At 43.8% G+C, this 144,179-nt stretch overlaps 3 protein-coding genes and 2 long non-coding RNA genes across 7 annotated transcripts in view; 3 read left to right on the forward strand and 2 right to left on the reverse strand.

Moving 5' to 3' along the window:
- Positions 1 to 7,641: 7,641 nt before the first annotated feature.
- On the reverse strand, positions 7,642 to 17,242 carry LOC116982556. 2 transcript variants are annotated; one of them, XM_033035822.1, is made up of 5 exons: positions 17,168 to 17,242; positions 15,030 to 15,103; positions 13,385 to 13,546; positions 9,779 to 9,910; positions 7,642 to 7,908 (listed from the first exon to the last, which is right to left on the reverse strand). In XM_033035822.1, the coding sequence occupies exons 2-5, from the start codon at positions 15,100 to 15,102 to the stop codon at positions 7,775 to 7,777; spliced, it is 501 nt and encodes a 166-aa protein (XP_032891713.1). In that variant the 5' UTR covers position 15,103; positions 17,168 to 17,242; the 3' UTR covers positions 7,642 to 7,774. The 2 variants fall into 2 exon arrangements, with proteins under 2 accessions (XP_032891713.1, XP_032891714.1); XM_033035823.1 differs by having other exon boundaries at positions 17,164 to 17,182.
- Positions 17,243 to 29,419: 12,177 nt separating this feature from the next.
- Positions 29,420 to 48,825, forward strand: emc8 (ER membrane protein complex subunit 8). Of its 2 annotated transcripts, XM_033035820.1 has the most exons (6): positions 29,421 to 29,564; positions 29,615 to 29,834; positions 37,081 to 37,157; positions 41,946 to 42,015; positions 42,437 to 42,531; positions 45,954 to 48,825. In XM_033035820.1, the coding sequence occupies exons 2-6, from the start codon at positions 29,631 to 29,633 to the stop codon at positions 46,111 to 46,113; spliced, it is 606 nt and encodes a 201-aa protein (XP_032891711.1). In that variant the 5' UTR covers positions 29,421 to 29,564; positions 29,615 to 29,630; the 3' UTR covers positions 46,114 to 48,825. The 2 variants fall into 2 exon arrangements, with proteins under 2 accessions (XP_032891712.1, XP_032891711.1); XM_033035821.1 differs by having other exon boundaries at positions 29,420 to 29,834.
- Positions 48,826 to 59,326: 10,501 nt separating this feature from the next.
- On the forward strand, positions 59,327 to 96,012 carry LOC116982557. Its single transcript, XR_004414492.1, has 4 exons — positions 59,327 to 59,549; positions 74,734 to 74,828; positions 82,668 to 82,807; positions 95,095 to 96,012. It is a non-coding gene; the product is annotated as an uncharacterized LOC116982557 (long non-coding RNA).
- Positions 96,013 to 108,555: 12,543 nt separating this feature from the next.
- Positions 108,556 to 120,103, forward strand: gins2 (GINS complex subunit 2). Its single transcript, XM_033035825.1, has 5 exons — positions 108,556 to 108,820; positions 111,065 to 111,179; positions 112,055 to 112,154; positions 117,400 to 117,526; positions 118,162 to 120,103. The coding sequence occupies exons 1-5, from the start codon at positions 108,731 to 108,733 to the stop codon at positions 118,285 to 118,287; spliced, it is 558 nt and encodes a 185-aa protein (XP_032891716.1). The 5' UTR covers positions 108,556 to 108,730; the 3' UTR covers positions 118,288 to 120,103.
- A 14,959-nt stretch (positions 120,104 to 135,062) lies between these two features.
- LOC116982562 overlaps positions 135,063 to 144,179 on the reverse strand; it is an 18,826-nt gene continuing 9,709 nt past the window's right edge. Inside the window, exons 2-3 of the long non-coding RNA XR_004414495.1 lie at positions 141,049 to 141,056; positions 135,063 to 135,072 (exon numbers count right to left, since the gene is read on the reverse strand). This is a non-coding gene — a long non-coding RNA (uncharacterized LOC116982562). The remainder of the gene's footprint in view (positions 135,073 to 141,048; positions 141,057 to 144,179) is intronic.

Here is a 144,179-nt window from a genome sequence, read left to right on the forward strand (position 1 = left end):
TAGAGCTGCGAAACACTAAGGGGTAGAAAACGCTAGTGGGAGTTGTGTACAGGCCACCTAACAGTAGTAGTGGAATTGGGGATGGCATCAAACAGGAAATTAGAAATGCCTGCAACAAAGGTAAAACAGTTATAATGGGTGACTTCAATCTACATATAGATTGGGTGAACCAAATTGGCATGGGTGCTGAGGAAGAGGATTTCTTGGAATGTATGCGGGATAGTTTTCTAAACCAACAGAGGAACCAACGAGAGAGCAGGCTATTCTAGACTGGGTATTGAGTAATGAGGAAGGGTTAGTTAGCAGTCTTGTTGTGCGTGGCCCCTTGGGCAAGAGTGACCATAATATGGTTGAGTTCTTCATTAGGATCGAGAGTGACATTGTTAATTCAGAAACAAGGGTCCTGAACTTAAAGAAAGGTAACTTTGAAGGTTTGAGATGAGAAATGGTCAAGATAGACTGGCAATTGATTCTTAACAGGTTGACGGTGGATATGCAATGGAAGGCATTTAAAGTCTGCATGCATGAGCTACAACAATTGTTCATCCCAGTTTGGCAAAAGAATAAATCAGGGAAGGTAGTGCATCCGTGGATAACAAGGGAATTCAGGGATAGTATCAAAATAAAAGATGAAGCATACAAATTAACCAGAAAAAGCAGCCAACCAGAGGACTGGGAGAAATTCAGAGTCCAGCAGAGGAGGGCAAAGGGCTTAAGTAGGAAAGGGAAAATAGATTATGAAAGAAAACTGGCAGGGAACATAAAAACTGACTGCAAAAGTTTTTATAGGTATGCGAAGAGAAAAAGATTAGTTAAAACAAATGTAGGTCCCTTGCAGTCAGAAACAGGTGAATTGATCATGGGGCACAAGGACATGGCAGACCAATTGAATAACTACTTTGGTTCTGTCTTCACTAAGGAAGACTTAAATAATCTGCCGGAAATAGCAGGGGACCGGGGGTCAAATGAGATGGAGGAACTGAGTGAAATCTAGGTTAGCCGGGAAGTGGTGTTAGGTAAATTGAATGGATTAAAGGCCGATAAATCCCCAGGGCCAGATAGGCTGCATCCCAGAGTACTTAAGGAAGTAGCCCCAGAAATAGTGGATGCATTAGTGATAATTTTTCAAAACTCTTTAGATTCTGGAGTAGTTCCTGAGGATTGGAGGGTAGCTAATGTAACCCCACTTTTTAAAAAGGGAGGGAGAGAGAAAACGGGGAATTACAGACCAGTTAGTCTAACATCGGTAGTGGGGAAACTGCTAGAATCAGTTATTAATGATGGGATAGCAGCACATTTGGAAAGTGGTGAAATCATTGGACAAAGTCAGCATGGATTTATGAAAGGTAAATCATGTCTGACGAATCTTATAGAATTTTTCGAGGATGTAACTAGTAGAGTGGATAAGGGAGAACCAGTGGATGTGTTATATCTGGACTTTCAGAAGGCTTTCGACAAGGTCCCACATAAGAGATTAGTATACAAACTTAAAGCACACGGTATTGGGGGTACAGTATTGATGTGGATAGAGAACTGGCTGGCAGACAGGAAGCAATGAGTAGGAGTAAACCCCAACTATTTACAATATATATTAATGATTTGGACGAGGGAATTGAATGCAACATCTCCAAGTTTGCGGATGACACGAAGCTGGGGGGCAGTGTTAGCTGTGAGGAGGATGCTAGGAGGCTGCAAGGTGACTTGGATAGGCTGGGTGAGTGGGCAAATGCATGGCAGATGCAATATAATGTCGATAAATGTGAGGTTATCCACTTTGATGGCAAAAACAGGAAAGTAGACTATTATCTGAATGGTGGCCGATAAGGAAAAGGGGAAATGCAACGAGACCTGGGTGTCATGGTACACCAATCATTAAAAGTAGGCATGCAGGTGCAGCAGGCAGTGAAGAAAGCGAATGGTATGTTAGCATTCATAGCAAAAGGATTTGAGTATAGGAGCAGGGAGGTTCTATTGCAGTTGTACAGGGTCTTGGTGAGACCACACCTGGAGTATTGCGTACAGTTTTGGTCTCCTAATCTGAGGAAAGACATTCTTGTCATAGAGGGAGTACAGAGAAGGTTCACCAGACTGATTCCTGGGACGTCAGGGCTTTCATATGAAGAAATACTGGATAGACTTGGCTTGTACTCGCTAGAATTTAGAAGATTGAGGGGGGATCTTATAGAAACTTTTAAAATTCTTCAGGGGTTGGACAGGCTAGATGCAGGAAGATTGTTCCCGATGTTGGGGAAGTCCAGAACAAGGGGTCACAGTTTAAGGATAAGGGGGAAATCTTTTAGGACCGAGATGAGGAAAACATTTTTCACACAGAGAGTGGTGAATCTCTGGAATTCTCTGCCACAGAAGGTAGTTGAGGCCAGTTCATTGGCTATATTTAAGAGGGAGTTAGATGTGGCCCTCGTGGCTAAAGGGATCAGGGGGTATGGAGAGAAGGCAGGTACAGGATACTGAGTTGGATGATCAGCCATGATCATATTGAATGGCGGTGCAGGCTCGAGGGGCCGAATGGTCTACTCCTGCACCTATTTTCTATGTTTCTATGAACTAAATCTAAATCTTGAAAACATCCGGTGAATTGGCCTCCACTGCCTTCTGTGGCAGAGAATTCCACAGATTAACAACACTCTGGGTGAAAAGGTTTTTTCTCATCTCAGTCCTAAATGGCCTACCCCTTATTCTTAAACTGGAACACCTGGCTCTGGACTCCCCCAACATCGAGAACATTTTCCTGCATCTAGCCCGTCCAATCCCTTCAGAATTTTATATGTTTCTATAAGATCCCTTCTCATCCTAAATTCCAGTGAATACAAGCCCAGTTGACCCATCCTTTCATCATATGTCCGTCCCGCCTTCCCAGGAATTAACCTGGTGAACCTACGCTTCACTCTCTCAATAGCAAAAATGTCCTTCCTCAAATTAGGAGACCAAAACTGCACACAATAGTCCAGCCTCACTAGAGCCCCGTAATACTGCAGTACGACCTCCTTGCTCCTATACTCAAATTCTCTCGCAATTTAGGCCAACGTGCCATTTGCCTTCTTCACTGCAGTACCTGCAAGCATACTTTGAGTGACTGATGTACAAGGACACCCAGGTCTCATTGCACCTTCCCTTTTCCTAATCTGACAACATTCAGATAATAATCTGCCTTCTTGTTCTTACTACCAAAATGGATAACCTCACACTTATCCACATTATCCTGCATCTGCCATGCATCTGCCCACTCACCCAACCTATCCAAGTCACCCTGCAGCCTCAGCATCCTCCTCACAGCTCAGACTGCCACACAGTTTTATGTCATCCACAAACTAGGAGATAGTACATTTAATTCCCTTCTCTAAATCGTTAATATATATATTGTAAAAACTGGGGTCCTAGCAACGAGCCTTACGGCCCTCCTCTAGAAACTGCCTGCCATTCTGAAAAGGACTTGTTAATTCCTACTCTTTGCTTCCTGTCTGCCAACCAGTTCTCTATCCATGTAAATACCCTAGTTACTCCAGTGCTGGAGTAACTCAGCAGGTCAGGCAGCATCTCGGGAGAAAAAGGATGGATGATGCAGAAGTTCAGCAAAACCAGCCAGAAGCATTCACCAGCTCCCAAACGACCCACCCACTTGTCCATCAAGCACCCTCTACCCCCCCAACAGTCATACATTGGCATCATCAGCCCCCTCAGAACCTACTGAAAGTCACATGAACAGAATCAGGGCCATTCAACCCATCGAGTCTACTCCACCATTTAATCATGGCTGATCTATCTTTCCCTCTCAACCCCATTCTCCTGCCTTCTCCCCATAACCTTTGACACCCTTACTAAATAAGCATCTATCAATCTCCACCTTAAAAATGTCCAATGACTTGGCCTCCACAGCCATCCGTGACAATTAATTTCATAGATTCACTACCATCTGACTAGAGAAATTCCACCTCATCTCCAATCCAAAGGTACGGTCTTTTATTCTCCCACTGGTGGAAACATCCTCTCCATCTACTCTATCTAGGACTTACATTATTTGATAGTTTTTTTTAATGAGGACCACCCCCCCCCATCTTTCTAAACTACCTTCAGCACAGGCAAAGAGCCATTAAATGCTCCACATACGTTAACCTAATCATCTCTGAAATCATTCTCGTAAACCTCCTCTGGACCTTTCCAACGACAGCATTCTTTGTTAGAAAGGGGGCCCAAATCTGAACAATGTAAGCAGGGTATGCCAAGGCAGAATTAAACAGTTTTAGTAGTCAAAATCCTTGAATACGACACAGAGAGGGAAAATCTGAGGCGATTTTGAGACTTCAAAGATGACAATAGGAAGGTCGAATGTCTACATGAGTTAAAAGTGTGAGTCAATAAGATACAATATGAAAGCATTGAAACATAGAAAGTATTGAGTTTGCACAGAGTTTATGGCACCCATTAATGTACCAAATTCATAGTATTTGACAATGGTAAATATTGATGGTTTATTGATTTTAGGTGGATAATGTTTTATGACATTTTCATTTTGAAGACACAGAACAGGAGGTAAGATCACTTGTGGAGAAGTGCTCCACCAGAAGTACTGGCGTCTGAAGATGTCTGGTACATCAGGCAGTGAAAAGTTCAGTAAACAAAAAGACCAAGAAATCAAGTGGATTTATAGTTAGTTGAAGTTACAACTGTATATTGATGTAGTTGACGGATGTGTAATTGTGCGTGTTTTGGAAGTGGCACATTTTTACTTGGTAACAAATGGAAAAACATAATGATTTAAGAGGCTAAAATACACATTGAATCTATGTTCCATGTTTAGAATCGTTGTTAATGGAACTATTATGCAAGTTTGTTCAGGCTGTCAAATTTGTATGGACAATAAGACTATAATCAGCTGCTGTAGCAGGAGGGCAATGATGTCAGCGAATTGGATTAACTCTGAGAAAAAGTTATAGGATCTTCGATCATAGTTTATCCACATCCAAACAAAAACATACAAAAAGGAGCGCTGGCAAGGCCATGATTTATTATTTATTTGCAGCAGTATGAGAAGGAATGTTTTTGAGTACACAGGAATTGTTCTACAAGGAGAGGTTTGAGATTGGCAGTCTATTCATTAAGGTTTAGAATAATCCCCTTGAAATTTAAGAATCTAAGAGGGCTTAACAGGGTAAATGCTGAGAGGATGCTTCCATTAATGGGAGAGTCCAGAATACAAAGGTGTGGTCTCGCAATACAAGGGCACTTATTCAAAGCTGAAACAAGGAAGAACCTCTTCTGAGTGTTGACTATGGAATTTCCTGCCAATAGAGCTATGGGTTTATTCAAGGTGAATCAAGCATTATGGGGAAAGGGCATGAAAATGAACTGAGGAATGTCAGATCAGCTGCCCATTTATATTTGTCCTGATAAATGAATTTTATTCAGAAGACAAAATTGGATGCAGGGCGCAGCAGTGACCTGCCTTACAGTCAAATTCTCCACCAACCTCCATCAGTGCCTGCCCCAAATAATGGAAGAGTAAGGCAAACACGTAGAAAAAAACAAGCATCAATATATTGTCAGGGAGGAAAATCATAATGGACACTCAAATAAAAAGATATAGCCATAGATTAAAAATGTAAGAATTATTTCATTTTCACTCAAAGTTCAGTTTTATTGTAATCCATTTTAGTCCTATTCTCTCCATACATTAGGCGCGCATTAATTTAATCAAGTAAGAATGCAACAGATAACACTGCAGACCAGTATAATTGAATCAATGAATGTACACAACTCACTCTGTGGTTTCTATCACTGTAACATTGTGCTCACCAAAGCAGGTGGGTGGCAGTCTGCAGTTTCCCATGCTAATGATATTCCCTAGCTCAAAAAAGGACAGTGGGACTAAGCCAGGAAAACTACAGGTAAGTAAACCTTACTTCAATAATAGGGAAATTATTGGGACAGGATTTATATTCAATTGAAAAGGCAGGGATTCATTAGGAGTCAACATGGTTTCATGCAAGGCAAATAATCTTACAAATCTGAGCACATATGCTCTGAGGGGCACAGCGGTAGAGCTGCTGCCTTACAACGCCAGAGACCCAGGATCAATCCTGACTATGGGTGCTGTCTGTATGGAGTTTGTACGTTCTCCCCGTGACCTCGTGGGTTTTCCCTGGGTGCTTCGGTTTCCTCCCGTATTCCCAGGTTTGTAGGTTAATTGACTTTGGTAAAGATTGTAAATTGTCCGGAGTAAGGTAGCGCTAGTGTACCAGAATCGCTGGTCGACATAGACTAAGAGGGCCAAAGGCCTGTTTCCGCACTGTATCTCCAAACTAAAGTGTTTTGAGAAAGCTAAGAAAATTGGAGTGTGACCAGAAGACAGAGTTTGGATGGACCAGATCAGGGTTTCGACAAAGTCCCACAGTTGATGGGTCCAGATTACACATGGGATCCCAGGATCCCAGGATACTCCATTAGCTTGGAGATAGGATACAGGGTAGTGGTTGAGAGGCATTTTTCTGGCTGGAAGTCTGTAAATAATAGTGTATCGCAGTGAGCAGTGCTGGGACTATTATTAATCAGCTATAAATGACTTGGATAAGAATGTAATGGATAATTTAGTACATTTGATGACAATAAAAATTGGTGAGTAAACAGCAACACTGGTTGTGAAAGGACACAGAGGGACATAGAAAATTGGACCGACAAAGACTAACCAGATACATTCACTAAATGGAAAGGACTACAGAACTTGAGGTGCAAGTACATAGGTCCCTGAAAACAGCAACACAGGTAGTGAGGATGGCATTCGGAATGTTTCGATTCATAAGTCGAAGAACTGGGATGTCATTTTGAAGCTATACAGGACATTGGTCAGAGCACTTGGAATATTCTGTACAGTTCTGGTCACCATCCTATAGGAAGAATTAGGGAAGGCAGCCAACAAAATCAACTTGTCCTGTCCCAGTCATTTCTCCTCCTCCTCCTCTCTGTTCCTGTCATGCAGAAGAAACAAACGCTTGAAAGCGCGTACCATTAGAATCAGGAACAGCTTCTTCCCCTCCGTTATCAGGCCTCTTTCTGAATGGTTCTTACATAAGCTGGGGTACTGTTCAATTCAACGCCACTCCATTGAGCGCATTGGACTTTGTCAATGAAACTAATGCACTAGAATGGTGAGAACTATATTCTGCACTATCTTCCCCTTTGCTCTATCAATTGTGCTTGAGTTTGAACTGATTGTATCTATGTGTGGCATATGTACGGACGGCATAATAAGCTTTTCACTGTACTTCAGCACATGATAATGATAAACCAAAACCTAAATTTAAAGAAGCATTTGAACAGGTACTTGAACAGGAAAAGAGAAGGATGTGGGCCAAGGGACAGAGAAATGGAATTACCATAGACTGGCATCATTGCCAGCATGGACATCGATGCCTATGATCTATGACTAGGATTCTAGAAGGTATTCTCTTCATCTTATTGTGCACAGTAATAACATGACACCCCTGAAGAGATAAGTATATAGTGGAGTAAAATTAAAAATTTGAACAATTCTTTGAAATAATAGGGATTTGTCTGAATTTGCCATTTTCTTTCCATCCATGGTTGGAATTAACCGATTTAAAAAAAAGAAATGCACTCCAGACAAACTCACGTAAACGAGGAGTTTATTACCAAATTTACAGATTAACTCCAGATTCCAAGTTAACTCCTTGAACAGTTGAATTGTTAAACATCTATTATGGATTCCAGTGTAGGTTTATCAGTTCCTTTGGTACATCCATTACTTCCACTCATTTTTCTCATAGTCCCATTTTGAAGCAACACCAAGAATTGGGTTCATCCTCATGTCCAGCATTCTCTTTGTCTGTTTAGCTTTCCATTCATCCTCAAAGGTGTGAGGAACATCTCCAAATACTGTGGATAACAGACACAGATTAGGCCATCTAGATCGAGTAATTTCTTCAGCTGGAACAAATCAGCACCAAAAAGCATTTTGCTCTTCTAATGAAAAGTTGTCATAATTGATGAAGTTAATGGCATAGATTTCCCTCTCCTTGGAAGTCATATTGCCTTAACTCAGCATATTAATCCACCTTTTGACAGCAACACTATCAATCTATGATCTGTATTTTCCTTCCCATGGCTATTGGTACATTTTCAAAAAAGTCCATTAATAACTGTGTTGAATATGAAATTGCACCAGTCATTTACAGTGAAGGATGTTCTCACCCATACCAGCAGAAGACATACTAGCAGAATTAAGCCATTCGGCCCATTGAGTCTACTCCACCATTCGATCATGGCAGATATAGTTTTCCCAATTAACCTTAGGGCTGTGATGAGAGCAATACGGCAGGTAATTTGTAATGTGATAATAGTAAGTTCATCTGTACTGCTGATGCTGATCCTGCTGTAAACATTGGGTTGGGCTGTGGAGAAAATTATCTTCAATTTTCCTAGAAGTGCCATGGAATCTCGTTTCCAATTGAGAAGGCAGTTGGACTTCCCATCAAGCTCACCCTCAGTACTACACTTTCTGGGCCCTATAACTGAGGCGGGATGTGCTGTACTGTGGTGTTTAGAAGGATGAGGGGGCTCTAATTTAAATTTACCAAATTATGAAAGGCCTGGCTAGAGTGGAAGTTGTGGGTCAAGACACTTCTTCAGACTGATTGCACGGGTTGGGGGGTGGGAAAGAAAGCTGGAACAGAGGAGGTGCAGGACAGAGCATGGCCAGTAATAGGTAAACATGGGTAAGAGGGCTTTTTGATTAGCAGATTGTTGGACAAAGGCCAGAGATGAAAAGACAGATGTGAGCCCAACAGGATAAAGAGTTGCGAATTGCAAAATCTGTGGATAGAAAAGTTGTGAATTGTGAAAGGTATACAGGTGGGAGGTCAGCCAGATTCAGGGGAGGGGTGTGGAGGTGGGAAGAGGGGGGAGAAAGGGGACTGTGGGTTAGTTAATGGTCATACCGTTGGGTTGCAAATTGCTTTCTATCTTCTGATGTAATTTGTACCCTATATCCTGGCTTCCATTGGGAAGCCTGTATATAGCTCTCATCAGGTTCTTTTTATCCTTGTAGTTTCTTAACTCTTCCCACAAGGATTCTACATCTTCTGATCCTATGTTGTTTTTTGCTAAGGATTGGAATTTATTCCTGACCAACAGAGCTACCCAACTCCCTCTGCCCACCTTTTTGATGGGATGCATATCCTTGGATGTTCAGCTCCCAGCTCTGATCCACTTTCATCCAGTACCTACTGATTTCTAATCACACTATAAGCTTATCCACCTTGTTTCAAATACTCCGTGCACTCAAGTATAATACCTTCCAGACTCATTATGGACTCTTTTACCTTTCAAAACGTTATCATATTTCTTATTCTGGACACTTCAGTAACCTCTCCTGCACTCTCCTTCCCTTTAACTTTTTCCATAACCCCCTGCACCCCACTATTTAGTTTAAAGCTCTATCTACAGCCCTAGTTATGCAATTTGCCACAGCCCTGGACCCATTTTGATGTACGTTTACCTGAAAGCAAATGCTATTATGATACAGAACCACACCTAGAATCTGAAAAGATTCAAGAATGTTTAATCAGTCCCTAAAGAAAATATATTTCCTTCAACTCCAGTTCTCAACCTTTTCCTCCCTGACTGTTGAGTGACCATAAAAGCATAAGGATTGTGCTGCATACATAGATGTAACACGATTCATTTAAGCTTTATTACATTTATTTTGTACAGGGAGAATTTGGTAATATCACAAAAAGGCACTCACCAAACAATCTTTGCCAAAGGTAAATCAGCCCAGAAAAACCAATCATGAAGAAGACGCCACCGATAACAGTCTTCCATTCACTTGATGCCTTGTTCATTTCAACAAAGCTCTGCTCAAAGCGAATACGATACACTGGGGAAATAAAACAAGATGCCATTGGAAAAATTCTGAAATCCAGTATCAAGGAGTGTGGGAGTGGAGCAAAATGTTAACCAATTAATCTTTTACTGCGATGCCTGTCGGCAAGGAATACTTCAGAATGCCAGTTCAAACCACAGTGACTACCCCTTCACTTAAATAATTTTAGTTACCAGCTGCAAAAGACATTAATCCAATAATAGAGCAATTAAGGCATTAATAAGGAACAATAAAAACCCATACAGATCAGATAGACACAAAATGCTGAAGTAACTCAGCAGGACAGGCAGCATTTCTGGAGAGAAGGAATGGGTGACATTTCGGGTCGAGACCCTTCTTCAGACATTTTGTATCTACCTTTGATTTAAACCAGCATCTGCAGTTCTTTCCTACACAGATACCTAGCCTCAATATCCAGACAAGCACTTAAATTTGGGTTACACACTGGAGTTTAGAAGAAAAAGGGGGGACCTCATTGAAACATACAGACTAGTAAAGACTTGGATAGTGTGGATGTGCAGAGGGTGTTTCCACCAGTGGGAGAGTCTAGGACGTTCTTTTAGAAAAGAGATGAGGAGAAATTTATTTTTATCAGAGGGTGGTGAATCTGTGGAATTCTTTGCCACAGAAGGCTGTGGAGGCCATCAGTGGATATTTTTAAGGCAGAGATAGGTGGATTATTGATTAGTACAGATGTCAGAGGTTATGGGGAGAACGCAGGAGAATGGGGTTAGGAGAGAGATAGATCAATTATGATTGAATGGCGGAGTGGCCTAATTCTACTCCTATTCCTTATGACCGTATAATTTGGACAAGAGTTGAAAGCAATAAATATCAGAAAAAAGCAGCAGGAAGAAATAGAACATTAAGTGGACTGCTCTTTAAAAGTAAGTGGTAAAGACAATGGGCTGATTCACACCCTTGGCCATAAAATTCCGTGATTTTGTTCAACAAGAGATTCTTGCTTAATTATATCCAATGAATCCTCTCAAAACTCTTCAATACTGACTAACAACAGGATTAAACTCCATTGTAATGACCTGTGCGGGCCTGCAGTAAGCCTGCCCTTGCTGCGATGGCGGTACCATGGACAGGCTCAAAACCTATTTCTCAGCTCTAAGAATACAGGAGATGGGGACATCATGGTATAGGGGTCTGAAAACTGTAAAATCCAGGTTCATGAGCAGCTTCTTCCCTACAACTATCGGGCTATTAAACACTACAACCTTCTAAAATAAGCTCTGAACTATATAGACGAGTGTATTAATTTTTGACATTCAACTATTATTGTTGGTTTATTTGTCTGTTTGGTACTGAACATTTTTTGCTGTTTATTATGGGTTTTATGTTTAGCCATTATTTGTGCTGTTGCAAGTAAAAATGTCATTGTTCCATTTCGGGACATACAATAATAAAATACTCTTGACCCTTTTACAACTGTACTAACTGTATTGGAGCCCTGCTATAGGAAGGATGTCATTAAACTGGAAAGGGTACGAACAAATTTATAAATAAGTTACCAGGTCTGGAAGGTTTGAGTTATAGGGAGAGGATGGATATACAAGCGAGTTCGGTATTCTGACTGCGCATGCCCAGGTCATAGGTCACTCGCCATAAACATTGTTGGCAACTGAGCAGCTGTGTACATATAGACCTTCGTTTCATCCATATTTTCCAGCTTTGATTCTTCTAGGTAAGAAAATACTGCTTTCGAAATACTATGAATTAGTTGTATTTATTGTTCCTTTGTACAAAGCTATGATGATTTTGTCATTTTTATTGCTTTATGCTTCGGTGAGTGAGTGAGATCGTGCTGCTGCGGGCGCGGTTGAGTTGCTGCTGGGCCGCCCCCGTCCCCTCCTGGGTGGCCCGTCCCTGTCCGAGGGTGGACCAGGGCTGGCGGGACATCGGCCCGGGCTGGCAGGGAGAGGAAGCGCTGGCTCCAGCTCGGCTCCCAGGGGGGGGATGGAGACCGTCGGCTGCGCCTCTCGTCTTGTCCAGCGGCTGTCAGTTGGCCCCATTGGTGCCGGCGGGGGCCAAGCGCCGGTTATCGGCGGGGATGCACACGGGATGCTGCGGTGGCTCGGCGGGCCAGTTTAGAGTTTCCTTTATTGTCATTCAAACTTTTAGTTTGAACCAAATTGCGTACCTTGCAGTCAAGACAGAAAATAAAATAACAGAACACACAATGAACACAGTTTAACATCCACCACATTGAGTCTACCAGGCACCACCTCACTGTGATGGAAGTCAAATGTCTTAAAGTCTTATCTCTTTTTTCCTTGTTCTCCCTCTGCGTTGAGGCGATCCTGCCTTTCGATATATGGGCCCCCCGCTGGGTGATGGTAAGTCCCGCAGCCGAATCCGAGCTCCGCGAACGGTCCGGTTCAAACTCCGCAGCCCGGGGCGGACGAAGCTGCCACCTTCCAGTCCAGCGGACGAAGCTGTTGTTGCGGGAGCTCCGGAGAATCGGTCACCAACCTGGGACCTGCGAGCTCCCGATGTTGTCGTCCACTGGGACCGCGGCCGAAGACTCCGAGGCTCCGAAGCTGGGCCGCAGCCGCAGCGCCACCACAGGTGGGGGGCAGTCCAGTGGCGGTTTGGCAGCACTTGCGGAGCTGGGTTTAATCCTGGTTGGGATGAGGTGCAGGTCTATGTGCACGCTCTCCCGTCTCCCACTCACATTTGCCCCCTCTCTCTCGCTGTTACACCCCGTTCTCCCGCTAGCTGGCATCCCCGGTCCTCAGATTAAATATATTTTTACACATAAATTATGAATAAAGTTAAGAATTTATATACAGTTTATACAGTCAGCGCATTGTTCGCTTTTTCTTTATGACGAATGACCTTTGACAAATCCCATGATTCCTTGCATTTTTCGGAATATCGAACTCACTTATTTTCCCTAGAGCAGTTTACAAAATCACGAGCAGCAAAGATAAGATGAATCAACACAATCTTTAGGGGGGGGGGGGGTCATCTTTACAAAGTATGGTGCTTACATGGAAGAAGTTGCTCGAGGAAGTGGTAAAGGTGGGTACAAATATAACATGTAAAATACACCTGGACTGGTGCATAGATAGGAAAGGTTTGAAAGAATATGGACCTGGCACACAGCAAGTGGGATCATTAGGCAACTTAATTGAAATGGGCAAGTTGCACCATCGGGATAGTTTTCATGCTCTAATGCTCAATCATTCAGATAAATGACAAAAATAGCAAACCCCTTACATTGTAACCTCCTTCTGGTCTCAAGATGACCTGGCAAAAATTTTGACCTGGTAACTTATTTATAAATATGTTTCTAGTTGTATTAAACTACAGTTAACACTTGTTAATGCCTTACTTCCATATAACAACTAAACTGTAGTTAAATGCAGTAGTGCCCAGCTCTCCTCCTACCTTCAACTCTGGCAGTTCTACATCCAACGACAAGCAATTTGCATTATATCAGTTTGGCTAACTTACATTTCAGCTTATCTTCACCAGAAAGAGAAACCCAAGAGCTTTTCTCCTTCTCCTTTAAGGACTTCTGCTCTCCTGACAGATGTCCCACAAAATCAATGGCTGCAAGAGGCTCATCTTTACGATCAACATATTGTGGAAGTGCATAATCAAGCCTTGCAACACCTGCAGAAAAACAACATTTTATGATAAAAATCAAAGCACAGATACCCAAAGAATGGGAGCCCACATCACGATTCACCTTGTAGGTTTTGCCTACTCCAATATTTGGATTAAATAGTTTTTTTTTTTTTAAATGGTTACTAATACTATTGGTGATGAACCATGCTAAGCAATAGAACGTAAGCAATAGAACGTAACATGTTAATTTCTTTTCAAATAAGAGATCAATTAATTGACCGTCTGTGCTGCATAATTTTTATATTCTAACCAAAATTCTGTATTGATGTCAAGGAAAGGGATTAAATTCCAGTCTATCAATCCTCACCTCAAATGAAGGATTAATTGGTTAAGGTACCACAGAGGAGATGTTATTTTCCAAATGATTATTGGAATTTATAATCGTAAACATGTTCCACCAATCTTTGATTGGCAAAGATCAGACATTATATTGTTTCTGATCCATATTCAAAAAACAGATATTAATCATTGATTGAAACCCTACAAGTTCCCTTTTGGAATTAAAACTGGGTCAGAGAATCTATTTTGAATAGAAATTAATTGAACAATTAATTGTAATTGAAATTGATTTTATTAGCCAAGTATGAAAACAAAACTTGGCTGAGGGATTTGGGGCCAAGTCTAAAACTATGGAACAGTAGTTAGGGAGAATGCAGAAAAACGGTTAAATTGGTTGTATTATACACATCAGAGCTTGGTTAGGTTACTATGATTGTGTGTGCTTATGAAATGTTTACAAAATAATTGATTATCACAATCAAAATGCTCAAGATCCGAATTAAACTTTGTAGGGGAAAGTATCACATTATACAAAATCCTTAATTGTACAAATAACAAGAGATTACATTAAACTGAGCAGGACAATGAGAACCTACAATTAACAACAGAATTTAAATTAGCAGATTGAAAGCATCTTTTAGAAAAAAATGTCTGTACAAAGAATAGTAAACAAGATAAGCTTAATAGCCTTCCTTGTTTTTACTTTTGGCTTTGAAAATAGTACATCAATTTCATCAAATAACTAGGGACAATTTAGACAAATTACACATGACCATGACCTACGTGATATTCAAGATGTAATCTGCACAATACTGTAGTTATCCCCTCGAAAGCCAAAGACAAATTATTTATACTGATCTTGATGCAGTCTGATCCAAACATTCAATTTTAGCACTGCTACATTGTGGAAACTGGCTGAAGAGCTGTTAACTAAAACATGAACATTTTCAATCTACCAAACAAATTTCAATGGAATTGAAAAAACAAAGCTCATAAATGCCAATTTTATAGTATAAAACCAAATAAAGGTTGAAACGGAATCATCACATCAAGATTTCATACATTAGTCACAGAACAGGACCAAGGAGCAGAACACAGATTCAGAATATATCAAACAATACCAAACCAGCATTCTCTACCTCAACTTGAACTTAGAAAATCTAACCACCGATAATCACTTGCAACTCACCACGTCCTTGCATGCAAACACTAGTGGAAAGTGCACGCCTGGTAACAAGGCTCAGGGCTCTTGAACCCAACATCCTGCAATATTTGAACAAAGTATACATGTCAGATTCTGATCTCAATTGTCTGTAGCAGAAGTTAATTTCATAATTATACTCTAAAATATGTGCTGAACACATTCTACAGTTGCAAATGCAAAAATAAAATTACACTCCTAACTGCTGAAAATATGAAATACACACAGAAAATATGGAAAAGGCTCAGGTCGGGGCTGGAGAGAGGCAACACCTTTGCAAGCAGCGTGGAATAAGACATTTATGTATACACATTCTGACCTTTTATAACTAAAATTTACAGCATGGATTTAGAATTTTCAAAGGAATGAGGGCAACATTTCACAATGAGCAGTTCATAGCTGGAATGTGCTGCAAAGAGGTGGTGGAATCAGATATAGACACTATACAGAAGAGGCATTTAGACAGAATATAAATAGGTGGCGTATTGAAGGATATAGTCCTAATGCAGGCAAATGGAATTAGTGGAGGGACAAAAAGGTTGGCATGCACGTGGTGGCTCAAAGACCCAAATCTGTTCTGTACAACTCTGACACGTCTCTGAAGTACAACTGACTGCATAGTATGTATGACCTTGTAGAGTAATTTTAGAACCACACATACAAGTGATATAGAAAATGTTATAAATGTAATTACATTCACTACATGCTCAAAAACCTATGGTAATAAATTAGCTAAATTATTCTATTCACAATGATCATAAATAGATAAAATTCAAAACATCCTAAAATTCTAACTTTAGAACTTACACCAGTTTCAAAACAAACCCACATTACCAGTTCTTCAAGCTATTAGTTGCAAAATAACTTCCAAATATTAATACTCAATAATTCAGAGAGCAAACATTATTTATCGCTCATTTGCCCAAGGCAATTAAGAGTCACCCATATTTAAAATAGAAAGTACATTAAATATTAGTTGAACTTTCACACTGCACTGCATGCTTCCAGGTCTAAGGTCAGCCAAGATTATCATGAAAGGAAGGACAATAAAACAATCTTAAAGGATTTGACAGGCTAGATGCAGAAAAAAATGTTCCCGATGTTGGGGGAGTCCAGAACCAGGGTCACAATTTAAGAATAAGGAGTGGGATATTTAGGACTGAGATGAGGAAAAACATCTTCACCCAGAGTTGTGAATCTGTGGAATTCTCCGCCACAGAAGGCAGTGGAGGCCAATTCACTGGATGTTTTCAAGAGAGTTAGATTTAGTTCTTAGGGCTAAAGGAATCAAGGATGGGGAAAAAGTAGGAACGGGGTACTGATTTTGTATGATCAGCCATGATCATATTGAATGGCTGTGCTGGCTCAAAGGGCCGAATGGCCTACTCCTGCACTTATTTTCTATGTTTCTAGCACCCTTGTCAGTGATACCCAGGCTGAATAGATAAGAAATGTCAAACGATAGTAAAGCCAAGGGATATATTACTATGGTGTAAAATAGAAACATTATTACAGGGTTCATCATAGAGCACGAACACAAGCCATTGGGCCCTATTGGCCCCACGATGACCGAGATTCCCCAATCTAAACTAGTCCTATATAGTCAAACGTCATTCAAGGGCATGTGTATTGATAAGGCACTGATTCAACCCTCCAAGGGACCCGTCTTCTTTGGTGGGGGCCATGGCTATGATCCCATCCATCTGCAACCACATGCCGCCCTCCTTTCACATCGTCGTCTCCACTGCCCTCCATCGCCCAGAGCTGCCTCCAAAGCCCCGGGGGCGCTGATGCTGCAGGAGCCACCAAGGTCAAGGCGTCCTGAGCGCTGCGCCATGAAGATATGGCTGCGTCCTGCGCTGAGGACGGAGGAGGGAGGAGGGTGCGGGTGTTGAGGAGAGAGGAAGAAAGCGGGCTATTGGGAAAGGATGGGGGAGAGAGAGCGGGACCAGGTACCCCGGGGAGTAACGGGCGCCTTTGCCACTCCCCGCACTGCGGCCGGTGATGATATAGATCCGCGCATCATGATGAATGCGGCGGCTGACAGGGACCCCCGACACAGCCACCCACCCGGACGGACGGCCTCTCATTCATTCATCCATCCATTCATTCATTCATTCACTCACTCGCCGCCTCCCTCTCTCTCTCTCAGCGCCGCCGCTCCCGACCCACTGCAGCCCCAACCGACAGAGGAAGTGACGACACGCGGAGGACCGGCGGGCAAGGCACTGCGGGAAAAGGGTAACCCATGGCAACCGGCTGAAGCCTGGCCTTAACCATGTTGGAGATTATCTGTTTGCAGAATGTTCATTCTTGATCCTATCTGGCACTGTACGTACAATATGTAGTTGCATAGGTTGTCACATTGGTTGTATGCAATGTGTGGTTACACTGGTTGTGTATGGGACTGTGTGTACAACATGCAGTCACCTAGGTTGTATGTGGGACTAGTATGGGTAAAATGTTTGGTCACATAGCCACTGAAGACTGCAGTAACTCAGAGGGTCAGGCAGCAAGTAACGTATGCGACAACCAGTGATGATGAATGTACGTCAAGATACAAATACAGATATTGGACTGTGTGTACAATGTGTAGACACACTGGTGGTATGCACTGTTTGTACAATGTGTAGTTATACTGGTTGTATATTGGATTGTGTGTACAACGTGTAGTCATGCTGGTGTATATTGGATTGTGTGTACAATGTGTAGTCATGCTGGATGTATATTGGATTATGTGTACAATGTGCAGTCACACTGGTTATATATTGGACTGTATGTGCAATGTGTAGACAAACTGATATCTTGGATTGTTTGTACAATGTGTAGTCACGCTGGTGGTATATGGGACTATGTACAATGTGTAGTCACGCTGGTGGTATATGGGACTATGTACAATGTGTAGTCACGCTGGTGGTATATGGGACTATGTACAATGTGTGATCACATTGGTTGTATACTGGACTGTGTGTGCAATGTGTAGTTACACTGGTTGTCTGTGGGACTATGGGTACAATGAGTAGCCACATAGCCACTAAAGACTGGAGTAACTCAGCGGGTCAGGCAGCATCTCTGGAGAAAAGGAACAGGTGATGTTTCAGGTTGAGACACGTTTTCAGACTGAGAGTCATGGGAAAGGAGAATGAGAGATATAGAAGGTACTTAGGAAAAATGAATGGAATATATCCAAAAAGTAACAATAATCAAGGAAATGTGGGGCACACAATAGGCCATTGTAGGCTGTGGGATAGGTAATAACGAGTAAACTCTACAGGACGGCAGTAGAATTTGTACGATGACTAGGGTGGGGCAGGGACGGAGAGGGAGGGTTACTTGTAGTCAGATAAATCAAAATTCATACCACTGGGTTGTAAGCTGCCCAAGTGAAATATTAGATGCTGTTCCTCCAATTTATGTTTGGCCTCACTCTGACAATGGAAGAGGCCCAGGACAGAAAGGTCAGTATGAGAATGGGAAGGGGAGTTGAAGTGTTTGGCATCCGGGAGAGCATGTAGGCTAGGGCAGACTGAGTGAAGGTGTGGACTCCTATATATCAGTGAGACCAAGTACAGACTCAGCGATTGTTTCACCGAGCACCTTCGCTCAGTCCGTATCAGCCTACTTTATCTCTTGTATCATCTTTCCTGTAAAATTATGCCCAGAACTGAACACAGTACTTTAAATGCAGCCTCACCAATGTCTTGTAATATGACCTCCCAACTTCTATATTCAACACTCGGACTGATGAAGGCCAATGTGCCAAAAGCCTTTTTAAGCACTCTATCTACCTCTATTAACCACTCGATGCCACCTTCAAGGAAATATGTACCTGCACTCCTAGATTTCTCTGCTCTCCAACACTCTCCAGCCAGAGCCCTACCGTTCACTGTGTAGATCCTGCCCATGTTCGACTATCCAAAATGCAACACTTCTCATTTCTCTGTATTAAATTCCATCAACCATTCCTTAGTCCACCTGGCCAACCGATCAAGATCTTGCTGCAATTTTTGGCATCCATCTTCACTATCTGCAATACCGCACACTATTGAATCATCTGCAAACTTGCTAATCTTGCCATGTATGTTGCATATACATGCTATAGCATTAGGATAAGCTCTCAACCAAGAAAAACCAAGCCCAATGCCAAAGTAGTACCTAAACTACCAATACACATTTATGCTATGACAATAATTAACCATATTCAGTATTAAGCCATCTACATGTTGACACTCAAGCTAAATGTTTAACCAAGAACCCCAATCCCAATAGTACTCAGGTCTTGTAAAACGGCTGCGATAGTGAATGATATGTCCTTCATACAAATAGATAGGATACCAAAAATACAGTTTGTACAGTTAGATATTCTACAACTGGAAATGCCAAGTAATGAGCTTCACTGGGTAGCTTCTCCAAATGAACTTCAAACAGCTACTCTGCCAAACTCGAACACGTAGAGGAAGCTGGCCACCAATGGCTTGAGCTATATGTTAAATACATTGCGGCATTACACTGATTGATTGGCCTGCTCAGTTAATTTATCTGTGGTTTACAACGTGCCTCAATAAGTGAGACAAAGCCAATTAAAACATATTTCTGTTGGATGTCCATCGATTATATTAACTGGCTGAGGTCTCAGAACATCTGTTTTTGTAAGAGCCATCTGTACAGGAAAATAGAGTCCTTTGTTAAGATTCCAGATTAGTTTCTCTCAGAAATATTTGGCAGAAACTTAAAAAGAAACTGCTTACAATACATCTGTAATTTGGCTGTGATAAAAAGCAGCTGTTCTTCAAGGAAGGTACACAAAAATGCTGGAGAAACTCAGCGGGTGCAGCAGCATCTATAGAGCGAAGGAAATAGGCGACGTTTCGGGCCGAAACCCTTCTTCAGACTGAATTTGTTCTTCAAGGAAACTGTCAATTGCATTGTTTAGCAGCTAAAAGCTAATGTATTTGGATGACAATGAGGTCATGTAAAAAGGTGTTTGTGAAAAATTAATTGAACCTCAAGATATTGTTTGGAATCATTTGTGGTAATTACTATAGAAAGAATCCACCGTTCAGGTTGGTATCTGTAAAGGAGTGATAGCTGACACACTGTAACCTTTACTGGTAGTTTATTATAGCACATGGCACACACGTCCCAGCACTGACTGCATCCAGCCTTCAGGCGTACTGGGACCTAGTGGGAGGAACAAAGGGAGGATACTACAGTTATACTAATATGATGGGGCGTGGTTAGTGGTGATGAGGTAACTACATTATAGGTTGCATGCATAACCCATCTACATCCTTCCCCTTACAATTTAAACAAGTTACAACAGTGGCAGGTTTATTATACAGAACCTGCAAAGCTAAGCATACTCTCCGTAGCGAGCCGGAGGTTTTACAATCCGACCCAAGCGAGTGCGCACAGCACCTTCACCCTCCCCGCCTGAAAGAATAGGAGGAGGGACAGGAACAGAAACAGGAGGGGGAGAGAAGGTGGGTGGAGAACCCAGCTTGGAGGGGGAACGGAGAGGCACAGGTGAGCCAGGTGAAACAGTAGGGGTAGAACGAGAGGAAGTGGAAGAGAGAGAAGACCTTGCAGGGGACAACAGAGCCTGGGGAGCAAACCCGGGAGGAGCAGGGGGGGGTACCCGAGGCAAAAGGATCGACCGTGGCATGCAGGGAGCAGAGGGTACGATAGTGGAGGAAGGCTCGATACGCGATGGAGGGGTATACGGAATCGCAGGAGGTGGTTTGGGCTCGTTGACCGCCAACAGGTGCTGGCGGCTGCGTTGGTATACAGTCCCTTCAAAATCCACGAGGTAGGACCGTGGCGCGCTGTCAAACCCGACAACGGTGGCAAGTCGGGAATAGCCGGTGGGCGTCTGCAAACGGACGACCTGTCCAGGTATCAGTGGCGAAAGAGGGCGGCAGGATTTGTCGTGCGAGCGGCGCTGGATCTCGTGCTTCTGGGCAATACGTTGTTTGACATCAGCAGGCTGCCGGACTTTGGGCATCAGGGACTGCTGGGCAATAGGCATCGGAGGGCGGACAACACGGGACATGAGTCGCTGGGCAGGGGACCCCATGGTACTGTCTCTGGAAATGTTCCGAAGAATCAGGAGACCCTGATAGAAATCCCCGTTCGAGAGGCGGGTTTGTTCAAGCAGGTGCTTGGCGCTGCGGACCGCCCGTTCAGCTAGACCGTTGCTCTGAGGGTACTCTGGGCTGCTGGTGAAATGACGGTGGTTTTTTCTCCCGCAGAAATTGCAGGTCTTCCCAAGGGCTGGGCACTGTGATTCTGTGGAGTGCACGTAATTGCAGTTTGGACACTTTTTAGATCTCGGGTCCCGGGATGTACGAGCGGGCCGCGGTGGAGTGCGAAAGTTGTCCCTCATACGACGTTGTCCAGCAACACCAGTTAGATTTATGGCTCGGCTGTCGGACCCCCTCTGCCCATGCGGAGGGGTGACCACTTCGGCAATGCGGCACGCATGCATTGCCTGAGTCAGGGTTAGGTCAGGCCGTTGCAGCAGGTCGGCACGTAGCTTCTGATCAATCATGCCAGTGACGAGAATGTCTCTGGTGAGCTGGTCGCGCATGGTTTCAAATCGGCACCGCTGGGCAAGGTGCCGCAGGTCGGCGATGAAGCACTCAACAGGTTCATCCGGCTGTTGCTTGCGTGAGAAGAACCTGGCCCGCTCCAGTATACGGTTGGAGGGCAGGTCACATATCTCCGCGAATTTGCGCAAAAGACATACCGGGTCGTCGGCCGATTCAGCTGGCTCGACCGGCTGCTCGTTGTCATCCAGGACTGCTGGTTCGTAGACAAAGGCTTGAGCTCTCTTCATTGCGTCGGGACCGGCCAGGTTGAGCAAGAGTGATGCTTTGACCGCGGCTGGGTCGTTCCGGTGCGCAATATTGACGTAGTGAGTGTAGTCCATCACAAAAGTCGACCATCGCTCCGCAATGTCAGCGTCGAAGACAAGGGGAGATGGCTTTCGGCATGAGGATGCCATGTCAAGGGAAACCCAACACTGGGCACTAACGGGGACAAAATAAATGAAAACCGGTAAACGGGAAACGCGAGTTTTAAACTTCTGACGCCATCTAAAGGAGTGATAGCTGACACACTGTAACCTTTACTGGTAGTTTATTATAGCACATGGCACACACGTCCCAGCACTGACTGCATCCAGCCTTCAGGCGTACTGGGACCTAGTGGGAGGAACAAAGGGAGGATACTACAGTTATACTAATATGATGGGGCGTGGTTAGTGGTGATGAGGTAACTACATTATAGGTTGCATGCATAACCCATCTACAATATCCTTTAAGTATTTTTTAAATGATGCAGAGGTTTTGTTATAAACTAGACCAGGTGCGGACCCGGTGGACCCATTCCCCAAGGTAATATTCCACCACTGACCCATAGCCCCCAACTGCGCGGCTGATGGGTTCCCGTAGTGACGCCAGAGATCCCCGTTGTGACGCAAGTCACGGCAACCATCCCTCAACTGCACAGGCGCGGCCGGCAAGTGGGAGCGCGACGTTTTTAAAGTACAAAATGACAATAACCTGTAAAATCTAAGATCAATGTGAATGCATCTCACTCTCCCTCTTCAGTCCCCTAGTCCCCTCCTCCATTATCCTCCCTCTCCACCAACCCTCCTCAACTGCCCCCAATCCCACCCCCCACTCTCCCTCACTTCCCCCACTGCCCTCCTCTCCCTCTATCCCTGTAATGAGTCAAGTCATACACAGGTCAAGATACAACACATATTTATTAAAGTTCACTTACAGCATTGGTCTGCAGGACATTACAGTAACTAGCAGCTACTCAGACTGAATTGCGTAAGCAAGATCGTGGTAATATAAATCGCATATTAGGCGGAGCAACTACTAACAAGCACTACAATTGGTTAGTGGGAAATAACCAATCTAAATCTTTCCTTGTAGAACCAAAATAAAGCATAGATACATGGAAACATGGTGGCTAACGTTAATAACACATATGGGGAAGTATAAATGGTTACACAAAATCGCCGTATCTAATGGATGGCCTGTACGACACGGGTGCGGTACGAATCCGCATCTCCTCCTCTCACCGGTGAAGTGACTGGGGAGGGGACAGGGGATGTAACCGGGGATGGCACCAGAGACCCGCCGGGTAAAGGTGGTGAAGCAGGCGAGCTGGGCGCTGAACACTGTGGAGAGACCGCGGGGGACACAGTCTCTGGTGGTGGAGCAGCCGGCCCAATAGTGGGAGGGTATACAAAACACGAGACCTCTGGATGCGCAGTCGCAGGACGCGGTTCCTTCACAGGAAGGAGATGTTGACGGTTGCGTCTGTAAATGGCCCCATCCGCGCTAACCAGGTAGGAGCGCGGTTCTTTGGCAGGGTTGTGGATGTGACCCAGACGGCCATAGCTCTTGCTGGTCTGGAGGCGAACAACTTGTCCACTGGAGAGAGGTTTAAGTGGCTACTGGACTTGTCGAAAAAAAGTTTTTGTGCATCGCGCTTGAATTGTAGTTGTTTCTGGACTGCGGGCGGAGAACGGACCTGTGGCTGCAGAAGCTGCTGGGGTACAGGCAGGACAGCACGGGTTTGACGTGACATCAGTCGTTGGGCTAGGGAACCCAGTATGGGATCCCTGGCAATGTTCCTTAAATTGAGCAGGTCCAGGTAGACATCAGATTTACCAAGGTAAGAACGCTCCAATAGTTGTTCAGCGCTTCGGACGGCCCGTTCGGCGAGTCCGTTGGACTGCGGAAACTCAGGGCTGCTGGTGATATGTCAAAAGTCCCATCATTGAGCAATGTTTTTGAAAAGCTGGCTGATGAACTAACTGCCGTTGTCGGATAGAAGGCGTGCAGGGGAACCATGCACGGAGAAGTGGCGTTGCAACTTCTGGATAACTGCTTCAGATGTGATGGTTTGGAGTAGATCAATGTCAAACCAGCCCGAACAAGAGTTGACAAGAACCAGATAGTGTTTCCCATGCCATTCGAATATGTCGGTGGCTACCGTGGACCACGGTAAAGGAGGAATCGGGTGTGGCAGTAGGGGCTGCTTGTGCTGGTGAGGCGTCAGGCTTTTGCAGATGGTGCAGACTTCAGTTTTGTCACGTATATACTTGGTCATACCGGGCCAGTAAAACATGCTCTGTGCCCATTGTACGGTTGCCTCCACACCGGGGTGGCCTCTGTGGACGGCATCAAAGTACTTGTCCCGGAGGACGGCTGGGAGAACTGCCTTTTGGTCCTTGAATATAATCCTGTCCTGTAACACCAGTTCATTGCGAACCAGAAAGTATGGGCGGATGGCGAGCGGGGTGCTGTGTTTTTCATCCGGCCAGCCACGCCGGATGACTGCGGACAGCAATTGTAAAGTCTCGTCAGCAGCCGTGTGCACTGCCAGGCTGCTTAGGCAATCAGTGGGAACATACGATACCTTCATTACTGAGAACTGGTCCTGTTCGGAGGGCTGTTGTTCACTGGCTTTGCGTGGGGGCCCTTGATAGCGTGCCAGCTATGTGCATGTCCTTGCCTTTTTCGTAGGCAATGTTGAAATCAAAACGCTGCAGCTGCATCATCATCCGTTGCAGGCGAACCAGAGGAGCGTGAATGGATTTATTCAAAATGGTGACCAGCGGCTGGTGGTCTGTTTACTACTACTAACTACTAACAAGCACTACAATTGGTTGGTAGGAAATAACCAATCTACAATCCCCCACTACCTACCTCCCCCACTCCTCTTTCTGTATCCCCCACTTTCCCCTCCATCTTCCCTCCCTATCCTCCCCTCCCTCTTTCCCCCTGCTTCCACCCCCTCCCCCACCCCCCTCCCACCCCCCCACAATGCAAATTGCGATAGGTTTTTTAAAATCAGTCATTGAAAATCGCTATTTTTAATGTAAATGAAATTCGGGATCCCAATGTGACATCATTGTGACGTTGAAGGCAGCTGACAGGTAGGGCAAGTGGAAAAGTGTTTTTTGCAAAGTTTAAAATGTCAATAACTTGTAAAATATAACATCAATCCGAACAAAACTTGGTACTGCACATCGCAGGAGAATGGTGAGGGTGGTAAATTGTAGCGCTATCATGTATCGTTTGGGCGGCGTTTACGGAACTCACACACACCCACACATGCATACAAAGAAACAAACAAGATGAGAGTTTAAGTAATATATACTAGACCAAGTGAGACCCATTGGGTCCCGTTCCCCAACGCAACATTCCACCAAACTGCGCATGCACAGCGACATTTTTAAAGTTTAAAATGGCAATAACCTGTAAAAGATGGATGGATGGATAGATATAGAGAGAGAGCAAATATTCAAATTCTGCAGAAAAAATATTCACAGGGGTTTTGAGGAAGAACTTGAAGGAAGTGAGGGAAGTGGAAAATATGGGACATGAATGTATCACTGGCAATGATGGATTGAAGAGCAGTGGTGATGTACATGGGATTATAGCTTTGGGTGCGATGATGGAGTTAGGGCTGAAATCAGTTGTAGAGATAGAAAGCAGTAGTTTTAATTAGAGGCTTAAATGTTAAGGGCGGAGAATTTACGTTGGCTAATGAGCATAGGGGTGATGAGTGAATGGGATTTAGTGTAAGTCTGTCCTTTGGGTGACAGATGTGTAATGAATACTACCATGAGAATAGTAGTATTCACACAATAACCTGTGGACAGGTTCCCCATGCTTGCATGGGAATAGCATAGTGAAAATAATTCTAATTCTAGTATGTGTAGGAAGAAACTGCAGATGTTGATTTATACGGAAGATACTCAAAATGCTGGAGTTACTCAGCAGGTCGGATAGCACCTCTGGAGAAAAGGAATAGGTGATGTTTTGGGTCGAGACCCTTCTTCAGACTGGGATTCTAGTGATCACCCATACACCTTTGTTCCATCCTACACACTAGGGACAACTTACAGAAGCCCACAAACCTGCTTGTCTTTGGAATGTGGGAAAAAAATAAATACCCGGAGAAAATCCGCACAGTCACAGGGAGAACGTACAAACTCTGTGCAGACAGCACCTATGGTCAGGATGGAACCAGGATCTCTGGCACTGTAAGGCAGCAACTCCATAGCAGTGCAACTAAATGAATATGACAATATGGAGAGAATGGAAAAAGCAAAGGGAGAGAGAGGGTGAGAGGGAGGTGGGGAGGGGGAGAGAGAGAGATAAATAAAACAATTCCAGTGAGTTGATGGAGGCCAATGCAGCGCTGAATTACCAGAGGTGAGTGGTCAGTTGGAAGTCGGAAGATTTGGAGGAAACAAGACTCTCATTGTGGAAGAGTGAAGAGTGCTTTGGGAAAGCACAGTGGCGCTTTAATCTAGAAATATGACCACTGCGATAGTTGCAGAAGTGAAGGCCTGGTTATTTCTCAGGAGATGAGGTAAATGGTGTCAGCTCCTTTGAAGTATTTCCAGGTTCTGACATACAGTTTGATTATTAAGTAATTGACTTTTAACAACAAATCTCTTCAAATTCAACTTCACAAACTTTCCCAGCCGAATACGAAGTGCTGGAGTAACTCAGCGGGTCAAGCAGTATCTGTGGAGTGAATGTATCGATGACATTATGGGTTGGGATTTTTCTTCAGACTGGACATTCCCTCTACAGATGCTGCCTGGTCTGCTGAGTTATCCACCACATTATGTTTTGCTCAAGATTCCTGCAGTTCCTTGTGTCTCAATAGACAATAGGTGCTGGAGGAGGCCATTCGGCCCTTCGAGCCAGCACCGCCATTCAATATGATCATGGCTGACACCATGTATTACATGGTATCATGTAATACCCGTGCTACCTGTCCCATGGTCGCAGAGTCAGCGATTAAACCGTCACCCCACCTAGTTTGCCAGGTGAGGAGGGGGCTGTGGATCCCAGCAGGACCAAAAACAAGACCTGTCAAAGGGTGGAGGGGCTTCTAGCGAGCCAACGGCCATCCACACTTCAGTAGAAATTGCGATCACTGTCATACATAGCATTGTAAGGAATGAGGATAAAACACACACCAAAATCCTACACTTCCAGTGGCGGAAGTCCGCAAGAACTGAAGGGCAGAGATGTGTGGTGCATCTGTAAATACACTCCTAAAGCTTATCCCCCAAGTCTAATTCAGTAAAAACACTGACTCAAGAACTGGACCAACTAATCTTTATTTTTAGCATGAACACAAATTCTCCTATACGATACCTATACGCAAGCAGACACACTCCAAAAGGTCACGCAGTCCCAAGCGCCCCTCAAGAAGATCGACACCGATCTAAATGGGGGCCACCTTTTATAGGTCCACGAATCTTGAGGGGCCAAACCACATAGAGGTGGTCTCTTTACAGTCCAATCAAACATATCTTTACAGTCCAATCAACCATATTAATTACAATCAATGCATTATTGACAGTTCCCCAAACCAATTACAGAGTCTCCCAAACAATGTTTCTTGCAGAAGCTTCTGGAAGGAAGCTAACTAACTGAACTATGCAACATTTACCCTGGAACTGAAAACAATCCTGCCAGGGCTTAACACTTTGGCCAGTCAACAAACAGCAGGGTAACTGTCTTGTAACATTATTTACAATCCCTGTGCAGCAATCCAATCAAACTCATGCATTCACAATACCTTGGAGTACCTTCTGCAAGATTCTCATACATAAAGATACTTAGACTTTTCTTATCTGAGGGGCTAATCTGGGACCCAGACATCCCGGCAACAGCCAGCAGCTTGTGGCTTCTATTGCAGAATTGACCATCAGGCCTTGTGAATGCATGGATTCTGTACTTTATTTTGGCCAGGATTTACACGTCCATCACCATTCCCGTCGGAGACCAGCACCAGCATCGCTACTGTTCTCAACGATGATGAATGAATTAAATTATCTCCTTTAAATTTCCATTCCACCTTATGCTTTGTTTTGCTGTTGAGCTACAATAACAGCCATTTAATCAATAAGCATATCTTTTGAATGTGGAAGCAAACCCAAGTACCTGAAAAGCCCTCAGCCACAGAGAAAATGTATAAACATTCTGCAGACTGCATTAAGGAATGAGGATAAAATTTGAATTACAAATCTGGGGCTTTAAGGTTTATCTGTGATGCTCGCTTTTATTTCTCACCAATGCTGTTAAACATTGAGCACTTTAAATTCTAGTAAAGGATAAGAGAGGGTTCATAAAATTGGGCTTTTATTTCTCACCAATGCTGTTAAACATTGAGCACTTTAAATTCTAGTAAAGGATGAGAGAGGGCTCATAAAATCAGCGACGACAGTCGAGAGGAGCTAGACCGATCATGGCAGAAGGTTACCCCCATCGTGCCACGGCCATACCCGACAGTAGGCTGGGCTTGTCTGCCCAGAGGAGGGAATTGGACAGAGGAAGCTCGACTGGACTGAGCGCGGCTCCAAGAGGCCAAGCACGTGGACCGGTATACGGCTTGCAGCTGAACAGTGGTGGAACAACGATGGAGGACACCAAAGGCTTCACTTGGCCAGGCCAACCCTGCAACGCCGCCAGGACAACGGGCCTTCATGGTTAGGCCAAGAACACTGCACTTACAACTGGATCTTGAAAAGGGTGCCAAAACTGTTGAATCTGAGTAGTGTTTCAGTGTACTGCTGCTATGCATTTGTACTATATCTGAGATGTTTATCTAAGAAGTAGTTAAGTACTTATGTATAATGGTACTTGTTCTAAACTGTATACAAATATGAATTTCACTGTACACCAGTACATGTGACAATAAAGTACCATTATATATGGTCTGTTACAACAAGAGTTTACTGTACTGCTTCAGCTATTTTCCAGCATATCAATATTTACATTTAAAATTGCTCTTTACTGGTCCATTCAATTGTTTAAGAGCCGGCATGAATTTAAGGGACCTAATGGCTTTCTGAGCCATCTACTGTCGAATGAGGCTTTTTTTCCATGATTGCTATCAATAGTTCTCCAAACGAGTGTGAAGGGTCTTGATCCGAAACATCATCCATTCCTTCTCTCCAGAGATGCTGCCTGACCCGCTGAGTTACTCCAGCACTTTGTGTCTATGTCCAAATCAAAGATCTAATAGCTATAGGAGCTTTGGTCTAAATGAAGCCTGGCTGGAGAACTAGTCCTTCAGACCCGCCTCATTGGACCGTGAGCTCAGGCTCTTGCTCTTTATTGGGCGTTCAAGCTGGACACCGCTCGGTGATTGGTGATGTGGAAGCACAAGCCCTCCCTTCTATTGGTCTAGTGTGGTGCGTACCCGTTCTTGATTGGCCCACTAGACCGTTAGCCTCCTGATGATTGGCCGGTTAATGCAATGGCAGGTGCGGCCATAGTTTGCGGCAAAGATCTTAGTGCTCTAAGATCTTTGGTTTGCGGCACGTGTTTTGCGACAGTAGTCGAGCGCTTGGCTGTGCCGGTCGGGGAGAGGCAAAGCTCAGCGTGGCTGTGAGGGGAATAAGCCCGGCATCGCCATCCCGCGTCCTGTTGACACCTCCTCGGCCTGCACGGTGAGTATGTGAGGCGCAGCGGGCGGGTGGAGTGAGCGGACCGTGCCGAGCGAGGAAGCAAGCAAGGGCAAGTTGACGCCATGACCGTGTTCAGGCTGACGACCCAGGCCTACTGCAAGATGCTGCTGCACGCCGCCAAGTACCCGCACTGTGCCGTCAACGGCATCCTGGTGGTCGAGAGGTTCAAGAGGAAGGAGGGCCAGCCCGTGCTCTTTGTGGACTGTGTGCCCTTCTTCCATGGCACCCTGGCCCTCGCTCCCATGCTGGAAGTGGCTCTGACTCTGGTAAGGGGAAAGGTTTTAAACCCTTAGAGTAATCTGTGACAATTTCCAGCGAAAACCTGGAGTTTACAGTGTTGATGTTATAAACATGATGCAATGAAGGTAATAAAAGCCTGACAATCATTGTCACATTGTTAAAGAGATTTTTTAAATAATCATAACTAATGCCAGCTATTATCAAATCTACAAACGAACACATGCCGGAGTAACTCAGCAGGTCAAGTAGCATCTCTGGAGAATGGGGGTAGGTGACGTTTTGGGTTGAGGCCCTTCTTCAGACTGAAGGTAGACACAAAATGCTGGATTAACTCAGCGGGACAGCAGCATCAGCAGCATCAGAAAGAAGGAATGGGTGACGTTTTGGGTCGAGACCCTAGAAGGGTCACCCATTATTTCTCTCCAGAGATGCTGCCTGTCCTGCTGAGTTACTCCTTTGATTTAAACCAGCATCTGCAGTTCTTTCCAAAACTTCTTCTGACTGAGTCGGGTTTGATAATTCAGTCCGAAGAAAGGTCCTGACCCAAAACGTCATCTACCATGTTCTCCATCCTACCAACAATCAAAGAGTAGTCCTGAGCTGCTATCTACTGTCATTCGAGACCCTTGGACTGTCTTTGATTGGACTTTATCTTGCACTAAACATTATTCATGTTATTCCTCTTATAATGTATCTGTATACTGTAGATAACTCGATTGTAATCATGTATTGTGTTTTTGCTGTCTGGTTAGCACGCAACAAAAGCTTTTCACTATACCATGGTACATGTCACAATAAACTAAAGTCAAACTCTCTGGTGATGCTGCCAGACCTGCTCAGTTACTCCAGCACTGTGCTATTATCAAATTTAAGTTTAATTTACAAAACAATACTACAGTACTGTGTTTTGCCTATTGATAAAAATAATAGTTGTCACTACTCGATTGCAAACACATCGCTTTTTCCATAATGTTCAGGGTTGAGTTTTATGTTCATTGTTCATTGAGTTTTAATGTTCATTGAGTCAATGTTCATTGAGTTTTAAATTTTGTTAACTTCATGACCAAGTTGCCGATCTCCAGTCTTGTTGGTTCTCTTGTCCAGAACAACTGGACACTTTTTTTTACAAAGTTCTTTATCTTGTCCTGGCTCATGAATTTCAGTCACGCTCTATCTTCCTGATTTATAATGGTATATCGTTCAGCTTGTTTTTAAACACGTCTTTGACCTTGGATTGTCCTACATCTACAATATTTCAGCTTTGGATCACGTTACCACATATTTCAGTCCTGCCTTGAGGCTTGTGTATTGTTCTCTCCCTCAAATCGCTTGTTGGAGTAGAACGTCTCTGTTTGAAACTAGTTGCTCATATATGGAGCTCCTTTAAAGCTCCTCTGCTTCATACTTATTTAAAATATATAAAATTCTGGAATAGTCATTTAAGCTAGCTAATCACCAAAACACTTTAGATTTGTCATCCTTTTTATTTCTTGCATTGTGCAATGATGTTTCACTTGTACAGATTGTGTAATATACTAAATTATTGGTAACGCTAGTACTTATTACTTTCCAGCATAATCTCTATGGCCTCAGGAGACAATTGGCATTTATATGTCACTTTGTATGCATGTTAATTAGGAAGTGCTTTTTACTTAACATTTTTGTCATGTTGATAAAAATGTGATATTCTATATGGTGATAGTTTCTCCCATTGTCTGGATGAGATTTGTGGAACAGTGTTCTGCAGTTATGTGGCAATATAACTTTTAAAATCTGTGGGTAAAATTTTACGGGTCTAGTTATGGACGGCATGGTGGCGCACCGGTAGAGTTGCTGCCTTCGCGTCAAGAGACCTTGGTTCAATCCTGATTGCAGGTAATGTCTGTATGGAGTATGTTCTCCCCGTGACCTGCATGGGTTTTCTCCAGGACCTCTGGTTTCCTCCCACACTGCAAAGACGTACGGGTTTGTTGGTTAATTGGCTTGATTTTTTAAAATTGCAAATTGTCCCAAGTGTGTGTAAGATAGTGTTGGTGTGCAGGGATCGCTGGTCGGCGGGCCGAAGGGCATTATTTCAAAAACAAAATGAAAACAAACTCTTCACGGTTGGAGAAACTTGCTTTGAAATGTACAAGCCTAGTGTGATTTCATTTTTTTCTTCCCTCATCTGCATGTTTATATAAAATACGGCAATAATCTCAGTTATAAAATTATCAGTTAAAAATACACAGGATCAGGAAGTACTTTTGCCAATTTTTAAAACCTCAGTTATTTCATCATGGTGAACTATATTTGAACACCTGGGCTTTTTGCATTTTTAGTGTAGCTCTTCCTGTGGAAACAGGTGGCCTTAGCCTAATAAATAAGTTATTTTCCCTAGACATAGTTGATGTATTGTGGGAGTAAACTGGAAATATTCCCTGATGGCCTAGAGATGAGATCTGAGTGTTTAAAATGGGGAGAGCTAACAGTGTGTATAGACGTGTGCTTAAATTGGGTATTTGACAACGCAACTTGCAGGGACACATTCAGAGACTGACATCGAGTGCTGCTGGAGGGTCATCAACTCGGTGAAAGACGCTCTTTGGTCTGCCCGAGCGTTGCTCACCACCCAGCAGAGCGAGATGTCCGTCAGGGAATGTTGCCGACTGGCCCACTGCAGACTGCAGGAGTACGTGCTAAGGGACTCGCTGAAGCTTGGTGCAGCCAACGCCAAGGCTCGGTGGGGGAGGGCCACAGTCTAGGGTCCTTCCGCTGCTGGACATGGGGGGCACAGTATGGTGGAGACGCCCCTCAAATTAAATTAAATTAAGGGAAGGTATCCCACACCAGAGGGCCACATGAGTGGCACGGGTGGGGGACATTTTTTGTGGAACTTGAAATGTCAGATGGAAATTTCCGCACTGTGTACACATTGTATATATTTATTACTTGAACAGGGGCCACAGAGTGGCACTGGTGGGGGACTGTTTGGTGAAATTTGACAAATGTAAAAAAATTGCACTGGAAAAAGTTTGTATAGTCTCCGAAAATGTCGGATGAATTTTGTTTGAATGGTTCAGAAATTGTATATATTTACCAATTGAATAAAGTATATTTTGAAAAAAAAAAAAAAAAACTTGCAGTTTAAACAGAGTGGAAATGTTTTCTGCTTCAAGAATGAACACAGTACAACTTGGATCAAGAATTGTAAAAGGCAATACAAGAATCTTGACGCTGAATCACTTAAAAGCTGAACAAAAATACAATTTTAGGTTTTGAAATGTATCAGACAAGGAGGAAAAATACTGACAGTTTGGAGTTTGTTTGGTCTTTGAGAAGTGCATCAATATACTTCAGATCTGAAGAAGGGCCTCGACCTAAAACGTCACCCATTCCTTCCCTCCAGAGATGCTGCCTGACCCGCTGAGTTACTCCAGTATTTTGTGTCTACCTTCTTGTTGTTCTTTTGTCCCATTGCCAACAAGTCTCTGAACATTTATGATAGTGGCTATTCAATATCTTGCAGTGGTTGAGTTTATTTAATTCGTGCTTAATGTTACACACTCATGGAAAGCTCATCCTCTTATCCCAGGTCTGAAGAAGGGTCTCAACCCAAAATATCACCCATTCCTTCGCTCCAGAGATGTTGCTTGACCCACTGAATTACTCCAGCATTTTGTGTCTACCTTTGATTTAAACCAGCATCTGCAGTTATTTCCTACTCATTTTGTTTGCTCCACTGCAAAATCTCTTAATAATTTACAAGATACACAAACTGTGACTGATGCAATGGCCTTTAATAAAATCTGACAATGTGCACTTTAACCACATGTGATATTTTTCTATTACAAATCTCAAATTGTGGAGTACAGAGGCAAACAAATAATTGATGGGTCTTTGTCCCAAACATTATGGAGGGCACTGTAAATAGTCAATTGGGTGTCCAGAATTTGAACTGGTTATTGAACACTTGGTATTGGAAACGATTTGTGAGATTAGGAGCTCATCCCTGGATAGATAAGGAGCTAGAACTCTTCAAAGAGAAAGACAAAATATTTTTTTATTCTTGCCTAAAACAAAGGATCTGCACAGAAAGGATGGTTGGAAGCTGTTCCCTTTTAGAGGGGTTACAGGCAATAGGTTTTCATAAAACAAAGAGAAATGAGTGACAATATTTAGTGAAGGATGCTCTCACTTATATGATCATAAGACATAGGAGCAGACATTTGGCCCATCGAGTCTGCTCTGACATTTGATAATGCCTGATTTATTTTTCTCTCTCGGCCCCATTATCCTGCCTTCTCCCTATAACCTTTGACACCTTTACTAATCAAGAACAACTTTAAAAATACCCAATGACTCGGCCTCCTCTGCCATCTGTGGTTATGAATTCCACAGATTCACCTGCGTCTGGCTAAAGAAATTTGTCCATCTTCATTCTACGAGTGCATCATATGCCCTCTAGTCCCAGACTCTCCCACAACTGGAAACATCCCCATAACATCCACTATCTAATCCTTTCTATCTAGGCCGCCTTGCTTACTTATTACTCAGATTTCTTGCCCAACCTCTCATTCTTCATTAGCACACATTTATTCAAAATTTTGCCCATGTTTTTATCCAAACACTGTTCACCCATCACACCATCACATCTCCAACCAGATCCCACTACTGGCCAGATCTTCCCATCTTCACCCCTTTCTGCTTTCCACAGAGTCGGTTCCCTCCGAAACTCCCTGGTCAATTTGTCCCTTCCCACCCAAACCACCCTCTCCCCGGGTACTTTCCCCTGCAATGGCAGGAAGTGCAACACTTGTCCCTTTATCTCCCCCCTCGACTCCATCCATGGACCCAATCAGTCTTTCCAGGGGAGGCAGAGGTTCACTTGAACCTCCTCAACCTCATCTGCATCCGCTGTTCCAGGTGTCAACCTCTCTACATCGGCAAGACCAATCACAGGCTCGACGATCGTTTCGCTGAAAACCTCCGCTCAGTCCGTCGTAACCAACCTGATCTCCTGGTTGCTCAGCACTTCAACTCCCCCTCCCATTCCCAATCTGATCTTTCCGTCCTGGTCCGCCTCCATTGTCAGAGTGAGGCCCAGTGCAAATTGGAGGAACAGCACCTCATATTTAGCTTGGGTAGTTTACACCCCAGCGGTATGAACATTTGACCTTTAATGTTAGTTAGCCCTTGCTCTCTCCCTCCTTCCCCTCCCCCTTCCCAGTTCTCCTACGTCCTACTGTCTCCGCCCACTTTCTTTCTTTTTCCCGCCCCCACCCCCCACATCAGTCTGAAGAAGGGTCTCGACCCGAAACGTCACCCATTCCTTCTCTCCATAGATGCTGTTTCACCTGCTGAGTTTCTCCAGCATTTTGTGTATACACCATCACACTGTTCATCTATATTGGTCCTGGTTAAACATGCCTCTTGGAAAAGATACTGCCTCGTTTTCAAACACAACCGAGACAATGCCCCTTCTCTATTTTTGCAAATTCTGTACTCTTCTATTTTTTTTAGTTTACTCCCTGTTGCTAGAGCAGAATTCTTCCTCGCTAAACCAATTTCTTTATCTACCTTGGACTGAATTGTTGATCCATGTGGCATAAGTTAAAATGTTGTCCTGTCGAGTGCCTTGTGTTTGATAACTTTAGTAGTTTCTATTGCTATGTTCAGCAATAGCACCCTATCTTTAACCATATTGTGCCTGACCTGGTTCTCTTCCAACACCCTGGTAAGCATGATTGTTTCTCCAAATAACCACCACCTTTAATTTTCAGTAACTCGTCTATTTTCACCATTCGCTGCAGAGGAAACTCTTGCCAAATAAACATCTTCTGCAACTGTAATTATTTTCTCATTTTCTTGATTTTTGACTGACTGTATTGACCACCCTCTCTGCCTGCTGGAGTTCACTTCCTTTGCATTGCTCTGTTCCAGTCTGAATCAGAAGGAATTGCCTTTTTATATGATCATCCCATGTCTACTCGGGCTCAACTTTGTTTCTCTATTCAAGAAACTGGAGATCAACCTTTGCAAATGTTCATAACAACTGACTCCATCCTCTTCTTCCCATCATGCAAAGATAATTCCTGTTTTTGATTACAGCTTATCTAATATTAAAAAGGATCAATAAGCAATGTATGCACCACTACAATGTTAGTGAAATTGTTCAAGGGCTCGACTCCCATCTGCAGACTTAAGCTAAGTTGTGTGAAGGTCTATGTGAAGCCTCAGCATTTTGCTCGTTACTGAATATCTTGTTCTTTAAATATTTACCCGGTGATAAATGCTATTGTCATTATCTGTTTCATCTTTAGTCATGTTCTATTCCTCTATCTTTGCTGTTTTTGAATTCAGGAGCATGTTTTCTGATCTTAAGTGTCGAGTATTCATTCATTCAAAATGTTCAATTTTGTCTTCAAGCTCCACTGGCTTACTGCATTCTGTTCTTTGCCACACATGCTCTCATTGCACATTGCACCAGGTCAGAGATAAATAGTGCAGTCACACTTCTGGGCTTGAAATAGGAAGTCCAGAATGTGCTAAAGTGGAGATGAAAATTGGAATCTCTGTGGCAGCAAATTAAATCAGAAGTATAGTATTAAAGGTGACACAAAACAACTAGATTGTGTTTTCTAAAATTCACCTGATTCCTCTGTTTAGAGAAGTTTGGTATATTTCTTTTACTAATGACTTTAGAGATACAGTGTGGAAACAGGCCCTTTGGCCCACTGAGTCCACGCCAACCAATGATCGTCCCGTGCACGAGCACTATCCTACACACAAGGGACAATGTCCAATTTGTTACCAAAGCACTCGAAGAAAAAAACATGCAGTCACAGGGAGAATACATACTGTGTACAGGCTGCACCTGTTGTCAGGATTGAACCTGGATGCCTGGTGCTGCAAGGCAGTAACTCGACCGCTGCGCCACGGTGCCGCCCCTGATGTTAATCTGACATAAATGTGACGAGTCTCTCAGCTACGTGACTCGTACAGAACAGTGCAGCAAGGATACACTGGGAATGGAAACCCATATCCTTTAAAGAATACTTAAATGTTGTTATTGCCCTATATGCTTCTTTATTCCCTGACTCTGTCATTGGCTATAATCTTGCTGACAAACATGTCCACTGCTTTCCTGTCTTCTCAACATGGTCATGGATTTCATTAAGCAGTCCAAAAACTATAGGCAACTCAACAGACCAAATATGGAAACATTTTTCTTTCCTGCATTAGTATTATACATGTCCTTAATACATTTATCTTGTACTTTTATTTCCTTAGGTGGACTCTTGGTGTAAAGAAAATAACTATATAATAGCTGGATACTACCAGGCAAATGAACGCATGAAGGACACCAGGTGTGTAAAATATTGTTATAAGATGCATTCTTGTTCTATATTAAAAGCTAAATTAATGTTTCATAACCTTTCAGACCCCTATTCACCAACTTGAGGGATGGTAATTAATTCTAGTCTGATACTTAAACAAATTCATTACCATATACAAAATGGCACACTTGATGCCTTGTTTTTGCAAACAGCTGAGATCATGTATTCCTGAGGGAGAAGAATTGTTAGCTCAAAATTATAAATATTTTCTATGGGTGCAGACAGTGTGGAATGCACAAATGCTAAAATCATTTTCTTGCATTACTATTTAGTGTTGGCCAACTTTAAAAAAAAAAAACAAAAACAAAAAAAAAAGCTTTTTGATGACAGCTGCTATGATGCTCTGTTGTGTAAAGTTGAGAGCGGTAGACAATCAGCCAATATGGATATCAGATCTGGTGTTTTCTAACCTGTAAAATGTGACCATATCAGACACCACATGATTTTTAAGACCCGTATGATTATATCACGACACAAGAATGAGCATCTTGCTTCTGGCAGCAATCTGAATAAAAAGATTTCTTTGTGTGGTAAGCTGTTGGCCATATGCTGGCATGGGTTAAGTGGCATGTAATACCTTCCCATAAAACAAATACTATTGCTGAGTCCTCCAACAATCTTGGCATCAGCATATTTGGGTACACAATTGGACTAACCATATAAATGACTGTAAGAGCAGATCAGAGACTGGGTCTCCGAAATGATTAGCTGACCTCCTGACACTGCAATGCCTTTTTGCCATCTTCAATGGTTTTCTACAAAAGGTAAGTTGCTGCCACACAACTTCAACCTGTGATTTCATAAATTTTATGGCGTCTGTGTGGAATGTACACGTTCTCCATGAAAATATGTTCCCTTAAGGGTTCTGATTTTTCCCATCTTGTCCTAAAAATATGCTCCCTCAATCTCCCACATGCATGCTGAGTAACCTAATCAACACTCGTCCTTCCAAATGTACCTTACCTCTCTCCAGTGACATTGCCTACCATAGATGTTGGGTTTACTGTGCTATGGTTCTCAAATTTTTCTTTGCAGCCCTTCAATGGAATCAAAATGTTACCTACCCTCCAATTTACTGGCACCTTGCCCATGTTTACTGATTTATACATCTCAGCCAGGGAGCCTGCAATTTCTTATCTAGCTTCATAGTGTCCTTGGATATATCTGATCAGGACTGGAATATTTATCTGCCTTGGGACAGCCAGCATCATATCGACCATAATATGGACAATTTTCAAGGCATCTCCATTAACTTTCCCAAGTTCCCTAGTCTTCATGCTTTGTGGTAAAAAAACAGGAGAAATATTCATTGAGGATCTTGTCCATTTTTTGAGGTTCCAGATGACCGCTTTGTTTCTAAGGGGGGCCTATTCTCTTTCTAGCTACCCTTTTCCCTTAATGGTCAGTGGATATTTTTAAAGCAAAGATAGGTAGATTCTTGATTAATACATGTGTCAGAGGATATGGGGAGAAGGCAGGAGAATGTGGTTAGAATGGAGAGATGGATCAGCCGTGATTGAATGGCGGAATATACTTGCTGGGCCCGAATGGCCTAATTCTGCTCCTATTCCTTATGACCCTAATATACTTGGGAAAGTTGTGGATTTTCTTTGATATTATCTGCCAGAGTGGACTCCATAATGTTTGGGACAAAGAACCAAATTTATTTCCCTCTGTACTCCACAATTTGAGATTTATAATAGAAAAAATCAGAAGTGGTTGAAGTGCACATTGTCAGATTTTATTAAAGGGTATTTTTATAGATTTTGGTTTCACCATGTGGAAATTACTGCTGTGTTTAGACATAGTCCCCCCCATTTTAGGGCACCGTAATGTTTGGGACAGATAGCTTCACAGGTGTTTGTAATTGTTCATATATGTTTAATTGCCTCCTTCATGAGAGAGCTATAAGAGAGCTCTCAGCACCTAGTCTTTCCTCCAGTCTTATTATCACCTTTGGAAACTTTTATTGCTGTTTATCAACATGAGGAGCAAAGTTGTTCCAATTAAAGTCAAAGAACCAAACCTTTGGCTTACCAAAATCAACTGTTTGGGACATCATTAAGAAGAAAGAGAGCACTGATGAGCTTACTAATCACAAAGGGACTTGTAGGCCAAGGAAGACCTCCTCAGCTGATGACAGAAGAATTCTCTCTATAATAAAGAAAAATCCCCAAACACTTGCCCGACAGATCAGAAACGCTCTTCAGGAGTCGGGTGTGGATTTGTCATTGACCACTGTCCGCAGAAGACTTCATGAACAGAAATACAGAGGCTACACTGCAAGATGCAAACCACTGGTCAACCGCAAGAATAGATTGCCAGGTTACAGTTTGCCAAGAAGTACTTAATAGAGCAACCATAGTTCTGGAAAAAGATCTTGTGGACAGTTGAGATGAAGATTAACTTATATCAGATTGATGGCAAGAGCAAAGTATGGAGGAGAGAAGGAACTGCACAAGATCCAAAACATACAATCTTATCTGAAAAACGGTAGTGGGAGTGTTATGGCCTGGGCATGTATGGTTGCTGAAGGTTTGTTACAAGGTCTTCATTGATGATAGAACTGCTGATGGTAGTAGCATAATAAATTTTGAAGTGTATAGACACAGTCTATCTGCTCAAGTTCAAACAAATGCTTCAAAAGTCATTGGCCTGCGATTCATTCTACAGCAAGACAATGATCCCAAACATACTGCTGAAGCAACAAAGGAGCCTTTCAAAGCTAAAAATTGTCAATTCTTGAGTGGCCAAGTCAATCGCTCGATCTCAACCCAATTGAGCATGCCTTATAGGCTGAAGAGAAAACTGAAGGGGACTAGCCCCCAAAACAAGCATACGGTAAAGATGTCTGCAATACAGGTCTGGCAGAGCATCACCAGAGAAGACATCCAGCAACTGGTGATGTCCATGACTCGTAGATTTCAAGCATTCATTGCATCCAAAGGATATGCAAAAAAATATTAAGCATGACTACTTTCATTTACATTATATTGCTGGGTCCCAAACATTATGGTGCCCTGAAATGTGGGGGAGAGGGGGCACTATCTATAAACACTGCTGTCATTTCTACATGGTGAAACCAAAATATATGAAAATGGCTTTTATTAAAATCTGGCAATGTGCACTTTAACAACATGTGATTTTTCTTCTTCTCTATTACATATCTCAAATTGTGAAGGACCGAGGCAAATAAATAAATTATGTGTCTTTGTCCCAAACATTATGGAGGGCACTGTGTCTTGTGTTCCTTTTTTACCCTCCTGATTTCCTCCTTGAGTATGCTTCTAACTTCCTGGAACTTTTCCACGGGTAAGTTTGAACCCCAGCAGCCTAGCCTATACCTAACCGATGCATTTTTAGCTTCAATTCCTCTCAGCAACCAGGCTTCCTGACACTTTCCTAACTTGTCTTTCACTAACAGGAAGATGCAAACCTCGAATTCTCGCTATCAGACTTTTAAATCCTACCATTTTCCAGACATCCCTTTGCCTGCAAACCACCTACTCCAATCAATTTGTGTACGATTCTGCCTAATATCGCCAAAGTTGGCCTTCCTCCAGTTTAGAACTTTAACGTGTGGTCCAGCTCTGTGCTCATCCATAACTATTTTAAAGCGAGTGGAACTGTGGTGGCTGATTCCAAAGTGTTCGTCCAATAACATTAATTGGTTCCCTAGATGGATAGATGTGGGTCAGAGGACTTAACATCATGTTTGGCACAGGCATTGTGGGCTGAAGGGCATATTCCTGTGTTGTACTATTCTGCAGTAGTATCATTTGTGATGGTGTACTATGGCTAAATTATAATTTGCACTGCAATCATTGCAAAGCATTGTGAAAAGCCTACGGCTAGCTATTTTTAGTCCTGGGAACATTTGCTGCACAATGGAATAAACACAAAACGAACTGAACTGCTGCTTGTTTTATCTGTTTTTATTTCTTATCCATACCAGCAGGGTTTCTGGCAGCACACCACAACTTAGTACTAGAGTTATTTTTCACTTGAAACCCTTTGCACAAAAATCATAAGACCAAAATATGCTGAGGTTAAAGGCCATTGTTATAACATGTCTGACCTGATTCTGAGAAATGAAGCTTCTTAAACTTTAATACTGCCAACTTTATTTCATGCGTAACTTGTAACTAATATTAGTTGCAGCACAATTCCAAAAAACAAGTGCATTGGGGAAAGCATTACTGTATCTCAATGTCACAGTATTATTCCATGTACTTTTGATTTGCAATCACTAAGTATTTCAATGTTCCCTTGGCCTTAAACAAGGCTCATATAGGGCATATTTCATTTTTATTAACAGACCTGTACTTCTAGTCGCTTAGCTACCTATACAAATGAGTTGCCTGTACATGTATAGACCCCATAAATCTCATGGGCGTTGGGGAGGGGGGGGGGGGACGATGAGAATGGAGAATTAAAATAATGGAAAAGAGTTAGTGCTTTGAATCCAAAGCTCAAAGTTTTTAATTCCATGGTTATAGTGAAGTTGGCCCACCGTGTTCTGTCTTGTCTCAAACATTGTACCTTGTTTGAGGGGCTGGTTATGAAATAGACACTGATTCTTAATTGTAGTCTTGAATGTTCATTCTTGGCTTGCTCAGTGGTTGAGGAACATAAATCGCACACAATGTGCTTTTGGATTTTGTATAATTTGAGCACTTTTGTCATATGTCATCAGTGTTGATTTTTTCCAGCATAAATATAATTTTGATTATAACAATTGCTTTTCTTTTTAAACAGCCCAAACCAGGTTGCTGAGAAGGTTGCTTCTCGAATCGCTGAAAGCTTCAATGATGCAGCCCTTATCATGGTACAGTATGATTACTGAGTGTCTTATAGGGATTGAGTAATAGAAAATGCTCTTTAGCATTAGAATTAGCCATTTAAGGTTTCTGAAGCCAATCTGTCTTTTGTACCCTTGTTGAGTGAATCAACTGCTGAACATGGTGGCTGGAGAGCAATGGAGATCAGAAAATTCTCACTTCAATTAGAATCATTTTTATTATGATCCAGAAACAAATGTTGTTTCCTTTCTGTAATGAGTCGGCTAATCTGTTTGAAATCACCGGGCTAGATTGCCTCAAGGTGTGACGCTATAAAGTCTGAGCGCCTTTGATAAAGAGGGTGAAAGGTGCAGGTGAAGGGAGAGACAATATTCTGTTGTTTTTAGTTATGAATCTGCCATGTCATGGACTGTGCTGCTTATAACACTTTGACTCCAAATTCTCTAGGTGGATAATCATAAATTTACAATGGAGTGTGAGGAACAATCAATTGTAGTATATGAACACCATGAAAACAAATGGCGATGCAAAGACCCAAATATGTGAGTGCAGATGTTGGTGATCTGAAATAAATTTGAGCATTTTTTTCATATGTAAAAAATATATTTTGTCATTTGTAAATGCCTGCAATAGTTTTGTCGATAGTCTGAATCGTTAGGTTATGATTCATACCCACACCAGAGATCCAAGTATCAATGAGGACAACACAGTATTGAAGAAGCATGTACTGTAATGTTAAATGTAATAGCCAATTAGCAGGATACATAAGATTCCTTGCTGTTCTTTGAAGAGGAGAAGAGATCACCTTAGTTATCCTTTTGTCAACATCTCAAGTTTTGATGAACCTGATGGGAACCTTGAGGCTTGACAGTGACAGTAAGGATAACCCAGCTGGATAACAAAGTGGTATTTTTAACTTTCCATTCCACTGGCGCCATTTGAATTTGCATGAGTATGGCCATCCCATGAGATCCAGGTGATTATCCACTAAGTGCACCTACCCTTACTAGTATTTTGATCAATTTTTAGCCCATCCACAAACTTGGTGACATCGAGGCTTCAGCAATAGCACCTTCCTCTGTGAAGAATAATATAAAGTACTGCCGTGCATCAGCCACTCTGAAAGCCCTCTTTCTAATTTACAGTGTCCTCCATAATGTTTGGGACAAAGACCCATCATTTATTTATTTGCCTCTGTCCTCCACAATTTGAGATTTGTAATAGAAAAAACGCATGTTAAAGTGCACATTGTCAGATTTTAATAAAGTCCATTTTTATACATTTTATACAATAGAAATTACAGCAGTGCCCATTTCAGGGCACCATAATGTTTGGGACACAGCAACATAATGTAAATGAAAGTAGTCATGTTTAGTATTTTGTTGCATATCCTTTGCATGCAATGAATGCTTGAAGTCTATGATTCATGGTGTCTTCTCTGGTGATGTTCTGCCAGGACTGTATTGCAGCCATATTTACCTTATGCTTGGTACACAAAATTGCTGGGGAAACTCAGCGGGTGCAGCAGCATCTATGGAGCGAAGGAAATAGGCGACGTTTCGGGCCGAAACCCTTCTTCAGGTCTGAAGAAGGGTTTCGGCCTGAAACGTCGCCTATTTCCTTCGCTCCATAGATGCTGCTGCACCCGCTGAGTTTCCCCAGCAATTTTGTGTACCTTCGATATTCCAGCATCTGCAGTTCCCTTTTGAACACTTTACCTTATGCTTGTTTTGGGGGCTAGTCTCATTCAGTTTTTTCTTCGGCCTATTAAAGGCATGCACAATAATCTTGTATGTTCCAATAAGATCCCCTTTCTTCCTCCTGGAATTTAGAAGGATGAGAGGGTATTTTATTGAAACATATGAGATTATTAAGGGTTTGGACACGCTAGCGCCAGGAAACGTGTTCCCAATGTTGGAGTCCAAAACTAGGGGCCACAGTTTTAGAATAAGGGGTAAGCCATTTAGAATGGCAATGAGGAAACACTTTTTCACACAGAGAATTGTGAGTCTGTGGAATTCTCTGCCTCCGAGGGTGGTGGAGGCCGGTTCTCTGGATACTTTTGAGAGCTAGATGTGGCCCTTGTGGCTAAAGGGATCAGGGGGTATGGAGAGAAGGCAGGTATGGGATATTGATTTGGATGATCAGCCATGATCATATTGAATGGCGGTGCAGGCTCGAAGGGCCGAATGGCCTACTCCTGCACCTATTTTCTATGTTTCTATGTTAAAGATAGTGGAGTCAGGGGATTATGGGGAGAAGGCAGGAACAGGGTACTGATTGGGGATGATCAGCCATGAGCACATTGAATGGGTCTTCTGCGGACAATGGTCATTGACAAATCCACACCTGACTCCTGAAGAGTATTTCTGATCTGTTGGACAGGTGTTTGGGGGGTTTTCTTTATTGTAGAGATAATTCTTCTGACATCAGTTGTGGAGGTCTTGGCCTGCCAGTCCCTTTGCAATTAGTAAGCTCACCAGTGCTCTTTCTTCTTAATGATGTTCCAAACAATTGATTTTGGTAAGCCTAAGGTTTGGCTGATGTCTCTAATGGTTTTAGTCTTATTTCTCAGTCTCATAGTAGCTTCTTTGACTTTCATTGGCACACTGGTCATGTTGATAAACAGCAATAAAAGTTTCCAAAGGTGATGGAAAGACTGGAGGAAAGACCAGGTGCTGAGAGCTCTCTTATACCTGCATTAAGGAGGCATTTAAACACACCTGAGCAATTACAAATGCCTGTAAAGCTGTGTCCCAAACATTATAGTGCCCTGAAATGAGGGGACTAATGTATAAACACAGCTGTTATTTCTACATGGTGAAACCAAAATGTATAAAAAATACCCTTTAATAAAATCTGACAATGTGCACTTTAACCACATTTGTGAGTTTTTTCTATTACAAATCTCAAATTGTGGAGTACAGAGGCAAATAAATAAATGACGGGTCTTTGTTTCAAACATTATGGAGGGCACTGTAGTTTCTGATCGGCCCCAACTCCACTCTTATAAATCTTAGTGTTCCACATCCAATTCCCTTTGTCTTTGTTCTGTGTCTCCATTCATTCTTTAGTGACCTTCCCCCTCAGTTTTTTGTACTTGACCTTGTTCTCATTGGATTAACAATGCATCCCAGATTTTTAATAATTTGTCTCTTTCGCTCCTATTAGATATCCAGACAAAGTACTGGACTAATTCAGTGTGCCAAAAAAAGTCTGGAGAAAAAGGATGTGTGATGTTTTGGGTCAGGATCCTTCTTCAGACTCTGGTTTGAAGAAGGGTCCGGACCCAAAACATCACTGAGTTACTCGAGCACTTTGTATCTATCTTCAGTATAAACTAGCATCTGCAATCCCTTTCTACAGACATCCAGAGGGTTAATTTTAATTTCCCTACCCATCTGAAGCTGAAACACACCCAAACATTTTACGGAGAAAATGCTTTTTACTATTCAACTAATTTTGACTGATAAGATTTGCCAGTTTACCTGGGCCAGAACTGTTCTCATGGTATTGAAACCAGCCATGCTCTACCTACTTTAAATTATTTATATCCTTCTCCATTGGCATTCCAAACTTTGATGCGGTTTGAGATGTTTTCCTCAGTGACACTGAGATCAGTGATCAAAAACAGTTCTTGAACAACATACTCTGAGAGCTCTGTTCTCTCCAAGCCTCAAATGTTTTTGTATTGTTGGAAGTCCCCTATCACTTTTGTGGGTTTCTTGCATCTTTAGATTCTCTGCATATTTGCCCCGTTTATTGACTGGTAACCTATAGAAAAGAAAATGTTGGAACTGCACCTGAAAATATGGAAAATGTCAGAAATAAACCACTGATCAGAATTATTCTCAGGTGGAATGTTGCCATGTCCTCATATCATTTTAAGTTCCTTTGATTTCTCAGCTGGAAATGAAATATTATTCAAATTTCCCCAATTTGTATGATTTTATTTTATGTACAGAGATTTCTGTGAAGATTGGTCAGAGGTGCAACGAATCACGACGTGTCTACTGGATGGTAAATCCTATGACTCCTTGGTGGATTTTGATAACCACATGGACGATCTCAGGAATGACTGGACAAACCCAGAGATCAACAAAGCCGTCCTCCATTTCTGCTGATGCACCTTTGAATATCCGAGGGCATTCTCTTGATACATGGAAACCCACTGACACCTTTGGCTGTAATGAGTTACCCTTTTGAATGTGAAGTCAGAGCAGTAAAATGACAGTGAAAGCATTGAGCACTCCAGTTCACTGTGCCAAGAGATGTGAAATGTTTCAGTCTCCTGATAATTGACCCAAGAGTCCATTTGTTTTTTTTTCAAGAAAACGGGATTTGAAATCAAATTGCCCATTTTGTTTTAGTTGGTTAAATTGGGGTTTTCGATATTTCTAAAGATTTGAAATATGTGTGTGATTTCTAAAGTATATAATCTTAGAATAACGTATTTTAAAGAATTGTTTGATTTAAATTAGTTTATGCTGCTCTTGACTCAGTTTCTATCGGTAATCTTTTTATTCCAGTTGCTAATGCAGTTCTCCAGTGTTAGGCATTTGGCCTTTGATTAATTTACAATGGTCAGTGAGGATGTTTTTCGGTTAATTGAGAAAATGAGTTTGAGGTTGGAGACTTTGGACAAACCAAAGTGCTTACATTTCAAAGGTATTTCATTGGCTCAAAGCATTTTTGGCTGCCTTGGGCTTGCAAAGGTGCTGCACAAGTCATTCATTAATAGCATTGTGTAGAATCTATTAATTTGAAACTGATGTTCTATGTATAATAGCAGGCTAGTTTAAATATTTTTAAATCCATTTGAGCACTACATAGGACTAACTATGCTTGAGCATCTAAACAGGATCCTTGTAATCTGTAATCTATCAGATGTTTTAAAGGAGAGCAAGAAAATTAGTTATGAAATGTTCATAAAACTTAAGATTACTTATTTGTAACACAGTGCTGGAGTAACCGAGCTGGTCAGGCAGCATCTGTGGAAGGAAATGTGCTGATGACACTGCAGTTCAGGACTTCAATGTGTCCACTTCACCCCACGGATGCTGCCTGACCTAAATTCCTCCAGTAATTTTTTTTTTCCCTCAAGGCACCAGCATTTGTACTCTGGTCTCAGTTATTGTAATCGTTCCATCCAACATGGATTTGTTTTTATTGCATCCAAACTTAGTTAGAAAACCACTGTCCTTCAAATGAGAAATCTCAGCAACCTAGAATTTGTAACCTTTTTGTAATCTAATCTTATTGTAGGGTATATTCCTGTTCGAAGAGTTTACTTGGGATCTGATATCTGCAAATAAGATTTTGTTTTGTCTTTAATCTGTTTTTGCTATTGTGCACAAGTTGCATCTTTTAACTGTTATCGCATTAATATTTCCAAGGAAGGGAGAACTGAAAACAATTCAAAGCAATGTTGTTGCATTGGAAGAAACTTGAATTTCTATTTAAGAGACAAAATATAGCTTTCCTCGTGGTTAACATCTTTGTGTAACCTATTATAAAATGTTTTTTGATAACCATCCAAGTTCTGTAGTTAACCTGTTGTATGACATACATTTTCTTAAAACAAAAAACCTCCAATGTGTAGGGTTGAAAATATTCTGCATCCAAGTCAGATTAAAAAGGCTAGAAACACTGAACATGTCAAACAATGCCCGTGGAAGGAGAAGCAATTAACATTTTGGTCAAGGACCTTTCATTATAAAAGTCTTTAGCTTGATGCATCAACTCTTCAGCTGACCTGTTTCTAGCATTTATTTAATACTTTCAGATGCAATTCTGATTTGTTCAAGCTAATTGCTTGAAATCTAGTTTCAAAAGAACTTGCAGATATTTGGTGCTGAGCTATGTACCAACAAGCATGTCCTTGTGTCCAGACTTAATGAGTTATTTTGGATTGGGAGGATGGGAATCGACTGGTCATGGTGCTAGCAATTTCCTGGCAAATCAAATTTATTTTTGTGAAGTGTTTGGTTATTACATCACACCTTTGTTTCCTGAAGTACGTTCCAAGTGGAAATGCAGACGGTTTGGGTCTGTAAAGTGTTTTGAGCTCTACAAGAAAAGCTATTTTGTTTTTTCTTGCTGAGTTTCAATTTAACAAAATGGGAAGACGTGCGTGCACGTTTGCAGAGCACGAGCCAGAGAAGCTGGTCGCAGCTCATCTATCACTTGCTCAAGGAGGCAATTGTCATTCTTTCCCCTGATCATTCTTCCTGCTATCAAAACAGTTGCCAGAAGATTTGATTTTAAGTTGGGTCACAGATCCCTGTGTTTTCAATGGAATAATAGTTTGAGGGTCTAAATAGCTTGTCTATTCCTTTTGAAGTTGTCATGCTTTGGACTTGGTTCTAACAAACCACTCTACTGTTTAAAATCATTTAAATGCAAACATTACTTTTACAAATACAAAGGAACACTTTACTTAACATCGACCTCAAGTTTTGTTTGGATGACAGTGGGAGATAAACTGCTAGAAAGCATAAAAGTATTTTCCATAATTCCAGCCTTTTAAATGTGTACAGTGAAACAGAAGCTTATTCTGTACAATGGCAATGTGGATTGAGAATTGGTAGCATGAAGGGGTAACCGGGTTGGTGAAGTTGGTAAGAGGAAATTATTGATAGCTTGCGTACAACGCTGAAACTACAATAGGAAAATGTATGGTAAGAAGCAAGAATGTTTTGATAGCATTTGATGTCACAAAGCATTCATCCTTTTCAGATCCTGAGCGATCTCTCTATTTCTAGCACTATGTATTTATTTCACATTTCCAGCAGTTGATTTTCATCTCTAATAAAACAAGCAAACTACTTTCAAAAGTTGTCATTTTTCTAAATGAGAATTTTATTGTTGCAATGCAATAAGTTGTTGCTGGTGGCTTGCAAGGACCACCAAACCTAATCCCACTTTCCAATAGAAAAGTAACTGACCTCATTAAGATAATGAGATTGGTGACACAAGATCATTTTGAACATTGAGTCCATCAGTGCATTCAACAATATTTTGCTCTAGCTCGCTGCATCTTCCCCAATCTACACTCAGCATTAAGTGCCTTTTGGTTCATTGAGTCTGTCGGGCCTTGGAGCAGTCCTATCAGTCCTATTATCCACATTCAAATCATGTAACCTTATCGCGCGTTCCACCTTATTCTACTGCCACTTGCCTACCTTAGGAGCAACAATTGGCAATTGACCAATAACCAGCATATCTTTGAGGAACCCATGCAAACATGAGGAGAATATTCAACTCACACGTGGCCAGCACTCAAGAGCAGGAATGAACATGAAGGTATGCAGCGCTATCTAATGGTAGTCATTTTACTATAGAATTACTGTGGAGAGCATGGCTCGGTGTGTTAAAGGGAACTATACAGTCTTTGTGGTTTTATGTTTAGTGTGGGCTTTAAAGAGTCCATCTTTTCTGTGCTCTGAAATGAATGCAAGCAAGCCTTGGCCAAAGCAGCCCCCATCTGGCAATTATGGAAAACATTTACTCTGCAAATGCCACGAACGCCTTATTTCATTTGCCATGTTATTTGAAGAATCCCATTTTGACCAAATTCAAGCCTCTGCATTGAGTAACTACCACCGTTTATATAAAAATAATATGTTTTTTTTCCTTCTTTCTCAGCACCCTTCTTTCCAGAGCCTTTCTAGATTAACATTTTTCTGGACCAAAGGAGGTCCAGCCTCCGAGAGAAGTCAAACAGTGGGACAAGTGTAGGGGAGGGGTAAAAAGTTAGGGCGAAGAAGGGGCTCTGACTAGGCAGCTGCTTTGCTGAACATCTGTGCTTTATTTGTCGTGGCCATTTATTGTAATTTTTCTTTCCCTTCCATTCCCACACCATGTCTGTCCTCTGCCTCCTTCATTGCCAGTGAGGCCAAACGCCACTTCATCCCAAGGTATAAACAATGAATTCACCTGCTTCCCATTTGTCCCTTTCTCTCCACCTATCTATCCTGGTTCTCCTCACATCACCTTTAATGCCTGTTAGTTTTGTTCATTAAGATTAATATTCAATTTTTGCCATTTTCACTTTTCAAAAATAAAGAAATAAATTAGCTGGCAACTGTGAGATGCATGAGGTCACAGGACAGAGTGTAGGTGCATGACGAGACGAGGGCCCCCCTTTTTCCTAGCCCCGTTACCATTTTTTCCTCTCCTCCAAGCACACTCATCCAACTGGATCCCCTTAACCCTTTGTCACTCATTATTCCCACTGGATTCACTTCCTCTGTAACTGCTCACCTCTCCTCCCTCTGTTTCCGTTTGCCGCCACCACCTCCCATTCCATTCCATTGTTCACCTTCCTTTCCCATTATATTCCAGAATTTGGAGATCGCCACATCAAATTCCAGCCTCTTGTTTTGCCTCCACCCCTTCCTTCCTCACCCGACTCTTATCTGCTGATCAAACGCTCCTCACTTTCTAGTGGATTTTGGTCCAATCTTTGCCATTTCAGTGCACACAATCAGTTTAGTCTTGAATGTTGCCTCCACTTAATCAATTGTATACAGGAGGATAATGGTACCATAATTTGTATGTGGAATGGTATAAAATCCGGAATTGACTCATGGTATCATTATTTGCAATACACGATGCCCGAGAGCTTTGAAAATTGTGAATGTGGCAACTTTTAAATTAATCTTCTCGAACAAAATGTTGTCAATTTCTTTATGGGATAAAATGTGTACAAAAGTGTATAATAAGTGAGCAGGAAAAGCTTTTGTGATGCTTTGAACTTATCCCTGATCAATCTAGTACTTGAACCCATTGAATCTGGCGTCCAAAAGATATTATGAAATCCCCTAAATTCTTTGGTTGTTTCCTAGGTAATGGTTGATATTTACTTCCCTTTTTTTTTAGCAATAAATATTTTTTAAGATCAGTTTTGGAATTTGTGTTAACTTGAATTGTTCCTCTTGTACTCGTAATGTCTAATGTTTGAAGTAGAAAGAGGTTTCTGTAATGGCTGTGTACTGACCATGACTGATGGTCCAATGTAGGGGAAGTTTCACATGCACTTAATCCAGTTTTTTATCCAATGCATATTTTACTCGTAGTTCTGCTAATATTGAATGTGGAATTTTGCCTAAGGCCCCAATAAATCTGCATTGTTAATCCATGTTTTCCAAACATTAGTCCATGTTTTCTTTACTATTTAACACTTTATCTGTGTGAGGAGAGCAAGAGTCTCTTGAATTACTACTCTTAACTGGCTCCTTCATGTAGCAATGTTACAAAATTTTGAGATTTTAAAAATCAAGTCTGTAATTTATCCCATCAGATAAAGCATAAAAATAAGTTTAATTTGACACCTAATTCACTTTCATATCTCAAGTATTTAAAAAGTTATGGCCATTTTCATACTGGGAAATGAGCATCTTGTTCCCTATTGATTTTCTATGGACATAACAAAAAAGCTGTGATCGTGAACAGTCAAAAGCCCATAACTTTCTTAAAAATTAAGAGAACTGAATGAAATTTTCAGTTATCATAGATTGAAGCATTCTGAAACAAATATAAAATAATCTTACTTGGATGACCTGAAATTAAAGCATATAATTAGTTAGTTACCTAATGGTAGCTAATTTCAGACTTCAATTACTAGATCTAAACATCTATCCATTTCTTAATAAATGATTAACATTTTTAAATAGCCTAAATGTCCAAATAATATTCACAAATAATTCACAATAAAACATGATTTTTAAATCTCATTTACATTAATTTATAGGCCAAATGGAAGGAATTTAGTGTTTAATTGCTGTAAATAAATGCCCATTTAAATCAGCTTTCCAGTGGGTCCCTGTGGAACGCGCTGGTTTAGAACGTTCACATTGCGGTAGATTTGTGCCCCAAATGCCGAGAAAAATACTGCGCGATATAATGGGCCCAAATTGAGCTACTCGCAATATTAAACTTAGTATAAAGGGATCTTTAGAAGCCCTTTTTAATGTAAAAATATACAACCTAACTTCTACTATTTGCTTTATGAGACCCTGCGGTTGCTGGCGGTCGCGGGTTTAGAGATTGATTTTTAAACTACTATAACTATTATTCAAGGCCTTTAAACCTAATAATAGCTTTTGCGACGGGGTCTTCCAGCGATTTTTCGTTAATAATTAACTAGGCTGAACATTTTCGATTGGAACAGCTTAGAGAAAATCGCGTTTTAAACCCGCCCCCTCTAAACGGCGCCAAAATCGCGCACACCCTCAGCAGCAGATCTTCAACGACGCTTCAGGTAGGCTTTGCAACATACCTACTTCATGAGACGGCTAAAAGTCTGGGGTAACGTTTCTTATAATAAGCAAAAAAGCTGCTGGAGAGGCTCAGCCCAGGATCTGTGCAGGGAAAGGGTAGTCGCTGTTTCTGGTCGTAACCCTGCATTAGGTCACAGCCTGAAATCTACTCCCCATTGCCTCTAGATGCTGCCTGACCGGTTGAATTCCTCCTGCAATAGATAGACACAAAATGCTGGAGTAACTCGAAGATGGACACACAATGCTGGAGTAATTCAGCAGGTCAGGCAGCATCTTTGGAGAAAGTGGATGAGTGACGTTTTGGGTTAGGACCCTTCTTCAGTCTCAAAAATTCTCCAGCAGTTTGGTTTTTGCTCCAGATTCCAGCATCTGCAGTGTCTCGTCTCAATTTCCTATTCTTAATCCAATTTCTCACCAATCCATATTTTACTCACCAGTCCTGATTAGTTCTGTGAATATTGCATGTGGAGATTTGCCAAAGGCCCCAAGTAAATCTGAGTGAACCTGTATCATTAGAGGTGTTGGCTTTCTAATGCATTAAAATGATGTTTACATTCAGCTTGACATGAGATGTGAGCTTTCTTTGAAAATCAGGTCTCTGACATCCTGCTGATTATATATCCATTAAGGCCAGTAGAATAGATAATTTATCATCTTTGTTTGGTGGGATTGCTACAATATTTTTCCACAATGGTAATTGCAATCAAAACTTCATGCACTACTTTTGGATGTCCGAAGGTTATTCAATAATCTGGTGTAAAGATGCTCACTGCCACTTAACACCCACAAGACTAACTTTACTGACTAACTTGACCCGCTGGAGTATTGATCCGTTTTTATGTGTGTTTAGTTTAGAGATACACCGCAGAAACAGACTCTTCAGCCCACCTAGCCCACCCCGACCGACAATCACCCTGTACATGAGCACTATCCTATACACTACTACTTACCAAAGCCAATTAACCTTCAAACTGCATGTCTTATGAACGTGGGAAGAAACCAGAGCACCTGTAGAAAACCCACATGGTCACGGAGCGAATGTAGAAACTCCGTATAAACAGCACCCGCAGTCAGAATCGATCCCGGGTCTCTGGTGCTGTAAGGCAGCAACTCTACCACAGCGCCACTGTGCTGCTCTATATTTGCTTTTAACCAAAAACTAGACTAAGTGGGGCCCGTTGGGTCCCTGTCACACGGGAGGCCTGGTCCCACAACAGAACCCGTTTCCCCAACGCAATATTCCACCACTCACCCATGCCCCCAACTGCCCAGGTGCGGCTCATTTCCCTTCATCCCCAGCACTCTCTCCCCCTCCTCTTCACCCTTCCTCTTCTTTCCCCTCCCCCAATCCCTCCCTCACTTCTCCCTCCCTCTCCTTTCCCCTACCCTCAGTCAATCCTTCCCCCATAACTCCTCTCCCCTCCCTACCCCACACCTATCCCTCTATCCCCCACTCCTCACCTCCCCCACTGCCCTCCTCTCCCTCTATTTCACACTCCCTTCCTCCCCCTCTATTTCCCCTCCTCCCCCACTCTCCATCCTCACCTCCTGTCTTTCCCCTCTCCTCCTACCCTCTCAAATCCATCCCTCACCTCTCCTTTCCCCTACGCTCAGTCACTCCAACCCTGCATAATCTTCTCTCCCTCCTGCCCCCCTCCTCCCCCACTCTCCATCCTCACCTCCCCCACTTTCCCCTCCCACTCCATCCCTACCCCCTCTCCCTCAATTCCCCCACACTCTCTCCTCGCCTCCCCAGGATCTCGAGGTTGCCGCTCCTCTGACCGGAGGCCGCGCCGACCAACGCCGGCAGAGGAGGGCAGGTGCCGGTGACACACAGCAGACGTGGCCGATCAGTGCGGTGATGGATGGATGGACGGATCCTGCATCTCCCTTTTCCTATTTCCAAAACTCCCTTTGAAATTCATTGTTGAACCCCAGATTTTTAATTTCTGATATAGTCTTTTACTTTAAAACAAATGGAACATTAAACTTCCCTATAATGATATTTCTACTAAACTTGTAAACCTTTCACTACTCTGATCATACTGAACTTCCCATTAGCATGAGGAAATCCATCAGGTTGATGTACAGATTTCTAAAATGTATGTTGCGGCAGCTTGACTGAGGTTTGCTAATATTTGAAGAGCAGGAGGAGTAAAGCAGCTTAATATTTGACACTGAAGGAATTGAAGGAGAGAGCAATAGATTGGAGAAAGTGGTGTTGATATAGAAATTAAGGCCATTAGACCTGCTTCTAGTTCCCTGTTCTTGGCTACCACTCTGCATCCTCTATAAGTGAAGAGATGGGTACAAATGGACTGATCCATTCTGGAAAATAGATGTTGTTTTTTTAGAGATACGACATAGAAACAGGCCCCTACATTGTGATGCCAACTATCAATCACCCATTCATACTGTTTTTATATTATTATACTTTCTACCACAATCCCTACACATTAGGGGCAAGTTTACAGAGATCAATTAACCTGCAAACCCTTGCGTCTTTGGAATGAGGGAGGAAACCCATGTGATTACATGGAGCACTTACAAACTCCACACAGAGCACCCAAGATCAGTATCAAACCTGGGTCTCTGGCGCTGTAACGTAGCAGCTCTGTAAGCATCATATTTTGCACATTAGAGAGGCAACATAGATTCTTTCTTTGAGGTTGACTTGGAAAGTAGATAGTCTCTAAGAGACAATTAGACAGGTACATGGGTTGGACCGGTGTTGAAGGATATGGGCCAAACACAGGCAGGTGGGACTAGTGTAGATGGCCATGTTGGGCTGAAGGGCCTGTTTCCACGCTGTATGACTCTATGATTATAACTAGAGAGTTCTTCATTTAATGTTGGCTGGGAAACTTGCAGTTTAAGGAAATAAAATAAGATTTGTTTTCTAGCTGCATCAAACTGAAGCAACTTCCCTGTGCTAGAAGTTTAACTGCTTCTCCAAAAATTATTCAAAGTCATCATTTAACCACCATGGCTCATTTCCATTGTAGCTATGTTGCAATTCCAAGATTCTTTAAATTCCAATAAGGTTATTTTTGCCTTTGTAGCAAGAATACACTAATCCACCTGTAGACAAGTTGTTTATATTTTATGGAATGAGGGATGAGTATAACCTCAAATTTTATTTTATCCTCAACATTTACCTCCCCTTTTAGGTGAATGAATTCAGTCTCTTTTGCTCAAATCTAATTGTCACCCTCATCAAATACCAGCTGTTTCATTCTCTTACTGGGCAACATTACAGTAAAATTCTTTTTTATTTCTCAACACCTTTTGAACTGGGCACTTTATAACCAAGAAGAAATGTCTTAATTTGGGCCTATGTTTTATAACCAAACATATTAGCTATTCCATCAAACCAAAGACACCTATTGTTAGTTGCTAGCTCATGCCCTATTAGGTTGTGCAATGGAAATATTAATGGCTTCCAAAATGTATTTCTTCAATAAAATTAATGTCACATGGAAGATATCACTTTCTGTTGAATCCCTGGACATCTGCATCCATTATCTTGTAAGATTCCAGCTACACTGATTTCTACCCTCCCAATTGGGAATAAAATCTGAATCAGTAGAGTGCACTTTGCAACGACTGGCATTTTATACTCAAAAGTATTTATTTTGAGATGCAAGTAATTTATAAATCTGCTTTAATTCACCAGAAACGCATGTCGTCGTCCCCCCCCCCCCCCCCAGACTTTTATTCCTAAAATACATTTTTTTACAGTGAGATAAGCAAGCCCTTATTGGATCTCATCATGAAGTAGATTGTTTGGCCTAAGGTCTCCAACGTAACCCAAATCTGGGGTGGAGTAGGGCTGCGTAAAGCAACACTGGACTATAGACAAAGAAGACATTATGGACTCCACCCTTCCTAGGTCATCTGCTACCAGCCCTGCTTCTAACCTTTTCTTACCACCAGTTCCCTCCCCTCTACTTTCAGTCTGAAGAACGTTCCCAACCAGAAATGTCACCAATCCTTTTTCTCCAGAGATGCTGCCTGACTCGCTGTGTTACTCCAGCACTTTGTGTCTATCTTGTATTTATATGGGTAATTGTCTACTTTTTTACCACAGCCCTTTATAATCAATGAAGCACTTTTCTTTAATGCAGTCAATACAGTAACAACATCAGCTAACTTCGTAAAGCATTCTTCCACACTGATGTATTACCTAACCAGCTAATCTATTTCTTGACGTGCATTTTGAAGGACAATTTTAAGCCAGGAGAGCAGAGATATCTTACCTGTTTGAGGTGTACTTTACAGTAACCAAGCAACCTTCCAACCAGCAGATAGATACAAAGTGCTGGAGTAACTCAGCTGGTCAGGCAGCATCTCTGGAGAAAAATGATGGGTGACGTTTAGGGTCAGGACCCTCCTTCAGACCAACGTCCAACTAGCACTTCTGTGGGAGGAAACTGGAGCAACCAGGAAACCCACACTGTTATAGGGAGGATGTAGGATCCAGATCACTGGAGTCGTGAAGCAACAGCATTACCGACTCTTCACTGCATGTTTAGTAACTATATCCAAGATCTAGTTCTTCTCAAGTAAGTCTATAATTTACATGAGCTACAAGTTCAGCCTGCTTTACTGTTGACTTTGGGCAAATTTCTGCCAAGAACAGGATAGGCACACTCTGGTTTGTAAATAATTTTGCCTAATTCTAGCATTCTCCATTGCCCAAGTAATACTAAATATCTATCATGTTTTGAAGAGCCATGGACCAGATTTAAGGTTGTCATAATGCACTTGGATTTTCCTGTCATTTGACTGGGCCTGTTGTGAACTTATTAAGAGGGATTGACTGTTAGAAATAGCCAATAACTTCATTATCATTGCTGGAACAGAAAGAATTGGGTTCCTTGAAAATGACAGAGCATATATAGTAACGCAGATGAGCTTTGTGGATTCATAACTGGAAAGTGAAGTAGTGTGTGTATTGTGCATTAAACATTGTAGTATTGTGTCCAATTTAGTTGCCCAACATTCAGAAAAATGTGAAGATCCTATAGAAGATATAAAAAAGATTTCACTAATTTGGCAAAACTGGGATTGTTATCCCTAAAATGAAGGTGGCTGAGAGGATATTTAATAAAATGTATATGATTGATTGATACTGCATGAAAACAGGTCCTCCACCCCAACATCAGAGACCCAGGTTTGATCCTGACCTCAGGTGCTGTCTGGGTAGAGTTTGCAAGTTCTCCTTGTGATCCGATGGGTTCCCCACAGATGTGTGGGTATGTATGTTAATTGGCCTCTATAAAGTTGCCACTGGTGTGTAGGGAATGGATAATAAATTGTGATAACATAACACTAGTGTGAACGGGTGATCGATGGTCAGCGGGGACTTGGTTGGCCGAAGGGCCTGTTTCCATGCTGTATCTCTAAACTAAACATTAAATCTTCAGCCTCCAACCCATCTTTGTACATTTCCTTTGGAATTAGGTATTTTGTTATACAAAATGCCTGTAAAATTTCCTATTAAAATAACATCCCATTTGTAATTTCACCCTTGAAGTCACTTAAGAACGGAATTTGATTGGGTCTGATTCACCTGGTTGACAATTGAATTTATTCTCAATATATTAAGGAAGTGCTTCCATTAGAAAGACGTCAAGGAGGGTAACTCCAATTTCTTATCAAACCAAATGAGATGCAACTAAAATAGGAACTCGTTTTTATTTCTTTAAAGCCATTTCTTTAACACTTAGGTTAAGCAAACCTTGTTTGCAGCAAATAGCAACCACGCTTGAAAGGGTATTTTGTTGAATGTCAAAGGCAGTGGCTTGAATCCAGGCAAGGATAGAAAGGTAACTCCTACATCACTGCCTAAGCTTTTACTCATTTAACACTCAGTAGCTTGCAGATTTTTATTTCTGTGTTGGCCTCACCTCTCCTGATCTTATAACCACGTTAAAGGCGCTGTGTAAATGCAGTCTGCTATATAAATGTAGGGTGATGGTAGTGGAAACGTGGTGGGAGGGAAGGCATTTGCCAAATACGGTGCAAATGAATGTATACATCGCTGCTGAGAATTTTTGGAAGAACTTTGGCACAGTTCTTGTTTTGTGTATATATATTTTTTTTAATTATGAATAAAGTTTATTTTGATTTTTAAACATTCCCATCGCACTGAAAAAATTGAAGTTTTAAATCCTATTTCAGAGCCCCAGTAACTGCAGGCATTTATTTATTTATTTCGATTACTGCTTAAAATTGAAATTAATCGCTCCTCACATTTTTTTTCATTTCAATTTGTTTCCAGCTTTAGGATTATTTTTTTTTAAACATTTAAACCGAGGAACTTTGTTTTTAATGATAGCTTTAAACGCGTATTTACTGGTCCTCAGTGTGCCAAGTGGAAACATGTATAATTCACAGGCCATTTTGGGGAACGTCTTATTACCATATATAATTTGTATTGAGATGAACACGCCTCTTTTTATTTATGAAACCCCTAAGTGCTGGAGGGATTCAGCTGGACTTTTCTCTCTTTCTTTTGATTGATGTAGTTCTTTATTTTGGGTCAAGATTCAAATTCAGACTGGGACATTCACAGGGGAAGGAAGCTTCTGTACACCTTTGTTCTGCTTCTCCTTTACACCCACAGGCAGAGGCTGCTGCTGCTGCCGGAATAGTTTCTGTCCAGGAATTACACGAACGGTGGCCAATGTATCTCTCTGTTGGTCCACGCCCTCAACACGTCGCCGCCACCCTTTCTTACCTCCATGGGAAGCCAGGTTCGCAGCGATATTCCGCTTTGTCTCTACCCCCGTAACGTATAACATCTAAATGATGATCCGAGTGACACCAAACCAACAACGTTGCAATTAGTCGGCATCCGTCCAATTTGTTCGCGGGTGGGGAAGGGCGGTGCGAGCAGGCTTACACCCTAAAAAAGTTGGGAGGGGGAGAGGGAGGGAGGAAGGAAGGAATACAGAAGAGTAGGGAGTATGGGAGGGGAGGAGTGGAGAAGAGAGGAGGGAAGGAAGGAGGAGAGTAGAGAGGAGGGGAGGAAGCAGACACACCTTCGCGAGAACCTGGGTAAACATAAGCTGACGCTGCCTGGTAACGTTCAGCTAATCAAGCGCCGCTCGCCATGTGCTCGTCGATCTAATGCTGGGCTTTTCTGGCGACTTTCAATACAGGGAGGCGGCCGGAGCCTGCAGTTGGGCGCTTCGTCCGGGGGGGGAAACTGAAGGTGCATGGGCATAAAGAGGAAACTGAGAGCGTGGTAGCAGCCTTTGGAGCCGAGGGTAGGTAAAGTAGAAGTCAAGTTTGCAGCGGGCTGCAGCCGCCCACCCTTTGTCCCAGTGTCAGTTGCCCCCGCCCCCTCTATTCTCAATGTCCCATTCAGTTTCACGGACTGCCCTTGCAACCAGAGCGAAAACGGTAAAATAATATGCCTTTCAAAAGCGTTCCCTAAAATGTCCTGTAACGACTTGTAAAATTGCCACTTGTTAGAGCGTAGAGTTACCACTTGTACAGCATAGGAACAGACCCTTCGACCCACAATGTATGTGCTGAACACGATGGCAAATTCAACTGGTCCTATGCCTGCACATGATCCACATCACTCCGTCCCCTGCAAATTCATATTCCTGAAGAAAGGTCCCGACCCGAAACGTCACCAATCCATTAGACAGACACAAAGTGCTGGAGTAACTCAGCGGGTCAAGCAGCGTCTCTGGAGAAAAAGGATGGGGTGGCGTTTCGGATCGGAACCGTTCTTCAGACTGAAAGCGATGTACCCTCCAGGGATGCTGCCTGACCCGCTGAGTTACTCCAGCGTTGTGTGTCTGGCTTTGGTGAGCCAGCATCTGCAGTTCCTTATTTCTGCTTATCTAAAAGTTTCTTAAACGCCTTTATTGCAACTGCCTTCACCACTACCATCCCTGCCTGCGCCTTTCAGGCACCCACACCCTCTGTGTTTAAAACAAAACTTGCCTCGCACATCTCCTTTAAACTTTGCCCACCTCGCCTTAAAGCTACGTTCTCTGGTCTTTGTTATTGCCACCCTGGGGGTAAAAAAGGTTCTGACTGTCTATCCCATCTATGCCTCTGCTAATTTTGTATACTTTTATCGGGTCTCCCCCTCAACCTCCAACGCTTCAGGGGAAAAAACAACCCAAGTTTGTCCAAATTATTAAAGTACTGCTAAATCCAGGCAGCATTCTAGCTATTTTGAAGATTGAAAGTGAACGTTTATTTCTAATACAAACGCATCAGTCTGCCGCTGTCAGGCAGACGTTGGAAAGGGATCAGAGCACCCTATCCTCTTTTCATCCCTCAGATTGTTTGACAGTTTATAATTCCTCGCATGCTTATATAAATACGTGTATTGTGTCTGTGTGTGCGCGCAGGCTTGCTTCTTTGATGGGACCTGTGGGCTGAGACGCGAGTGGAGGTGCTGGGATAGGTGGTGAGCGGAGTGCAGGCACAACTGATGGAGACTTGAACAGAGAGAGTACGCTTCACCCTCGCTCAGATCCTTGCAGAAGCCAGTCAGAAGAAGGGCCCGGACCCGAAGCGTCACTTATTCGTCTTCTCCAGTGATGCTGCCTGACCCGCTGCATTACTCCAGCATTTTGTGTCTAGCTTCCGAGAAGCCACAGAAGGCACCCAGCTGCCCGCAGGGCTTTGCCCAGAGATTGCAATAAGGCGAAAGGTGAGTCGCTGCCTCGTTGTTGGGTTGGATGCTTGAAACACACACGGCCCTCGTTCTGCTTGCTAAGTACCTGTCTCTACAAGTTTGCATGTTGTGCCTTGCTAAGCAACACGCCGCGTTTCCTTCTGCGGTTTCAACCAAGTCCCCTTGAACCGCAACTTAAACCCACTTCTGCTATTAAAAAAAAGCGACTTGTATTCGACACGCGAGTTTTGTGCAGTGGACCCCCCACCCCTTCTAGGCGCTCGGCGGGACCACTGTTTAAGTTTGGCAGTGGGGTAGCTTCCGATTGCCAAAAACCTGGGTCAATTTTGAAGGCGCGGCATGGATAGATAGATAGAGAGAGAGGACAGAGAGGAGGACCCAGCGCATTGAAGCAAGGCGAGGGGGAGGTCCGTATGTTTCAGAAACTTTGGGACTTCGGGAAGTTGTAGCGACGACAAGGAGGGTAGGGTTTACAAATAAGGATCTTAAAATCGGGGTCCCGCTGGTCTGAGTGCCTGTGTGAGTCAGCAGGTAAAGAAGTGATGAATGAACGGGGTTTGGCCCAAATGGAGACAAAAGGAACTGCAGATGCTGGAATCTTGAGCAAAGCACAAAGTGCCGGAGGAACTCGGCGAGTCGGGCAGCATCTGAAGAGGGATATGCGTAGATGGCGTGTAGGGTTATGGACTCTTGACTGACCGAGTTCCTCCAGCACTTAGTTTTGGTTTCAGGCTGTGGCCCAAGTTAGGATCAGTATAACGGAGAAGTGGGGGGAGGACGTAATTTTATTTCGTGACTTTTATATAACGTGCCGGAGCGTTTTACGGGTGGAGAATGGATGCTAGGCACCGAACGGGAGAGGAACCCGGGGAAGTGACACGGTCCAAGAGGTGTCCTTTGGAGATTGCTTGTGAAAGTGGGAGAAAGGAGGAGAGTTTTTGAGTACTCGTTGAAGCATCCATAACTGCTGGCAAACTTGTAGTTGAGGAAGCAACTTGTTATCCAGAAACAGTGAGATTTCGCCTTGGATCTGAAAATGGTGTAATATGTGATGCTGTGTCAAGTCATCTAGGAATAGTGCTAAGGTAATGAAATGAATTAACTTGAGAAACATAATCCAGTTCATAGATTCTGAAGAAGGGCCCCGACCTGAAACCTTCATGTCCAGAGATGCTGCTAGCCCCATTGAGTTACTCCAGCACTTTATGCATTTTTTTTAGTAAACCAGCACCTGCAGTTCCCTGTTTCTAGCCACAGGTACCTTTTGATGTGTACTTGGTAAACTCATCTCATCTCCCCCAACCATCTGGTCCCTTGCTGGGAATGGCATGGGAGTAATATTCCAAGCAATAAGGGCAATACCAAAGGGTATTGATGATTCCAAACAATGAGCAACACCAAAAGCTATTGACCAAATTGATGATTTATACTTAATTTGTTGCGATTTAACCAACCGGAAATTCTTCGGGTTATAAATCAATAAACTGCAGATAATTTCTATGGATTTGCTTACAATTGGCCACACCAGTGGTGTGAATGTGGATGTCAGTGCTGAGGTGATAGTGCCTTTAGTGGATTCTTGATTAGTAAGGGTGTCAGGGGTTCTGGGGAGAAGGCAGGAGAATGGGGTTGAGAGGGAAAGAAAGATCAGCCATGATTGAATGGTGGAGTAGACTCGATGGGCTGAATGGTCTAATTCTGCTCCCAGAACTTATAAACATGACATTTCTGAAGTGAATTAACTTCAAGAAGGACACAAAATGCTGGAGTAACTCAGTGGATCAGGCAGCCTCTTTGGAGAAAAGAATTAGGTGACTCTGAAGAAGGGTTTTAACCCAAAATGTCACATGTTCCTTTTCTGTAGAGATGCTGTCTGAGTTACACTAGCATTTTGTGTCTATCTTTGGTGTAAACCAGCATCTGCAGAACTTCCAGAACAAGGGGTCACAGTTTAAGGATAAGGGGGAAATCTTTTAGGGCCGAGATGAGGAACACGTTTTTCACACAGAGAGTGGTTAATCTCTGGAATTCTCTGCCGCAGAAGGTAGTTGAGGCCAGTTCATTGGCTATATTTAAGAGGGAGTTAGATGTGGCCCTTGTGGCTAAAGGGATCAGGGGGTATGGAGAGAAGGCAGGTACAGGATACTGAGTTGGATGATCAGCCATGATCATATTGAATGGCGGTGCAGGTTCGAAGGGCCGAATGGCCTACTCCTGCACCTATTTTCTATGTTTCTATGCAGTTCCTTTCTCTTCATGACCTAGCCCAATTCTTACTTTCCATGGCCCTGCATCATATATCACTTAATTCTCAGTATCAACCCCATCATCTCAATATTTCATGGTTGCAAGTTGCAAAGGTAATTTTTTTCAGTGTTCCTTTTAATTTCTTCCCCCATCGCTCTGGTCTCTTGTTGACCCTACAGTTCTACGAGTGGCCTTTGCATGTCTCTGAGATTATTTGGCAAATGGCAGCCGACTCTTCGGCCCCGAGTCACAGCAGAGCCTTGCCTCACCTCGCTGTCTCCCAGTATGTGCTTGACCCCTTACAAACCGTCTAGCCGAAGCAAAGAGTGCAACCTTAAAATGGGAACATTGTTCTCCCTCACTAGCTCTCAATTACAGTACTCAAGCCAACCATATGTACAATAACAACATTTAAATGACACTTGGACAGGTACATGGAAAGGAGAGGTTTACAGAGATGTGGTCCAAATGTGGGCAATGTGACGAGCTTAGATGGAGCATCTTGATCAGTATGGACGAGTTGGGCCTAATGGGCCTGTCCCACTTAGGCGATAGTAGACAAAAGTGCTGGAGAAACTCAGCGGGTGTAGCAGCATCTATGGAGCGAAGGACATAAGCAGAGTTTCGGGCTGAAACCCAAGAAACGTTGCCTATTTCCTTCGCTCCATAGATGCTGCTGCACCCGCTGAGTTTCTCCAGCACTTTTGTCTACCTTCCATTTTCCAGCATCTGCAGTTCCTTCTTAAAAGCATCTTAACCACTTAGGCGATTTTTCGGGCGAGTGGAGCACACGCGCGCGCACACACACACACACACACACACACACACACACACACACACACACACACACACACACACACACACGCGACAGGGCAAGGGGGGGAGCGTTGTCTGAGTGAAATTCAAACGGTGCAATGTGATACAGACACACCACACACCGCGATGAACAGGAAGGCTGGCGCTGTAAAAAGACGGTGAAATCACAGTGTACTGGAAGTCCTTTAAAAGAGGGGGGGGGGGGGAGAGAAGGAGTGGAGACAACTTTTAAGAAGCCAGAGTTACACGGCTGTGAAGCTTGGCGGACATTAACATTACCGGTCGGTTATCCTTGGTTTCTGAAAACTACTGCTTACGTTTTTTCCCCAATGATCCAATGAAATTCACCGGTCAGCACCGTTACAACATACGAGAACCCTCGACCTCCTGGCGACTCACCTACGGCACGAGAATTCTCGCTACTCTCCATGGCGGCTTCATTCTGGTTAGGCGACAATAATGAGGTCGCAACTAGTTCCCAGAATGCGGGAACTCCTCACGACCATGAAGGCAACTCCCTGGCAACTACCCGCGAACATGTGGCGACCGCATAGTCGCTTAAAAAGTCGCCTAAGTGGGACAGGCCCATAAGAGCCTGTTTCCCTGCTCATGAGTCAAGAGAGTTTATTGTCATGCGTCCCTGATAGGACAATGAAATTCTTGCTTTGCTTCACAACAGAACGAAGAAGGCACGAATACAGAACAGATCAGTGTGTCCATATACCATGATATAAATATATACGCACATGAATGAATAAACTGATGAAATGCAAATAAACAGATAATGGGCTATTAATGTTCAGAGGTTTGTCCGAGCCGAGTTTAATAGCCTGATGGCTGTGGGGAAGTAACTATTCCTGAACCTGGTCGTTGCAGTCTTCAGGCTCCTGTACCTTATATCTGAAGGTAGCGGGGAGATGAGTGTGTGGCCAGGATGGTGTGGGTCCTGGATGATGCTGCCTGCCTTTTTGAGGCAGCGACTGCGATAGATCCCCTCGATGGAAGGGAGGTCAGAGCCGATGATGGACTGGGCAGTGTTTATTACTTTTTGTAGTCTTTTCCGCTCCTGGGCGCTCAAGTTGCCGAGCAAAGCAACGATGCAACCGGTCAGCATGCTCCCTACTGTGCACTTGTAGAAGTTTGAGAGAGGCCTCCTTGACATACCAAACCTCTGTAATCTTCTCAGGAAGTAGAGGAGCTGATGTGCTTTCATTATAATTGCATCGGTGTTCTCGGACCAGGAAAGATCTTCAGAGATATGCACGCCCAGGAATTTGAAGTTCTTGATCCTTTCCACCATCGATCCGTTGATATAAACGGGACTGTGGGTCCCCATCCTACCCCTTCCAAAGTCCACAATCTGTTCCTTGGTTTTGCTGGTGTTGAGGGCCAGGTTATTGTGCTGGCACCATTTGGTCAATCGGTCGATCTCTCTTCTATACTCTGACTCGTCACCATCAGTGATACGTCCCACAACAGTCGTGTCGTCAAATAACTTGATGGTGGAGTTCGCACTATGACCAGCTACACAGTCATGAGTATAGAGTGAGTACAGCACGGGGCTGAGCACGCAGCCTTGAGGTGCTCCCGTGCTGATTGTTATCGAGGCTGACACATTTCCAACAATACGAACAGTCTGTGGTCTGTGAATGAGGAAGTCGAGGATCCAATTGCAGAGGGATGCACAGACCCAGTTTTGCGAGTTTGGTAACCAGCTTAGAGGGGATGATTGTATTAAATGCCGAGCTGTAATCAATGAATAACAGCCTGACATATGAGTTTTTGTTGTCCAAGTGGTCCAGAGCGGAGTGGAGGGCCAGCGAGATTGCGTCCACCGTTGATCCGGTGTGGCGGTAGGCAAACTGCAGTGGATCCAGGTTTTTGTCGAGGTAGGAGTTGATTTGCGCCATGATCAACCTCTCAAAGCACTTCATCACCACCGACGTTTGTGCCACTGGTCGATAGTCATTGAGGCACGTCACCTTGCTCCTCTTGGGCACCGGTATAATTGATGCCCTTTTAAAGCAGGTGGGAACCTCAGACCTCAGAAGTGAGAGGTTGAAAATGTCCGTAAAAACTCCAGCCAGTTGGTCCACACAGGTTGTTAGAACACGATTGGGTATACCATCAGGTCCAGGCGCTTTTCGAGGGTTCACCCCTCTGAAGGATTTTCTGATGTCGGCCTCTGTGACTGTGACTGAAATACCATCAAAGCGAATGGGGGCTTGAGAAGGCACGTCAGTGGTCTCCCTATCAAAGCGTGCGTAAAACGCATTGAGCTCGTCAGGGAGTGATGCTGCATGACTCTATGACCCTAATGCTTATTGGCATTGGCCTTATTACAGGCATTTTCTCCAGTTGTTTAGTTTTAGTTTAGAGATACAGCATGGAAACGGGCTCTTCGGCTCACCGAGTGCACGTCGACCATTGATCACCTGTTCAATAAGGGTCGTTGGGAAGAAAGTGCGACTTATAGTCCACATCTGCCCTGTCACAAACCTCATTAGGAAATCGAAATTTTACTGATGATTTCTGATTGCAGTAATTCGAAACAGAGCTGTTAAAATGATCAAAACCAGTACTTCTTTTACCAAAAATTGAATCATTCTTGTGAAGCCCTGTGAAAATCAGGAGGTGAGTTCCACCATGGCAGCTAAAGAATTTAAATTCAACTCGTTAAGTAAATCTTTTGTACAAGCAAAAAAAATCAATCTGAGTGGTAACCATGGCACTATCGGATTGTCATTAAAAATCCCTCTGGGTCACTAACAGCTTTCAGGAAATGGGATATACCATCTTTACTTGGTCTGACCTTTCTGTGACTTCAAGACCACCACTGATATTGAATGTCAACTTGCCTCTTCAATTCTGGGAAATTGAGGATGGTCAAATATGCTGCCATTTCAATGACCTCTACAATAAACACAAAAAAAATGCAATTAATTCACTTGTGATTACATGAAGTGACTGCAATTTCAATTTCAGGAGCTCCTAGTTGTAAATATAGTGAACTTAGAAAATAGACATAAATAAAACCTACTGGATAAGAAAGTGGTGTAAACTTTTTTAAGTTGAATTTGATTTTGGAGTCATTATTGTGCTTTGTGGATTTGTTTTACTTTTACTGTTGTTTCTGCACGACATCAGAATGCCAAATAGGTTGGCCGATTTCCAAATAGATATGAAGACACGAGGAACTGCAGACAAAATGTGTCGGAAGGAACTGCAGATGCTGGTTTACACCAAAGATAGACACAAAATGCTGGAATAACTCAATAGGTCAGGCAGCATCTCCAGAGAAAAGGACTGGGTGATGTTTCGGGACAGGATCACGCAACCCAAAACATCAACTATTCCTTTTCTCCAGAGGAACTGCAGATGCTCGTTTACAACAACAAAAAAGTGCTGGAGTAACTCAGTTGGACAGGAAGGAGGGAATGGACAGGCAACGGTTTGGGTCAGAACCTTTCTTTAAACTGTTTGTAATAGGGGGAAGAAAGCTGGAAAATAAGTGGGGCTGGACAAAGCCAGGAGAGTGATAGGTGGATACAGGTGATGGGATTGGGGTACGATTGGCAGATGGGTGGGCAATGGCTAGAGATGAAAAGGAGATAAAAGGGTGTGAGAAGGAGAAAAGAGAAGTGAAATGTGCAGGTAGAGGAAGGGATATTGTGTGCAAAGGGATGAGGGGGTGGGATAATGGGGGACGTGGGTGCTCATCTGGCTGGTGCACAGGGAAGGGGGGGGGAGGAGGGGAAAGGTGGTGTTCCCCAAAGTTGGAAAATTCAATGTGCATACATTTGGGTTGTATAAGGTGCAAATAAAAATGTTACATTCTTGGAACAGTCATCTTATTCAGCTTAAGGTTAATGCACATTCCTTCGTCAGGATGAAGCCAAATGCTACACTTGACTTGTGAGTTTTTGATGCAAAAAATGCAAAAAAAAGTTAACGGTCGCAAAAAAACATTCTAATGATAAACACAAAATGCTAAAGTAACTCAGTGGGTCAGGCAACACTGGTGAAAATGTATGGGTGATGTTTCAAGTCGGGACCCTTCTTCAGACTGATTTTAGGGGGGGGGGAGGAACCTTTATTACATTGGTTGAGCAATGTTTTTTTGTTTCCTCTGGGTATGTGAGTACTCAGGAAAATGACAATAAAGATATACTATACTATACTATTTTATTACAGGAAAATGTTCCATGATACGAATCATTCTGATAAGCATAGAGAAAGTTTTAGGTGATCATCTTGAAGGGGGCCACAAAATGCAAAATATTGCACCAAAGTTACTTCATTACTTTACATTCACGTAACATGGAGTTAGATTGTCTGGGGATATTGCTGTGAATGGGTGGTAATAAGCATGAGAGAAAATCACATCCATCTACAGAACAGAGCAACACATCATACTTCAGTATATAGACATAAAAAGCTGGAGTAACTCAGCGGGTCAGACAGCATCTCTGGAGAAAAGAAATAGGTGCAGTTTTGGTTTCCCTTTTTCAGGGGAAAGGGAAACGAGAGATATAGATGGTGATGTAGTGAGATCTCAAACAAATGAATGAAAGATATGCAGAAATGTAATAATGATAAAGAAAACAGGCCGTTGTTAGCTGTGTGTTAGGTGAGAATGAGTACAGACAATGACACTCAACAGGGTCTGAAGAAGGGTCTCGACCGGAAACGTCGCCTATTTCCTTCGCTCCATCGATGCTGCCTCACTCCAGCATTTTTGTCTACCTTCGATTTTCCAGCATCTGCAGTTCCTTCTTAAACATGACACTCAACGAGATGACTTTGAAGCTGGTGTGAAGGGTGGGGGAGGGATGCAGAGAGAGGGAATGCAGGGGTTACTTGAAGTTAGAGAAATCAAAATCATACCACTGGGTTGTAAGCTACCCAAGCGAAATATGAGATGCTGTTCCTCAATTTGCATTTGGTCTCACTCTGACAATGGAGGAGGCCTAGGACAACCTTCCCTCTCATACTGCAGTATGATCTACAGTGGAAATACTCATCAGATTGGGCAGCATCTATGGAGAGAGAAATAGAGTTAATGTTTCAGGTCGATGAGTTTTCATCAATTCTAATAAAAGGTAATTGACCTAAAATATAAACTCTCTTTCCCTTTCCACAGATGCGGTCTAAATCAGATCTATTTACTAATTTCACCGACAGTTCTACTTGATTAGTACGGTCAGGGGTTATGAGGAGAAGGCAGGAGAGTGGGGTTGGGAGGGAAATATGGACCAGTCATGATTGAATGGTGGAGTGGAACTGATGGGCCGAATGGCCTAATTTTGCTCCTATACCTTACGAACTATAATAACCTGTTAATCTTCCAGTATCTTTTCCAAGATCATATCCATGTTGTAGAAGTGAATGAATGCAGTTGCTCATGTGCCAAGGAATGCAAAATATAGAATCTTAATATTCCAAAAGGCCATTTGGCCCAACAAGCCCATGTTGGCTCTCTATAGTCCATGCCTTCGGTCCCATTCTCTGACTTTTTTCCTTGTGGCCATGTTATTTTTCCAATAATGCCTATCGGATTTCCACTGTCCCGCACTCCCAATCCTTTCCATTCAGTATAGTCCTGATCACAACCATTCTCTGCACAACAAAAGATTTTCTTCACATCTCCCTGTAAAATCTATGCCTATCATCCCTGAACAATCTGTTATTAAAAGCACCTGCAGTAATATGAAAGTACCACACTTTTAATTTTTAGTTTAGTTAAGTTTATTTTAGAGATACAGTGCGAAACAGGTCCTTCAGCCCACCAAATCCTCACTGACCAGAGATTACCTGTACAGTAGCTCTATAGGGACTATTTACAAAAGCCTATTTACAAATTAACCTAGAAACCTGCATGTCTTTAGAATGTGGGAGGAAACCGGAGCACCCTGTGGAAACTCACATGGTCACAGGGAAAATGTACAATCTCCGTACAGACAGCACCCGTAGTCAGGATTGAACCTGGGTCTCTGGTGTTGTAAGGCCGTAACTCTACCGCTGCACCACTGTGCCACTCTACTTGTAGTGCAATACTGTCAGAAATAAAAGTAAATTAAAATCCATAAAAAATACCCATGCATTTTGCTTTAATTTCAGTGTGAGTTTCAGGGTTAAATCCATCCAATTGTGATTTTTTTTAGATTTGCTTCAACAACGCTCCAGAAATGTCACACGGGTTTCTGTTCCTCGAGTGTGACAGTTCAATTTGATAATTGACCTAAAATATCAACTCTGTTTCTCTCTTCATAGATGCTGCCCGACCTGGTGAACATTTCAATCATTTTCTGTTCTCATTTCAGATCTCAGTCTGGGCAGTGTTTTGCTTTTTTTAGAGGAAATCACGTTGGCACCCCCTCATTTTGTGTTGTTTCTAGTGACACTGTCAACTGAATCAGAAGGGCCAGCCAGTTTCAGCAAGTGGCCCCATTAAACCACAGTAACGAGCGGGTTGGAGAAGGTGCTTTTCTAGGTTCTAACTTCATTTCAATCCCACCCTTAGTTACTTGGATGTGAGGGAGCAAGTTGTACATATTTGTGTCATACGCAGCTGTCATATTTCATTCCAGAACACAGCTGTTGATGGCGTGCAGTGACAGATTGCTAAATTATTGAGCTCTTTCACAATCTATTGCTGGATAAGTAATGACTCAAAAGCTCCAAAACTCTGATGTAAAGTATAGTATTGTATTGTATATCTTTATTGTCATTTTCCTGAGTATTCACATACCCAGAGGAAACAAAAAAAACGTTGCTCAACCAGTGTCCATTCAGTGTGCAGTAAAAAATAAATAGAAATAAAAATACATATATCATGAACAGATTAAACACTCTACTCTCTTTGTTTGTTCAAACAAATAATTAACTACTGGCAACTTTTAATCATTAAATGATTGGGAACTCTTACACCTGGCCCAGTAATACCTAATGCTGGGCAGAGGTGAATCTTAAAAGAACTCTTCCTGTGCAGACTAAAAATTGTTTTTATGTTCTTGGGGATTAATCACATTGTGCTATACAGAAGCAAAACAGGTATAATATTCACATGTGCTGGGACAAAGGATTGCAGGACCACTGGATCAGTGAATACTTTCCCCATATTTAAGTCACGTAGACATCCTTGTTCGATATATATCAACAGTAAAAATCTTAATGTTAACATTTACAATAAGCACCGTCTATGGATACTTGCCTCAGTGCGATGACAACTAATGGGCCTGTCCTTCTTGGGTGTCATTTGCGCGTCACGCAGGTGGCACGCGAGGATTTTGAGAATCCCAAAATCCTGGGGCGTCACGTGCGACCCTGCCTACGCCACCACGTCTCACCATGCGCGCATAATGCACGCCATGCGCACGTTATGCGTGCGTCACCACTCGCGCACCGGGCGTCGTGATGCGTAAATGATGTCGCGTAAATGACGCGCAAATAACACCAAAGTGGGACAGGCCCTTTATCCGTCGTAGTGGTATACAATTCTTCTGTAGGATAATTTTATCATTTTGTTTGCCATTATAAAATCATAAGCAAAAAAAAATTGGGAAGTTCTTAAAATGTTGGAGTGACTCAGTGGGTTAGGGAGCATGTCTGGTGAAAAGGAATAGGTGGCTTTTCGGGTCGACACCCTACTTGTAATTCCTGCTTGCTTCATATTGTTGCCAGTAACTAGGATTACTCAGCCAAGTAACCACTCGGGCAGTAGAGTAGACGGTGATAAAGTGGAAGATTGTATGGTGCAAAGGTGTTGGAATGGCACAGAAGGAAGTGGAGCATGCAGTTTGAGTTTCCTGATACCTTCATCAGCAGGCGATATGTTAGATCTTCATTGGATACCAGAGTATAAAGCTAAAGTAATGTTAACAACTGAAAAAGCATCGATAGAAGATCGTCCAAAAGCAAGTAATGGCATTGTCTGTTGTAAGGCACATGTAGGTAGTGCCCATAGTGGTGTTTATACCTCCAACGAGAATGGACTACATTGCTTTAGAAACATAGAAAAATAGGTGCAGGAATAGGCCGTTTGGCCCTTCGAGCCAGCACCGTCATTCAATATGATCATGGCTGATCATCTAAAAGTTTGCTTTTGTTTTAATCTAATAAACTCATGCAAATATATTACCGCAAGATTACTATCTCAGAATCTCTTCCACAAAAATGTACGTGTTCAACATTTAATGCTTACAGTGTTTACCAGATAATTAACTGGGAATAGCTGCTTGAAACATGAAAGCAGCTTTTAACATGTCACGTGCCCTTCCCTTGTCCAAATAAAGGGAGAGTCTGGTTAGCATGTCCAGACAGAGGAAGTTGATTCTGTCTCAGGGAATGAATAAGGTTGTATGTAATCATTGACATGCCAGTGAGTGTTGCCTGGAGTTGCACAATCCTGGTCCAACTATTGTTAGCTAATTGAGAATGTATTTAAAAATGTAGAGCTAAGCAAATATCATGCACTTTAGCAGAATTGAAAATTCATTTCTTCTTTTGCTTTTCCCTGAATATTCTCTCTTCTTCTGGGATTACTGACTCATTCATGATTTGTTTACATTTTCATTCATGTACACAAATGCCTAACCCTCTGGTACATTGTTCAAGAGCTCATTCTTCATCATTAAGTCTACACGATTGAGTGAGTGAGTGAGTATTGGCAAGCCTTTGGAATGCAATGGGGCCCAGAATCGAGTCTGATCCAACTTTTACTGAAATACACACACGCGCACACACACACGCACGCACACACTCACACACGTGTAGGAATGGACTGCAGATGCTGGTTCACACTGAAGACAGACACAAAATGCTGGGGTAACTCCGTGGGTCAGGCAGACAGCAGTCTGGTGAAGGGTCTCGATCTGAAAGGTCACCTATTCCTTTTCTCCAGAGATGCTGCCTGACCCGCTGATTTACTCCAGCATTTTGTGTCTATCTTCACCCACCCACATTAGCCTTCCATCGGGAAGTAGTAATGAGAGAGGTTGCTAAGTGTCTCAGACATAAAGTGCTGGAGTAACTCAATGGATCAGGCAGCATTTCTGGAGAAACAAAATAGGTGACGTTTAGGGTCTGAACCCTTCTTCAGACTGAAAGTAGAGGGGGTTGGGGGAGGGGAATAAACAGGAGGTGAGAAAAGGCCAAAACAAATCTGGCAACAGATGACCTCAGGAAAGATGGAGCTCATAATGGCCCATTATTGTTTGGCGAAGGTGTGCTAACAAGAGTTATAAGATGTGAACAGTGGAACTGGTAGAACGACTACAGTTGAAATTAGAGATATCAACGTTCATACCTCAAAATATGAGGTGCTGTTCCTCCAAATTACATGTGGCCTCACTGACGGTGGAGGAGGCCCTGAATAGAGAGGTCAGTGTGGGAATTGGAGTTAAAATGTTTGGCAACCGGGAGATTGCGTAGACTAAGGCGGACTGAGCATAGGTTTTCAACTAAATGATTGCTGGCTTTCCCTGCCTGAGTGCACTCTGGTGAACCATAATTACTCCCAAAGCAGCGACCAACTATATAGATTGAACTACAGAGGCTTTGTATAAATAAATATTGTAGTCAATGCAATTAAGTATAGAGGAGCTGCTCTCAAGATGAGGCTTTCCATCATAGGACATCTGGGATGTCCCTATCCCTCTCTGCAATGGTGAATGGAGCCACCACCACTGTGTTTGCCCCAATTCCAACTCTCGCTCTCCTCTTCCGCCCAACCCCCCCCCCCCCCCCCCCCCCCCCCCCAGACAGAGAGTCATTGAGCAGAAAACCAGCCCTTCAGCCCAACTTGTCCATGGCAACCAAGTTGGCATTCTGGACTAGTCCTATATCCCTCTTTTGGCCCACATCTCTCTAAACCATTCCTGTTCATATATTCGTTTTTGGTTTAGAAATACAGCATGGAAACAGGCCCTTCTGCCCGCCGAGTCCGCGCCGACCAATGATCACCCGTGCACTAGTTCTATCCCACACACTAGGGACACTTTACAGAAGCCAATTAACCTACAAACCTGCGCGTCTTTGGAATTTGGGAGGAAACTGGAGCATCAGAGAAAACCCACGCGGTCATGGGGAGAATGTAAAAACCACGTACAGACAGCACCCGCAGTCAGGATCGAACCCGGGTCTCCGGCGCAGTAGGGCAGCAACTACCACTGCACCTCTGCATCTCCCCTGTTCAAATGTCCTTGCTTTTTACCCCACTAGCCACCTCAATCAACATATTCTCTGACACCAGCTTCAATGTGATCTTACCATCAGCCACATCTTCCCTTCCTCATCTCTTTCTGCCATCTCTTTCTGCCTTCTGTAGAGAGCAGTCTGTCTGTGACTCCTTGGTTTGTTCATCCCTCCCTGCCTGGCCATCCCCTCCTACGGTTGCAGGAGAAAATGCCCGGAGGAGATGCAACACATGTCCCAACAGCTCCCCCTTCCCATCAGTTCATGGATCCCAACAGCCCTCTCGGCTAACACACAGGTTACATGTACCTCCTCCCACCTCGTCTATTGTATTCAATGCTCTTGATGTGACCTCCAATACATTGGTGAGACCAAGCATAGATTAAGTGATTGCTTTGCCAATCTTGCATTCGAGTCTCCAGGGCCCACTGGAGCTTTCAATTTCAAACAGTTTTATTAGTTAATGCATTCATTCATTCCCTTTCTATCCCAATAATGACTTGTGTATCCTTGGTCTCCTCCGCTGCCAGGGCAAGACCACACACAAATTGGAAAAACAGCACCTCAAACTGCGCTTCGATAGTCGACAACCCAATGGCATGAACACTGAATTCTCCAATTTCAGGTAAACCACTCATCTCTCCTCATCTCCCTTTCCACTCCCATTCCCTATCACCCAGTTCAGATCCTCTCCACCATCTTCTCCAATACAATACAATAATACTTTATTGTTTTGCAACATACGAGGATTTCATTTGCCAAGTCAGTCTTACAATAAAAAGCAACAGAACACACAAAATACATTTTAACATAAACATCCACCACATTGACTCCTCCACATTCCTCACTGTGATGAAGGTGAAAAAAGGTTCAATCTCTTCCTTTCTTTGTCCTCCTGCGGTCGGGGGGCCTCGAACCCTCCATTGACGGAACGATCTTGACTCCCATAGCCAGCGACGTTTGGGCCCTCCGCATCGAGGCAATCAGCTCCTGCATCGGGGGGGTGGGGGGATCTCAGCTCCCCCGCGCCGGGCGATCTGACCCTGGATCGGGACTTCTGCGTCATTGGTGCTCCCGACATCCACGATCTTCATCCCCTCATTGCCCATCCCTCGCCATCACCCATCCCCCATTTCCTACCCCCCCTTCTACCCACCAACCCTTCTGGTTCTACATTTCATTCCAATTTCCAATACACATTAGGTTGCTCCAGTAGTTTGTTGTGTGCTACATGCAAAAGCTCCTAGTGGGGAGGGGTGGGAAGTGGGGAGGGGTGGGGTGGGGATTGGGGAGGGGTGGGGTGGTGGGGCAAGGATAGGGTTGGAAAGACTACCATTACTTGTTAAAAAAACAACATTAATGAAGCAAAGTAACAGTGAAACAGAGTAGTAAACTCTCTCTGTGTTTAAATATGTAACTTTGTCATGACTTATGTCTGTTTAGACTAGTAGGGTTGTAAAAATCGCGGCACAAGTATATTTTCCCTTATTAGGTCACAATGACACCGACTTTATTATTGGATTTGGCCAGCACAGCATTGGAACCGATTTCTCATCCCAAGTATTTTTCCTGAAAACATTGGATTGAAACCTTCAGCGCTGTCAGCCATATTCCTGCTTAAACATTCCACATGGCTACACTTCAATCATTCTAGAGTGTAAAGCTATTTAAAGCATATAAAATCACCACAAGGGACACTAATTTACATTTATCAAGCAGTCAGCATGGAAAGCTTCAATAACACTGAATTCTGAAGGGTGGCACGGTGGCGCAGCGGTAGAGTTGCTGCTTTACAGCGCCAGTAGACCTGGGTTCAATCCTGACTACGGGTGCTGTCTGTACGGCGTTTGCATGTTCTCCCCTTGACCGCGTGGGCTTTCTCCGAGACCTTCGATTTCCTCCCACATTCCAAAGACGTACAGGTTTGTAGGTCAATTGGCTTGGTATAAGCGTAAATTGTCCCTAGTACGTGTAGGATAGTGTTAATGTGTGGAGATCGCTGGTCAGTGCAGACTCGGTGGGCCGAAGGGCTTGTTTCTGCGCTATATCTCTAAACTAAACTAAACTATTAGGATCTCACAGCAGGAGGGACAAAATTAATAGATTTCAGATTCAGCATTGATTCTCTATTCAATGGGACTAGCTTGGATGGGGCATCTTTGTCAATATGGCCAAGTTGCATTAAAGGGCCTGTTTCTGTGCAGTACTTGGTAAAAATGCTGTAGCATTAAGCCCCATGTGGGTAACATAGTGTAGTGGTTAAGTTACTATACACTAATTAGCTTGGGTTGATGAATGGAGTGAGAGGTTGAGCAGTCTGACCAATGCTCATTGGAACTTGGAAAAGTGAGAAGTGAACATAAACAGTTGAGAGGTGGGGATTAGCAGGATGGATGCTACGAGCATCTGATCATCAGGGCATCTCGAACCAGGAGGGTATAATTTCAGACTTATTATAAATCCAAAGACGTGCAGGTTGGTACGTTAATTGGCTTCTGTAAATTAACCCTAGTGTGTAGGATAGAACTAGTGTGAACAGGTGATCGCTGGTTGGCAGGGACTCAGTGGGTAGAAGGGCCCGTTTCCACACTGTATCTCTAAATTAAATTGGGTATGCACAGTGGCACAGCGGTGGGGCTGCTGCCTTACAGCACAAGATATCCGGGTTAAATCCTGACCACAGGTGCTGTCTGTATGGAGTTTGCACATTCCTCGTGACCTCGTGGGTTTCCTCTGGGTGCTCCGGTTTCCTCCTGCATTCCAAAGATGTGCAGTAATGCAGGTTAATTGGCTTCTGTAAATTGTCCCTAGTGTGTAGGATGGAACTGGTGATTGCTGACGCAGACTCGGTGGGCCAAAGGTGCTGTTTCCACTCTGTATCTCTAAACTAATTGAAACCATCAAAACTAAGCTAAACCAAGACTATGTGGTCATCTATTTAAGCTAATGATGAGATGTAATGTCCTCTCTCCGAAGGTGATAATTCTTTGGTATACAGTATCCCAGAGAGCTTGTAAGGCAAAGCCATTGGACAGATACTTGGGGTAGGAAAGGAATGTAGGGGTATAACTCTAATGCAGGCAAATCTAAAGGGTGGCGCAGCTAGTAGATCTGCTGCCTCACGACGCCAGAGACCCCTGTTCGATCTGCACCTGGTGTGCTATCTGTGTAGAGTTTGCACATTCTCCCTGGGACCACATGGGTTTCCTCCGGGTGCTCCGGTTTCCTCCCTCAGATGTGAGGGTGTGCAGGTTAATCGGCCTCGTGTGTGGGGAGTGGATGAGAAAAGTAGCAGAACATAGAACTAGTGTGAACGGGAGATTGATGGACGGTGGGCTGAAGGGCCTGTTTCCATGCTGTATCTCTAAAACTAAAATCTAAGTGGGATTAGTGATCACGCAGGCATCACCGTTGGCATAGATGACATGGGCTGAAGGGAAAGGAAAACATTTAATAGGAACTCAAGGGGCAACTACTTTACCTGGAGGGTGGTGGGTGTATGGAATGAGATGCCAGAGGAGGTAGTTGTGGCAGGTACAATATCAACATTTAAAAGACATTTGGACAAGTACATAGATAGGTAAGGTTTAGAGGGATCTTGAACAAACGCAGGAAAATGGAACTTGCTTACATGGGGCAACTTGGTCAGCACGGACACGTTGGGCCAAAGGGTCTTTTTCCCTGTGGTGCGACTCTACGACAGGACACAGATTACAAGTCAAATTCAAATGTTTAACTGCAGATGCCGGAAAAATTGGAGGTAGACAAAAAAGGCTGGAGAAAATCAGCGGGTGAGGCAGCATCTATGGAGAGAAGGAATTGGCGTCGTTTCGGGTCGAGACCCAATTCAAATGTTTGGTGGGAGGAAAATGGGATGAAAAACTTGCAGTCTGATTCTAATCTGAGCTCACCGCCTATGAGGCCGGTGGAAACAAATAATCAGGGTTTCTTCCAAAAAAGAATCAAATGGACGCTTGACTGTAGTAATTTGTAGAGACAATGGAAATGGAGAAACAACAGACATTGCGATTAATGGAGATCCCCCTGCACCAGATCTAACCTGTGAGCAGAATATAGTCAGGAAATCAATGGCAAACAGCTGTCAGCAAGTTCAGAGCACTCCAGCATGTACTAATGTTTTAATCGCCACCTTTAGCAGTCATTTCCTAGTCTCTCCCCCACCATTTCCTGGTTCAATGTGCTCTTGAAAACCTGCCCCTGCTGCCAATTCCATGGCTGCCTGTCCCAATATCTTGTGGAGGAAGGCTGCAGATGCTGGTTTACACCACGAATAGACGCAAAATGCTGGAGTAACTCAGCGGGTCAGGTAGCATCTCTGGAGGACCCTTCTTCAGACTGAAAGATGTTTCGGGTCGAGACCCTTCTGGGTCTCTCAGTCTGAAGAAGGATCTTGACCCGAAACGTCACCTATTCCTTTTCTTCTTTTTTTTTAATTTTTTTTATTAGAATCAAACACATATTATAAACATTTCATGTATATCAGTCGTACATTGTTAATATTATCAATTGTGAATTGGTTCTTCTTCTAGTTTTTTTTAAAGATAGGAAGTAAGAGAGAAAGAGGAAAAAAAAACAAATGCCAAGGTAAAAAAAAAAGAATGGAATGGTTTACAAATATTACATCTTTGGAGATAGGTTCGTGGATTATAAAGTATGACTTGTCATCTAATCCTGAGTTCAAGCTTCGGTTAGGTTCCCGTGCTGGACCGATCTACCCCTTCAAATAGTCAATGAATGGAGACCATATTCTAACAAAAAGTTCTTGTTGCCCATTAAGATAAATCTGATTCTTTCCAGGTGTAGGGTCTCCGACATTTTCATAATCCACATTTTAATTGTGGGGGTTATAGGGCCTTTCCAAAATTTTAGTATTAATTTTTTCCCAGTTATTATACTGTATTCAAAAAAGTCTCTTTGGTTTGTTGTGAGTGTTAGACTTTGTTCTGTTATGCCAAGTATTATTAATTTTGAATCGGGATCTAATTAAGTATTAATAACTTCAGAAATTATTCTAAAAATATCAATCCAGATATTTTTGATTTTTATAAATTACAAAAGTATTCCTTTTCTCCATTGATGCTGCCTGACCCGCTGAGTTACTCAAGCATTTTGTGTCTGTCCCAATATCTTCATCTGTGTAAAACGTTTAATGCTTCTGTGAAAGATGTATTACTATATTAAAGTTGCTGTCTATAAGTTATTGCTGGTGTAATTTGTGATGATGCTGAGGCGAAGGAAGCAGAGAGGAGATGTTTTATTTTGAAAAATGTCTTTGTGTGGGAAATGATTACAATTTGAAGCACATTGTCTGAAGAGACTTGAAGAAACAGAGGCAATGGTAACTTTCAAGTTAGAGCTCAGGGTTGTGGGTGAAATAGTTCAAGTTCAAGTTCAAATTCAAGTGAGTTTATTGTCATGTGTCCCTGTATAGGACAATTACATTCTTGCTTTGCTTAAGCACACAGAAAATAGTAGGCATTTACTACAAAACAGATAAATGTGTCCATATACCATGATATAAATATATACACACATGAATAAATAAACTGGTAGTGCAAATAACAGAAAGTGGTTGCTAATAATCAGAGTTTTGTCCGAGCCAGGTTTAATAACCTGATGGCTGAGGGGAAGTAGCTATTCCTGAACCTGGTTGTTGCAGTCTTCAGGCTCCTGTACCTTCTACCTGAAGGTAGCATGGAGATCAGTGTGTAGCCAGGATGGTGTGGGTCTTTGATGATACTGCCAGCCTTTTTGAGGCAGCGACTGCGATAAATCCCCCCTCGATGGAAGGAAGGTCAGAGCCGATGATGGACTGGGCAGTGTTTACTACTTTTTGTAATCTTTTCCTCTCCAGGGCGCTCAAATTTCCGAACCAAGCCACGATGCAACTTTGTCATCAGTACAGGCACAATGGGACAGTGTCACAACAGTAGAGTTGCTACCTTACAGTTCCAGAGACCCGGGTTCGATCCTGACTGTCTGTACAGCGTTTGTACATTCTCCCTGTGACCACATGGGTTTTCTCTGGGTAGACAATAGACAATAGGTGCAGGAGTAGGCCATTCGGCCCTTTGGGTCCTCCGGTTTCCTTCCACATTCCATAGACGTGTAGGTTAATTGGCTTCTGTAAATTGACTTTAGTGTGAGGGATAGTATTGGTGTGGACTGGTGAAGGGCCTGTTTCGATACAATTATTTATCCCACAAGGGAAATTGATCTGCCAACAGCCATAAAAAACACAAAATACACAAAACATGTAATTAGAGTGATGTGGAAAGGCTTGGGGATGTGCAAAGATTGGGGAGGGGTGGGGTGGGGGGGAAGGGGACTCAGTCTCAGTCCACCCCACGACAGAAGAGGGGAGGAGTTGCAACATTTGATAGCCACAGGAAAGAAGGATCTCCTGTGGCTTTCTGCCCTGCATCTTGGTGGAGCCAGTCTGTTGCTGAAGGTGCTCCTCAGATTGGCCAGTGTGTCCTGGAGGGGGTGAGCTGTATTGTCCAAGATGCTCCGCAGTTTGAGGAGCATCCTCCCCTCCAAGACCACCTCCCATGAAACCAACTCCGCCCCAGGACAGACCTAGTTTCCATGCTGTATCTCTAAAACTAACTCTAAAATAACATCCTCTCTGTTAGGTGATTCTATACTGATGCTATTATACTAACAATTAGCATTTTGCATTGATGGTTGGTGCAAATCAGTTTACGTATTTCACCCAACCTGCTGCTCATGTTCTCACCTTGACTGGACAAAACTCTCTGCTATAGCAGGATGGTTTGTAGGTGATGAATAGATATTTTGGTGTTGGAAGTAACTGCATATGCTGGTTTACACTAAAGTTAGACACAAAAAGCTGGAGTAACTCAGCGGGTTAGGCAACAGCTCTGGAGCAAAGGAATTTGGTGATGTTTCAGGTCAGGATCCATAGTCAGTGGAGAGCCCGAGAGATATGAAACAGTACATAGAACAAATAAATGAAAGATTTGCAAAAAGACATATCAATGCCAGCAACATGATTGCAAGGGATTGGTTCATTATTAGCTCCTTGTTGCCAAACCTAATTCTGTTCATATCATTATTAATTTGAGTGATGCCACAGAATTGCAAAACAAGAGAAGAGGTTAATAGAATCTCTTGATACCAAAAGAGGAAGAGTTCTTTAATTGGAAAGATCAAAGTAAAGATGTTTGTTTCAAAGTTAGACACAAAATGCTGGAGAAACTCAGCGGGCGAGGCAGCATCTATGGAGCGAAGGAAATAGGCAATGTTTCTCGACCCGAAACGTTGCCTATTTCCTTCCCTCCATAGATGCTGCCTCACCCGCTGAGTTTCTCCAGCATTTTTGTCTACCTTCGATTTTCCAGCATCTGCAGTTCCTTCTTAAACACAAAATGCTGAAGTAACTCAGCGGGTCTAGAGAAAAGGAATAGGTGACGTTTTAAGTCAAGACCCTTCTTCAGACTGAGAGTCAGAGGGAAGGGAAACTGGAGGTATGAAAAGGTTCAGAATAAATCAGAGCTGGCACCGATGAGGAAAGGAAAGGTGGAGCTCACAATGGTCCATTGTTGCCTGTGGAAGAGGTGATAACGAAGGGATATATGGATAAGAACAGGATGACAAGGGTGTAGGAAGGACCAAAGATAGACACAAAATGCTGGAGTAACTCAGCGGGACAGGCAGCATATCTGGATAGAAGAAATGGGTGACGTTTCGGGTCGAGACCCTTCAGACGATGAGAGATTTTGTTCATGTACAGTTTGGCAGATTTCTCACCATAGCCTGTTGCTAATTTAAATGAAGCACCCTGCAGAAAAAAAAATGATTCTAAAAAACCGCAGGAATTGAACAGCTGATGGCAAACATTGAATTCTACACCTCGGTACTTCTCAGATTCAATTAGGAATATCCTCTGTGTTAATTTTGACTGATTCATAACCCACAGAGAGATAGGTTCTGGGTTGTGCTTGGGTTAAATACTGTACATGTGAGAAGCAGCTGTTCATAACCCGACACACTGGAGTCTTGTATCAGCCAGAATTCTACGTGTCTTTCAGAAAGGTGGGTTGCGTTTCATGTACTATGTTCACATTTCAACGACGAATCGACTGACTGGTTGTTATCTAATGGACACAAATGATAAGGCAATATGGAAGGGTCTCACCCCTCTCTTTATATTAAAAGTTTGAGGCAGGTACTATCACAACATTTAAGAAACATTTCGACAGGTACATGGATAGGACAGGTTTAGAGGGATCTGGGCCAAATGCAGGCAGGTAGGAATAGTGATAGAATAGATGGGGCATGTTGGTCGGCATGCTCAAGTTGGGCCAAAGGGCCTGTTTCCACACTTTATGACTCTGAGGTTGTGACTTGGTAGTTATTATCCTTTTCATCACTATCCTGAATAGAACCAATGCCTTAACAAATTGTCTTTCTAAAACAGGCAACCAATGCTGGATTGTTGACCAGGATCTGGAAAAAAACACCCTGGCGTAAACAGTCCTGGACATCAACGTTTTTGCTTCACTTCTGGCACCTCACCGAAGGATGAAACCATGGGTCTGGGACAGTCATGCCTGGGTGGTAAGATTAAACCTCATCTCCAACATTTATAAAAAACAGCTGCTTATCTGTTTCTGCAAAGCTCATTTCTCTTGTCTGGGACCAATAAGGTGATATCTCAGTCACACTAATTTGACTTGCTCTGATTCTGAGTTTGCTATTTTTCTTGCCTCATTCCTATTCCCTATACTTTCCATTTGACTGAATCTTTATTTTAATGTTGTAGGTGGTGAATTAGGCCATTCTGTCCATCGAGTCTACTCCGTTATTCATTCATGGCTGATCAATCATTCCTTCTTAACCCCATTCCACTGCCTTTTCTCAACCCTTATCCATCTTGTATATGCTCAGCAGCTTAGACACAGAACTCCAAAGGTTTAGAAATTTCTTCTCATCTCTGTCCTGAACATCCTAGCCATGCTCCGTAAAAATCCAGTTTGTTTCACCTCTCATTATTCAAAGCACGAGATACTGGCCCAACTTGCTTTATCTCTCCTCGTGACAAATCCACCAGATTAAGAAACACTCTGAACATTTACAGCACTCCTTTTATTGCATGTGTATCCATGCACCAAATAAGTTTATGATATTCTTAATGCCACCTCCACAGGGCCCAACATAATTGGAACAAAATGTCCCTGTTTCTTGTGCTAAAAGCCTCTTCCATTAAAGGGAAGCCGACCAAATGCCTTTCTAATTGTTTGTTGCACAGAGAAAGCAGAGATTAGTCTTATTCAACATGGTTTATCAACATGCAAATCGTAACTGTGCACTTAGAAAATAACAAGAATATTACATTTTTGTTAAATTTCACTGATTCATGTACATCCAGATCCCTCTGAACGTGAATATTCCATAAGGCATACAAGCAGAATTAAGCCATACGGCCCAGAGAGTCTACTCTGCCATATATCATGGCTTATCAATTTTCCCTTCAATCCCATTCTCCTGCCTTCATTCTGTAACCTTTGACACCCTTACTGATCAAGAACCTATCAATCTCCACTTTAAAAATGCCAATGTCTTGGCATCCACCAACGTCTGTGGCAATGAATTCCACAGATTCACCACTCTCTGGCTAAATAACTTCCTCCTCCTCTCCTTTCTGAAGGTAATCCTTTCATTCTGAGGCTGTTGCCCTCTGGTTCTAGACTCGCCCACTACTGGAAACATCCTTTCCACGTCTCTCACCATTTTATAAAAACTTCCGCTTCATATTTCTTCTTACGAAAGTGGCTAAACTCAGATTTTATTTGTCATTGTATAAAGCCTTCCCTTTCTCGCCATTCCAGTTAACCTGTTTATTTCTCCAGAAACCACTGCATCCTCCTTACAACCCACACTGCCACCCGAGTTTGTTTATTATTGTTGCTCCCCTCATCCACATCATTGCTGTAGATTGTTGGCATCTAGAGTTCCTACACTGATCCCTGTGATATCCCATTGATCACAGCTTCCCAACACAAAAGTGATCAGTTTATTTCCAATCTCTGCTTTTTTGTCTATTAACCACACCTCCACCCATGCCAGTATCACACCCCAAGTCCTATATGTTATCACCCTTTGCAATGCCTGAATGATGATCCAGACACCTTATCCGATTGTTCTCCCTTATATCTTTGGCTACTTGCAACATCTGAAAACAGATTTGTCAAATGTGATTTTTCTTTCGTAAATCTAATTTGTCTCCGTCCAATTTTCTTGTTATGTGCGCAGTTACAATTTGCATAATAAACCATGTTGAATAAGACTGATCTCAGGCTAATGGTTGCATAGTTCTCTGCTTTCTCTCCTCCTTTCCTCATTAAATAATGGGACAGTTTATTTTGCAAGTAAAGCTTACCGAAGAGTGAAATGCAACAAGTCTATTTCTTTGATCTAAATCTAACCTCTTACTAATCATGGCTGGACTATTTTATCGTGAAGCACACATATTACTTGTAAACTATCTATTAATTAGAGTCATACAGCATGGAAACAGGCCCTTCGGCCCAACTCGGCTATCCTGAACAAGATGCCCCATCTAAGCTTGTCCCATTTGCTCATATCTCTCTAAACCTTTTCTATCCTAGTATCTGTTCAAATGCCTGTTAAATGCTGTTATAGTATCTGCCACAACTACCTCCCCTGGCAACTCGTTCCATATACTCGCCATCCATTGAGTGAAAAAGTTGCCCTTCAGATTCGTATTAAATCTAGCCCCTCTTACTTTAAACATATTCCCTCTAGGTTTTTGATTCCCCTACACTGGATATAAAACCTCTGTGCATTCACCCTATGTATTCCCCTCAGTATTTTATACCTCTATAAAATCACCCCTCAGTCTCCTGCACTCTAAAGAATAAAGTCCTAGCCTGCCTAACCTCTCTCTATAGCTCAGCTCCTCAAGTCCTGGCAACATCTTCACAAATTCTTTAAACCTTAGCTACTACTTATGTACTGTCACACGTTTTATTGTATTTTTCCAGTCCACCATAGCTAACTGATGCCTCGTGTCTATATAATTTGAGTTATTGAGATTTAAGACAATGGTATCAGCTTCAGGTAAATCACTTCCAAAACCCCCATCAAATTCTATCATATTATAATTATTGGTCTCTTAAGTCTCTTTAACTTAAGATCAACAAATCTACCGTTTCTTCATACACAATATTCAATCCAAAACAGCCTGTTCCCTTGTTGGGTCTGCAGCATTTAATATTACATTGAGTAAACCATCTCTTAAACGTTGTGTGCTAATTTGGTGTGGCTGATGCAGATATCAAGTCTGCCATGATTATTACATGATACTTTTGACATACACCCCTTTAGTTTCCTGATTTAAGAGTCTATAGCCAACTCCTGCAGGGAGTTTTGTACGTCTTGCATGATGGGAGAAGGGAGAAGAGGGAGTGACCAGGGGTGAGACAGGTGGCCTTGCCGAGGCAACACAAAGTGCCTCAGCAGGGCCACCAGTGTAATCAAGGACCAGTCTCACCCCAGTCACACCCTCTTCTCATCTCTCCCATTAGGCAAGGTACAGAAGTTTGAAAAAGCATACCTCCAGATTCATTGACAGTTTCTTCCCAGGCAACTGAACCATCCTCTCACTAACTAAAGACCAGTTCTGACCTCCCATGTTGTACCTTATTGGAGACCTTTGAACTATCACTAATTGGATTTTGCACAGGGCTGCCAACATTGGGTGAGAGTTGAGAGTTAGAAATTGCGAGGGAGCGTAGCGACCGAGGGGGGGGAGGGTGTGTGAGAGTGAGAGCATGAGAATTTTGTGAAGTGCGTGAGTCTCACGCTCAATGCGTGAGAGTTGGCAGTCCTGCTAATAATGCAAACATTTTATGCAAGTTCCAATTGTTTGGACAAAAATCACTTATTACTGCTTTATAACAGTTAAGTTACTTTAACAAATTAAGTTAAGTTACTTAACAAATTAAAGCAAACTAAAAAGAAATAACATGTTCCCTTTCCTGACTCTACCTCATAAGTACTTTAACGCTGTTAACAGAGCAAAGGGATATTAATCTCAAGAATCAAAATGGGGAAAGTGGGGGCAATTTTGCTTAAATGGTCATTCTAAGCACATTTTTGCCATAGAGGGAGTAGGAAAGTCATTCTTACCATAGAGGGTGTACAGAGAAGGTTCACCAGACTGATTCCTGGGATGTCAGGTCTTTCATATGAAGAAAGACTGGATAGACTCGGCTTGTACTCGCTAGAATTTAGAAGATTGAGGGGGGATCTTATAGAAACTTACAAATTTCTTAAGGGGTTGGACAGGCTAGATGCAAGAAGATTGTTCCCGATGTAGGGGAAGTCCAGAACAAGGTGTCACAGTTTAAGGATAAGGGGGAAATCTTTTAGGACCGAGGTGAGGAAAACATTTTTCACACAGAGAGTGGTGAATCTCTGGAATTCTCTGCCACAGAAGGTAGTTGAGGCCAGTTCATTGGATATATTTAAGAGGGAGCTAGATGTGGCCCTTGTGGCTAAAGGGATCAGGGGGTATGGAGAGAAGGCAGGTACAGGATACTGAGTTGGATGATCAGCCATGAACATATTGAATGGCGGTGCAGGCTCGAAGGGCCGAATAGCCTGCTCCTGCACCTATTTTCTATGTTTCTATTCAGATCTTCATAGAGTCAGAGTTATACAACATGTACATGGCTGGCCCAATTTGTCCATAATGATCAAGTTGGCATTCTGCGTGCCCAGGGACTGGCTGCCGTTCCCAGATCAGCTCGCGTCCCAGGGACTGGCTGCAATTCTCAGGTCGGCTCGACTGCCCCGACCCTGCGAAGACGAATTGAAAAAAACCCGCCGTTTTTCGGGTTACGGGCAGGATTCAGCCCGTGTGCCGTAGGTTGCCGAACCCTGTCCTGGCCTCGTGTAGTCCGCCCCATGTTTTGCAACCGATTCACCTAGTTAGTTCTATCTCCGGCTGCTTCATGTTGTCAGCGGCTGCACATCCAACCAAGAAAGAAGAGAAGAGATGCGACGTCACTCACAGCCGCCAACTGACGCGCCTCCCCAGACTGCACAGATCGTTGTGATGTGGCGCAAAAAGATAAACTGTGCAGGGACTGAAGACAGCGTGAGAATTTTGTCATCAGCGTGAGAATTGGCTGAAATGCGTGACTCTCACGCTCAAAGCGTTAGAGTTGGCAGCCCTGTCTAAGGCCAGGATGTGACAACAGACACACAGGGAGACACATACACAAAGGAAGACACACACACACACACACACACACACACACACACACACACACACACACACACACACACACACACACACACACACGGAGACAGACACACACACACACAGGGAGACAGACAGACACACACAAAGGCGGACAGACACACACACACACACACACACACACACACACACACACACACACACATACACACACACACACACACACAGGGAGACAGACAGACACACACACACACACACAGGGAGACACACACAGAGACACGCGCACACACACAGGGAGAAACACACAGGGAGGCACACACAGGGAGGCACACACACACACACAAGGAGACACACACTGGGAGACACACACAGGGAGGCACACACAGGGAGACAGACACACACATACCTTTCCTCCACCCCCCCCCATCCTCCCCCTCCCTCCCTCTTTCCTCCCTCCTCCCTCTTTCCTCCCCTCCCTCTCTTTCCTCCCTCCTCCCCCTTTTTCCTCACGCTTCCTCTTTCTTCCCTTTCTCCTTCCCTTCCTTCATCCGCTTTCTACATTCCCTCCCCCTGTCTCTCTTTGCCTCCATCCCTCCCTTTTTTACTTTCTCTCTCTCTTTCTCCCCTCCTTCTCTCCTCCCTCTCTTCGCCCCGGCTGCCCAATGGGGAGTCCGGCGGGTACGGTGCAGCGTGGATTGGCGGCGCTGGCGCTGCCGTGTGAGTTGAAGGGCAGGAGGGAGGAGGGAGGAGGGAGGAGGGAGGAGGGAGCGAGGTTGCCCCGGCAGCGCTGCGCTAGCAGACGGCGCACAAAAGGGCGGACACCCGCTGCCCGGGACCGACGTGCTTCCCCAATCCGTGCAGATCGCTGTCATGTGGCGCAAAGAGACTAACTGTGCAGCAAAGATCCTATAGCTCCGCTGAAGACAGCGTGAGAATTCTGTCTTCGGCGTGAGAATTGGCTGAAATGCGTGAGTGTCACGCTCAAAGCGTGAGAGTTGGCAGCCCTGCTTTGCAGGACTTTATCTTTACTAATTGTCATATCCTTTATAGACACAAAAAGCAGAAGTATCTAAGCAGATCAGGCAGCATCTTTGGAGAAAATAAAATAAACTGAACCAAACAGGAAACTAAACAAAATAATGATTTCTGCTCTTTGCGGTTTCTTAGATCCACCTAAATAGAATCTTCTAGATTTGTTGAGCTAAGAACCCTTCACTTCCACTGCCTTTATCCCAGTCTTTGTCCTTGGCTCACATCAGTGTAGCTGTTTCTCTGTTGCTCTACTGGACTGGGGCTTGCACAGTCCCTGGAGTGATGTGACCATCACGCTAACCAGCTTAAGGCCAGGACATCTCCCAGCTGCATCAGTGCTGGGTTAAACCTGCCCGAAGCACAGATGACCTCCATCAGTGACTGAGAGAGATCACCTCCTGCATGAAAGATATATTTTCATTTTTTATTTAAGTTAGTTTCAATGATTTTAGTTAATTTTCAGTGCATGGATGTGCTTTTTTAGTTTTGCAAATATATTTTTAGTTTAATTTCGAGACACAGCGCGGAAACAGGCACTTTGGCCCACCGCGTCCGTGCCTGTTGAGCTCTGCTATTGGAATAACTTCAATCACGCACAGTGATTAAGATCCAAATACTTTATTAACATTACAGCATTGGTAACTTCATCTTAACACATGACTCAGGACTGAGGAAGAAAGGGAAGAGAAGTTTAAATTCTGTTAAACTAGTGGGCGGAGCTACAAAGTATGACTCGTAACATGAGTGACACTGATCTACATCCTCCCTCTTAAAACCGTTGACTAAATAAGGCATGCATAGCAGTTGATAATAAGCTGGAGAAAGTCAAACATAGCCCGGGTCCTTCAAACATGACCAACACGTGTGCGATAAAAACCATCTCCGTTTTTCGCCACCGGGAACAGAGTTGGTGGCTTGACTGGTGGCGGAAATTGAAACAACATTCCCGGTGATGAAACAGGGGACTTTGGCACAGGCGGAGGAGGCAGCTCCAGAAGTTGGTTGTTGTGCTGATACAGGTGGATCGATACCGCTGGACGTGGACGGAAGTACACTTGTATGGTCTGGATGATAAGGAGATGGAGTCAGCTCATTCATAGGCAGGATATGTTGCCTGTTACGCCTGTAGGTGCCGCCATCAGCACTGACCAGATGTGAGCGTGGCTCAGAGGCATTTCCAGAAATTACACCAATACGGTCATGGCCTTTGTCACTTTGCAAACGAACCACCTGCCCCTTGGTTAATGGTGGCAGCATTGTTTTGTCATACTACTGTTTTTGAATGTCACGCTTTTGTTGTAACCTGGACTGGACTTACGATGGTGGAACCACCTGCGGGATCAATGCCCGATCTGCCACAGGCACCGTGGCTCGGGTCGGCCTTGACAATAAACGTTGAGCGGGTGAACCCACAATGGGGTCACGGGAGATGTTGCGTAGGTTGAGTAGGTCCAGGTACACGTCGGAATTAGCACTGTGTGATCGTTCCATAAGTTGTTTGGCGCTCCTGACAGCCCGCTCAGCTAGTCCATTCGACTGTAGGTATTCAGGGCTGCTGGTGATGTGGCGAAAACCTCAGCGTGCAGCCAAGTGTTGGCTGGTAAATTGACTTCCGTTATCAGATAACAGTATGCAAGGAGCTCCGTGATCTGCAAAATGGCGAGCAAGCTTTAAAACTACCCCGCGAGAAGTGGGGCTACTAAGAAAATCGATGTCAAACCATCCGGAATACGAGTCGACGAGCACCAGGTACTGCTTGCCATGCCATTCAAATGTATCAGTTACCACTGTAGACCACGGGAGGGCAGGAGCTGGATGTGAGAGAAGTGGTTGCTTTTGTTGATGAGCCAAGCTGTTACACACTGCACAGGATGCCACATTCTCGCTGGTATTCAGCCATACCAGGCCAGTAAAACATGTTTTTGGCTCGTAGGACGGTGGCTTCAGCGCCTGGGTGCCCTGCATGGACAGCGTTAAAATACTTGCTGTGCAGAGAAGCAGGGATCACAGCCTTATGGCCTTTTATGATAATGCCATCCTGCAGCACCAGCTCATCGCGGGCAAAGAAAGGCCGAACTGGCTGCGGTACATTGTAGTGTTTGTCTGGCCAGCTGCGCCTAATGATGGAGGCGAGCGACCGCAAGGTACTGTCAGCAGCAGTGTGAGAAACCAGGTCCTCCACACAGGACGAGGGAATAAAGGACACAGTCATTACGATAAAGTCATCATCCAGTGAGGACGGACCCTCACAGGTCTTTCGGGGTGCCTTACCACGTTTGTAGGTCAGAACAATGTCATATTTTTGAAGTTGCAGCAGCATCCGCTGCAAACGTACTGGAGAAGCATGAATTGGTTTGTTAAAGATGCTGACCAGAGGTTGGTGGTCAGTTTCAATCATGACCATGTGTCCAAAGATAAAGTCGTTAAAATTTCTTGCAGGCAAAAACAACCGCTAGCAGCGCTTTTTCAATTTGGGCATAGCGTTGTTCTGTGTCAGTCATAGTGCGCGAGGCATAGGCAACAGGCTTATTGCCGCTACCGTCATTTTGAAGACATGCTGCGCCAAGTCCGTGTTGTGAAGCGTCACAAGTCGGTGTGACCGGTCGTTTAGGATCAAAATAAGCGAGAGTAGGAGCACAAGACATCTGCTGCTTAAGAGTGTCGAATGCCCTCTGCTGTTGCTCGTGCCAGGCCCAAGCAGTGTATTTGTGTGTAAGCTGGCGCAATGGGGCTGATATTTCACTGAAGTCCGGAATAAATGTACTCAAGTGGTTAACCATGCTAAGGAATCTTTGCAGACCGAGCACCTCTGTGGGTGCTGGGAGCTTGTTGATGGCACTGGTTTTAGCCGGATCAGTTATTAGGCTGTCCATAGTGAACACATGACCTATGTATTTCACCTCACTTACCCTGAATATGCATTTTTGAGGGTTTAGCTTGAGGTTGATGGCCTTGGCGCGATCTAGGACCTTTGTCAGATTAGCATCGTGTTCTTCGATAGTTCGTCCAGCAACAAGGATGTCATCCACTACAATGGAGCACGGGTAACCCGCAAACAACTGCTCCATAACTCATTGAAATACTTCACTAGCAGACCTTATGCCAAAAGGCCTGCGAAGAAATCTGTATCGCCCGAACGGTGTGCTGAAGGTAGTTAACTTAGAGGAGTTACGTTCCAGCGAAATCTGCCAGAATGAACTCTTGGCATCTAGCACTGTGAATACAGTTGCCTCAGCCAGCTCAGCTGCAATCTCATCCACAGTGCGCATGGGATAGTGAGGTCGTTTAATGGCTGTGTTTAGGTCTTTGGGATTGATACAAATCCGTATTTTGTATTTATTCTGGAGGGGTGGTTCATATCCCACTTCTGACACCATGTTGAGCTCTACTATTGGAATACATAGAAACATAGAAAATAGGTGCAGGAGGAGGCCATTCGGCCCTTAGAGCCAGCACCGCCATTCATTGTGATCATGGCTGATCGTCCCTTATCAATAACCCATGCCTGCCTTCTCCCCATATCCCTTGACTCCACTAGTCCCTAGAGCTCTATCTAACTCTCTCTTAAATCCATCCAGTGACTTGGCCTCCACTGCCCTCTGTGGCAGGGAATTCCATAAATTCACAACTCACTGGGTGAAAAAGTTTTTTCTCACCTCAGTCTTAAATTACCTCCCCTTTATTCTAAAACTGTGGCCCCTGGTTCTGGACTCGCCCAACATTGGGAACATTTTTCCTTTTTTTCTAGCTTGTCCAGTCCTTTTATAATTTTATATGTTTCTAAAAGATGCCCCCTCATCCTTCTAAACTCCAGTGAATACAAGCCTGGTCTTTTCAATCTTTCCTCATATGACAGTCCCGCCATCCCATGGATCAATCTCGTGAACCTACGCTGCACTGCCTCAATCACAAGGATGTCCTTCCTCAAATTAGGAGACCAAAACTCCAGACAATACTCCAGATGTGGTCTCACCAAAGCCTTATACAACTGCAAAATAACCTCTTTACTCCTATACTGAAATCCTCTTGTTATGAAGGCCAACATTCCATTAGCTTTCTTCACTGCCTGCTGTACCTGTAAGCCAACTTTCAGTGACTGGTGTACAAGGATGCCCAGGTCTCGCTGCACCTCCCCCTTACCTAACCTAACCCCATTGAGATAATAATCTGCCCCCTTGTTTTTGCCGCCAAAGTGGATAACCTCACTTCAATCACGCACAGCGATTAAGATCCAAAGGCTTTATTAACATTACAGCATTGGTAACTTCATCTTAACACATGACTCAAGATTGAGGAAGAAAGGGAAGAGAAGCTTTATGTTAAAATAGTGGGTGGAGCTACAAAGTATGACTCCTAACATGAGTGACACTGATCTACAGTGCCGTACTTTGATCCCCTTACACTAACACTATCCTACACGCTTGAGACAATTTTGCAATATTTACCAAAGCCAAATAATGGAATTGGGATTCAGAATTTTTGTTATTTAAACTATATTTTCATTATTTTGCACTTTTTGTGTGTTGAATGTTTGTGGACACCAAAGACCCTCGCATTCAATTGTTTGATCGCACTCGTGGGGTGGGAGTGGTGGGGTGGGGTGGGGTTGTGAGCCTAAGGGGGCACAGCCTGGAGTCAGGGCTTCAGAGCTTGTTGGAGCCATTATGTGAGTGCAGCTGAGAAAGGCCCCACTGCACGGAGTTGCAGCGAAGGTGGTGGGAGAAAGCTCCCTGTGGGAGACCATGCCAGGGGTCACACAAGCAAGGAGCAGCCTAGCACAGGGTTAGAGTCCCAATCATTTTGGGCCACAAAGATATCTGTAAAAGATTTGGGCCATAAAAGATATCTGTTCCATTAGTGGCACAATGGCACAGCAGCAGGGTCGGATTTAGGTGAAGAGAGGCACTAAGCTATTTCACTTGTGAGGCCCCCCTCCTCCCAATCCCCCATCCCCACGACTAGAGAATCATGACTACCCGACAGTGACAGTGTGACACTTTTAGATCCTACTGTATGTTGTCATTAAACAGTTGGTTTTAAAATACATATTGGATTCATCGCGGAGCGGGCGATACCTTAACTGGATCGCCGTTTGAAACTCTGGAGATGTCAGCCACTGAAACTACCAGGGTTAGGGGGCCTAGCACTAGGACCCAGTGCAGTTAAACCCAGGGGAGTGGAAACTGCAGCATGGAAACTTCAGGCCCGGTGCTGAGTCCAGGCTGCAGGTAATGCGATGGCTGCGGGCTGCTGGAGGGCGGTGGAGTGGCCAGGGTCTGCTGGCAAAGTGTAGGAGGTCCAAGTGGGTGGATGGTCGGTGAGGTGAGTAGGCCCCCCTAGATCTCGAGGCCCTAAGCTTAAGCTTGTCTAGCTTATACATAAATCTGGCCCTGCACAGCAGTAGAACTGCTCCCTCCTAGACACCTGGGTTTGATCCTGACTACTGGTGCTGTCTGTACAGTTTGTAAGTAATGCCAGTGACAGTGTGAGTTTTCTCCGGGTTCTCTGGTTTCCTCCCACACTCCAAAGATGTGCAGGTTTATAGGTTAATTGGCTTGAGTAAAATTGTAAATTTTTCCTAGTGTGTAGGATAGTGCTCATAGGATACTGATCGCTGGTCAGTGCAGACTCAATGGGCTAAAGGGCCTGTTTCCGCTCTATCTCCAAAGTCTAAAGTAAAGTCTATCATCCATACTAAAAAACCCCTGTGACAGAAGACAGGCTAAATATTCACCCTATGGGCCTGTTGCCAGGCTGTATCTCTAAAGTCCAAAGTTAATAAATCTGTCATCCTGAAGGCAACTTGTCCCCTGTCTTTTGTTCATCTCAACATTGGGAAAACAAATAAATAATACCCAAGTAATGAAAATCAATTCCTATTTGAGATATTTTGACCATGTTTCATGTTGTTCCTTCATCTTTTATCTGACCGCTGTGAATGCCTTAATTGTATTCATGTATAGACTTTTATTTGACTGGATAGCACGGAAACAAAAGCTGTACCTCGGCAGATGTGACGTTAATAAAGTAAACTAAACCATGACAAACTGATTAAGAATAGGAACTTTTCCAATGCTGTTGAGTATCAGTGAGGTTTGAAAGTTATTTGGGCTCTAAATCACCCTTAGTGAGCGGCTATAAAAGTGGGATAACCGAACCAGTGTGAACAGGAGATCAATGCTTGGCATGGGTGGGCCAAAGGGCCTGTTTCCATGCTGTATCTTTTGTAAATATATTAGAATGTGGCTCAAAAATGTCTCTCGACAGCATCGGAAAAGTTTAGTGATCTTTCATGGTTGACATACCTGAAACAGGAACTGATTTTTATCTGATGAAGGGTCTCGACCCAAAACATGACCTGTCCTGTCCCGCTGAGTTACTCCTGCTTTTTGTGCCTATTCACATGTGTTTGAGCCATAACTCCCACTGACTTACTCCAGCATTTTGTGTCTTATCTTTGGTTTAAACCAGCATCTGCAGTTCCTAATGATTTATGTTACTTGGGGGTGAGATGCCATATTCTGGCATAGCTATCCGTACCGATGAGTCAGTTATATTGGTGGTGTTTTTCCTCCCTCTCCAGGTTGCAGATTATGTTTACAAGGCGAATGTGCCGACAGCAACCGTTCAGCTGAGAGTCGCCTCCAAGTCCCTGATATCATCATAACACCTCCGACACCCATCGTTCTCTCAACAGCCGGGACGTTGAGGCAAGCTGACAGGGACTCTCTGCTAGACGACACTCTCCCCAGCAGATGTTAGCTGCGAGAAAAAAATACCCTATTTATGTAAAAAGCCCAAGCACTGGGATGACATCAAGAAAGCTTCTTGTGTGTGGAAACGTTAAGAACAGATTGCAGTCACCAACTGCCTCGATTCACTTTGTGATTGAATGATAGACTAGACACAGATTCATCCATTGATCTGCAATGTTCTGTGGCTTTTCAAAATGAATGGCAGCAGCAATACCGAACCTGGATTGAAAATGTAAACGTGTACAAAAGATGCAGACTGCCTGTCTAATGTATGCCTTGCACTCTTTCACTTCCTCTTGGTGGGTCTCGCCATCTCTTCGCCTCACAACCCATCTGTCCAAGTGCAGCACCATCAGACGTTATTATCTGCATGCTACAAGTGCAAATTGTTGTTACCATTATTTAGCAGCTTCCATTTCTCGAGTACGGCAACAAACTAAAGAGCAACTGCACATCAATTGTATACCAAACCGCGCGTTCACACCTAAACTGCTTTAAAGCACTGCTTGCCTTGAACTTGTGAGAAAACCAAAGATGATTTCCATAATGCAATAAGATTATCAACATGCAAAGATCACTGCAAAGGAACGCCAGATGGAGTGCCATTTCATTCTGACACTGTTGATGCCTAAAGGAATTTTTAATGGGGTGTCAGACAGATGGAAGTTTTTAATTCACATTGACAGGCAACAGATGGTAAAAGGTGCAATCTACAAGCGCCTGATTTTAAAGATGTCTTCTTTTTTTTTTTAAATGCCAACAACCAAACGGAAAGCAGTGTCTTCTAATCCAACCTGCCTCTTCACTCCATCAGAAAGTGAAATCCAATCACAATTGTTTCAGGCAAATAAGATGCTACACTTTTTTTTTTAGCTGAAGTGAATGACAGTGAATGTGAAGATCTGTTCTCAGTTTGAATTAGAGGCACTATTTAAACAGAAGGATGGAGCTGTACTAAATGCCATCGCTAGGTTTGCTAATCTGGCTTTTATATATCTTGTATTTTTTATTAAATCGGGAAACAATGCACTTTTTTATGTTACTAAAGGGTTTTCAAAGCTATGGTGCCTGCAGTCATTAATAAGTATGTTCAAATTCACTCCTTGCAGAGTGCCCTAGATGCTCATTGTACCAACTTGTGTGGCACAAAGCCACACTGGCAGAAAAGGTCCTCAGTTACCTCAATAATATTATCAACTTGCAAAGCAAAGCCAAATGGAGTGCCATTTTATTCTGTTACCGTTGATTCCTAAAGGGCATCTGTGATTTCTTTGGAGATAAGAATTGACAGCAATGCCCTTTCACTAGGAACAGGATGAAGATCACCTGAAGGTACCTATTGATGTCCCCTGACTCAAGTTAGAGAGTGGCTGTTGGAGGAAGATAGGTCCTGCTTCAGCTGATGTCCAATATGATCCAGTTGTCTAGTACAAGCCATGGTGTAGATTCCCGAGGACAGCCTGTATCTATTTAGGTACGGAGATATTGAACAACATTGCATATGACACAATAGATTTGCATCCAGTATCCATGGGGTAGCAGGGAATAAAATGATTGTTATTCATTTACACCTAACAAATGTCTCAGCTAGTCAGTATTCCCTTAAAATGTTTTTTTTTCTTATTCTTATTGAGTGCAAACTTTGCAGACATCAGAAAAGGACAGAAGATGTAACTGCTTTTTATCAGCTGAGTGAGGGGTTATGGTAGCAATTCAAAAACACAATATTCAAGTGGGCTCACCATGCATTTCATGTACAGTATGGTAGTTACTGCTTCTCAGTCTGCAGTTGTAGAATATCTCCATGTATGTCAGGACCCAGGCTGATACGCTCACTGAACACGGTGGTGCAGCGGCAGTGTTGCTGCCTCACAGCAACAGAGACCTGGGTTCGATCGTGACAATGGGTGCTGTCTGTACGGAGATCGTGCGTTCTCCCTGTGACCAGGTAGGTTTTCTCCAGGTGCACCGGTTTCCTCCCACACTCCAAAGGCGTACAGGTTTGCAGGTTAATTAGCTTCGGTAAAATTGTAAACTGTCCGTAGTGTGTAGGATAGTGCGAGTGTACGGGGCTTGGACTCAGTGGGCTGAATGGCCTGTTCCCACACTGTATCTCTAAACTCTAAAGTAAACTGCAGTAAAATGCCATGGCTGAACTGATCAATTAGATCTGCCCACTCTTGGGATACTGGAAAAAAAAGCACGCATCAAATCATTTCACAAACTGATCTCTTTAGTGAGTCAGTGGATCCATGCAATGCTGAGTTGTACTCTGTACATGGTAAATGGTAGGGAATTGAAGAATACAGTTGAACAGAGGGATCTGGGAATAACCGTGCATAGTTCCTTGAAGGTGGAATCTCATATAGATAGGGTGGTAAAGAAAGCTTTTGGTATGCTAGCCTTTATAAATCAGAGCATTGAGTATAGAAGCTGGGATGTAATGTTAAAATTGTACAAGGCATTGGTGAGACCAAATCTGGCGTATGGTGTACAATTTTGGTCGCCCAATTATAGGAAGGATGTCAACAAAATAGAGAGAGTACAGAGGAGATTTACTAGAATGTTGCCTGGGTTTCAACAAATAAGTTACAGAGAAAGGTTGAATAAGTTAGGTCTTTATTCTCTGGAGCGCAGAAGGTTAAGGGGGGACTTGATAGAGGTCTTTAAAATGATGAGAGGGATAGACAGAGTTGATGTGTACAAGCTTTTCCCTTTGAGAATAGGGAAGATTCAAACAAGAGGACATGACTTCAGAATTAAGGGACAGAAGTTTAGGGGTAACATGAGGGGGAACTTCTTTACTCAGAGAGTGGTAGTGGTGTGGAATGAGCTTCCAGTGGAAGTGGTGTAGGCAGGTTCGATGGTATCATTTAAAAATAAATTGGATAGGCATATGGATGAGAAGGGAATGGAGGGTTATGGTATGAGTGCAGGCAGGTGGGACTAAGGGAAAATAATTGTTCGGTACGGACTTGTAGGGCCGAGATGGCCTGTTTCCGTGCTGTAATTGTTATATGGTTACTGAGTTGGGGCAGCAAAGTGGCGCAGATGGTAGAACTGCTACCTCACAGCACCAGAGCCCCTGGTTAGATCCTCACCTTGGGTGCTTTCTGTGTGGAGTTTGCACATTCTCCCTTTGCCCTTTCCTCTGGGTGCTCCGGATTCCTGCCACATCCCAAAGACTTGTAGGTTTGGCGGTTCATTGGCCTTTGTATATTGCCCCGAATGTGTAGGGACTGGATGGGAAAGTGGAATAACATTGAGCTTGTGTGAACGGGTGATGGATGGCCGGCATTGACTTGGTGGGTCGACGGACCTGCTTCCGTGCTGTATCATTCAATCAATCAACCAATCAAAGTGATCACATTCCTTTCATTTCAACCAAATCACAATGATGCCAAAGTCACACCTGGTGGCAGTTCTTTTGGCCAAGAAAAAGAGGACATTAGCAACATTCTGAACTAGACTATCCATTGATCTCAGTAGGAAATGTGGGCGGACAGATTGGACTTAAAGATGATACCTTCTACCATTAAATCAACAGTTTAGACTCCCATACAAAGCACAGTCTATCATGTACGGCATCTTTGAGTAGATAGTCTACAATGGAACAACAAATACAGCCAACACCGTCAGGAGAGTTGGACGCAAAATGTATTTAAAAGAGTTCATGATCCAGTGCCATGATTACAACATGAAATGTTATCTTTTTTTATGGCTTCACGTTAAAAATTATATTTGTAAACTATATAATTAAATGAGTACATTTTTCAATATTGCTTGTAGGCTTTTCATTTCCTCACTGTGGGTCTGTCACTGTAACGTGTTTGTAGACAGATCTAACAAATGTTATTTTAATGTGAGGGTTTAAGGTTGATCTACAGTGGCTTGTAAAAGTTTTCATACCCTTTGAACTTTTCCACATTTTGTCACGTTACAACCACAAACGTAAATGTATTTTATTGGGATAGACCAACACAAAGTGGTGCATAATTGTGAAGTGGAAGGAAAATGATACATGGTTTTCAAATTATTTTACAAATAAAAAACTGAAAAGTGTGGCGTGCAAAAGTATTCAGCCCCCCTGAGTCAATACTTTGTAGAACCACCTTTCACTGCAATTACAGCTGCAAGTCTTTTAGGATATGTCTCTACCAGCTTTGCACATCTAAAGACTGAAATTTTTGCCCATTCTTCTTTGCAAATAGCTCAAGCTCAGTCAGATTGGATGGAGAGCGTCTGTGAACAGCAATTTTCAAGTCTTGCCAGAGATTCTCAATTGGATTTAGGTCTGGACTTTGACTGGGCCATTCTAACACATGAATATGCTTTGATCTAAACCATTCCATTGTAGCTCTGGCTGTATGTTTAGGGTCGTTGTCCTGCTGGAAGGTGAACCTCCGCCCCAGTCTCAAGTGTTTTGCAGACTCTAACAGGTTTTCTTCCAAGATTGCCCTGTATTTGGCTCCATCCATCTTCCCATCAACTCTGACCAGCTTCCCTGTTACTGCTGAAGAAAAGCAACCCCACAGCATGATGCTGCCACCACCATGTTTCACAGTGGGGATGGTGTGTTCAGGGTGATGTGCAGTGTTAGTTTTCCGCCACACATAGCGTTTTGCATTTAGGCCTAAAACTTCAATTTTGGTCTCATCTGACCAGAGCACCTTCCTCCACATGTTTGCTGTGTCCCCCACATGGCTTGTGGCAAACTGCAAACGGGACTTCTTACGGCTTTTTTCCAACAATGGCTTTCTTTTTGCCACTCTTCCATAAAGGCCCGATTTGTGGAGTGCACGACTAATAGTTGTCCTGTGGACAGATTCTCCCACCTGAGCTGTGGATCTCTGCAGCTCCTCCAGAGTTACCATGAACCTCTTGGCTGTTTCTCTGATCAACGCTCTCCTTGCCCGGCCTGTCAGTTTAGGTGGACGGCCATGTCTTGGGAGGTTTGCAGTTGTGCCATACTCTTTCCATTTTTGGATGATGGATTGAACAGTGCTCAGTGAGATGTTCAAAGCTTGGGATATTTTTTTATAACCTAACCCTGCTTTAAACTTCTCCACAACTTTATCCCTGACCTGTCTGGTGTGTTCCTTGGGCTTCATGATGCTGTTTGTTCACTAATGTTCTCTAACAAACCTCTGAGGCCTTCACAGAACAGCTGTATTTATACTGAGATTAGATTACACACAAGTGGACTCTATTTACTAATTAGGTGACCTGAAGGCAATTGGTTGCACTGGATTTTATTTAGGGGTATCAGAGTAAAGGGGGCTGAATACTTTTGCACGCCACACTTTTCAGTTTTTTAGTTGTAAAAAAATTTGTAAACCATGTATCATTTTCCTTCCACTTCACAATTATGCGCCACTTTGTGTTGGTCTATCACATAAAATCCCAATAAAATACATTTACGTTTGGTTGTAACGTGACAAAATGTGGAAAAGTTCAAGGGGTATGAATACTTTTGCAAGCCACTGTATATGTACTCTCTGCAGAGTTTGATTGCATGATTTCAGCTGGGGAAGAAGTAAAATGTTGGTCTCAGTATATAGAATGAGTGGGAGTAATCAGCAAATGTTCACATTTCTACCCCACAGATAACTCTCCTGCAGAGCATCTATGGGTGGACTTCAAGATGCAGGAGATATAACTCATGGTCTCCCTATTCGAACTTCCCACTAACATTCATCACCCAGCTACTCAACAAATGCGCGAGACCGCTAGTGCGAGGAATCACAATCTTCAGATGGGCACTCAAAGAGGAAAGGCAAAGCATAATAACAAAACTTCCATGAATGTTTAGTTTAGTTTATTGTTTAATGGCACGTGTACCGAGTTAACATAGAAACATAGAAAATAGGCGCAGGAGGAGGCCATTCAACCCTTCGAGCCAGCACCGCCATTCATTGTGATCATGGCTGATCGTCCCCTATCAATAACCCGTGCCTGCCTTCTCCCCATATCCCTTGACTCCACTAGCCCCTAGAGCTCTATCTAACTCTCTCTTAAATCCATCCAGTGACTAGGCCTGCACTGCCCTCTGTGGCAGGGAATTACATAAACTCACAACTCTCTGGGTGAAAACGTTTTTTCTCACCTCAGTCTTAAATGACCTCCTCTTTATTCTAAGACTGTGGCCTCTGGTTCTGGACTCGCCCAACATTGGGAACATTTTTCCTGCACCTAGCTTGTCCAGTCCTTTTATAATTTTATATGTTTCTATAAGAATCCCCCTCATCCTTCTAAACTCCAGTGAATACAAGCCTAGTCTTTTCAATCTTTCTTCATATGACAGTCCCGCCATCCCAGGGATCAATCTCGTGAACCTACGCTGCACTGCCTCAATCACAAGGATGTCCTTCCTCAAATTAGGAGACCAAAACTGTACACAATACTCTAGATGTGGTCTCACCAGAGCCCAAAACAACTGCAGAAGAACCTCTTTACTCCTATACTGAAATCCTTTTGTTGTGAAGGCCAACATTCCATTAGCTTTCTTCACTGCCTGCTGTACCTGTAAGCCAACTTTCAGTGACCGGTGTACAAGGATGCCCAGGTATCGCCGCACCTCCCCCTTACCTAACCTAACCCCATTGAGATAGTAATCTGCCCCTTTGTTTTTGCCGCCAAAGTGGATAACCTCACATTTATCTATATTATACTGCATCTGCCACGCAGATGTGTTACAGTGAAATGCTTTCGTTGGGTGCCAACCAACCAGCGGAAAGGCAATACATGATTACAATCGAGCCATTCACAGTGTACAGAAAACATGAGAAGGGAGTAATATAAGAAATGTTGCTGTAGGAGGGAGCAGAGATTTAAAAGTGTAGATCTGCTTCTGTGGCTAGCGTGCAAATAGTCGCCTGCGTTGGGCATCATCATGGAATTATGCAAACAGTGCAAACAAAAAATGGTGGAAACAGGAACTGATATTAAGATAGAAAAAAAGTACTGAAGTAACTCAGCATGTCAGGCGGCATCTCTCGTGAAAAAGGATGGATAATGTTTCAGGTTGGGACCCTTCTTCAGATACTGAATGAAATTTGCTCACAAGAATTATGGGGGGAAAATAATTAAATTAATACAATATTGTTTTCCCCCGACTTGTGATTCTTGTTGCTGGCACAAGCGATGCAGTTGTGCATTACCTGAAATCCCACGAAGGACATGTTTCTAGGAACACAATCCCTCCTGTAAAGCATGGTGAACAGTGAAGGTGGTCTTCTAAGGTTACAGCAGGATGGGGATTAACCGGGAGAGTGGGCAAGGGAATGACAGATGGAATTTAATTTGAACAAACACAAAGTGATGCATTTTGGCAAATTAAAACAGTGCAGACTTACGCAGTGAATATCAAGCCCTGAGGAACATTATTGAAGAGAGATCTGGTGGTACAAGTACATTCACATTCCCTGAAAGTGACAGTTAGACAGGGTGGTGAAGAAATGCATTTGGCTTGCTTGCCTTCATCATTCAGTTCATGATGTACAAGAGTTGGGATGTCATATTACAGCTGTAAAAGATGTTGGTAATACCATGATTGGAGTCTTGTGTGCGGTTTCAGTCACCGTACCATAGGAAGAATGTGTTTAAGCTGGAGAGGAGGTAAAAAAGATTCACATGAATGGTGACAGGGGTTTGTCCTATAACTAGCTTGAGTTATAAGGGGAGTAGGTAGGTAGTAGCTCAGCACCATCCTCCAGTTGTTGAACATCAGATCAGTTATGTTCACAATGGTCTTACCTAAGATGGTATTGAAGTCAACTTTTGGCATTCTTTGGATCAATTTTCTGTGCCTTTTTAATATAAAAACGTATAACTAATTTTCTACATATAACTACCCGGCATTTCATTTAATGTTTGCCCCCCTTGTGTAGCAAAACATCTGTGAGCCTTGCAATTAACCATAACAATCTATGGTTTTCTTAACGATAGCTTAGATAAAATAAAATTCTGCAATGACACATAGATTGATTTATTCTCTGTGGTATCCATAACAAAATTGCAAACACATGCAGGGCCGTTGTTTTGGTGTCAACATTGGAGGAAATTTCCTGTAATATCTTAACGGAACATCACATAATTTATGTAGGAGTTGAAGGGTAAGGTTATGTTGTTAGATTTGCACGTAAAAGTGGAGAGAGAAACAGTGTAAACTTTTCAGATCAATTATATTTGATCAGAACTCTCTCTCTCTCTCCACAGATGCTGGCTGACCTGCTGAGTATCTTAAGCTTTTTTTTCTGTTGTTATTTCTGATCCCCTACACTTGCAGTTTTTTACTACTTGGGATCAGTGCATGTCGGTAAAGAAATTGCAGCCTAAAGGGCCTATCCCACTTGGGCGTCATTTGCGCGGAATTTACGCAACATCATTACGCGTCAAGACGCACGACGCGCGCATCGTGCCGTGCACGTGATGAGCGCATGGTGCGTGGTGACGTAGGCAGTGACGCGCGGTTGCGCCCCAAGATTTTGGGATGTACAAAATCTTCGAGCGCCATCTGCGTGACGCGCAAATGACACCCAAGTGGGACAGGCCCTTAACAGGATCAATAATCTTAAACATCGGTGTCCTGTACCAAAAATAAGTAATGCATCCTCCTACAGAGTTTCGAAAGAAGCAACTGCAGATGCTAGTTTACAAAATGGGACACAAAATTCTGGAGTAACTCAGCGGGCCAGGCAGCATATCCGGAGAACATGGATAGGCGATGTTTCGGGTCGAGACCTGAAGACATTTTCCAGTATCTATTTCTATATGCTCATTAATGATATAAAGTTATCATGTAAATATGTCACACTGTATTAACATCCTCCAACGAGGAGAGGGACGTTGGTTCACTGGAACTGCTCCAGTACATTGAGCACGTGGGCTGACCGGACTTTGGAAATGGCGCTAAAACATGGCGGCGCCTGGATGTGTAATACATGCAAAGAGAATTTCACTGTGCAGTTACATATGTGACAAATAAAGGACCATTGCCACTGGTGGTGCTATTAGCAGCTTTAATAATGATTTAACATCTCCTCATATCTCATCCAGGAACGTTTACTTTGCAACTAACTCCACTTCTCTGTTTCCCAAGTTGCTGTCATGTTTTGCTATGTAACTGTAATCAAGACTGACCTTGGAACATCATCATCGTTGAAAACATTAGCGACGCACTGGCGCTGGTTTCCGACGGGCACGGTGATGGATGCACCACACGTCCCTGTCCTCCATGCAGCTGTCAAGCTCCTCTTTTGTCTCTACACATGCATCTTCCATCAACGTCTTCAGCATCGTCTTGATTTGCCGTCCCGGGTCACGTCTTCCACGGGCGAGCTCCCACAGCACAGCCTTGTTTGCTGGCGTGTCTGGGTGGCGGTGGCGGTGGCAGTGACCACCGAGCCTCATCCTTCTTGAACTGAATCTTCTCGGTCAGAGGTGGATTCTCCCCAGAGAGCAGGGCGTTGGTGATGCGGTCCCTCCAACTGACATTTGGAACCGTGGAATCACGTGGAATAACATTCAGAAGTGTGAGAATCTAAACGCACACACAGTTTACACAAGCATTTTCTTGCCAGCGTTCCATGTTATTAACAGAGCATGGTTAACTTTTCTTTCATTTTGATCCAGGGAGATGGCCAGATGAAAACTTGCTGTGATTTATTTTCAATGGTACAGTAGCTCAATGGATTCTTAATAGTCATGTGTAATGAGAAACATTGAAATGGTTACTCTGCATGCTATCCACCAAATCATATATGTGAGTGTAATAGAACCTCTTCTGGGACAACATGCAGATAGTTGCCACGTCCAGCACCACTTTGCAAATTCCAAGTCTCTGAAATGTTTAATCTAGGCATAAAGAGACATGCGATTCCTTGGAAGAAGATTTGCAAGAAAAAATCCCCCCAACTATATGTTTGTAAATGGCACCAGGCAAATCAGAAAAAAAAACCTTCAATAATTGGAGTGTTGGTTTCAGTTTAGGTCATCCTGTTGTAGGGAATATGTTGTTCAGCTGGAAAGGATGCAGAGAAGATTTACTAGGATGTTGCCAGGACTTGAGGGCCTGAGCTATGGTAGCCCTCCCTTCACCACCTCTAGTTTAAATTCCATTTGGAATATTTTGGAGGAACAAGAAACCAAGAACCAAGTAGTCTAGGACTTTATTTTTTGAGGAGCAGAAGGATGAGGTGTATAAGATCACGAGGGGATAGATAGTGTAGATGCACAGAGTTTTTTTACCCAGGGTAGAGAAATCAAGTACCAGAGGACATGGACTTGAGGTGAGAAGAGAAAGATTTAATAGAAACCCGAGGGGCTACCTTTTCACACAGAAGGTGGTGGGTATTTAGAGGAGGTAGTTGAGGCAGATAACACCATTTAAAAGATATTTTCCCAGATTCTTGGATTGGAAAGATGTAAAGTGATACAGTGCAAACACAAGCAGGTGGGACTAGTGTAAAAGGTGCATCTTGGCCGGCATGAGCAAGTTGGGCCAAATGGCCTGTTTCCATGATATATGACTATGACTAATTCTAAGACAGGGCACTCACCTTCTTGGTGCATCAGTAGGGCAAAACCTGGCATCACAAGAAACTGCAGATATGCAAAATTCCACATCCCAAAAAGATCTGCAGACTTGTAGATTAATTGGTCTCTCTAAATTGCTCCTCGTGTATTGGAATTGAATGCAACAGTGGGATAATATACAACTAGTGTGAGTGGAATCGGTGAGTTGCAGGAGTTGTTTCCATGCTATATCTTTCAATCAATCACATTATCTTTTAATTTTACCTTCCAGAATATTGTTCTGCTCTTGGGTGTCCTTGGAGCTCAGAATGAATTATGATATTAAAACGTGTATGTGGGTAGGTCTCCTGAATGATCAGCTCAAGAGGAAATGGAGTTTCATAAATTAATTAATGTGCAGCAAAATAATATAAATTATTTATTACCAGAAATTTCAATTATCCTTCCACTAGGCAGGCTGAAATTCGATGGCTAACAATAAAGAGGAAGTATTTAGATGGATTTCTAGAGATGATTTATCCTTGATTAAGATTGGTACCACAGGAGTATCTTTATTCGATTCTGTATTTAGTAGTGAGTCTGAAATGGCATCTGATTTTGATGGACAAGAACACCTGGAAAATAGTGATAAAGAGTAGACTCTGGGATGGATGTGCTTGAGAGGCATATGAGGCACAAGGTGCAGGTCATCCTGAAAAACCCCGGGCATCCTCTCTATGTAATTCTGGAGAGTCAAAAGAGCACTCGGAACAACAACAGGCTCCTCTCCCTGTCCTGTAGAACGGAGCGGTTCAGGAGATCCTTCACCCCTGCAGCCATTAGATTTTATAATTCGGACCGCTAGGCTGTAGGGGGATGCATTCTGCAATTTTTAATTTTTAACTGTTAATTATTGGTCTTTTTAAGTATTTATTGCTCTCAGGTAGTGTCCACATTGTATTCTATGTATTTTCTGTCTGCGTTCGTTTTGAATCTGTAGGTTTATTGGTTGGGGGCTTCTGGACATCTGAATTTCCCTGAGGGGATCAATAAAGATTATTATTATTATTATTATTATTATTATTATTATTATTATTATTATTATTATTATTATTATTATTATTATTATTATTATTATTTATTAAAGTGGAACTGCAGATGCTGGTTTATACAATAGAAAAACACAAAGTGCTGGAGTAACTCAGCAGGTCAGACAGCATCTTTGGAGAACATGGATAGGTGACGTTTCGGGTCATTGTCCTGCTCTTTCTTACTTCTGTTACTCCCCTCTACAACTAGTCTGATTAATGCCCCTGTCCCACTTAGGAAACCTGAACGGAAACCTCTGGAGACTTTGCGCCCCACCCAAGGTTTCCGTGCGGTTCCCGGAGGTTTTTGTCAGTCTCCCTAATGGTCGAAAGTAGTTTCCGCTTCTTCTATGTTCCGGCGATTATTTCAAAAAATTCAAAACTGGCCGCGACTAAAAATAGGTTGCCGTTTTAAAAATCGGTAATTTTTTAGTCGAAGCCGGTTGCGATGCTAGTTGAAGGTGGTTGCCGGAAACCAACCTACCTCCGGCAACCACCTGCAACCTCCGGCAACCACCTTCAGTGGCATAGATGAGTGTGACAGGGACATAGATGGGTGTGACAGGGACATAGATGGGTGTGACAGGGACATAGATGGGTGTGACAGGGACATAGATGGGTGTGACAGGGACATAGATGGGTGTGACGGACATAGATGGATGTGACAGTGGCATAGATGGGTGTGACAGTGGCATAGATGGGTGTGACAGTGGCATAGATGGGTGTGACAGGGACATAGATGGGTGTGACAGGGACATAGATGGGTGTGACAGGGACATAGATGGGTGTGACAGTGGCATAGATGGGTGTGACAGGGACATAGATGGGTGTGACAGGGACATGGATGGGTGTGACAGTGGCATAGATGGATGTGACAGTGGCATAGATGGGTGTGACAGGGACATAGATGTGTGTGACAGTGGCATAGATGGGTGTGACAGGGACATAGATGGGTGTGACAGGGACATAGATGGGTGTGACAGGGACATAGATGGGTGTGACAGTGGCATAGATGGGTGTGACAGGGACATAGATGGATGTGACAGGGACATAGATGAGTGTGACAGTGGCATAGATGAGTGTGACAGTGGCATAGATGAGTGTGACAGGGACATAGATGGGTGTGACAGTGGCATAGATGAGTGTGACAGTGGCATAGATGAGTGTGACAGTGGCATAGATGAGTGTGACAGGGACATAGATGGGTGTGACAGTGGCATAGATGGGTGTGACAGGGACATAGATGGGTGTGACAGGGACATAGATGGGTGTGACAGGGACATAGATGGGTGTGACAGTGGCATAGATGGGTGTGACAGTGGCATAGATGGCACAGACAGTGACATAGATAGCGTACTCAGTAGCATAGTTGGGGTATACAGTGGCATAGATGGGATAGACAGTGACATAGATGGGATGGACAATCAGAACCTTTTTCCCAGGATGGACATATCAAATATTGGAGGGCATAGCTTTAAGGTGAGAAGGGCAAAGTTTAAAGTTCATAGTCGTTCAGGGAAAATTTTGTTTTTACACGGAGTATGTGAATCCTAAGCATGTTAAGTCTGAGTTACTCCAGCACTGTAAACCAGCATTTGTATTTCCTTATTTCTACGTTCTTCAACGTTTCTGTTCCTTTAAGAGTTGAGCAAGTTACTGCTTGGTGGGCGTGGCAAATGGTCGAGGAGGCGGGGCGGAACTCTGTTGAGTGACGGCGTTGCTGATCCGGGCTTGTGTGTTTGCGCGGGAAAGTGTGTTGCAAGTTTCAGAGTTCTATCTCTATCTGTGTCTGTGTCTCCGCGTTCTATCGGTGTGTCTCTGCGTTCTATCGGTGTGTCTCCGGGTTCCAGCGCGGACAGCGATGGACCCCTCGGAGGTGGAGTTTATTGCGGAAAAACAGACTGTCTCAATCATACCCAACTTTAGCCTGGATAAAATCTATTTAATTACCGTGAGTCTTTTGCAGCGGAGCCTGCTTTATTTTAATACTTCTAGGTCAGTGTGTGCTGAAACACTGTAGATGTGACGGCAATTGGCTCCTCTAACAGTGTACTTGGAAATAAATCTCCAGCACTTTCGACTGTTTTGTATATTCCAGAACTAAAATAACAGGCCTTTATTTCGTGTAAACTTAATCTGCAACAATCCCCAACAATAATTATCTGCACCCCTCCAAAATAAAAAACTGATTACAAACACCGGAAACGTCACCTATTCCTTTTCTCCAGAGATGCTACCTGACCCGCTGAGTTACTCCTGCATTTTGTGTCTCCTATCTTCGGTGCAAACCAGCATCTGCAGTAAGTGGCGGACTGGATCTAAAAATATTGGTTGTCAGGAGACAAAGGGGGCCCACTTCATCAGGGGCCCACTTGCCATTGGGCAAGCTGACACCCTGGCCAGTCCGCCACTGTCTGCAGTTCCTTCCTATACATAATCTACACTGTTGGAGCAGAATTTTGAGATTTGCCTGTGTTTCAAAGCATATGAGAAATTGTTTGAGTCCGAATGTTATTTAAATCAAGTCTCGATGCATCAAGTATCAACCACATTTGGTTTAAATAGTACATGTGCCAGAGGTTATGGGCATAAGGCAGGAGAATGGGGTTAGGAGGGAGAGATAGATCAGCCATGATTGAATGAGGGAGTAGACTTGATGGGCCGAATGGCCCAATTCTGCTCCAATCTTATGTAGACACAAAATGTTGGAGTAACTCAGCGAGACAGGCAGCATCTCTGGAGAGAAGGAATGGGTGACGTTTCAAGTCGAGACCCTTCTTCAGACCTGTGATGTTGCCTTGATCTTAACAGCTCCAGATTACAAATGTCGGCTGTTTTAACTCTAACTGATCAAGGCTGTTCATGTATATATATCCTCTGTTTTGTCATATTGGATTTGAATTGAAAATTCACTGTTCTTTTTGAATAGGTTTGCAGTCTCTTATTTCCAAATTCAAATATTTCCCTGACATTGACTGAATTCCTGACTAAGTTTCTGATGCATTATATTTTTACAACGTAAAAGACACTCAGAGCAATCCCTTCAATCCATTCTTCCATTTTTTAGTTTTAGAGGAAACAGGCTCTTCGGCTCACCGAGTCCGTGCCGGCCAGCGATCACCCCGCCATACACTAGCACGATCGTACACATCAGGGACAGTTTACAATTGTTACCTAAGCCAATTAACCTACAAACCTGTACGTATTTGGAGTGTGAGAGGAAACCGAAGCACCCAGAAAAAGTCCACGCAATCACAGAGCGAACATATAAACTCCGTGCAAACAGCACCCGTAGTCGGGATCGAACCCGGCTATGGTGGGCAACTCTACTGATGCTCCACTGTGCCACCCAAATTTATTTCCCTGTAACTTGTTCTCTTCCATATGCTCATCAAATCCCACTTTCCCCTACTGTCCACCTATACTAACAGTGATTTCCAGTAACCATCCTGGCAACATCTTTTGGATCACCTGAAAGAGAGACACACAGTTACAGTGAGAATATGCAAGATCCTTAGGTCAGAGTTGAATATGTATCATTGAGGTATGATTAAAAGGTTCAATAAACTAAGGGCACATCTTGATTTGTCTCATTGGTCATGTGTCAATTTTATTTCCGTGTCGTTTAGTGAAAGTAATTGAAGAAAGATTGGATTTTAATATTGTTTTGCATTTGGCCATTGCAATATCCCAAAGTGTTTCATGCATAATTAAACCTGTTATTTTCAAGAGTATGAAGCGCAGCAGCCAATTATACTGCAAGAGTTTGCATGCATCAAATGACTAGTTTAGTTCAGAGATACAGCGAGGAAATGGGCCCTTTGGCCCACCGAGCCCTTGCCGATCATCGATCACTCGTTCGCGCCAGTTCTATGTTATCCCACATAGTTCACATCTGTTCCCACACGATAGGGCCAATTTATAAAGGCTGCATGTCTCGTCTTGGGGATGTGGAAGGAAGCTGAAGCACCCAGAGGAAACCCACACGATCACAGAGAGAACATGCAAACTTCATACAGGCAGCACCTGAGGTTGGGATCGAACCCAGGTCTTTGGCGCCATGAGGCAGTGGCTTTACCAGCTGCGCTACTTCAGTGCTGCCTCTACTACTACCTTTGATGGTATTTGATTTGTTTATAAACTTGCATTGCTTTCAAACTATTGTCAATGTGTGCTCTTTGATTATCTTATCCAGGGCGATTTGGGACCTTTCAATCCCGGGCTTCCTGTCGATGTGCCTGTGTGGCTGGCTATTAATCTAAAGCAGAGACAAAAATGCAGAATCATTGCACCAGAATGGATGGATGTGGGTGAGTGAGTGGTGTGGCCTGCTGTTCAGAGAAGATATTTTAAAACATACACATTTAAAGGGGATTTTGTTGCTATCAGACTCCCTTTCCCATCCTCCTCTAGGGCCAGAGTGAGGCCACATGAGAACTGGAGGAATAAGACCTCTTATGCTTGGGCTTGGGTAGCTTAGAACCCAACCGTATGAGCATTGAGATCTCCAGCTTTAGGTAATTTACAATCCTCCCCCCCCCCCCACTCAGTTCTTCCCCCCCCCCCAATCCCCGTACCCCATCTGAACCCATTTTCCCTTCCCCTTCCACCTACATTCCTTCCTCTGGCTTCGCAAATCACAATCTTTCTATCCTTATCTCACACCTTTAGACTTTTCATCTTTGGTATTTTCCATCCTTCTGCCTATCCACCCCCCCCTCACCTGTATCCACCTATCACTTGCCATACTCTGTCCTTCCCCGCCTCTCTCCCAGCTTTCTTCCCTTGCCTACCACAGCAAGGTTCCTGACCCTAAACGTCGCCTCTCCATGTTCTTCAGAGATGCTGCCACAGAGTTAATCCAGCACTTTGTGTCTTGTTTGTAAACCAGCATCTGCAGTTCCTTGTTTCTACTAAGATGACTCCCCTGCTCCTAAAAATAATCCACAAGATCTTTTACCACCCAGGAAGAGACTGATGCCTCGCTTTAATATCTGATCTGAAAGTGGTTGCACCTCTATGGTCCTGCACTAGAGTGTAGACCCAGTTATTGTGCCGGAGTCTCTGGAACAACCTACTGAGAGACCTAAGTGAACGAGCAATCACGTTTCCGTCTGTAACGCATGTAACTTTGAATCAGATCATTGCAGATAGAATATTGAGTGAATATTTTGATTTCCTTCAGAAAAACTTGAGCAAATCAAGGAACAGGAGCGTAAAGAGGAAACTTTTACCCCAATGCCCAACCCTCACTACATGGAACTGACTAAGTTGCTGTTGAATCAGTAAGTAACATGCACAGTCCGCCAGTGTAATGCTCCTTGATTTTTTACTTTGCTTTTGTTTCTCTTCTAAAGTTATTCATGTTCTGCTGTCCTCTGGTTCTTATACCTGATACCCTCACTCCCCAGTTTGTTGACACTAAGTGTCCTAACTGAGGGTGGTGCAGCGGTAGAGTTGCCATATAGCGCCAGAGACCCAGGTTTGATCCTGACTACGGGTGCTGTCTGTACAGAGTTTGTATGTTCTCCCCATGACCGTGTGGGTTTTCTCCGGGTGCTCGGGTTTCCTCCCACACTCCAAAGACGTGCAGGTTTGTAATTTAATTGGCTTCTCTCAGTTGTCCCTAGTGTGTAGGGTAGAACTAGTGTATGGGTGATCGCTGGTCACAGTGGACTCAGTGGGCTGAATGATCTGTTTCACGCTGTATATCTAAAACTAAACTAGAGTTAAACATACAGACTTTACATTGAACCTGGGTTTTATTAAGAAAAAAGGACACAATATGCTAGAGTAAGTCAGCGGGGCAGGCAGTATCTCTGGGGAACATGGATAGGTGACATTTCGGGTCGGGACTCTTCTTCAGACCGATTGGCGACTGGATAGTGATAGGTGGATATGGTTGCGGAATTTTGTTTGGTTGGCAGATGGTTGGACAGAGGCCAGAGTCATAAAGTGGGAGACAAGGATAGAAGAGGCCTATTCCCTGCCACACCTTGTCCTGCCTCTCCTCTCACAGCTTTCCTGTCCCTCTTCTCTACAATCAGTCTGAAGAAAGGTCCCGACTCCAAATGCCACTTATCCATGTTCTCCAGAGATGCTGCCTGACCCGCTGAGTTACTCCAGCACTTTGTGTCTTTTTTTGAAAAGCAACATCTGCAGATCTTTGTTTCTGCATTACTGGGTTATTTAAGCATGTGACAAATTCTGGCCTCCCGTCCCCATTTTCTCAGGATCAGCTTTGTTCTGTTTCTCGCCACTTTTGTGTTGGCTTCACAAGATGCGATCATGTAAGTTGAAGCACTTTGCTTTTTGTCTCCTCACCATTTAGTATTGCTCCGAATTGAATTGGGAATGAACGGGCAATCTGGGAGTGTAAGTTCATGTGTGTGCGGCCCCGGGTGATAATTTTCTTTTGTCGACATAATTGAAATGAAGGATGAAGGCCCAACATAAGGAGGACACTCATAAGGCATTTCTCGCTTTCCCTTCATCAACCAGAAAATAATTGCCGCTCATCTAACTTGCTCTTCAGGGTCCCCTTGAACCACCCGTGGAGCCTGCATTTCGGGCAACTTTCTTAAAGAAAATCTTACTTCCATCTGGGTAATGCCCTTGACAACGCCAGAAACTGCCAAAGCTCATTACAGCCAGCAAAGTTACAATTGAAATTGAGTCCTGTGTGTTGCAAGTTGCAGCAAATTAGTTTGCACTAAGATTCCTCGGAAAAAAGAGAGAAATGACCAGATCATGTTTTTAATGCCTTTATATAAAAGGTGATGATTAGCCAGGACGTCAGGGAGAACTGCACTCCTTCTCCCAGATCTAATACCATGTCATTAGCTGCTGGATGTTGCAAGATCATGGACACCACAGTCCTTCTCCTGAGAGATCAGTACCGGGCTTGCTGTTTCCACCAGTGTAGGACTGAGAGAGCGCCACCATGTTCAATGTTTCTTTGATACTTTATTGTCAGATGTATCCAGGTACAGTCAAATGTTTTGTTTTGCAAATAACCCGGTAAATTCATATATTGGATCTCCGGGCGGCAAGGTGGCACAGCTGTAAAGTTGCAGCCTTGCAGCGCCAGAGACCCGGGTTCGATCCTGACTATGGGTCATGGAGCCATAGAGTGATACCGTGTGGAAACAGGCCCTTCGGCCCGACTTGCCCACACCGGCCAACACTATCCCAGCTACACTAGTCCCATGCCTACATTTGGTCCATATCCCACCAAACCTGTCCTATCCGTGTACCTGTCTAACTGTTTCTTAAACGATGGGTTAGTCCCAGCCCCAACTACCTCCTCTGACATTTTGTTCCATACACCCACCACCCTTTGTGTGAAAAAGTTACCCTTCGGATTCCTATTAAATCTTTTCCCCTTCACCTTGAACCTATGTCCACTGGTCCGCGATTCCCCAACTCTGGGCAAGAGACTCGGTGCTGTCTGTACGGAGTTTGTACGTTCTCCCTGTGACCAAATGGGTTATCTCTGGTATCTCCGGTTTCCTCCCGCACTCCAGGTTCGTAGGCTAATTGGCTTGGAATAATTGTAAATCGTCCCTAGTGTGTTATTATATGGGGATCGCAGGCTGGCGCTGACTCCGTGGGCCGAAGTGCTTGTTTCTGCTCTGTATCTCTAAACTAAACTAAAAAATCTTACCGAGACAGTACCCAAGTGTCGCCACATTTTGGTGCCGACAAAGTTACAATAGTTCACCGAACAATTCTAGACTGAAACTTTTTTTTAAATTGCATAACATTGGCCGTTTTCCTTCACGGAAGGGCAGCTTACAACCCTGTGGTATGAATATTGATTTCTCTTACTTCAAATAACCCTTGAATTCCCTCTTTCTTCGTCCCTCCCGCACCCTAGTTCTTCGACGAGATTCACTGCCCTGATTAATTTTACTGATTGTATGCCTCCTTGTCACCTTCCCCTCAGCTAACAATGAATCATTCTACATTTCCTTGTCATGGTCTGCTTTGATTTGTCATTTTCACACCTTACCAGGGCTCTCGCTTAACTTTTTTTCCTGGTGCCAGCCGGGCAACCTTGGCAGCTTTTTAGGTTGCCAAATGACAGTTTAGGTGGTCATTTAAGACGGCTTGCACGACGCATGTGATAATGTGCTCGGAAAAAGCGCGTAGTTACCAGTCGGAATTATACTCAATGAAGCATTCACATATTATTTCTGCTTCAAATAAAGTCACAAACTAAACATTCACCAATCAAGACATGATATTTCGCACAATGACATGCAGCAAAATTATAAGACAGTATCTCAACTCTTTTTACACATTGCAGTTAATGCAATTTCTATTAGTTCTTTCCACTTCCAAACAAAAATGTGTTTGGATTATTCAGCGTATGATCAACCTGTGTCAATAAATCCTGGACCATGGTAACATATATGCGTACGTATAGTTGTGAATGTTGCTCATTAAATAACTACAGTACTGATACTCCATAGTAAGAGCATTGATTTACCGTTAAAATGAATTCTGTAATACGTGTCAACGGTAGAAGTGACAATCGAACACGGCGGTTTTAATGTTTCATGTGTTCACAATTTAATTAATCCATCTTTATGGATTAAAACAAATAATAACATTGGGAATGAAAACACATTTGATTGCATTCCGTTATCAAACATAGTCAATATTCGCTCTGAAGACATTTCCAGGACAATAGGGTCAGGGAAGGGGGTGTGTGTGAATCAGTGCGGGGTGGATAGATGGCCGGTGGGGGGGGGGGGGGGGGGGTTTTAAGGCAGTCGGTGCAGAATGGATGGATTGAGGCAGGTGAATTAGTACGTGTTGGTTGGAGTAGGTAAAATTGTGAGGGGAGAGCATGGGAGATGTCAGTGGTGTTGAATGGGGGGGTTCAGTACTGGATGGATGGGGGTAGACAAAAGTGCTGGAGAAACTCAGCGGGTGAGGCAGCATCTATGGAGCGAAGGAAATAGGCAACATTTCGGGTCGAGACCCTTCTTCAGACTGTTCCCCCCATTCTTCTTGAAAGGGAGGATCAGTACAGGATGGATGGGGGGGGGGGGGGGGGGGATCAGCGCAGGATGAATTGGGGGGGGGGGGGGGTTCAGTACAGGGTGGATCGGAGGGTCTGCAGGATGAATGGGAAATCACTACAGGATGAATGGGGGAAGGTGCAGGGTAAATGGAGGGTGGGTCAGTATGGGATGAATGCGTGGATTAGTACAGGGCGGATGGAGGAGAAGTGCAGGATGGATGGGAAAGGGGTAAGTACAGGGTGAATTGGGGAACCAGTGTAGGATGGATGTTGGGGGGGGGGGGGGGGGGGTATGGCGGCAGGAGAATTAATGCGAGGTGGATAGGGTGATCAGAGCAGGATGAATAGATTGGAGGGGGGGGGGGGAGGGCGAGATGGGGAGGAGCGCAGGGGATGTCAGTGAGGACTGAATAGAGGCGGGAATGTGGATCAGTGCCGGACGTAGAGGAGGGGTCCCAGGATAAACGGGGGGTGGAGGGGGCGTACAAAAGAGAGAGAGAAAGAAGGGGGGCGAGGTGGGGAGGAAGGAAGGTCAGCGCTCCTCGGACAACATCGCCCGCTGCCTTGGCCGTTGGGATTTCCTCGCCACCGCCTCCCTCCGCCAGCCAACAGCAAGGTGCGGGGCCGAGCGGTGCAGCTCAAAGATCCGACAGCTATAGGATGTATGGTGCAGCTGCTTCAGAAGTGTCGGAGCGAATGACGGGTCCCGCACATCAACAGCAGCGGCCGCGACAGCAATCCCGCTAACGGCGAAAACCGCTTTCAAAACAAACCCTCCCGCACGCCGAGGCCTCCCCCTCCCTCCCTCCTCCCGGCCTCGGCGTGCGGGACGTTTTTTTTTTAAAAGCGCAGTTAGCGGCAAAGATTCTATAGCGGAGCTCTGCTATAAGATCTTTGGTTAGCGGGTTTGCAGGCAGCGGCCCTTATCAGGGCGGGCGGGGTGCGGGAGGAGGAGGAGATGGAGTCGCTGTTCGGGGCCGTCATTTGCTGCGACCCTTCCTCACCCCGCACCTAGTATCTTGCCCACGCAATACAGCCGTCACCGCCGACACAAAACGTTGCGTTCCTTTTCTCCACAGATGCTGCCTGACCCGCGGAGTTACTCCAGTATTTTGTGTCTATCTTCGGTACAAACCAGTATCTGGTTGCCAAGCCGGGCAAAATGACTCGGTGTTTAGGTTGCCCGGCGGCGCTTTGAGTGGTCAATGGCACCCGGGCAACCATTAATTTCGAGCCCTGCTTACTGTTCCATATCTCTAGACTCCCTCTCCCCTGATTCTCAGTCTCAAGAAGGGTCTCGACCCGAAATGTAATCCATTCCTTCTGTCCAGAGATGCTGCCTGTCCCGCTGTGTTACTCCAGCATTTTGTGTCTGTCTACAGGGATGTTGCCTGACTATCTGAGTTCCTCCAGTAGTGTTGTTTTTCGCTGGAGATTCCAGCATCCACATCCTTGTGTCACTGCATCACCACACTGAATTTGTTGTCCCTCTCCAGCGCCTCGGACAACATTCCCAAAGCCGATGAAATCAGGACTTTAATCAAAGATACTTGGGATACCCGGATAGCAAAGCTTCGGTTGTCTGCAGATAACTTTGTGAACCAACAAGAGGCCCACGCTAAGGTAGGAGGCTTTACATTTAACCCTGTAGAAACACAGAACTGCTGATGCTGGCTTACAAACCAAAGACACTGAGTGCTTTAGTAACTCAGCGGGTCAGGCAGCTTCTCTGAAGAACATGGATGAGTGAGGTTTCAGGTCAGGACCCTTCTTCAGTCTGATTGTCGGGGGTACGGGGGTAAGAAAGCTGGAAGAGAGGAGAGTTTGAGTTTAGTTTATTGTCACGTGTACCAAGGTACAGTGAAAAACTTTTGTTGCGTGCTAACCAGTCAGCGGAAAGACAATACATGATTGCATCCGAGCCATTCACGGTGTACAGATACATTATAAAGGGAAAAACGTGAATAATATTTAGTGCAAGATAAAGTCCAGTAAAGTCAGATCAAAGGTAGTCCGAGGGTTTCCAATGAGGCAGATTGTAGCTCAGGACTGCTCACTGTGAAAATGCAGGAATCTCGTCTGTTGAGAAGCTGCTGTTTAACGATTCTGAGCATCAGTGTGTGTGTGGGCTGTGCTGGCGATTGCAGTAAAATATCAGCACAGTTGGCATTTTAATATTCTATGATGGTTTGGTGGGAGGGTTTTTTTAATCGATGTTCACACCTTCTCTCTCTGATTTCCCCCCTCCCTGCCGCTAGCTGGACAACCTGACTCTAATGGAAATTAACACCATTGGGACTTTCCTCACCGAGTCACTGAACCAGATGCACAGACTCTGCACCAACCTACAGCCCGGAGAGACGGCACAGTCACAGGACTATTGAGCTGCCTTCATTTCAGGTGGTGACTGTCTGACAGCGAAAGGTCTGCAGAGTGGAAAGACAGGCGCAGGATCCACAGCCGGGCAATTGCTCCTCCCCCCCTCCTCCTGCGTTCCATCCTCTGGCTTCACAATTCACAACTCTTCAACCCGTCTGTTTCACACCTGCTGTAATCGCTGAGCTTTGTCCTGCCCCTCCTCTCTAAAAGCTTTCTAACCACTTCCTCCCCCTCCTACAATCAGTCTGAAGAAGGGTCCAGACCCGAAACATTGCCTATCCATGTTTTTTAAAGACTCTACCTGACCTGCGGAGTTGCTCCAGCATTGTGTGTCCTTTCGGACGATTGCTTCTGATGTTTAATGGACCACTCTCTACAACTTCATCTGACTCCATCAGTATTTCCTTAACCTCCCGTTATACACCGTTTCCCTCAATTACTCATGTAATTGTGAGTTTGTGTGCACGTGAGTGTGTGCACACATGTGAAGAATTCCTGAATTCCCTGCTTTATTTATTAGGGTTGATGCCCTATAGCTCAGCTATCTTCTTCCCCCCCACCCCCCTGCTCTTATATTTACACCCTCCCCTGTCAAGACCCTGAATTTCCATTTGGTTCTGCCTCAGTATTAATTTTTCTGTGAAGATCTGTAAGTTAATCATTCAGACTTCAAGAAGCCAGCCTGCAATCAATCAAAAGTATCAATAGTCTTGTGGTCAGATGCCATGGCTACTCCTGGCAGGGGCAAGCCGTTTGTAGGTGCCACCCGCAGTGTCCAGATCTGTGACCAGAGACACGGTGCCAGTCGATGGAAACTCCAGCAGCAGAGGAGGGGATTGTAGCAGCCTCATCCCTTGAGACCTTGCTGAAGATCAGGCACACTGATCAAATGATGGATCTCTTGCAGTCGTTAAACAAATAAGCTGTTAACACTGGACAGCACGGTGGCACAGTGCTAAAGTTGCTGCCTTCCAGCTCCAGAGACCCGGGTTCAATCTTGATACGGGTGCTGCCTGTACAGTACCAAGTTTGTACGTTCTCCCTGTGACCTGCGTAAGTTTTCTCTGGGTGCTGCGGTCTCCTCCCACAGGTTAATTGGCTTCGGTAAAATTGTACATGTGGGATCGTTGGTCGGTGCGGACTCGGTGGTCCGAAGGACCTGTTTCCGTGCTGTATCTCTAAACTAAATGTAGTTGACAAGTGCACACCGAGTTTGCACCGACCAGCAATCACCCGTACTATCCTGCACACTATTGACAATTTACAATCTGTAACCCAAAGCCAATTAGCCTGCAAACCTGTACGTCTTTGGGATGTGGGAGGAAACCAGAGCACCCGGAGTAAACCCACGTGGTCATGGGGAGAACGTACAAACTCCGTCCAGACAGAACCCATAATGAGGATTGAACTGGGGTCTGGCGCAGTAAGGCAGCAACTCTACCGCTGCGCACCGTGCTGCCCAAAACTTAAACTAAACTGAAAGCTGGGGATATTCAGCAGGCCAGGCTGTATCCGTGGTGAGGGCCAATCAGAGTTGCTAATTGTCCTTTCGTCAATGGTGTCCTGATCCTGATTTCCCCCTGGAATGGTGAAAGGGAGATAACATGTGATCACTCTGGATGTGAAATGGAAGACAAGCCAGCGACACATTCCAGCCTCCTGTTTTCTTTTTGACTTGCATTGCATCAGGGATTATGCCTCTAAATTAATTCATTGACTGTAAAGTGCTTTGAGACGTTCTAAGGATGTGAAATACTATGAAATCTTACTGTTTGCACTTCCCTGCGTTAAGCATTAAACATTTTAATGGCTTTCAAATTCTCTGAATTTTGTGCCTTCTTTCCTAAATTTTTAATTAAGTCTTTTAAACCGAATTCCCATCCACTGGATCCTTTATTCCCAATAAACTCCAATAATAGTTGTCGTTTTTTGTGAGCAAGTTTATTTCAATGAAAGAAAAATCTTGTGCAAATTGCACCCTGGAATATGTTGAAAGATGAATAATCTCAAGGAGGAAGTAGCTGTCGATGACAGCAGCACCACTGGTTCATTGCGGGGGGGGGGGGGGGGGGGGGGGGGGAGATTGATTGACTGTAAAATGTAGCCCGGAAACAGTCCCTTCGGCCCACCCAGTCCATGCCGACCCTTGATCACCCGCTGAAGAAGGGTTCTGACCTGAAACGCATCCACTTGCAGTAGTTCACACTAGTCCTATGCTATCCCACTTTCTCATCTACGCACCAGGTGCAACTTACAGAGAGGCCAATCAACGTCAAAATCCTCATGTCTTTGGGATGTGGGAGGAAACCCACGTGGTCACAGAGGGAACATGCAAACTCCGCACCAAGACAGGATTGAACCCAGATCTCTAGAATGGCACCTTGCGACTCGGAGTCAGGGACTGGCAACATGTCTTTCGGCAGATTCAAGCCCCATGATGCGGCCAAGGGCAGGGCCCACTATGGCTGGGTGACCCGTTGATGCAGCAGTGGAGCTGTGCCAGAATATGGTATCTCACCCCCAAGTAACATAAATCAGTAGTGTAGGAAGGAACTGCAGTTGCTGGCTTCAACTGAAGATAAGACACAAAATGCTGGAGAAACTCAGCGCGACAGGCAACATCTCCGGAGAGAAGGAATGGGTGACGTTGCAGGTCGAGACCCTAATTCAAACTCTACCCGAAACGTCACCCATTCCTTCTCTCCAGTGATGCTGCATGTCCTGCTGAGTTAGTCCAGCTTTGTGTCGATCTCCAATTTAAACCAGCATCTGCAGTTCCTTCCTACACATTTTGTCAGATGTAAGAACCTGGATAAAGAGAAAGGAACCAGTTACATGACGATGATATATGAGTTCTCCCTGGCAGCAGAACGGTGCTGTGGATGTCCCATGAGAGGCAAGGCTGCGTACATTAAGGCTAATCTAAAGCTTTCTCTGAAGGAACTATAAAGTGGTTTGAAATGGAACCACACTGCTGCGGTAGCTTCATCCATCCCTCTGTGGTGCCACTTACTGGCGATGCGGGTGACTGACTCACTGCTACACTTTGTGATTCACTAAATACATCTTGATGGATCTGCGGAGGTCTGTGCCATTTAACTTATCGTGGTACAACCAGGCACTAAACCCACTCACAGCTGAGCTTTAGAGATACAACATGGAAACAGCCTCTCTGAGTCCACGTCCACCATCAATCTCCCGCCCGCACCAGTTCCACCTCATCCCATTTGCTCATCCACTCCCCTCAACACTGGGGGCGATTTACGGAGACCAATTAACCCACAGACCTGCACGTCTTTGGAATGTAGATGGAAACTGGAACTCCCGGAGGAAATTATAGTCGTACAGGACAGAAACAGGCCCTTTGGCCCGACTTGCCTATGCTAGCCATGATGCCCCATCTACTACACCAGTACCATCTGTCCACGTTTAGCCCATATCCTTCTAAACCTTTCCTATCCATGTACCTGTCCAATTGTCTTTTAAATGGTGTTAAAGTACCTGCCTCAACTACCTGCTCTGGCAGCTTATTCCATAAACTTACCACCCTCTGTGTGAGTAAGTTGCTCCTCAGGTTCCTATTACATTTTTTACCACTCACCTAGATTTTTGATTCACCTACTTTGGGTAAAATACATCCTATCCATTCATCCTATCAATTTCCCTCATGACCCGATGCACCTCTCTAAGATCACCCCACAGCCTCCTGCGCTCCAAGGAATAATCCTAGCCTGCTCAGCCTCTCCCCATAGCTCAGGCCCTCAAGTGCTGGCAACATCCTAGTAAATCTTCTCTGTACCATCTCCAGCTCAGTGACATTCTAGGGTGACCAAAACTGAACACAATATTCCAAATGCGGCCTCACCAAATCGGCGCTGTCACGGGGAGAACGTGCAAACGCCACACAGACAGCACCGGAGGTCAGGATCAAAAGCGGGTCTCTGGCGCTGTGAGGCAGCAGCACGACCAGCTGCACCACTGTGCTGAGTGTAGATCAACAAACACATGCCCAGGGCCATGGTCTTCCTACTAGTCTGGAAATATAGCTGCTGCACCACCTCTGTCCCCTCTTTAAAGCATTGACAGCGAGCAGCTGGGAGACTTGATTAGTAGGGTTAGTTATCCACTCAAGTCCTGCTGTAGTAAGTGTGTGAGGGCGCATTCCTGGGGAGTGCTGCACCACTGGAGGTGCATTTTTAATCAGATTAGTGGGGAAGCATTTCAACAAAAAACTGAGGTCATCCCTGGTACCTGATCCACATGTGTCCCTCAGGCAATGTTTCTAAAAACAGATTAGTTGGTCACCATCAACTTGCTGCTTGTGGAACCTTGGTGTGTACAAATTGGCTGCCACATTTGCCGATGAAAACAGTGTTTCCACCAGCAGTACGTCGCTGGGTCTCGGTGACTTTGGGAAGCTGTGACGTCTGATGCTCAAGGTGGTCTATGAATGCAGGTCGTCCGCCCGATGGGAAGAGCCCTTCCCTCTACCCCGTGCTACACCCCTTCCTCCCTCTCTTCATCCACCCCAATTATACAACTTCAAGGATGTCAGAGGAGCCACGGAGATCTTTGTAAAGTTCTTTCTTCTCAATATCCTGCCACCCGATGGGGCACAGTGGCGCAGCGGTAGAGTTGCTCTCTTATAGCGCCAGAGACCCGGGTCCGATCCTGACAACAAATGCTGTTGGTACAGAGCCTGCACGTGCTCCCTGTGACCGCGTGTTTTGTTTTTTCGGGTGCCCCGGTTTGCTCTCACACTCCAAAGGCATGGAGCTTTGTAGAGTAATTGCCTTCTGTAAATTGCCCCTAGTGTGTAGGATGCAAAACTGGGATAATATAGAACTTGTGTATTGGTGATCAATGGTTGGGCCGAAGGGCCTGTTACCACCCTGTATCTTTAAATTAAACTGAAATAAACACTGATATTTGGAATTGCAAACTAATAACCCAAATGAGTAATCATAGTCACAGGTATTATATTCTCTGATCTTTTGTTCCACATTCAACGCATACTTGACCAGGAGCATATGTTGGTACATTTCTGTGGAGCTTCGTACTTTTAAGATGTAGTTATTGTTTCCACATTGGAACATGGCTGCCACTTTATGCAAGGTCATCTCCCTCAGAGAGAAATCGGATAATGACTAAATAATGAAATGGGAAGAATTTAATTGAATTGGTTGAAAGATACATTATAGAGGTTTTGTAATCCACTTTGCAGCAATCCAAACAAAACAACTTATCTCCCAGTATTTTTTCCCACTCCACCCTGCAATCAGTCTGAAGAAGGGTCCTGACCCATAACGTCACCTACCCATTTTCTCCAGAGATGCTGCCTGGCCCATTGAGTTACTCCAGCAGTTTGTGTCTATTCTTTTTTAGTCTTGTTTGGTTTTAGAGATGTAACATGGGAAACAGGCCCTTCGACCCACCAAGTCTATGCTGACCATCAATCAGCCTTTCACAATGTTATTCCTCCTTTTACACTCACTCACTCCACATTAGGGGCAATTTACAGAGGCCAATTACCCTACGAGCCCCACACGTCTTGGTGATGTGGGAGGAGACCGGAGCACTTGAAGCAAACCCATAGGGCGAAAAGGCAAACTCCACACAAACAGCACCCAAGGTCAAGATCAAACCCAGGTTGCTGGCGTTGTGAGGCAGTAGCTTAGCAGAAGGACTAAGGATTTTTTAGCACAAGGCCTCTGGTCCATTTTGGACATGCTGATCGAAAGTGGATAACTTTTTGGCCTTTCATGTAGCAGAATTGATTGAATAGTATACAGTGGCTTGCAAAAGTATTCATACCCCTTGAACTTTTCCACATTTTGTCACGTTACAACCACAAATGTAAATGTATTTTATTGGGATTTTATGTGATAGACCAACACAAAGTGGTGCATAATTGTGAAGTGGAAGGAAAATGATACATGGTTTTCAAATTTTTTTACAAATAAAAAACTGAAAAGTGTGGCGTGCAAAAGTATTCAGCCCCCCTGAGTCAATACTTTGTAGAACCACCTTTCGCTGCAATTACAGCTGCAAGTCTTTTGGGGTATGTCTCTACCAGCTTTGCACATCTAGAGACTGAAATTTTTGCCCATTCTTCTTTGCAAAATAGCTCAAGCTCAGTCAGATTGGATGGAGAGCATCTGTGAACAGCAATTTTCAAGTCTTGCCAGAGATTCTCAATTGGATTTAGGTCTGGACTTTGACTGGGCCATTCTAACACATGAATATGCTTTGATCTAAACCATTCCATTGTAGCTCTGGCTGTATGTTTAGGGTCGTTGTCCTGCTGGAAGGTGAACCTCCGCCCCAGTCTCAAGTCTTTTGCAGACTCTAACAGGTTTTCTACCAAGATTGCCCTGTATTTGGCTCCATCCATCTTCCCATCAACTCTGACCAGCTTCCCTGTCCCTGCTGAAGAAAAGCATCCCCACAGCATGATGCTGCCACCACCATGTTTCACAGTGGGGATGGTGTGTTCAGGGTGATGTGCAGTGTTGGTTTTCCGCCACACATAGCGTTTTGCATTTAGGCCTAAAACTTCAATTTTGGTCTCATCTGACCAGAGCACCTTCCTCCACATGTTTGCTGTGTCCCCCACATGGCTTGTGGCAAACTGCAAACGGGACTTCTTATGGCTTTTTTTCAACAATGGCTTTCTTCTTGCCACTCTTCCATAAAGGCCCGATTTGTGGAGTGCACAACTAATAGTTGTCCTGTGGACAGATTCTCCCACCTGAGCTGTGGATCCCTGCAGCTCCTCCAGAGTTACCATGGGCCTCTTGGCTGCTTCTCTGATCAATGCTCTCCTTGCCCAGCCTGTCAGTTTAGGTGGACGGCCATGTCTTGATAGGTTTGCAGTTGTGCCATACTCTTTCCATTTTCGGATGATGGATTGACAGTGCTCCGTGAGATGTTCAAAGCTTGGGATATTTTTTTATAACCTAACCCTGCTTTAAACTTCTCCACAACTTTATCCCTGACCTGTCTGGTGTGTTCCTTGGGCTTCATGATGCTGTTTGTTCACTAATGTTCTCTAACAAACCTCTGAGGCCTTCACAGGACAGCTGTATTTATACTGAAGGTACACAAAATTGCTGGGGAAACTCAGCGGGTGCAGCAGCATCTATGGAGCGAAGGAAATAGGCGACGTTTCGGGCCGAAACCCTTCTTCAGACTGATGGGGGGTGGGGGGGGGGGAAGAAAGAAGGAAAAGGGGAGAAGGAAGAGGAGCCCGAGGGCGGGCGGATGGGAGGGTGGGAGGAGACAGCTAGAGGGTTAAGGAAGGGGAGGAGACAGCAAGGGCTAGCCAAATTGGGAGAATTCAATGTTAATGCCATATGGACGCAAGGTCTCCAGACGGAATATGAGGTGCTGTTCCTCCAATTTCCGCTGTTGCTCACTCTGGCAATGGAGGAGACCCAGGACAGAGAGGTCGGATTGTAAATGGGAGGGGGAGTTGAAGTGCTGAGCCACCGGGAGGTCAGGTAGGTTATTGCGGACTGAGCGGAGGTGTTCGTCGAAACGATCGCCCAACCTGCGCTTGGTCTCACCGATGTAAATCAGCTGACATCTAGAGCAGCGGATGCAATAGATGAGGTTGGAGGAGATACAGGTGAACCTTTGTCGCACCTGGAACGACTGCTTGGGACCTTGAATGGAGTCGAGGGGGGAGGTGAAGGGACAGGTGTTGCATTTCTTGCGGTTGCAACGGAAAGTGCCCGGGGAGGGGGTGGTGGCGGAGGGAAGGGAAGAATTGACGAGGGAGTTGCGGAGGGAGCGGTCTTTGCGGAAGGCAGACATGGGGGGAGATGGGAAGATGTGGCGAGTGGTGGGGTCACGTTGGAGGTGGCGGAAATGGCGGAGGATTATGTGTTGTATTTGCCGGCTGGTGGGGTGAAAGGTGAGGACCAGAGGGACTCTGCCCTTGTTGCGTGTGCGGGGATGGGGAGAGAGAGCAGTGTTACGGGGTATGGATGAGACCCTGGTGTGAGCCTCATCTATGGTGGCGGAGGGGAATCCCCGTTCCCTGAAGAACGAGGACATTTCCGATACCCTGGTATGAAATGTCTCATCCTGGGGACAGATGCGGCGTAGGCGGAGGAATTGGGAGTAGGGGATGGAGTCTTTACAGGGGGCAGGGTGGGAAGATGTTTAGTCCAGATTATACTGTATTTATACTGAGATTAGATTACACACAAGTGGACTCTATTTACTAATTAGGTGACTTCTGAAGGCAATTGGTTGCACTGGATTTTATTTAGGGGTATCAGAGTAAAGGGGGCTGAATACTTTTGCACGCCACACTTTTCAGTTTTTTATTTGTAAAAAAAATTGAAAAAAGAAATTGAAATTATATACATAATTTCAATTTCTTTTTTCAATTTAAAAACTTTATTGGCATGATAAAATACATTGTTATATTGCCAAAGTATAAAACATAACATACATATTGAAATGCATAAATATAAATACAAGTAGTGCATGGATAGATATTGCAAGTTTAGCAATTCAATATTAATTTCTTAGTATCAGTTAATGTCAATTCCTGTGTGCGTACACACAAATACATACACATAAAAACAATCAAACAATAATAGTGCAAAAAGACAAATCCAAAGCCCCCCATGTCTGTCTAGTTCAGAGATTATTTGAGGTCGTAGTGTTTAATAGCCTGCTGGCTGCAGGGAGGAAGCTGTTCCTGAACCTATACATTACAGTTTTCAGGCTCCTATATCTTCATCCCGATGGCAGAGGTGAAATGAGTGTATGGCCAGGGTGGTGTGGGTCTCCGATGATGCTGGCTCTATTTTTGAGGCAGCCACTCCTGTAAATCCCTTTGATTGTAGAGAGGTCAGTACCCATGATGGACTGGGCAGTGTTCGCCACGTGATAATGAAGGAACCATTAAACCATTGTCGAGTGAAATTGAAAGTGCTCCCCTGCTGCGATCAATATTAAGGGAGTGAAGGGGATGGATTTACAACCCGTTCTTAAACAGTTAAGCAAACATTTTGCGATTACATCACGGCATGATTAGATTCGATTAGTTCGACAGCAAGAAGTTCCAGACCAGCTGTATAACAAGCACTTCCTCCTTCATTTGACTTTCATTAATAAATTGCATTAAAAATCTGGAGCTGGTGCTTTATCAGAGACAGTCTTGAGTTTAAGTTCCATTTAGCCCTGACTAAATAAGTGAAGTGTCGTTGTTAAAATCAGCCTCTAATTTATTTGAGATTAATGACAAATCCAATTTTCTGAGAGATTAATTAATGAGGGGCGTTTGGGAAGCATTTTCACCAGGATTAACCTACACATTTAAACACAAAATGGTAACCTACAAGATTTTAAAGAAACATATTTTAAAGAAACAGTCTATTTGGCCCAACTTCCACGATAGGTTTAGATTTATTATTGTCACGTGTGTCGAGGTACAGTGAAAAGCTTTGTTTTGTATGCGATCCCATCATACTCGATAATACAATACGTAAATAGAACCGTCAAACTCAAGTACTGTGTAGGAAAGAACTGCAGATGCTGGTTTAAATGGAAAGGTAGACACAAAATGCTGGAGTAACTCTGCGGGACAGGCGGCATCCCTGGAGAGAAGGACTGGATGACGTTTCTGGTCGAAACCAGTCTGAAGAAGGGTCTCGACCCGAAACGTCACTCCTCTCCAGACATGCTGCCTGCCCCGCTGAGTTACTCCAGCATTTTGTGTCAAACTCAAGTACAGTCGGTAGAGCAAAGGGGAAGATACAGAGTGCAGAATATAGTTCTCAGCATTGTAACACACCAGTTCCATAGACAAAGTCCAATGTCCGCAATGGGGTAGAGGTGAATCGGACAGTATCCGAGCTTATGGAAGGACCGTTCAGAAGGGGAAGAAGCTGTTTCTGAGTCTGATGGTGCGAGCATTCAAACTTTTGTCAGATGGGAGCAAGGAGAAGTTATGGCTGGGGTGGAACAAGTCTTTGATTACATTGGCTGCTTTTCGGAGATTGCATGCAGTGTAGATGGAGTCAGTGGTGGGGAGTCTGGTCTGTGCAATAGACTTAGCTACATCGACAATCTACCATATCTTACCGTCTAATCCAGGGGCAAACCTGCTCTGCACCCTTTTTGAAGCCTCCACTTCCTTACTGTGTTATACACAAGGACGATTCAGAAGCCTGATAACAGAGGGGAACAAGTTGTTGAATCTAGTGGTTGGCGCTTTCAGGTTTCTGTACCTGTTACCCAACAGGAACAGGGAAAAGGAATGAGTGGGATGGTACTATGGATCTTTGATCAGCATGAGTGTTGGAGCCAATGGTGGGAGTCTGTGTGATGGACTGGGCCACATCTACAACTGCAATTTCTTGCGGTCTTGGACAGAGCTGTTCCTAAACCAAGCTGTGATGCAACCCAAAAGTATGCTTTCTATGGTGCATCTGTAGAAGTTTGTGAATATCAGTGGAGATACTGAATTTCTTCAGTCTCCTGAGGAAGTCGACGTGCGGGTGTGCCACAGTGGGTGTTGCATCAATTGCTGCCATTAATGACGTAATACCTAGTGAGCGCAGAAGGTTAAGGGGGGACTTGATAGAGGTCTTTAAAATGATGAGAGGGATAGACAGAGTTGACGTGGATAAGCTTTTCCCATTGAGAGTAGGGAAGATTCAAACAAGAGGACATGACTTGAGAATTAAGGGACAGAAGTTTAGGGGTAACATGAGGGGGAACTTCTTTACTCAGAGAGTGGTAGCTGTGTGGAATGAGTTTCCAGTGGAAGTGGTGAATGCAGGTTCGATTTTGTAATTTAAAAATAAATTGGATAGGTAAATGGATGGGAAAGGAATGGAGGGTTATGGTCTGAGTGCAGGTAGATGGGACTAGGGGAAAATAAGTGTTCGGCACGGACTTGAAGGGCCGAGATGGCCTGTTTCCGTGCTGTAATTGTTATATGTTATATGTTATATATGTTATACTTCCTTGATGTCGTTTATTTAATTATTCATAAATTAAGTTTGACAAACAGCATTAGTTTTTAACAGAAATTAGATCACCAAATGCAATCTTTGCTGTCATGAATTAAATGGCGAATAGATCATATGATAAGTTTCTTGTAGTGAATAGGTCATTCGGCCCACATGGGCTGGCAGAGAAGCAATCCCGTGTGTTCCATGCCTCTATTTACCCACACTGCAACTCATTCTCTCTATCCCCTGCCCATCAACTCCCGTTTTCATTCCTTCTGCCATTAATGTACGCTCAGGAGTAGTTTATAAAAGTTTATTAAACTATCGGCATTTTGATTTAAGAGAAAACGCTGCCACTTACGGCTGTGATTTTTGGCCATCTTACGCAGAGTCCCGCGGCGCAGGACAAGAGGGATTTTCACATCGATGAAAAATAAAATAATTATTAGTGTTTAAAAAATGTTGAGGTTCTCTCTCCTGAAGGCCATGCCCCTCCAGAGGGACTATAAAACCCGGAAGTGTTGAGTGCCTCAGTCAGCCTCTGCAAGATGGGGGAAGCGAGAGGGTCTGAGTCTGAGCTGTGAATAACTCTGAACACATGTCTACTAAACTTTGAGTGCGGTTTTACTGACCTTGAGTGCCCTTAATGTGGTTTGAAAATGAAAATGTGGTCGGTTTGAAATAAAGCACAGCAAATGGTTGGTGGTAGTTGGTTTGAAATAAAGCACAGCAAATGGTCGGTGTTGGTTTGTTTGAAATAAAGCACGGCAAAAGGTCGGTGGTGGTTGGTTTGCAATAAAGCACACCAAATGGTTGGTGGTCTAAACTTGACAACTTCCTGTTGGCACTATATATTGATTTTGGATAAAACGCTACCACTTATGGCTGTGATTTTTGTCCATCTTACTCAGTCCCCCTCCGCTCAACAGGTGCAGAGGATTCTTCCCATCAATTAAAAATAAAAGTGTTATTAGTGTTTTAAAAATGTTGAGAATCTCTCTCCTGTTAATCACGCCATGAAGGCCATGCCCCTTCCGGTGGGAGGGGGAGGGATTATAAAACCTGGAAGTGTGGGTGTGGCTCAGTCTCTGCAAGATGGGGGAGGGAGAGGTCACGACTCTGTCTGAGATGTGAATCAACTGAACACACTGAATGTCTACTGAACTGTGAGTGTGGTGTTTATGTGATGTTTTGTGTGGTTTTATGGTGGTTTCACCCTGCTTGAAGTGGTAGGAAACTGCACTTGAGTTTGGTGGCCTTGTACCCTGCTTAAAGTAGTAGGAAACTGCACTTGAATTGGTGGCCTTGCACCCTGCTTGAAGTGGTATGAAACTGCAATTGAGTTTTGTGGACTTGCACCCTGCTTGAAGTGATATGAAACTGCACCTGAATTTGGTGGCCCTGCACCCTGCTCCAAGTGGTAGGAAACTGCACCTGAATTTGGTGGCCTTGTACCCTGCTTGAAGTGGTATGAAACTGCACTTGAATTGGTGGCCTTGCACCCTGCTTGAAATGGAATTTCAAGGAGTAGCCATGAGTCAACTGCCAGCCCACCAGCCGTGAGTGAGTTGCCAGCACAACACCCCCCCCCCCCCCCCCCCCCCACTGGCCATTAATATTGGAATTGGTGGGGATGTGAAATATTGCATTGGGGGATCAGCCCTCCCGTGTGAACATGACCCAATGCGTCCCACTTTGTCTAGTATTATATAAAACTATACGAAATCATGAGAGGAATAGATTGGGTAAACACACAGAGTCTCTTGCTCAGAGTCGGGGATTTTGAGAATCGAGAACCAGAGGACAAAGGTTGAAGGTGAGGAGGGAGAAATGTAACAGGAACCTGAGGGTAACCTTTTTACACAAAGGGTGGTGGGGCGAGCTTCCGGAGGAGGTAGTTGAAACAGGTACAATCACAACATTAAAAAAAAAACATTTAGACAGGTACATGGATTGGATAGGTTTGGAGGAATATCGGCTAAATGTATGCAGGTGGAACAAGTATAGATGGGGGGGCATGTTGGTCGGTGTGGGCAGGTTGGGCTGAAGGACCTGTTTCCACACTGTATGAATATGACTCTTAATCTGGGTTAAGGTTACCATAGGCTCCAGACTGGCATGGATGGTGGCATTGATTGTTGATCTATTGCCCTGGCGTCCAGGCACACGGATTATCAATCCAGAAACGTGTGAATTTCATCATGACACCCGGGGAATTCAAATCATAGGGACATTCAGCTCCTTTTTCCCATTCATAGGTTTAAAGAGAGTGGGGCAAAGTTTAAAGGAGATGTGCGGGACTTTTTTTACATAGAGAGTGGCGGGTGCCTGGAACACACTGCCAGGGGTTATATTTGAGGCAGAAACAATAGTGGCATTCAAGAGGCTTTTCGATAGGCACATGGATAAGGATCATGTGAAGGCAATGGAGACTACTTTAAGTTGGCATCTGGTGCAGTATGGACATTGTGGGTGCCTACTGTACATCAAATGCCCATCTGTACTAACCCCATTTACTAGAAGTTGGCCCATGGCCATCAATGCCTTGTTGATTTCTTAGTATTTCCTCGTTATTGTGAAAGTTTTGCAACATACAAGGAATTTAATTTGCCACCCAGTCATACCAATAAAAAGCAACAGAAAACACAAAATACATTTTAACATAAACATCCACCACATTCCTCACTGATGGAAGGTGAAAAAAAAAGTTCAACCTCTTCCCTTCTTTGTTCTCCCACGGTCGGGAGCCTCGAGCCTTCTGTTGATGGTGCGATCCTGGCTCCCGTAGCCGGCGGCGTTTGGGCCCTCGTGTCGGGGCGATCAAGCTCCTTCATCGGGGGGAATCTCAGCTCCCCCGCGCCGGGCGATCTGACGCCGGGTACATGTCTCTTACCTTAAAGCTATGCCCTCCAGTTTTAGTCATCCCTGTGATCTATTTACTACCTGCCATCAATGCCACAGCATACCCAGCCTATCCGGTCCCTCCTCATAACTGAACAAATTCATCCCAGGCAATCCCCTAGTTAACCGAAAAAAAGACACGAAGTGCTGGAGTAACTCAGCAGGTGATGTTGCACCTCTGGATAACATGGAAAGGTAACATTTCTTGTCGGGACCCTTCTGCAGTCAGACCAGAAACATCACCTATCTATGTTCACCAGAGATGCTGCCCGACCCACTGAGTTACTCCAGTACATTGTGCCTTATTTGTTTAAAACAGCATCTGCGTCCAGGCTCAGGAGCAGCTTCTTCCCTGCAATCATCAGGTTATTAAACACTACAACCTCCAAATAGGCTCCAAACTAGATAGTCGTGGAGACATAATTGTATACTTTGCACTAGTCTATTTATTTGTCTATTTGCTTTTTTATAAATACTTTTTGTTGTTGTTTAGAAACATAGAAACATAGAAATTAGGTGCAGGAGTAGGCCATTCGGCCCTTCGAGCCTGCACCGCCATTCAATATGATCATGGCTGATCATCCAACTCAGTATCCCGTACCTGCCTTCTCTCCATACCCTCTGATCCCCTTAGCCACAAGGGCCACATCTAACTCCCTCTTAAATATAGCCAATGAACTGGCCTCGACTACCCTCTGTGGCAGGGAGTTCCAGAGATTCACCACTCTCTGTGTGAAAAATGTTCTTCTCATCTCGGTTTTAAAGGATTTCCCCCTTATCCTTAAGCTGTGACCCCTTGTCCTGGACTTCCCCAACATCGGGAGCAATCTTCCTGCATCTAGCCTGTCCAACCCCTTAAGAATTTTGTAAGTTTCTATAAGATCCCCTCTCAATCTCCTAAATTCTAGAGAGTATAAACCAAGTCTATCCAGTCTTTCTTCATAAGACAGTCCTGACATCCCAGGAATCAGTCTGGTGAACCTTCTCTGCACTCCCTCTATGGCAATAATGTCCTTCCTCAGATTTGGAGACCAAAACTGTACGCAATACTCCAGGTGTGGTCTCACCAAGACCCTGTACAACTGCAGAAGAACCTCCCTGCTCCTATACTCAAATCCTTTTGCTATGAAATTTGCTATTATGAGTTTTCACAGAGTAATATGTTTACATATCTGTTGTGCTGCTGCAAGTAAGAATTTTAATGTTCTGCTTTGAGACATATAAAAATAAAACACTCCTGACTCTTGACTTCATTGCATCTCCATTAAACAGGAAGGTTAGCTGCACGGCCGAGGATGGACAGCAGAGGGAGCAGCTCTCCCCAAGCAACCTTGCAGCATTCAGCATTACAATGAAGGATGTGTGTTATACTCTGCTGCTGATTTAAAAAAACTCATTTTATTATGACTTTTAGTGTAAGGATCAAAGTTCATGCTGAAATCAAGGACAGGGAAAGACTTCAAACAAATTTAGAAAAAAATAGTGAAGGGGCGATAGAACCTGCCTCAATCACCTCCTCCGGCAGCTCATTCCATACACCCACCACCTTTTGTCGGGTGGGTGATTGCAACCTTCACGTGGTCCGCCCTGTTTCGACGACTGCAATCAACATGGTGTGTACAATCAAATAGAACAAGTTAGGCTGTGCACACTATAAGCAAGAAGAAGAAGACCACCACCCTTTGTATAAAAAGTAACCCTTTAGATTCCTATTACATCTTTCCCCCTCACCTTAAACCTATTGCCTCTGGTTCTCGATTCCCCTACTCTGGACAAAGACTCTGTGTGTCTACCCGATCTATTTCTCTCATGATTTTGTACACTATGCTTATTACTTATTAGAAATCTATCTACCTTAGTCTTCAATGTACCCAATGACTCTTCCCCACAGCTCACTCTAGTCAAGAGTTCAAAATCCAGTCAAGTCAAGTCACTTTTATTTCAATAGCACATTTAAAAAACAACTCTCGTTGGCCAAAGTGCTTTACATTGGTGGAGGTACTAACGTTATACATCTCTCTCAGAGAAAATAAAATCTTCCACATCACATCATTAAATGGGCAGCCCTTTATTCTGAAATCGTGCCCTCTGTTTTTGGATTTTCCCATTAATTGAAATGTCCTCTTAGCATTTACCCTGCTTAGCCTTCCAAATAACCTAATGTGTATTCATGAGATTGGCTCTCATTCTTCTAGAGTCCCACCTTTTCTATCCTTTCCTTATCGGATAACTCCATCCCTGGATACATCCCACTAAACCGCTGAATCGCCTGCAATGAAATAATATCTTTCCTCCCACGTGAACTATAATTGTTCACTGTATTCTATATGTGATCCCAGTAGGGCCTTGTACAGTTGCCTGCTATTACACTCCAACCCATTAGAAAAAGTTTTTTTCCTGATACATGCTGTACCAGTGTGTGTTAGCCTTCTGTGTTTCATGCACAAAGCCCCCAAAGCTTGTAGTGTTGCAGCTTGCTGCAATTTCTCTCTATTTAAATAACACTCAGTTCTTTTGTTCTTCCTTTCAAAATGATGTTAAGGTATCAGCGATGTAAGGATGTTAAAGTGTGGCACAGTGGTGCAGCGGTAGAATAGTTACCTTACAGCACCAGGGATCCTGACTGTGGGTGCTGTCTGTTTGGAGTTTGTATGTTCTTCCTGTGACACATGGATTTTCTCCAGGTGCTCATGTTTCCTCCCACATTCCAAAGAGGTACAAGTTTGTAGGTTAATTGGCTTTGATAAAATTGTAAATTGTCCTTAGTATGTAGGATAGCGCTAGTGTATGGGGTTATCGCTGGTCGGCATGGACTTGATGGGCCGAAGGATCTGTTTCCACGCTATATCTCCAAAGTCTAATGTCTAAAGTAAAGTGTAAAGTGAGCAACTTCACATTTTTACACATTGTCTTCTCTTTCCAAATCACCAAACCTACGAATGACTGGACTGTATCATAACTACAGTGCCCTCTATAATGTTTGGGACAAAGACCCATCATTTATTTATTTGCCTCTATACTCCGCAATTTGAGATTTGTAATAGACAAAAAATCCCATGTGGTTAAAGTGCACATTGTCAGATTTTATTAAAGGGTATTTTTATACATTTTGGTTTCACCATGTAGAAATTACAGCTGTGCTTATACATATTGCCTTATACTGTATACTGTATTATACTGTGTACTGTATTATACATACAACACTGCCCAGTCCATCATCGGCTCTGACCTTCCTTCCATCGAGGGGATTTATCGCAGTCGCTGCCTCAAAAAGGCTGGCAGTATCATCAAAGACCCACACCATCCTGGCCACACACTCATCTCCCTGCTACCTTCAGGTAGAAGGTACAGGAGCCTGAAGACTGCAACAACCAGGTTCAGGAATAGCTACTTCCCCTCAGCCATCAGGCTATTAAACCTGGCTCAGACAAAACTCTGATTATTAGCAACCACTTTCTGTTATTTGCACTACCAGTTTATTTATTCATGTGTGTATATATTTATATCATGGTATATGGACACATTTATCTGTTTTGTAGTAAATGCCTACTATTTTCTGTGTGCTTAAGCAAAGCAAGAATTTCATTGTCCTATACAGGGACACATGACAATAAACTCACTGAACTTGAACTTGAACTTATTCCCCCCCATTTCAGGGCATCATAATGCTAGGGACACATGGCTTCAAAGGAGTTTGTAATTGCTCAGGTGTGTTTAAATGCCTCCTCAATGCAGGTATAAGAGATTTCTCAGCACCTAGTCTTTCCTCCAGTTTTTCCATCACCTTTATTGCTGTTTATCAACAGGAGGACCTAAGTTGTGCCAATGAAAGTCAAAGAAGCCATTATGAGACTGAGAAACAAGAATAAAACTTATCGAGACATCCACCAAAATCAACTGTTTGGAACATTATTAAGAAGAAAGAGAGCACTGGTGAGCTTACTAATCGCAGAGGACTGGCAGGCCAAGAAAGACCTCCACAGCTGATGACAGAATAATTCTCTCCATAATAAAGAAAAATCCCCAAACACCTGTCCGACAGATCAGAAATACTCTTCAGGGGTCAGGAGTGGATTTGTTAAAGACCACTGTCCTCAGAAGACTTCATGAACAGAAATACAGAGGTCTACACTGCAAGATGCAAACCACTGGTTAGCTGCAAAAATAGGATTTTGTTGACATCCTTCCTATAATTGGGCGACCAAAATTGTACACCATACTCCAGATTTGGTCTCACCAATGCCTTGTACAATTTTAACATTACATCCCAGCTTCTATACTCAATGCTCTGATTTATAAAGGCTAGCATACCAAAAACATTCTTTACCACCCTATCTATATGAGATTCCACCTTCAAGGAACTATGCACGGTTATTCCCAGATCCCTCTGTTCAACTGTATTCTTCAATTCCCTACCATTTACCATGTACGTCCTATTTTGATTTGTCCTGCCAAGGTGTAGCACCTCACATTTATCAGCATTAAACTCCATCTGCCATCTTTCAGCCCATTCTTCCAAATGGCCTAAATCACTCTGTAGACTTTGGAAATCCTCTTCATTATCCACAACACCCCCTATCTTGGTATCATCTGCATACTTACTAATCCAATTTACCACACCTTCATCCAGATCATTGATGTACATGACAAACAACAAAGGACCCAACACCGATCCCTGAGGCACCCCACTAGTCACCTGCCTCCAACCCGACAAACAACCATCCACCATTACCCTCTGGCTTCTCCCATTCAGCCACTGTTGAATCCATCTTGCTACTCCTGCATTTATACCCAACAGTTGAACCTTCTTAACCAACCTTCCATGAGGAACCTTGTCAAAGGCCTTACTAAAGTCCATATAGACAACATCCACTGCTTTACCCTCGTCAATTTCCTTAGTAACCTCTTCAAAAAATTCAAGAAGATTAGTCAAACATGACCTTCCAGGCACAAATCCATGCTGACTGTTCCTAATCAGACCCTGTTTATCCAGATGCTTATATATATTATCTCTAAGTATCTTTTCCATTAATTTGCCCACCACTGAAGTCAAACTAACAGGCCTATAATTGCTAGGTTTACTCTTAGAACCCTTTTTAAACAATGGAACAACATGCGCAGTACGCCAATCCTCGGGGACTATTCCCGTTTCTAATGACATTTGAAATATTTCTGTCATAGCCCCGGCTATTTCTACACTAACTTCCCTCAATGTCCTAGGGAATATCCTGTCAGGACCTGGAGACTTATCCACTTTTATATTTTTCAAAAGTGTCAGTACTTCTTTTACTTTGAAACTCATAGTATCCATAGCTACTCTGCTAGTTTCCCATACCTCACATAATTCAATATCCTTCTCCTTGGTGAATACCGAAGAAAAGAAATTGTTCAATATCTCCCCCATCTCTTTTGGCTCTGCAGATAGCTGTCCACTCTGACTCTCTAATGGACCAATTTTATCCCTCGTTATCCTTTTGCTATTAATATAGCTGTAGAAACCCTTTGGATTTACTTTCACCTTACTTGCCAAAGCAACCTCATGTCTTCTTTTAGCTTTTCTAATTTCTTTCTTAAGATTCTTTTTACATTCCTTATACTCCACAAGCACCTCATTTACTTCATGCTGCCTATAATTATTGTAGATCTCCCTCTTTTTCCGAACAAGATGTCCAATTTCCCTTGAAAACCAGGGCTCTTTCCAATTTTTACTGTTTCCTTTCAACCGAACAGGAACATAAAGATTCTGTACTCTTAAAATTTCCCCTTTAAATGTCCTCCATTTCTCTTCTACATCCTTCCCATAAAACAAAATGTCCCAGTTCACTCCTTTTAAATCATTTCGCATCTCATCAAAGTTAACCTTTCTCCAATCAAAAATCTCAACCCTAGGTCCAGTTCTGACCCTCTCCATAATTATATTGAAACTAATGGTATTGTGATCACTGGACCCGAAGTGCTCCCCAACGCATACCTCCGCCACCTGTCCCGTCTCATTTCCTAACAGGAGGTCCAACACTGCCCCTCCTCTAGTAGGTACCTCTATGTATTGCTGCAAAAAACTATCCTGCACACATTTTACAAACTCCGAATGTGTTTCCCAGTCTATGTGTGGAAAGTTGAAATCTCCCACAATCACTACTTTGTGCTTACTACTAATATCTGCTATCTCCTTACATATTTGCAATTTTACCGACGTCTGAAGAAGGGTCTTGACCCAAAACCTCCCCCATTCCTTCTATCCAGAGATGTTACCTATCCCGCTGAGTTACTCCAGCATTTTGTGTAGATCTTCGATGTAAACCAGCACCTGCAGTTCCTTCCTACACATTTAACCTACAAACATGTCCGTCTTTGGAGTGTGGGAGGAAGAAACGGAAACAAGGAGAACAAACAAACTCCGTACAGACAGCACCCTTAGTCAGGATTGTACCCGGTCTCTGGTGCTGCAAGGCAGCAACTCTACCGCTGCGCCACTGTGCCACACTGTCCTGAGTGAAATATACTTCATGGAATATACATTAAAGCAGATTGATGGATTGGTTATGGGATTTTGCTGTTTAGGGGACATTGGCTGCAACAGAGATTGTAGTTAAACACTGTTTTGCAAAAGATGTAACATTCCTTTGTGTAAGCTTGCAAGTCACTATATAGAATGCAAGTCCTTTTATAAGGAGGGATAAGAAGTGATCAAAGTTTGGTCAAAGAGGTGGTTTTGGGGAGGTTTTGAGAGATAAGTGGAGAGGTTTAGGGGAGGATTTTCAGAGGTCATTGAGTAACATCGTCAGGAATTAGGCTTGACGTGAATTGAAGCCTAATTCTGATGGCCTTGTAAAGAGAAATAAAGCAAACACACATCTATGATATAAAGAGCCCGGGGCAGAGGCAACAGATCAAATGTTGCTACAACAGGCCAGGCTGTTATAGCAATGAAAAGACATTTATTCTGAGGTATTGCATTATTGTTTATTCTCAGGATTAGGGTCATGGGTAGGGGAGGCATTCATCTAGGGGATGACAATTCTTCCCACACCAACACTGTACAATATTGCAAGCAGGCATTGAGTCTCCATCCACATTACCGATGGAAAAGTATATATTTTCATCTTTGTGTCTGCTGCTTCGTACTAGTGTTTACACTGCATACAAGCCCCTTCCCACACCATCTAATCCAACATATCATAAAGTCATAGAGTGATACTGTGTGGAAATGGGCCCTTCGGCCCAACTTGCCCACACCGGTCAACATGTCCAAGCTACACTAGTCCCACCTGCCTGCGTTTGGTCCATATCACTCCAAACCTGTCCAATCCATGTACCTGTCCTTAAATGTTGGGATAGTCCCTCCTCAACTACCTCCTCTGGCAGCTTGTTCCATACACCCACCATCCTTTGTGTGAAAAAGATTCCTGTTAAATCTTTTCCCCTTTACCTGAAACCTATGTTCTCTGGACCTCGATTCACCTTCTCTGGGCAAGAGACTCGGTGCATCTACCCGATCTATCCTTCAGTTCTCACAGAGTTTATTCATGCCAACTATGCCAGAAGGTAACTGGTGGGTTACACAGCGGCGCAGCGGTAGAACTGCTGCCTTACAGCGCCAGAGCCCCGGGTTCGATCCTGACTACAGCTGCTGTCTATACGGAGTTTGTAGATTCGCCCTATGACCACGTGCGTTTTCTCCAGTTTCACGTTTGTAGGTTCATTTGCTTCGGTAAAATCTGTTAAAATTGTCCCTAGTGTGTAGGATAGTGGGAGTGTACAAGCTGGTTAGCACGGACACAGTGAGCTTGTTTCCGCGCTGTATCTCTAAAGATAATATGTCACATGCTCACCATCCTTTCTTGAATTCCCCTCTTTGAATTTATTAACAGCTATTTTTTATTTATGACCCCTAGTTCTCGACTCTTTCACAAATTGAACTGTTAACAGTGGGGCTAATACAGCACTTAGATGGATTTTCAGCGGCTATGATTATAAATCAATGGAATGGCATCTTCGGAGAGAGATACAGTTCATTGAAAGGTCATCAACTTGAAGTGTTAGTTTTATAAATCGTTGTGCTATATGTATCCCTCACCCTTTCCTTTAGCAAGCTTCCATTCCCCACGTACGTACCTTGTCTCTGGGAAGGAGAATGTCTGCTGTTCCTGACTCACTAACTTGATGGGGATTGTGCTTATTCATTCATGGGATGGTTAGTTTCGAGATACAGCGTGGTAACGGGCCCATCGGCCCACGGAGTCCGTGCCGACCAGCGATTACGGCACAATAGTGCTATCCTACCAACTAGGGACAATTTACAATTTTTACCGAAGCCAATGGACCTACAAACCAGTACGCCTTTGGAGTGTGGGAGTAAACGGAGCATCCGGAGGAAACCCACGTGATCACAGGGAGAACGTACAAACTCCATACAGACAGCACCCGTAGTCAGATCGAACCTGGGTAAGGCAGCAACTCTACCGCTGCGCCACTGTGCCACCCTAAGGAAAGGCATTTGTCTTGTCTCAAAAAGATCACAAACCACTTCCCCACACGACCGTCAGTGTTAACAAGCTAATATTTAGTAAATATAGCAGCCTCTAGACAAAACATAAGGATATAAAACCATACGAATATAGGAGCATGAACGGACCACACAGTCCAACCCATCATTCGATATGACCTGGCTTATCCGCCCCAGGTCTCAACTCTTCCTGGGTGCTCATGCCCCACAGCACTCAATGCCTGGACCTTTCAAAAGGTTATCCACCTTCCCTTTAAATACTCCCACTGATCTCACCTCCACAACCCTCTGGGGCAGAGAATTCCAGAGATTCATCAGCCGTTGGGAGAAGAAAGTCGTACGCACCCCAGTCTTAACTAATCTCCTTCTAATCTTGTAACTATGATCCCTCGTAGGATGTCTGTTCACTTGGTCCACAACATTTACCCTGTTCTGCCCTCCATGATCATGGGGAGAACGTGCAAACTCCTTACGGGCAGCACCCGAGGTCAGGATCGAACGTGGGTCTTTCGTGCTGTGTGGCAGCAGCTCCATCAGCAGTGACACTTGCCACATCTGTAACATTAAGCAGCTGAGAATGTCAGGTTTTAAGCACCTATTATCCCACCATAAGCCTGGAGAATTGATAAGCTACTGTGAATCATAACAATGGTCCGATGGAGAGAACAAAATGAGCATCATTTTATTTCCAATTACTATAATTTTATTTTCCCTCCATGTTCAAATGGGATAATTAGCTTATGATAGAGTTATGTATAGAAGTGAAATGTTTTCAGAAAGGCTGAACCACAGGCTCTCCCATTACTGGGAACATCCTTTCCATGTCCACTCTGTCCAGGCCTTTCATTATTTGTTAGGTTTCAATGAGATCCCCCCCCCCATCCCTTCATCCTCAGAAACCCCAGTGAGTACAGGCCCACAGCCATCAAACGTTCCCCATACATTAGCCCAATCATTCCTGGGATGATTCTTGTTAGCCTCCTCTGGATCCTCTCCTCCTTCCTCAGATATGGGGCCCATAAACTGCTCACAATATTCCAAATATGGCTTCACCAGCACCTGATAAAGCCTCAGCATTGCATTCTTACCTTCACTGTAAAAGCTATCTATGAAAGCTATCTTCGAAAATAAAAGATTTTGCAAGAAACGGACATGGAATATGGAATGGAGTCTGAAGAAGGGTCTCAACCCGCCGAGTTACTCCAGCTTTTTGTGTCTACTGCTTCTTGGGTGGAATGGAGCATTGGGATTGTCAGAGTAACCCCTGCCACAGTAAATGCACTGAAGTTTATTTAACATTGACTTGATTTGCCACGGTTCATCTGATCATGTGTCATCAAACAACTTTCTGTCGTGAGTGTCAATAGGCATTTAGCAGATCCATAATGGTCTAGGAAGCCCGACGGCAGTGCATCATTGGCAGCTGTAAAACAGTGCAAGTTTCCAAGATGGAGAGAAAGTTTAATAGGATGTATAATGTAATTGTACCTGCTGCATCGGCAAAACTAATGGTGCAGGAACTTCTATCAATACAGCGTCATGTCTGATGTAAATGATTTAATTCTACGATAACAACAATTGTTTCCAACATTGCAGCATCACATTAACCGTTTTAGATCAATATTCTGTGCAGATCACTGGTCTATGTTATCCCACTTTCTCATCCAATCCCGATAGGGAGGTGGCACGGCAGTCGAGGTCATGACCAGTGACCCGTACTGTTGCCACGCAACGCCAACTGGAGTACACGCGTTGAACTGCAGGTAAGCACTTACCATGGCTTCCACTGTAACGGGCCCGTCTTCTGTCCCAGCATCCGGACTCCAGGCTGACTGGTTCCACACTCGCGGACCCCGGGCCGTCTAACCCCGCGGCCGGGGGTGGGTGGGGGTTGCTGATGCATCCCGGCCAGTGACTCTGGGTGGGCGGAGGGACCAGACTGTCCCCAACTCTGCTGCAGCTGACGGGGACGTTACATGGGTTTTCGTTCCCGTGTGTCCGCTGCCTGGAGCCGTGGCCCCGCTCCACCCAGCCCTGTGTGTGGGCGCTGCCGACCCACAGCCCGTGACAGGGAGGGTGGACAGCGCTGACCCCGGGGAGGAAAGTGGGGGCTGTCCCGAGGGATGTGCTGTTTCGGCTGCTTACACCTTGGTGCTTGGTTTCAGTGCAAAGATACTAGAGCATTTGGTTCAGAGCGCTCCACTATTATTTACAGCGCATAAATCGACCATTTTGATGGGTTTTTAACAGGTAAGAAAGTCCGCGTTCCGTGTGTTAACAGTGTGTGCCGGAAGCTGCCATGTCCTCCAGACGGATTGAGCTGCTCAGTGCATCACGCCCTTTGACCCAATGACCTTACTGGCAACCCCCATATACACTCGGGGCAATTTTACAAAGGCCAATTAACCTACAAACCCGCATGTCTTTGGGATGTGGGAGGAAACTGGAGCACCCGGAGGAAACCCACGCGGTGACAGGAGAGTGTGCAAACTCCACACGGACAGCAGCGTGGTCAAGATCGAACCTGGGTCTCTGGCGCTGTGAGGCAGCGGCTCGTCATGTTGCACTGCTGCTCCGTTTGTGAAGAGGACCCAGAGGTCCTGCAAAGGTACCCGCAGTAAAATTCTAATAATCCTCTAAATGACTGTCCGGAAATCTCAATGGTTTGATTCACCTGTCCGATTCACAGGTGATGTTCGCTGCACTCCCCTGAATCTTAACAGGCACCATTTCCCAAACACCAGCAGCATAATCAAGGGCGAGTCTCACCCCCGGCCATTCCCTCGTCTCTCCTCTCGCATTGGGCAAGAGGTACAGAAGTGTGAGAACGCACACCTCCAGATTCAGGGACAGTTTTTTCCCGGCTGTTATCAGACAAATGAACTATCCTATCACCAACAAGAGAGTGGTTCCTGACCTACCATCTACCTCATTGAAGACCATCTGTCTATCTTTAATCAGACTTTACTGGACTTTATGCTGCGCTAAACGTTATTCCCTTTATCGTGTATCTGTACACTGTGTGTGAATGGATCGAATGTAATCCTGTATAGTCTCTCGGTTGACTGGTTAGCACGCAACAACAACTTTCTACTGTACCTCGGTACATGTTACAATAAACTAAACTAACTAAACAAAACACCCCAAAATTCACCAGCATTGCGATTCCCACACACTCCTTAACTCACTGGAGCCCGTTTCCTGCACTCTCCTAATACCCACTGGGCCCTGGTTACCGTGCACCCTTTAAACTTACCAGGTTTACTGTGTAACATCTGAGAAAGGGGTGAATTTAAAGTGCCTTGTGGAATCGACATCCAAATAGTTTGGAAAATTCGGTCAGGCAAGCAGCATCAACTTGCAGAGGATGCGGGGTTACCGGAGCAACACTGGAGACGGGTTACAGGAATGGGCACGAGTTGGCAGGTAAAGTGTAATGTGGGACATTGGAAGGTTAGCACTTTGTAAAGAAGAGACAGAGAGTCACAGAATCACAGCACGGGAACAGGCC

The sequence above is a fragment of the Amblyraja radiata genome, chromosome 17 (assembly GCF_010909765.2).
Source record: "Amblyraja radiata isolate CabotCenter1 chromosome 17, sAmbRad1.1.pri, whole genome shotgun sequence".
In the NCBI taxonomy this organism is placed as follows: domain Eukaryota; kingdom Metazoa; phylum Chordata; class Chondrichthyes; order Rajiformes; family Rajidae; genus Amblyraja; species Amblyraja radiata.

Coding starts and splice junctions, on each gene's coding strand:
- LOC116982556 (XM_033035822.1), bottom strand. CDS start 15,102: ATGTTGGGTTCAAGAGCCCTGAGCCTTGTTACCAGGCGTGCACTTTCC. Junction 13,547..15,029: donor TGTTTGCATGCAAGGACGTG/GTGAGTTGCAAG, acceptor GTTTTTCTGCAG/GTGTTGCAAGGCTTGATTAT. Junction 9,911..13,384: donor TGGTGAAGATAAGCTGAAAT/GTAAGTTAGCCA, acceptor TTATTTCCCCAG/TGTATCGTATTCGCTTTGAG.
- emc8 (XM_033035821.1), top strand. CDS start 29,631: ATGACCGTGTTCAGGCTGACGACCCAGGCCTACTGCAAGATGCTGCTG. Junction 29,835..37,080: donor TGGAAGTGGCTCTGACTCTG/GTAAGGGGAAAG, acceptor TTATTTCCTTAG/GTGGACTCTTGGTGTAAAGA. Junction 42,016..42,436: donor ATGATGCAGCCCTTATCATG/GTACAGTATGAT, acceptor CAAATTCTCTAG/GTGGATAATCATAAATTTAC.
- gins2 (XM_033035825.1), top strand. CDS start 108,731: ATGGACCCCTCGGAGGTGGAGTTTATTGCGGAAAAACAGACTGTCTCA. Junction 108,821..111,064: donor ATAAAATCTATTTAATTACC/GTGAGTCTTTTG, acceptor TATCTTATCCAG/GGCGATTTGGGACCTTTCAA. Junction 111,180..112,054: donor ACCAGAATGGATGGATGTGG/GTGAGTGAGTGG, acceptor GATTTCCTTCAG/AAAAACTTGAGCAAATCAAG.